General features: G+C 41.0%; 1 long non-coding RNA gene across 1 annotated transcript; it reads left to right on the top strand.

The window, feature by feature from the left end:
- The first annotated feature begins 32,645 nt into the window (after positions 1–32,645).
- LOC104840222 lies at positions 32,646–118,946 on the top strand. Its single transcript, XR_775237.1, has 5 exons — positions 32,646–32,899; positions 58,242–58,291; positions 103,222–103,344; positions 118,026–118,111; positions 118,739–118,946. It is a non-coding gene; the product is annotated as an uncharacterized LOC104840222 (long non-coding RNA).
- Positions 118,947–144,179: the final 25,233 nt, after the last annotated feature.

Raw genomic sequence — 144,179 nt, 5'->3', positions numbered from 1 at the left:
TCCATAAACATCTTGCTCCTGGAATTATTGGTAGTACCAGAATGTGAGCTTGAAATGCTGTAACATAAAGGGTAAGAGTACTTGCAAACATGAATGCTGAAATACGAAGTTAAAAAAAATAATCTCTCCCCAGCAGTTCTTTCGGGTCAGTTTGATGATAATTTTGGATCCTGACTTGTGGCTTTCTAAATGAGTGGAGATGGAATTAAAGGGGCTGCAACTGTTTGTCACAAATTTAAACATAAACAGAGTTTTTCTTTCGGCTTTGGATTTCATGAAAATACAGTATAAAATCCACTACCTTTTTTCAGTCCATCGGGATGCTGCACCTCAGCCAGCAGATGTGGCATTGTTGTCGTAACAGCAAGGCTGGGAATCGGAGATGTTTGTTCTGAGTTTTACCATTACCAAGGTCAGAGATTTCATCCTTCCGTAGATTCCTGACCTGGGCACTTAACGCTTGCAGGGGGTCCTAATTCATTAATTTTCATGAACTATCTTGAGCTCTAGAAGGAATGTGTTAAATGTCCCCAGTATCATGCTTCTTCACAGACATAAGTTTGGAGATCTCTGAAAGACTGACATCTATATAGCAAAAATATTAATTGTGGTAGTAAAGCAGTCAAGCTGAAAATGTTTTATAAGTTTCTTATATAAGAAAGTGATGTGTCTGGTAGGACAATAGAAAAGTGATAATTGTAATGATATGCTTGTATTGATTAAAACTATTTAATACGGACATTGAAGTTTTGCTCTTGACAAAGGTTTCTTGTATTAGGAGCTCTGCACTCTAAACGTGGGAAGTTTTGTGGATGAGGGGAGATGGTACTATTGAATTAGGTTTCACAGTAAGCTGAATCTCAGTGTTACTTGAAAACTATTTTTTCATAATTATGAAGCATTAATGAGGCACTGCTGATGGTGAGGGTTTTTTTTTAATATTTTTGCTAGGCTAGAAATTCATTACTAAAGCATAAACAAAAGAAATTGAGAAACAAATGGTTTAAATGGCATTTATAACAGCATTTGTAAGCCGTGATTTTACAAACACTCCTCTGAGTGTTTAAGGAGTAGGTCCTGTTGAAGAAGGTAAATTGTGCAGTTGTGTAGAAAGTAGGCAGAGTTGGTAAATACAAAGATACTAAAGCAGTCATAATATTTTTCTGTCTTATATTTCAAATTCTTACTCTCTTGCAACCAAACCCATGATGTGCTTACATGTGAAAAATGCTGTACAGTATTCTCATTTTCACAGAAAACTTATGAAGTCAGCGTGCTAGTAATATCGAGATTCCCCCCCCTTTGTGTCATCCGACAAATGGTCAGAAGCAGCAGTGAGTTGCCTGGGTGGGAAGACGGGGTAGGCAGAATGGGGAGAGGGAAACCTGGTAAGCATCGTGCTCTACTTCACGAAATGTAGGTATTTCCCCCCCCCCCCCCCCTTTTCATACAGGAACATGCTGATTTGCCTTTGTGCTACACCAAAATGTAGCAGTATGAGTGCAGCTACTGTAGTGCTGAGCCTGAAGTAATCCTTATTTTTTTCATGGTGCTTATTAGCTTAGGTTGAACATTGTCCGCAGAACTTCTCCCAATGCAGGTGGAGTGAGTTTGGATCTCTCTGGAAAACATACCCTGAATCTGCGCGAATTCTTTTTCCATCTGTGTTGTCATCGGGTATAATTTTGGTAGCATACACATTTTTAGAAAAGAAGGATGATTTTTGTATTCATATAGTAACATTGTGTACGGAATACACAGAAAATGTGCTAATTTGAATAATACCTATATTATGTTCAGGTTACTGAATTCTAGTGTAATTGTAGGAGCTTCTGCAGACAGAATTGTGAAATGAAGGCAGATACTGGCTTCATAAACTACAGTGTGCAGAGGAAATATGGTAGAATCGAACTGATGTTTGAATTGTAGCCTATTCAGAAAAAAACCCCCGAGCATTTGCTCTGTTTTATCTTGGTTACTATTTGTATCAGCAAAGTAAGGTGTTTCCCAGTGGCTAGATATTGAGTGGTTGGTGGCAGTTCGTCCAGAAGAGATGTGTTTGAACCTGAACGTGCCTTTGTGTTTGATTATTGGAACTTAGGAGATTTCTTGTTACCCTGCTAGTGTAAGCAGCTCTGAAGTCTCCTGGGAGGGAGAAGATGCATCTAGCCACAGTGTTTACTTTTAGCAGGAGGAGAAATAGGACATTTCTGGCTATTGTCTGGATGTGTTTTGTAAACTGAAAGCACTGTTAACGCTTTTAACAAGCTGTAATTGCTGTATCATTGTGAGTTCTGCAGTCTGGCATTTTTAGTGTCCTGTCCCGCCCCCCCCTTTTTTTTTTTAACATAACTTCAAATGTTAATCTGTTAACATCTGCTGTATATTGCTGTATCATCTGTAGTTCTTGGGAGATGTTTATATTCTGATTTCTGTGACTTCGTGGCAGTGCCCCAGGGTCCCAGGGCATTCAGGATTGTGTTTATCCTATTGATAGAGAACAGGATTCTAAATCTGTGAAAAGCAATAGGTATTTTTTCTTGGCAAGATGTACGTATAGAAAAGGTATACCTAAGAAAAGCTTAAATGGAGCAGCAGTCTTAAACTCCTGCAGTATGAAATACTGCTTGTGTTCTAAGGCAGCTGTCGGTGATGTTTCGATGGCGTGAAGCGTTACGCTTATTTGAAAGAGGCTTTTAAGTGTAGCACAGAGATGTGCGAGTGTCGTTGCCCTCTGCCGGAGGCAGTCAGCAGTACAGAGCTGTGTGCTGGGCCCGAACTGCCAAAGCTACCCGAAATTGCTGTGCGGGCTCTTGGATGGCGTTCCCTTCCTCACCTGTCGCTCCAGCTTCCTTGTCAGCTCAAGTTCAAAGATACCGTCTTTCTTCTAGGGCTGTAGCAGTGGCCCCTGTTCAAACCAGATCGTCTGTTTCTTCCTCTTTCCTTCTTATCTGTGTCCATGAGCATCTGTTCAGTGAAGCCTTGTAGTTGTTTGTGTAAACTTAAAGCCAAACGGTGGATCAAGCGTTACAGGACCTGCTGCTTCTCCAAAGATGGTTGTCCTGGAGCCGCAACTAATTCTGATAGCTTTGATGGAGAATTGTGCACCCTTCCCATAAAAAAGGAAATAAAAAGGGTTTAATCTTTGGATTGTTAGCCCTGTCTCTTTTTGATAATCCAGAGATACCTGTAGTACAATATTCGCCTAGAAATCAGTATTTTGAATGTAAAAGACACTTAAATTTGATCAGTGTTCACACAATATGGAACAGGAGTGAGGTAGGACTAACTTGATACATGTGGTTTCACTAACTCACTAACACCAAAGGTATCTGCTGTTTTGATAAACCTGTAGTGTAGCACAACTATTTGGGTATGTGTGGGGTTTTTTTGTTTTGGGGTTTGGTTTTTTTGGGTTTTTTTTGTGTGTGGCTTAGGAAAATGCCTTCTTTTTGGTTTTCAAGAAACTGCAGTTTTCATATGTTGCTGGTGTCGAGGTTAAAGGGAGTTAACAAGGGCAGAGTTCAGCTATACTACTGCAGTGGGAGTTCAGTGGGAGCCTCTGTTCTTCCAGTACTTGTTAATGGAATTGCTGATGTTCATGAGGAAGTACTTGATAAATATTGGAGGAAAAAAAAGTCAGAGATGGTGACCGGGGAGAAGTAACCATGAATTGTGAATTTAAATGTGATTTACTGAGTAAAGCTGTAATACTCAAAAGCAGTATTACTTCGGTAATGAGTGAGTGACACCCATAAGCAGCAATAATTTGTATGGGAGACCAAAGTTGCTTAATATAGCAGATGAAAAAACAGTGGTAGGGATGTTTGATGGGTTAACCCAGGCCCCTAACATTGTGATGGGAGAGAAGCATCTTTTAGAGCACTCTTTCAATTACAGAAGCATGGCAAATAGATTCTCATGGGGCAGCCTGGGTGGCAGGATCTAATCCTCCGCTACTGCAAGCAAACGTGCAGTATGGCTTCTGCAACAGTTTTCAGGCTCCAAACTGAAACCCTCATTGCTCCTCTGAAAAGGCTGTTCCGCTGTCTGATTTCACTGATTTTAGTTTTCAATTCTAGCACAACTGTACACAGCCAGCTTACATTCATTTGTTGTACAAATAGTGTCCTTCAGTGTAAATGCCTCTTTCTCTCTCCCTAGTGTTTTACACATGCTGCATCTGCAGATAGCAGTTATGTTCATTTATAGCCTTTATTTTGTTGTAAACCAGCAGTTCTTAACTTTTTCATGCCCTTCCCCCTTTTCAGGATGTATTGCATGCTCCTGTAATTTAAAGACCACTGTTTTAAAAAACTACCCTTCTAGTCTTTTCCTGTAAAGCAAACTTCATGTTCCTGTGGGTAAATTTACATTTGAGAAGGTCTGTGTAAAATTATTCTCCTAGTTGCTGGGTCAGGTAAATACTATAAATACAATTTGTCGTATCTAATGTTATCCTGGTCATAGTCTCTGTAGGATATATCTGGTTGTATTTATCCCTTTCGATGATGTTTTCCTTTGAAATTGCAAAGTACTCCTATTATCATGAACAGGTTTAATTCTGTTCCAGATGCTATGGGCTGATAAGGTGGTAATGCGTCTTCTGGCAGCTTCTTACAAGATCAGTTACCATGAAAAAACTGTTTTTACCCGAAGTATATGAGGTGTACTTTGAAGAACAGGTTTGTGGTGTGCATACAATTCCTAATAGGCAAGGACTCTAATTTATTTTTTTTCTTATTCTGCTCCTTTAGAAAAGTCTTCCTGGCTAGATTAAAACTGGAAGTCAGCTCTGAGACTTTCAGGCACAGTCTCTTTGGTAGCTATGTCAACACTAATTATTGTATACCTCTAATGTTATGCTACAAAACAGCGTCTCTTATGGCCTGCAAAGTTTATCCTGGGTAAACTATCCTGGCTTATTTAATTTTCATATTTGATCCGTAAATCTTTGCAAAGATCTTAACCAATGTTGTTAACTGTTCATTGTTCTTTTTAGTAATGTGGGCAGAAATGCATAAAGTTTTTGAAAGAGGTTGCAGTGATTCTTTCTCACTTCAGGATTTTTCTGTTTGTCCCATTTTTGAAATGTTCCTTTATGGCTGTGCCTGCTATCAGTATCCTTACTAGGTCTTGTCTTCAGTCGGCTGCTGCCTTGCAGGAAACAAGAAGAGGGGTGAATAAGTCCATCCTCTTCCTGCAGGTGGCATTCATGATTCCTCTGTTTTCTTCAGTTGTTTTTCTGCCTTTCCTGCAGCAAAAGGAGACTTTGCCTATTGGCTGAATGCCAGGTTATCTTTGCGGTTTGGTGGTTCTGGAAGTTTAAAAAAAGAATCTACAAGAGAGTAGAAATTTTAAGCAGGGGCGGGCAGCAACAGGTAGGTCCTCTTCATCCCCTCTGTCCTCGCTGTGAGTGGTGGGCTTTATGTGGTAACCTGTTCTCTTACTATTATAAAGTTTAGCCGTGGTCATACTCGAAGATAAGCTTTCAGTCGTAACACATGTTTTCTACTCTTCTGGCCCCTTACTGCCACCAGGTATTGAAAGCATGAAGATGAATGCAAAATGCATCTTGCGCTCATAGTAGTGTTTAAAGTAATCTTCCTGCGGATTGCAGCTGTATGGCTCATAACATAAAGATTTCTTGAGTGAGGAATGGGATAGTCATACCTGTTTTTTCTGTAGACCAGGGCCTGTAAGTAAGTGACTTCACATCCTGTGGTTGTAAGGTATGTGTTTCCCTGGCATCTCCACTCTGTGCACTAGATGGATGGAGGTTTTCAGGATACATGCTTTTAAGACTGACTTTGTAGCAGCATCTCTTGCAGAATTGACTTTGGAATCTAATTTTCCCTGCTAGCATTATTTTAGTTTAAAATGGATGAAGATTGTAAAGATGTGTTTTTCTCAGCTAATCGGTACTCAGCTGACCCCTCTACTTCTACATTCTGTGTCTCTCAAGGGTTCTGTTAAATAATATTTATATTAATAGTACCATCTACTGCTGAATCCCTCCTGTGGTTTATAAGAGCATATTTAAGTATTACATTATGTTAACCAGCTTCACTGATAGCTCAGGATTCAAGTTGTTTGTATTTGCAATTCTGCTGCGAAGTTCTTCATCTCCTGTGGGTGTTGTAAATACCAGAGGTTGGGACTGCAGAGAAGGAGTCTTCTAACAGCCTGGGCAGCAGGGGCTGGGATTCTTCAGTACAGCAGGGGAAGGGGCTAGCTGAAAGAAACTCTTGAGATCCATCCACAGTCAGCTTGCCTTGCTGGGGTATTTGGTATATGTGCCTCAGCGTCACCAGCAAAAAGGGCACAGCAGAGGAGGCAGCAAGTGAATGGGGCACTGCCTGTGGGCAGCGGTTCCTGAAAGAGGACTGAAAGCATAGAAGCACAGAAACCTGGACTAGGTAAGATTAAAAATCGGAGACTGTGAAGAAGAGACAGATGACCGACATATAGAGACTGGAATAGGTAAGGTTCTCTTTTAGCAAAGCTTAATATAAAAAGTTAAACAAAAATGTTTCCTTGGTACACAGAAATCAATTCATACAACTTTTCTATATTTCATCTGGTTATTAGTAATTCATGTTCCTAGTAAATATTATTATGTGGTTTTGCTGACTTAAGAGGCCTGTCAGTTGAAATTTATAAGCTCCTTATTATATTACCTACTTCTTGGGTGGGGAAGATAGCAGTGTATCTGCGTAGGAAGGTATGCCATCCCATACTCGGCTACATGACAAGATAGTGGTATCTGAAGCTCTTGCCTTTGCTAGACCATCATCCTACGTGTTGAATTTCTGCTTGGATGTTCCATAATCCTAATGATTGGCCATGCTTCCTTGTCATTTGCTTACTGCCCTTTCTTACGAGCACTGGTGTTTGACCTGATTGTGTACATACAGAAGGGTTGGTGCCTTTTCTAGAGAGAACCATTGAATTGATGGAGGAATTGACTTCAGAAGTGTCAAGTGCCTGAAGCTCTGGTGCGGAAGTTAGTTCAGGAATAAAGCAGGAATCTTAAATTTAGATTTCATGGTAAGATATGTCATTGTGCTATCACTAGATTGATGTGTTGGCCCAGAGTAATGCTGGCTTTTGAAGAGCTTATCTTCAAATGTTTAAAAATCTGTTCTTGTGTTTTACCGTAAACTGATGTGGTCCAGCAGTCATCTGGCTCACATACTGGAAATATTTTGTTTTTCTTTTTACATGACTCATTACCATGCATTTGTAACTATGGTTATTTTCTCTTAAAGGATTTGTTCTTCCCTTCAATTATCATGATTTGGGGCATTCAGGTTTGATTTATTACCAATGCGGAAATTCCTCCAGGACTGCTAGCTTCTAAATAAATCTTTTAGGCTGTGTGCCCATGAAATTACCAGTTGTCTTATTACTTCTGCATTAGTGCAAATTAGGACTTCAGTGAGGTTACATTGCCCTACTGCACGTGTGAATGTTAAAACTTATTTCGGGTGTCAAAGCGTTGCTTATAATGTGTTTGGGGTTTAGCTGCTGCTAGAGGTGCTCTGAATTGCTCAGTGCAGTGACGTGTACTTAGACTGATGAAATGAGTGAACTACCACAGCACATCATTACTGATAGTTTGGACTCCACGTAGCTTGAAAAAATCATGAAGAATCATTGCCCATGAACACTTGTTTTCACTAAGGTGTTCCATTAATAGGTAGTGATCACTTCCCTTTTTTCTTGCATTAAGAATGTTATTCTGTTTTCTCTAAGACATTTCTTTACAATCAGAAGATGTAACATGCTTTCTGAAGGATTGCATTGCAGTTTTTCTTCATTGTTTTATTGCTGAAGGGGTCATTTGAGATAGCAGAAGTTGCGATTGGGTCAGTTTTGTTCATTATTTCTTCAGTATTAGATATTCTTTTTTCTTACCTTGATTTCCTGGTCTAAGATACTGCTGATGGTGTTTGTGATACTACTATAGAATTACTGGTAACTTCCAGTAAGAATATTGAACTGGAAATGGCTTCCTAGGTTTCTTAGTCTTGTCACTTGGTATAGGAAGCCTGATGTTGTATAATTGCTGTATAATTTGTAATTTAAAATAGTCAAACTCTTATCTTAAGGACGGGGTTTTTTACTTCTGTTATTAGAGTTAGAAGAAAGGTTCTAATCATCAGAGCATCCAGGGTCTTGAAAGTCTTCAAATTGCCAGCCTAACATGTTAAAGGGCCATTTCATACCCACTTTTTCGATGATAATTGCAGGTTTTGCCTTACGCAGCTCTCTTTGCTCATGTTCATTCCTCTAATGCTTTTATGACCAGGAATTATATCACTACCTCTTCAGTCAGGTAAGCAAACAAAACTTCCAGTCTGTGTTCCCAGTATTGATTTTCCCATTCTGATCATCCTAAACTGTCCCTGCTCTGCACACTTGGCTCAGAGCTGAGCTGGATTTGCACCTTAAGTTTGCCTGCTGCCCGTGCTGTTAAAACAGCATGGGACAGAGAGTCCCTTAGCATCTCTTAATATCTTCCAGAACATCTGAAGTCTGTGGCGAGTTAGCTTGCTGTGCTGGGCTTTGATGTGTAGTGCAGTTGGAATTGTTCATCAAAGCAGAAACATGGTTTAAGAAACTATTCTTAATCATCTTGCTGTTGTTAGCTGCTGCTCTGCAGCTGAGACTGCATGAAATGACTGCTTGAATCGTCCTCCATTTCCTGCCTCAGAAACTTCGTGGTCCTGCCTTTCATTTTGGAACTGGTGCTGTTGTGTGTCATTTCCCAGCTGAGACCAGTATGGAGGCTGCAGGTGCCGCTTCTCTTCGCTTGATTCAGCTGATTCCTGCAGTTGAACAGTTTAACACAAACCACTGATGGAGCAGAGAATAACAAAGCAGGAGCTCATGCAGGCAGGCATCCATCATTGCTGGGAGGCAGCAAGAACAAGCAACCACTTTCTCTCCATTTGTACCGGTGCTCCTCTTTTGCTCTTTTCCACTCATGGTCTAGAGTAAATCCTTTGTCTGCTGTCACTGGTCTTGGCTGAGAAATCATAATTCTTGGTCTAAGACCACTGCTAGTGATCAGATGATTTTTTTTTTCTTTCTTTTTTTTTTTTTCTTTTTTCTTTTTAAACTTACGGCAAAGTGGACTAAGTCTGTGCATTCTGGGAAGCACTGAACTCTCAGTTGAAAGGTAATGGTTACCATCTGTTGCCACTTCTGCTACCTAAAAGCACCTTTCTTTTCATGCTCAAGTCTGAATCCATCTTTCTTAAACAGGGCACACACAATAATTAAATGAATTTTCCAGGCAGCCATAAATTGGAGTCACAATTGCTTTATTTCACAGGTATGTCACTCATATGACCCATGGTCACTTTGTAATGGGCTAGGCTTTTTCCTCCTTTGTAGTTTCCCAATTAAGGAGCTGTTTACCTGGTGGGAATATTTATTATACCCAGGTGTATGACTGTGCATCTTGTGCTGTTGAAATTCATCCTACTGCTATTGTTCCAAGTCTGTGATGTTAATCAAATTCTTTATGTACAGTATCTCAATTCTCCTTTTCTAACTCGCTTCTATCAAAACCCATCAACAAAAGCCAGGATTACTAGTGAAAAAACTGCACCAAAACTAACCCCAAACCTCACTGATACATTTATAATTCTGAGCATCTACACTTAGCCATCAGCAAAGACCATGAATAGTTACATGTGGAGGTCTTAATGCAGCCCATGTATTGAAAAAAGTTGGGGTGTTGTGTATTCTCTTTTATCAAGATTCAAAACAGGTCTCAGTATATTGGTGGATTTAGGAAAAAGCAGATGGTGAGGTCCAGTTCTTCCTGAAGGCATTTCAGCTCACTTGGAGCTATTGAACTCAGTGAAGTAAACCAGACAGAGAACCTGCTGATTTAAGTGTAGAGAAAGGCAGGAGTTTCTTCCAATCAGTGATAGAAGAGCTGATATCAGAGTGGTTAGATTTTTGTACTAGTTGGGTAGAAATAGTGAGGGCTTCAGATGCAAATGTTTGGATAAGTACATTGAAGAAGAAACAATATAAAGAATGGAGAAAGAACTGAGCCTGCTTTAAAAGATGAGAAGTTAAACAGAACCTGCAAGCCACATTAAGACATGTCAAACAATGATAAATAAACAAAAAGATTCTTCAGTCATTCAGCTAAAAAATAGAATGGGGAAGCAGAGCTGTCATTGCAGGTGATAGCATTTCAGCATGTGGTTCAGTCCTGTTTAAGTATGTGGGTTAAAGGCAGGATGATTAATGGACATGGTTTAGAAATGGACCCTCATGCAGAAGTGAATGATGCTAAAGCACTGAACTCCAGGTGAACCGATAAGCTTCAAAAAAGACTTGGAGAGATACATTCTCTTAGTATGCCTTCAGTAGCCTTCTGAAACTTTAGAAGAGATTGAGACATTGAGTACCTGATAAAGAAAATACAATTAGCTTATCAAAAGTAAATTATGCTAGAGTAACCTGAAACCTGCTGTGGTAAGACCTGCTTTTTCAAAAGTTGGTATTGCCCTAGTCTTTGGTAAGGTTCTTGATAGGAATCTACATAGAAAAAAACCTTGCTTAAGCTGTACAAGAAAAATGTGTTTTATAAGAAGACTTGTAACATTGGTGACCAGAGGGGCAAGAAGTAGTGACAAGTAGTTTTGGAAATGGAGGGAAAGGGGTGGGGACAGTTGTTAGAGAATACAAAGGGTTTTGGTGATTGGCTTAGTTGTGAGGCATAACTAATCATCTGCCTGTTAGGGCTTTGCACAATAGACTTAAGATTCAAAAATTAAAAAAAAAAAATCACTGAAGGTTTATGATATTGGAGAGATTTAATGGTGTTTCACTGCTTGGAATGGCACAAGTGTTGCAACAATGTGTATTTAAACCTGTGAAAACCGTATTCCTTTCGTCTACAGTTTGGCTTTCATAATTGGGAAGCATTGAGTTCATAGTTAATGTGGACGTTAAAAGAGAGTGGTAGCAAGAAATACTGCTCTCTTTCATTTTGTAATTGTGTGGTATTTATAAGAAGCTGTGAGGTCATTGGCTTCCGGTATGAGCCACTTCCTGAAAACCTTGTTTTACATGGTAAATCTAAAAATGTATTTCTTAGAAGAACTCAGCTGTGTTTTGTTTTCTTTCCTGTTGCTTCTGACTGTCCACCTTCTGTTTCTACTCCAGAGCTTATACACCACTGCAGAATAGGGATACCTTGTGAAGGAGGGTAACGCTGCAGAGGGCACAAGCTGTATTGGAGAAGGTACTGCAGAGAAATACAGTTCACAAAACCCAGTGCAGTCAGTGGTAGCATGGAAACAACTGAAACACACAGTCTGACACGTAGGAAGTATTGAACAGTCTCAAGCTTTAGTAAATTGTGAGTCATACACTGACAAATGATCCGATTATATTTAAAATAATGAGGTAAAACCAATATCAGCAAAACTATTTTGTGTTATTTTCGTGTTGAGTTCCAAATATGTAAAAAGGCAATTAGTTTCTTGCCAAGTGTGCTAAAATTATTTTTTTTATTCTTTTGAATGCAAGGTTTTCATGCTGTCAGTGGCTTCTGAACTTGCAGGTTTGTAGAATTAGCCATCAAATTTTGTAAGACATCAAGAATTTGGCAGTAAAAGGAAACAAGCATATATGCGTGTGTGAAGAAGGAAAGAAGCAGCCTTACTGATATGATTAAAATAGAACATATTTATGGATTGTATAACATTATTACATATAATGTAAAAGAGATTATTTCAACCAAAATGTGTTCTTTAAAATGTGGAAACAGAATCAAAGCATTATAAAATAATTAAACTGTGGCAGGTCAGTGTGTGGGGGAATGAGGAAAAATGAAGAGCATGTCTGAAGGAAAAATGAGAATTCTAAGGAAGTTTGAGAGAGTTAATGCGTGTGTGTGTTTTGTGTTTGGTTTTTTTTTTTTAACCGAGTTGGATGAACTGAAATAACTAAAAAATTTATGTATTTTTTTTTTAAATAACAGTGTAATCCTGAAATGTGTGGATGACATCTTTGGGGGTTGAGTTTTTGGTTTTTGGGTTTTTTTGAGTGTGTGTTTTACCTCTTTGCATTAACTGGCTAAAATACTAGTTAAGGCTAATATCTAGGCTAGCAGTGTAAAGACTTAACTAGAACAGCTTTGTAAAGGAGTGCCTTGATTTATAAATTGTTTAAGTTTTGCGATCTGTGAAGATACAGAGCTTCTGCTGTGAAAATGAGTGAACATCATGTGTCAATTTTAAGGTTGGAGATGAACACAAATATTTGTGGTTAATACACGAATTCATTTCAAATTGGGTTATTTTGTTTGATGCTCATGTAAGATACATTGAAACTTGCTAGACTTCACAGAAATAATAACAATGGGAAATTCTTAAAAATACAAATCGTTCTTAAATTTACAAACAGTTTTATAATTGGTTTTAGCCAGTCAGCATGCTGTTTTATAATAGCTATAAACTCATTCTATCACCAGAAAGACATGCTGTCTGTCAACCTATAGTTGGCAACATTCCTGTAAATTTCCATGGTAATTTTATTGGTAATTAGTATTTGTCAATAGCTTGTCTGTCATAAGCCTTACATATCTCAAACCTCTTCTACCCGTATAGCAATCAGTTTGCAGACTTCTAAAACTACAGTTCAGACCTCAGCTTTGTGGCTTTTATCACCTCTGTATGAAGAACATAGGTTTTAAATTTACTTGAGATGCCAGTGTTCACTGTTCTGTTGATGGTATTTTTTTTTTCTCATTTTTTCTCATCCAAGTTTCAAACTTGTGGCTGTGGAACCAACATCCTCATCAGTGTGTTCTTACTTCTGATGTTCATTATTTAAAAACTTGTCTCTTCCTATGAATCTGAAAATAAAGACTATGTACTAAAGTTACTGGGAACTGCGAGAGTGTGCTTTTGTTTGGCATTAGGCTCTAACTTTACAATAGCAGGTTCAGCTCATGTCTTACTAGGAGGCATTAATGTGCTTGTCCCGGTGTCATGATGTAATTGCTGCATTGCCAGGACTATCACCATGTGATTTTGTTTTACCTATGTGTGCTTCCATTTGTTAGTTCTGAAACACTAATAACTGATACAAGTTAACACTTTAAAGAACTGGCAGCTTTGGGACTTTAGGGGGGAAAAAAACCCTGAACTTGATAGCACTTTTTGCTGTAATGCTTCACTTGCTGATGTTCATAGTGCATGTCTGTGGATCTTGAGATACTGGGTTAAGTGGAACATGGTGCTTTTGGTATCTGAGCCTCTTGTTTAGAGGTAACTAGGTAGCTTGTTGTGGCACTACATTATAGATATAATCACAGCTCTCTGTCTATTTCCTTTTATCACATGTCCTGGGGAGAATACAGTAGCTTGCTTTGCCTTTAGCATGGTGGTAAGAATTGTAGACATTAAGACAGTACTTAAGGGAAATACTTATGCTGAAAAGTCATACTGATTGTCAGATTTGAGGTCCAGGTGGACTTTCCTTTCAGTTCAGTCTGGTAGAGTCCTTAATGACTTTTACATTCCCCTGTAGCTTGGTATTGTTGTTCACCTGAGATAATCTGGGAATTTCTCATTGAATCAATTTTCACCAGTTCTCTGTCCGGTGCATTGTCTAGTCACCTGACAGGTGAAAAAAAAAATATCAGGTTAAGCTCTCCTGAAAGAGCACAAAGATGAAATGCAATAACCTGTGAAAGAAAAGGATTTAAATTAAGTGACCTAAAGCCTTTGGACTACGGAGTCCTAGTACAGCTGCTTTGTAGAAATGGAGTTGGGGTTGAAGTTCCTTAATCTTGGGTAATTATCGTACTGAAAGAACACTGCATGTTTATTCATATTTAAAAATACTTTGTCTTTGGGTGGAACTTTGGCACATAGACCTGGCTGAAAATTGTGTTGGAATCTGCTTATTATTCTGTGTTGCTTAAAAACCCAAACCTTGAACTACTTTGCAGAAGGCTATTAAGCCTTTGTATGCTCTTCTGAAATGTTAAATAGCTTTATTGCTTTTACGTTTGGTGTGCAATAGTTACTAGCTATCTTTACATCTTTATTATATTGCCAACTGTACAGCTAGTGTTGAGTTTGTGAAGATTTTATTTACATGAGTAAAGGTGAGCAATATGTGGCTTGACAGCTGCAATTTCCCTAAATAAAAGTAAAATGAAGTAAATAGTTAAACAAAGAAGAGGAGCTCTTAACTGCATATCACTGCAGTTTCAGATAGTTATCACTAGGAGGACACATAGACCATGATATTAAGAAACTGTTTACCTTTTCGTGTTAACTGGTTTGATACTAGGAAATTATGTGTTGAAAGGTTGCCATATAATAATGTGTTAATTAAGATATTTTATTTTACTTGAAATTAAAAGAGAGTTGTATAATGGACTAAAAATGAGTATGATAACATTTGGAAATATCATGGTGATTACTTTGTCAGTGAATCAGAAAAACACTTATTCTCAAGGTCATATGCCAGTCAGTAATAGATGACATTTAGGTAGAAGTATTCCCTTTTTCTATCATTTATTTTACAATTTTGTATTGCAGGAATTCCTTTACACATTTTTCTGATATGTTTATGGTGGCTTCTGCTGGGCAGGACACAGTGTAAGATGGGTCACTGGCTGGGATTTGATATGGCATTTGCTGTTGTCTTGATTCAAGTTTATTCTGTTAGTGATCTTTTAAAGTGTTTGCAAATAGCTTTTTTTTTTTTTATTTGTCTATATGTGTTTACTTAGATTCTGATGTACAGTGTCTGTATCAGGTTGAGTAATATGGAAATTAGTCTAATTGATTTAAATAGTTTGTAGACTGCCTGTGTTGCTGAGGCAAGCTGTTACCTAATAAAGATTTCAGAATCTGACTCTTTCTGTATAGAATAGAATCATTATTGATATCACACATGCAGACAAAGATGATAACTGAAGCATATGCTTTAAATAAAATGACATGAGAAAATGAAAAATGGTTTCAAATTTAAAGTTGGTGAGGGATGCACAAAAATAACACCAGATGGAGAGAAAGAGAAACTAAGACACGGATTATTAAGTGTGATCTCTTACTCTTGTATAGAAGGTAATTTTACAGGCTTCCAGTGTGTGAAATCATTGCGACTTCTGTAAGAGTTGCTGTGTTGAATAGAAGTGAAAATACATCATCTGACTCTTCCAGAGTAATGATCCCTGAGACTACAAGAAAGAGCACAACCCATTCTTAAGTGACTTTTGAAAATTTAGTAGTTGTTTTGCCCCAGTAGATCTGGAGAAGATTAAATGATATCTTGATAAAAAATATCACTTGTGAAATAAATATGATTTTACATCTCTAGGTTCATAAACTTATTTCAGTGGGAGATGTTTTCCTCAATATTGAAGCTTGTTTCTATAGTTTCATTTTGTTAGACTGAACAGCAAACCGCTGAATCTCCCACTGATAAAACTTGTGGTCTGGAATTGTTGCACAGATGCTTTATTGAAATTTCTGTGTTTGAACACACTTATTCACCTTCCCCTCACTATCTGTTTAACACTGTAATTTTTTCACACATTTGCTGGTACTCACTGTGTTGCTTTCATCCTTACAGCAAAACCTGTTTCTTAATTTTCTTGTGGACTATAGTTCCTGTCCATCCATTTGTACTCTCTCAGTTTAGTTGACTTTTTTTTTTTTTTGTGGGAATCAGTCTGTGCTTTATAACAAAAACTTGGTGTTCTGCATGAGGCCCTTAATTGTTGAAAAATGAGGACCCAGCCTGGTTCCAGAATCTGTCAGTCGAGTATCTGTGCTGACTCTGTGGACAAGACTGGATATTCTGCAGATCTTGGGTTTTAGCCCCCTGGATCATTTAATTCTTCATAATTTGAGTTGAATTACAAGTTTGTCAAGGCAACTTTTTTTCCTGAAGTGTTGCTGCTAGGGACTCTGCAGAGATTTTTCTGTATTTTGCAGAACTTTCTAGAAGTCTTCAGAAGGACGCGAGTCAGCAAAGTAGTTCATATTCTTTATTTACTACGTAAGTTTTAATGACTGAAGCTTCTCAGTCTGTCTTTATGATTTTTTTTTTTAAAGACCTACTAATCGCTCATCCTAAAAATAGCCTAGAATACTCTAAACAATGATTGGAGTATGAGCAGAAACACTGTTTAATGCTACCTGTTATGTCATTAGAGGTCTGCACTGCTTTTCTAAACAATCTAGTTATGATTTTGAAGTTTTTGAGCATAGAAGGTAAAGATGAGACCACCTATTATTACCCAGACGAAAGACTACAATCCTTTTTACTTTAATGGGGAGAATGAGGATGAGACTGCAACACTTAATGTTAACTGTGGAGTGTTCAAAATGAGGGCTGGTTTTTGTTTGTTGTTCCCCCTCTCCCCCCAACCCTGCCCCAAAAAAAAAAGGTTGGATGAAATGCTGTGTAGTGAGGAGTTGCACTGGACTAACAGAATGAGTTGTTCATACTAGACAATGGCTGGTGGTACTATCAGAGTATTAACACAGAGAGTAATTATTAGTATCAGAATATTTGCAGTGTTCTCAAAAGGCAATACTGTGTTGGTAGTGAAGTAAGTTTTTGATTATTTAGGCCCTTTAAATTAGAAGATTGCTTGCTACATTATTGAATTACACAAATTTGATGAGGCTTTTGTTTTACAATGTAGAAATTTTTAACCTTTGACTAAAATGAGTCCTTTGCAAGTCATTCGAGGCATCACATTAAGATAATGATTCAGATTTTGAGCGAGTTACCAAATCAGATCAATACTGAGATCTTGTTTTGTAAGTAAAATCAAATTAAATAATGTTTCATAAATTCAGCCGAGACTCGCAGATTGACAGCTGGTACAGACTTGGAAGAAGGATCAGGGCAGGGAAGATGGAGAAAGGCAGGAGGTTAAAGCAGGCAACCATCTGATGGGCAGACACTTTTAAAAGGAAGCAGTACAGATGGCAGTACTACTGTGAGTATTAGTATTTGTAGCGTAGCACATTAGGATACTGTATGCATTTACCACTAGGAGTGTAGTCACATGTGAAATCCTGATTTTTTGCAGCGTTTAGACTCGCATTACAATAGATTTGCTAGACTTGCGTTTTGCAGCCTATGAGGTGTTACAAAGAGCAAATCAAGTATGAAGCAGCCTTCTTCCTTCAGCTTTGGAGCCATATTATATGAACAGCAGAAAAGGATTCTTGGTTGAAATGAGGCATGGGCTGAGGGAAGTTTAGAGGTACTGAAATAGAGGGTCGTTACATATCAGCTTTTCTCGGCTGGTTCCCAAAACTGAAATGCTTCTCCAAAGTACTTGCGGGTTTATTTCCAGAATATACCGAGGATGAAACATTTATTCTTTTCTAATCAGAAGACCAAAAAAAAAAAAAAAAAAAATTGGCAGGCTTTCTTTGTCCCCACAAATACAAGGATTTTTGTTACCATTTCAGTGAGTAATTAGTTAGATTTGGTACTCATTTGCCTTGGTGTAGAACTACAGAACGCTGTCAGCGCTGATGGAAAACACTGTCTTTGCAGTAGTGTATTGCTGAAATTAGCATCGTTTATGTGGTAAAAGGTGAACAGAATCGGATCATGGTATTGTAGAGTGGTGTAGGATTTGATGTAGTTTCTCTCTTATTGCTAATTTCTGCTAGTGTAACCCTAAAAGTAAGAAAACAGTTCTGCGTAATTCTAACAAAATTTCTAAGTAGTAGTCTTCATTTATCCTCTTCAAAGATTCTAAGGTTAAAGAAGAAATCCTACAATTTATTTTACAGTCATAACAAACACTTAAAGGGTTATTTCAGCTGTTTTCCAGAAGTAAATCTGTTCTCATATTGCTGTACTCAGTAGCTGATAATTTTTTTTCCTCATACTTTACATTGAAGCCTTTTTTGTCATGTTCCCCCCCCCCCCCCAGTCTTTTTTTTAACTAAAAAAGGTTTTTGTTGCTAAATGGATTTTCTGATTTTAAGTGCCACAAGTGGTAGCAGTATTGGGATAATGGATGAGTTTGGGAATGACAATTAACTGCATGTTGTGTTGTTGTCAGTGTTAGAACATAATTTTTTGCTTTGACCAAGAAGGTTTGTTACAACAGGAAAGCAATTTCAACACCAGTATCTGTCATGTCTACGTAGTCATGTAAATAGTTCTGAGAGCTGGAGCAAAGAAATTAATGTTCTGCCCTAGGATACAAGCTTTACCTGCATCAATCTGATGTTCAATTTTGATAGAGATCCAAGGTACAGGAGTTGCATAGAGCACCTTGGGTTGCAGAAGAGTGTTTTTATAATTAGTTTTTAAAGTCTTATGGGAAACGTTAGATGCTGCAGTTCAGAGTAGCTGGTTTATTGAAGATGAAAGGTAATTGAACCAACATGGGATTAAAGAAGGCTTTCCTGTCTACTCATGTGACCCATCTTAACAGCTTTAACCAAACAATGGAAAAGTACACGAGTGTGTCTGTAGACATTTGGCAGTCGGTATCTCCAGAAGCCATTTCTAGGACGTTCATTTGTTTCTGTTAATTTGCATTAGCTGGTATCAGTTTCTTGAATTTGGTAACAGTCTTGACGTATTCCTCAATTTTAAATCGAAACAGAGTGTGGCAGAAAAGAGGGATAACGAAGGAAAGACGAGAATATTCATCCCTGTGTATTGTGAAGAGAGTAGAAAGCTTGTGTAGAAATAAATAAGTGCATATATAGAAATGGGGGCTGGAGTCTGTTCAATGCATGAAGGTTGGTCAAGTGTTTTTTCCAACAGAAACAGTGCAAATTGATGGACAGAGAGAGTTTTCAAACTCCATTTATTATCAGTTATTTCAGAGCTGTTGGCCACTAAGTGTGAAGCTTGCACAGCTTGCTTCTAACCACAGTACTGATAAGTTCTTATGGAATTATGTCTCCATGTTTCCAAGGATGTTATTCCTTGTAACGTTCAGGGTATTTTTCTCTTCTGCGGAATACTTTAGAAGCAGTTGAATCACTAACAGGAATGACAAGCTGGGAAGTTTTGAAGGAAGTGCAATGATCAGACTTGATAGTGCATACTTAAGAAGTCAAACACCTTGCTGACACTAGATCAAAGTTAGTGAAGTGCATGTTAAAACAGCACAGGATCTTTTCTGTGTATTCATGTTTCAAATATTCAGTAATACATAATTTTCATATTTGTTTGGTTAAGAAAACTTTGTAGTTGATTGACATTTGGAGTTTTTTGAGTAGAAAGCACAACCTTGGTTGGTTTTTATGGTGTGTTTGGTTGGTTGGTTTGGTTTTTTTTTTTTTTTTTTTACCTAGTGCTGAATAAAATCTTTGGAAACTGATCATGAGTAGTAAAATATCTACAAGAGTAGTATTAGGTGTTTTAATCTTGCACATTGTGTTACATGGGTAGCAATATAGCCTAATTATAAGAATGTAATTTCAGAATGCTGTAGGCTGACCTCCCTCTCACCTATACTGCTGTATATTGTGCATAAGAGAAATCATACTTTTCTACCTACATTTCATTACTACTTTCTTCTGTCTAAGGTTCTTGCCTATCCATTGTTTCCTGGTTAGGTATAAAAGACTTGGCAGTTTCAGGAAATAGAATCAGATGTGATGGTTCATTTATCTCATGGAATGATGAAATGCCATCTTTTCAACAGAGAAAGGTTGTGGTCAGACTAGGAGGGCAGAATGACTTTGTCCTCGGTGTTATTTCCTTGGCTGATGACCATGGGGTCAGCATGTCTTTAATATTCTGGGTATATAATTTTTGATACCAGAAGTACAAATCGAATCTTCCTTTTGCCAAGGTTTTCATGTTTTGGACAAAAGCATGCCTTGAACTTGCCTAGGAGAAGCCTACAGTTGCTAAGGAGACTGATCCCTCCAGGAGCAGGAGTGTAGGCAGGTGAATGACTGTATCTGAGCAGGTCACTCAACTCTTCACTGTCAGTGAAGGGCTACCTTAAGAAGTTTAGGATGCAATTCCTTGTTTTCTCATGGAGAGACTGAATTTAGTGAAATGAAATATAGTAAAGGCTCCACTATTTTAACTAGATTTCCTTGGCCTACAGTGGGTACCTAGACAGCTGGTTTAGACGTAGACACTTGTGTTACCCAAGTCAAGCAAGGTAAATCCCAATCCCAATCTTGTGTGATTCAATTACAGTGCTTTGTAATAAATCTGGGTTTATACAGGTGTGCTGTGGTGTTTTTCTGCAGAAAACTGTAGAATCCAGGGTCTTTTGTCTTCCAAAATGAAATCAGTGTATGCAAAATAGCCCTTTGCAGGCTGAATGGAGAATTATTAATATTGCACCCCTTTTTTTTTTTTTTTTTTAGCATGCACATTGATCTAGAATCTTTCTTGGTTCGTGTACATTGAGCAGTTACAGGGGAATGTATTGGGCTAGAATAAAATTAGTCTGTACCACTAAACTCTAAACATGTAATAGACAGCACAGTGCTACCTTGGTCACTCTGCCATTAAAATCCCAGAGATAATCCTGATGAGTTTTACTCTGTTTGTGTAATCAAACTGCAATGCAGTTGACTTCTAGTCTTAAAATACTCATATAGATTGATTAAAGAGATATTGAATTACAGGGCTGTGTTCTGATGTTCCAGAATGACTTTGCCATCTCAGGAAATGTTGCCTGCTGTTGAAATAATTGGAAAAAGTTACAATTGAGTCATAGTGGTAAAATTAGTGCACATCTAACCCTTCCTATAAAATCTGTAAGTGACCTGCTGAAATGATTAGGTAGGATCTTTCCCACTTAGTGCTTGCACCTAGGTGTAAATGTTAGAATAGAACAGAAGAGGATATTTCAGTTGTAAGGGACTTAAAACGATCATCTGGTCCAACTGCCTGACCACTTCAGGGGTGACCAAAAGTTAAAGCACGTTGTTAAGGGTATTGTCCAAATGTCTCTTAAACACTGACAGGCTTGGGGCATTGACCACCTCTCTAGGAAGCCTGTTCTAGTGTTTGACCACCCTCTTGGTAAAGAAATGCTTCCTAATGTCCAGTCTAAACCTCCCCTGGTGCAGCTTTAAACCATTCCCAGGTATCCTGACCCTGGATCCCAGGGAGAGGAGTTCAGCACCTTCCTTTCCACGTCCCCTCATCAGGAAGCTGTGTTTCATGCACCCCTGGATGCGGTTTGCCCTCACTGATGACTCATTGAACCTGCTGTCAACCAGCACCCCCAAATCCCTTTCTGCAGGGCTGCTTTCCAGCCACTCCTATCCCAGTTTTTACCTGTGCCCAGCATTACTCCGTCCCAGGTGCAGAATCCAGCATTTGGTCTTGTTAAATTTCATCCGGTTAATCATAGTCCAGTGCTCCAATCTATCTAGATCCCTTTGCGAGCTCTCTTGTCCCTCAAGAGTCAACAGCATCTCCCAGTTTGGTATGGTCGGCAAACTTGCTAATGGTGCATTCAACTCTTGCATCCAGATCGTTGAGAAATACATTGAACAGAACTGGCCCTAGAACTGAACTCTGAGGAACAGTGCTGGTGACTGGTTGCCAGCCAGATCTAGCCCCGTTCACTGCAACCTTTTGAGCTCTGTGCTTCAGCCAGTTCTTCACCCAGCAGACTGAGTACCTGCTCATCCCACAGTTGGACAACTTGTCCAGAAGGATACTGTGAGGGACAGTATCAAGAGCCTTACTAAAATCCAGAAAAACTACAGCCACTGTCTCCCCTTCATCCACTGGGTGGGTGACCTTATTAGAGAAGGATATCAAAGTAGTTAAACAGGAATTTCCCTTGGTGAACCTTGGTGTTGACTGTGCCTGGTGATTGCATTGTTCTTTAAATGCCTTTCAGTAGTACCCAGTGTAATCACGTCTGTAATTTTTCCAAGAACTGAGGTTAGACTGACAGATCTGTAGTTTCCAGGGTCTTTCCTCACGCCCTTCTTGTAAATTGGAATAACATTGGCTAGCTTCCAGTCAGCAGGGACCTCCCCAGACTCCCAAGACCTTTGGTAGATGATTGAGAGGGATTTATGTAGCTGTACAGTGCAAGGTGTGATTCCTCATATCTTTTCACAGCAGAATCAGTGTAGTTTTGCTGCTTTGGTGGGACATGTGCAAAGGGTCTATTTCAGTTTTTCCAAGAAGCGAGTGCCTCATTGCTGGATGGTGCATCTCTGACACATGCTGATACTGCTCATTGGTTATTGGTGTTGGTTCTTCTAGAATTATTTTCTGCACAAGTAGATGTCTCTTGCCGATAGTTTAATTACTGTGGATTATTTTAGGTATCATATTGATGACATGAGTGAGCAGAAGGAAACAGAATGGAGTTGTCATGACTACGGTGATTTTTTTTCTCTTTTTTTTTTTTAAATTTTTAATTTTTGTACTTCATTTAAAAATATTTTTATCTCTAAATTTTTAGGGATAAAAAATGTGCTTTGCTGATTGTGAATTACCAGTCATACTTCAGACTCTCAATTGTATAGCAGAGACAGTTTTTGAAGACATTTATTCTAGAAATCATAAAGGGTAAAAAAGAAAGAGCATTCTCTTGGCAACTTATATAAAGGAAAAATGGGTTAGTTTACTACTCATATAATAATTGAGTACAGTTTATTTTGGTGCTTACAGAAGGGTGTGATTTGTTTCAAATCAGGTGGTTTTGCATAGAATTTCTCTAGAAATTTTTTAAAGTGCTGATAGTTTTTGCTTTAACTAGAGAATTTCTGTGAGCGTGCAGCTACTACTAACAACAGTAATTTCATTGTTTTATTTAAATCAATGCAATTCCTTATTTTTCCACGAGTACATCTTGCAATGGTCATGCGTTAGTTGTGGTTAGACATGAGTTTCTCTTGTGGAACTGATTCAGGCCTGGAATTATTGTGTAGCAAAGGGAAGACTGAAGTCATTTAAGGTATTTTCAGTCATTCAAAGGGGCAAATTAACTTCTTTATGACTAATCAAGTAAACACATGTTACTCTAGTGTGTAAGAGTGGGTGTCTTTTGTTTGCTGGGTACATTCATTCTTGACCTTTGCATTACTTGGACCATAAACGTGGTAGTGCAGGGACGGATGCGGTTCAGAATTCCTGTACCATCAGTACGTTGTCAGCATTGATCAAACAGGAATCTTTTTACAGTGAACAACTTGGGTCCGGCTTTTAAAACAGAAGAGGAATTTTCTTTTTTTTTTTTTTTTAATATGTCCATCTACAGAAATTTCTTACTTACTTTATCCCTAAACATACACATTTATGTGATTAGTACCTACATAGTTCCCTACCGGATTTAAATTGATTTATGCCTCTGGCCTCTCTTATATGCTTACTCGGCAGTGACAGCAGTGTCTGCAGCACTCTGATTCCCAAGCTAGTTTTAGCTTGTGTTGATGATACACCCAAATCAGCCCAGGCTGGAAATGGTTTAATTTGACGTGTTTCTCAGCCTAACGAATTAGCCCTTGCTGAATTGCCTGTTACATGAGTAGACTGCCACTTGTCCCCTAGCTAGCTCAATCTCATTCTGAAACTGTCTGGCCATCAGTATTGGAACTAAATAGTAGAAAAATTATTCCTCGGTTGTCCTTTCGCTGCTTGTGTCTCTTAGTATTTTCTGTAGATTTATTGGCGGTTGATTATTTCAGGTATCCATTTTCTAAAAGAATGAAATGTCTTTTCCTGTTTTGGGTTATTAGAAACAACACTGAAAGAATTTTTCTTTGTGAAACCTAGTTAGTATTACTGAACAATATAAACAGTAGGATAAGGAGTCATGTGTAGCATTGGATTTGCACACTGTACTGGTTTACCTCCAATGTAAGCTACTTGCAGTTCATTCTGCTGAGGAGCTTGTGTCTGAAGTCCCACAGCTGAGCCACTTAAAAGAGCAAACCTACAACAGAGGATGTAAATTTGTAGAAAGTGTAATAGGGCTTTAAAGACTCCTGATGGTTAAGATGTTTCTGTGTGGTGTCTTCATTTACAGCACGTCCTTACAGTCGGTTTTTAAGGCATGTAATACCGAACAGCAGTTAGGTGTGATAAGTGATGATCTTGTTATCTCCCAGCACTTTTTTACATCCTGTGTATCGATGACTGTTCTCCCCACTAACTGACCACACTTTTCCAATCCATATTCAGTCTCTGCATGTTGGATTTAAAAGTGAAGTTTGCCAGTGGTATTGATTAATTCCACTTTGCTGAAAGGCACCCTGGTCACACAGAAGCCAGGAGAGAATTTAAAAGAATCCCGATTCCCTGCTCTGTACCTGCTTGCTGCGTTTCTACTTCTCTGACAGATGTTGCTACCTAAGTTAACTGTCTTGTGGTTAAATGAGCGTAATCTTTATCTTAAAATAAAAATAGAATTTTGGCAGAAGTTGGCAGCACTAGAAAAATGCTCCTACCTGCCCTAAGTGGATTGTTTTTTTCCCAGGGGGCGTGTGTATATGACAGAGGCTGAAAAAGAGAGAATAAGTATGTGTGGGCACTGGCAGCAGGCCACACTCTTCAGGCCATGCACTGTATCATTTCTTCCTCTTCTTCTTTCATTGCCTTGCAAAATGTATAGGCTTAGATACATAAAATAATACATTTATTTCAAAATTGTGTTAAATGAGCTCATCTTAGTCACTCAGCAGTTGTGAAATGCTGCCAAGTGCTGCACGTCTTGTAAATGTATAGATTTTTTTTTTTTTTGCAAAGGATGAAATACTATACAGTTACTGAGGCAGAGAGGAAGCATCTTCCTTCACCCGTAGCATACTGAAGCACAAAGAAAGATGCTGAAAGCCAAGATTTCTAATTCGACCCTCCTACTTAGTGCTTCTGAATGTGAAGATTCCTACTTACTGAGGCTGTCTGCTTGTGGCAGGCAAAATTAATCATTCACTGCGTTCACAGCTGAGAGTTTTGACGAGGTCAGTAACCAGTTCTAGCACAGCATGGCTCCTTCTCCCTCACCACCAGCTTGGTAGCAGGAACAAGTGAGACTTCTGCTGCTTCCCTTCTAACGAGGTATGAATTCCAGATCAAATGTTAGAGCTTCTTGTTTCTACATGAGGAAAACGGATTCAACCCCTGGACGTGTTCCAAGCAGGGATATCATTAAATTTGACTCTGTTGCTTCCAACTGTTAAAGCATGCTGATCTGACACAACCAGGGAGAGAACTAAAATGTATATATGTTTCAAAGATACAAGGCAGAAGGAACTGTTAGATAATTTAGTCTGACATTTAGGGTATTGCAGGTCATTACGTGTAACTGTTACTCCCTGTTTTGAGCTCAGTAGCTCATGTTTGACTGAAAAATTAACAGGCTTTTGTTGAAAATCTTTTTCAGAAAGGCAGGCTGTCTTATTTTGATGTTACTCAGAAATGAAGATTTCAACATCTCTCTTAGTAATTTGTTCTGTTGGTTAAACGGTCTATGCTTTCTTCTTTTTCATTGTGTTTTAGTGCATGTCTAACTTGAATATGTCTAGTTTCTAGTTTTCTGTAGTTTCATGGGAATTCTAAGCTGGCATAAACTGGCAGAACTGCTGAAAGAAGCAGTCAGCTTCCCCCAGTTGCTTGTTCCTGCTTTGATGCCAGCTGGCGTGGCTGGAGTGCTGGCCCATGGTCCTGGCCTGATCTTCCTACAGCTGTACAGTGAACCCACTGCAGAACCAGCAAAGCAAAATCAGATTTGTCCAGGGTCAGTACCAAGATCTAGTTCATAGCACAGCTGCATGAAGGGTGATGTTACAAACGAGGAGGTGGAACAGGGATGGGAATGAACAGTCAGGGATGAGAAATGGATGAGGTTGGCTGTCCCAACAACAGATGGTGAAACTGTGGAGTTGCTTTCAGCTGTTGGTTCTTGGCCATTTTCTGCTAGAAATAATCATGTTCTAATGGTGGCTCGTGTTGCTGTGCAGCCCACAGCGCGTCTCTGTGTCTGTAGGTTGGGCCTCATGGTGTTAACATCATGACTTCACAACCAGGTGTACATCAGAACGCTGGAGTAAAAAAATGCAGTTACTTGATGCAGTAAAAGTTGTTCAGAAGCAAGTATTGTCAAGGTATTAACATTTATTTTGTTGATAAATTTTTAGTATCTGTGTTGTAGTAATTGGCAACTAATAGCCAAGGGAGAAAGACTTCAGACTTACATGGGCTTAATAGGAAGCAAATTAGTCTCACTGTTAGCATGTTGAAAGTGGAAATGCCCAGTATGTGAGGACTGCGTTTAGTAAACATTTTTTCAGAAAACCCGCTCAATCTTAAAGATACAAATTGATATTTATTAGGTAGTGGGATGTTTTAAGACCTAGCTGTTGAACGATATCTAATACTAAACCAGGCGAACTTCATGGTAAAGGAAATGTGGGGTTTTTGTGTGTGTGCGTGTTTTTTTTGTTTTTTTTTTTTCTCTGCTGTATGATTGTTTCTCTTCTGAGAGCATTTGGTAGGAAGTCTCTGTGTCAGCTCTCATGTTTTGAATACTGTATCATGCTTTTTAGTAAAAGAACATCATTGACCTTCACAAATCAGAGAATTGTACATTATACTAGTTGTCTATGCTTCCTCTAGTGTGAGGGAAGGTGTGGTTTTCTGAGATACAGAAGGAAAGAGATGGAGCTCTGAAGAGTGAGATCCCAGGAACAAGTCAAGCCCAGCAATACAAGATTATCCACTCTGGGCAAGGGAATGGCTCCAAACCTATGCTGTCACCACAAAACACTGAAGTTTGTCCCTGTGCATGCATGTGAAGCTATGAACTAGAAAGTCAGAATATATACCAGACTTCTGGGGCATCACATACAGATGTTGTTCCCTACATAAGGAAAAAAAATCTCTTCTAGATACTGCTGAAAGTGTTGATTGATTTTTTTTTTTTTTTTCCCCTAGTGCTGTCAAAATACATTTTTTTGTTTGCATTTAAGTTTACCAGTGACTCTTGCTATAATGAAAGTTGTTATATAAAATTGTGCTGTATTTTCTTCCCAAAAGATTCCAGTATTGTTTAGGCACCAGTGCTGAATGGATGAAGCATATAGTCGCAATTTCTTACCATTCAGCATGCTGATTCCATGTCTCTTCTGACAGCACAGTGCAAAACCTACATTTACTTAAATCTAAAAAGTATTCCCTCTTCTTTTGTGATGGATTTGGTTTTTGCATAATCCGATTGTGTATTATTTCATCAAGAGATCATCTTCACAGGTTCTAGCTGGTACAGATCTTATTTTATACATGGGAACTGATGAACACAGTGTAGAGGCCTGTTTTGTTTTGCAAGAGGACTCTGTTCTTTATGCTTCCATTTTCGCGTAGGAGCTCCTAACAGCCCAGTTTGTCAGAGCTGTTGCCACCACTTAGGCTGAGAGTGAGGAAACCACTTCACTTGAGATTTGACCGATTGCCAGTGTACATTCAACTCAGACTTCTTCAAAGTGACCATCTGATTTTGAGCTATCTTAAATGAGGCTCCTCAAAGCTGCCAAGCCACAGTTTTCCTAAGGATGTTTTACTGCTGCACCTTTTCTTCAGTTGTCTTTGTTTCTACTTGACTGAGTCTCCCAGCTTTGTTACCTGTCTTCTCATTTCCCTTTGTATGGTTGCTGGTTGGCCTGTGTGTTTTTGAGCAGTCATGTCCCAGACAAAGTGTCTTATGCCCTGATTGTTCTTTTTACATGTATTTTGTATATTTTTTTGGATGAAGCTGTGAAAAACTTGCTTGGGTGAAAATTTTCTGTCCCCCTGTGATATTTATAGGGGCAATTCCCATATTTCTCATTTAAAACTCTCACTTCAGGTTTTTATTGAAGACAGAAAAAGGTGTCTTTCCTGTTCTTTTTCATCTTTGTTTCAGTACTCATTGTGCAGGTATGTATTAGCTTGGTAAAGCTGTAAAATAGCAAAGTTGTGATGATCATCACTGGAGGTGGAATAATTTAAAGAAGTCTTTGCAGTCTAATCTGATGTTTGTGCTTCAAAATAATGTGAGAGAAAGATGCCTTTATGCCTTTCTATTTACCAAATACTTGGAAGTAAACCTTGAAAAACCACCATGGTAAAGAGCAAATAATTTTCTTCACAACATACGAGTTTTTTCTTTCTGTGTGAAAAGATGGAATTCTTGCCAGCCATAAAAGTTTTCGGAAGATTGCTGCTATTTTCCCCTTATTATATTTCAAATAGTAAACCACACACAAAATTATTGACAAGCTTCCTCAAAAAAGGTATCCAGGTTTGACATATCTTGCTAAAATACTATTTAACTTCTTTTCAGGTAGAAAATGAAGGATATAAGAAGGGAAGATCAGTAAACAGTGCTGAAATAGATAATTTAATTTTAAGAAAGAATCTCAAATGGTGAATTGCTTCTGGAACCTTACTCAACTGCCTTTGGAGCCAGTGGGAGGCTTTAACTTTTCCCAAGATGGCAGTGAGGCTCACTCTCACTACAGTGCCTCTCTGCTCTTCTATATATATGATCTACAATATATGTATTTTAAAAACATTCAAAGCATTAAATTAAATGGAAGTCTTGTACTTGGTGAAAGCTGTCTGTGTGCCTCATTCAGATGCTGAAAGTACAATTATCAAGAAAACATCAGCTTTCTAGTTCACTAAGGAATGTGGTTGTGGCTGTGTATCAGTCTGGTGCATACCAAATTTTGAAGACTTTTTTTTTTTTAAGAGAAATTGTAGCTAGAGAAGCTACAATTTTAAAATTAATGGTCATTAGGTTTTCCAAACCTCTTAACTCAGCTGTGGGTGAAACCAAGAACAGAACAAAGAACTTTGCACTAGGAAGCATGGTTGTAGCTTGAACATAATCTTACTGACATAAACTAAACAAGAATTTCAACAGAGGAAAAAGGGAATTAAGAAGTCGGATCTTGTTAATTAAGGTTTTGGCAATCTGACTTTCCTTGGTCCTTTTTGAAAACCCCAGTGTAGGATGCATCATGAATGGTGTTTGAATTACTTGTATCTTTGCTGACTACAATGGGAGGAAGGTTCCCTGTTGTGCTCTCCTGGTTGCTGTATTAGCCATCAGGTGCAAATTTCTGGTAGGAGGGAGATTCTGCGTTCCCTGAGAGCATCTGAGCGTATTTCTGTGGGGCAGCTTTTCACAGAGGATGGGGTAGAGACTGGTCAGAAAGGAGCCTGTGTCAGGAATGGAGACTGAGGAGGAGAAAACAAACATTCTCAGTAAATGCTCAAACATGGAAACAAAGACTTTCCTTTAGGAATGCATAGGGATTATGCAAAATTAGATTGTTAATGGATTGAGAACAAGCTTGGAAAAAACCCGAAACCATAGTGGACTAGGGAGTTACTTAAAAGTCTTCTATTCATCTTGCTTTAGTGTTACTGTTTAAGAGTTCCATGTTTTATGTATTTTTCTAATAACACCAAGCTCTGGAGCTTACAGTGCTTTTAGTGTTTTGATGATGCTTGTTCTGAAGAAGTGCAGGCAGCTTCTCCAAGCACTTGGTGACTCAGGGTCTTGTAACGGTGGTGTCAGAGACAAGATGTGAATCTGAAGGCAGCCCTGGGCTCGGGGGCTGAAGCTGGAAGTGAGCAAAGACATATGTCCTCTGAAGACTGAGACAGAACATTTTATTTTATTTATATTTTGAAGAGACAGTAGCACAGAAACATTCCCTCAAGTCTAGAAAAGAGCTGCAGAGTGTGACATCTCTTTCCTCAAAGGGTTGGCCAGAAATTTAGCTAGTGTAGCTCCTTGTTGATCCAGGTATCTTTGTAGCACCTGAGAGGAATGTATGTTATAGAACCTAAAAGAAATCAAAGTCAGGCATTGGATTCATCTCATGGCTTCGATGCATAACCTTTATCTATAGGGAGCAGCAAGACGGTTCGGGAACCCAAGAACGGAGTCAGATCACTAGATAGGCAGAGACTGGACTGGGATTAAGAAGCTTGAGCAGGAGGAACATGCTGAGCATAACACACTGCACGGGTGGGGTTGCTCACAGAAACAAAATATTTGAAGAGTATGTGTTAAAGTGAGTATGTTTAACATATATACATCTTACAAAGGTTTACAAAATACATTAAAAAAAAAAAAGCTAGCAAGACCTCTCTTACAGCCGTTGAAATTATTTACTTGCTATGGGATGATAAGGATAGGGAAAAGCTGCAGTAGCTCCATCACCTACTACAGGTGATGACTCTAAAAGTCATCTTATTGAGAGATGCTTTTAGAAGGATGTAGGATTTAAATCAAGGTAGAAGAAGCCTTGCAACACAACTTTTGAAATATTCTCAGAGCAGTATCATCCTGACATGAAGGCAAATGAAAATGGGAGGCATTAGTGCCTGTTGAGAACTGGATGCCCTGTTTTTGGAAACATCCTAGTGGTTTAAAAGGACTAACACTGGGCAGTTGGTCATGTACCAGGTTTGGGCTGGAACAATGATAGATTAACACTCTGAGTTGACATTGTAGATAAAGTTCTGTCTGCCTTATGAGAAGCAACAAAATGAGGTCGCAGGTACAGAGTGAGATGTGCTTGAAGGTGGTGTTGATACCTGAGGCAGGGAGGAGAAATCTACTTTTCCTCAAAAGAAGCATAGCCGTTTGTGATAAAAGGGTCATTTTGAGGCTTTGGAGGCTCAGTCTGTCAGAGATGCTTGAGAGAACTGGGAAAGAGAAGGGTTTTCTCCTGCATTAACAGGACATGCAGAAGATCATATCTAATTGTGAAGAGGAGGAAAACATAAAATGCTCTCAATACTCCACAGTATTTTGGCATGCCAGTTCTGCAGGGAGATGCCCCATCAGATGCAAACCAAAACAAACCTGATGGACTGAAAGGGAGGCACGTTGCCTCTCCTAGAGGGTGGAGGTATAGATGGCAGTGTACCATGGGCTGGTGGGACAAGGGAGTTGAGAAAACTCGTGTTCATCCTAAGCTGTATCTAGAAATGATTAAACAGGTGTCGCTTGTGGAACTGCTGGGGAACGAGGGAAAGAAAATGCCTGTTCTTGTCAGCTCATCTTTTAGAAACCTTGCTCATAAAGGGGCAAGTTATGTGACTGAAAAGGATGCGCAGGAGGAAACAAGGAGAAACTACAGAACCCACCAGGAAGGAGGCAACCTATGTAGGACTGCTTAAACATGCTTTGACCTTGGTGGGTTTGGATGAGGAAGGGAAGAAGGGAGAGATGGAAAATTGTTTCCTATTCCAATTTTCAGTCAAGCAAGTGATAAAAGAAGGCAAGAAAGGGGGAAGGCGGCAGTGCAATTTGGTGGTTATGCAGTAAGTTAAAAGATTAGTTTTAGGTGGTTCTGAGGTTTGCTGTGACTTTGGAAGTGCCTATCAGGAGCAGAGTGCTAGAAGGGAGGACTGTGGAAAGGGTTGGGTTAGACACATAAGCAGTTTTTTTCCCTGGGGACCAAAGCAGGGTATGTCGTGTTCCCTTCAAGTCAAAAATGTACTGAGTTGCTAGGCTGAGAGCAAGCCTGAAGGAGAGGACCTGCCCTGGAAGGACAGAGTAGGCACTGGGGAGATTGTTCATGAACCCTTTCATTTCTATTACTTCACTTTAATTTTTTTTTCTGTGAAATAAATAAGTATTTCCTCTAGGTTGTTCTAGTAAAACTCAGGTCTAGAATTAACAAACATATTCTTGTGGCTTTTAGGTGTCTCGTTATGAAAAGGTGCAGGCAAATCCACCTCCGTGGTGCTGTCTTCCTTGAGGTCCTGCCAGGCAATTTGTTAGTAATCAAAATACTTGTATATGAGTGAGGCATTGAGAAATCATTGTTAGCTTGGACATATTAATAGATCCTTCCTATCTTTCATGAGTCAGCCTCTGGGTGCAGGAGTGACCATTTGCATGACTGACAGTTTTAGTGAAAATTATTTTTCTACGGCTTACTGTTAATCTATTTTTTGCTAACAAAGTGAACATGAGAAAGAAAAAAGATTTTTGAAAAATTGAAATTCATACTTTGGTCAGTGACAGAAAATATAATTAGGGTTTGGTTTGGTTTTGGGGTGGGGTTTTTTGGGGTGGGGTTGTTTTTTTCCAACGTACACATGGTCAGCTTTTGAAATAATGAAAAAGGGAAAGGAAAATGTTATGTACTTTTAGACAAGCTATATGAATGCAAAATTAGGTGCTTTGGTAGGCTTTTAATTGTGTTTTAAGCAAACAAAACTTTCCTAGTTTTGCAGTTAAATGAAGTTTGAAGCAATTTGCTGTATGATACAAAATGCAGTGATTCAGCATTCATGATGAGAGCTATTTATAGTTACTCTATTTTTATTCAAAGAAAAACAATAGCACTGAATTTCAGGCAGTTGACCAGACACTTAGGAAGGTCTCTATTGAAGCTGAGGAAAGTCTCATATTGCTTGATCTTGAAAACTGAACTCGTGAGCTCCTTTGGCATCAACATTTTAGTGCTGTCCTCCCGAAGGTGAAATTCTGTGCTGTGCTGGAAAACTACACAAGCAATGCTTCTTGAAGCCTAGTTTGTATCCACTGTTCAGGGGCTATCAACATTCATTGTATTTTACTTTTGAAGAATTGAGCAATATAATTAATCTCTCCTAATTTTAACCATCTCTTTCAGGTTTTCACAACAGTTCTGTTACCCTGCTGCTGCAGCCAATGCAGATCCGAATGCCGTGGCTACAAAGGCTTGTTACTTTCTCATGCTGGATCCCTCAAATCCAAGAGCTACTTGGCAGTTTCCAAGGCAACCACCTGTGGAATAATTAAAAAGGTTGAAGTGTTAGTATGCCAGATAGAAGGAATTCTTGCCTGGAGAGAGCACTTCATTTTCATCTGCCTTGAAGAATCAAATGTGTTTCTGCCAGCAAAGTTAAGGTAGTACGATTAAAAAGTACTGATTTATTTTCTGGAGGTACTGAAAGTTTGAGTAGGAGCAACAATCCTAATATGACTGTATACTATTCACTTAAGAAAATTACCATGGATCTTTCTGTGTTAATTTTTTGGGTATGTTTAAACAGAAAATCCAGGAGAAAGATGATGATGGAAAGGCAATGTGGGTGAACAATATTTCTTATCAGTAAAACAGTTGCATGAACTGTTTTGTACTTTATGCTGTCTTTCCCCACAGATGATTTTAAGCTGGTAGGGACTAAAATGGAGCATACATTAGTGGGAGCATAAATATAGGAAGTGCAGCCTTCATGCCAAGTACACTGAGATTTCTTTGGCATTCAGTGAAGTGATAGATATAAAAGGAATGTAGGAGTGGGCTCACTGCAAAATGACAGTCAGAATCAAGGATCGATCTTTATCCCATAGCTTAAAGGGTATGCAGTGATTAAGTTGATGTTGAAACTGAACTGATAATCAGGTTTAGCTTCTTTGGTGAAGCAGCAGCTAAAACCATTTTGAAGACCACATTCCCAGATTCAGAGCTGAAATTGCATAGTGGAGAAATCAAAAGGTAAGCAAAAGAACTGTTAGAATAACAAAGAATAACAAAACCAGCAAATTTAGTTGTGGAGGTTTGAAACATTGTTACAAAAGTTTATGGTAAAGCTGTAGGCTCTAGATAACTGGAAAAGTTCTTCTTGAAGTATAATACATTACTGGATATATCTGCTTATTATATCTTCCTTCTCTGCCAGTCATTCAAATATATTTGAATAGAAAAATATTACTCATTTTTGACAATGAAGTTAAATAGAGAAAGCCACATTCACATTCTTCCCATAGTCCAAATAACTGTTCAGTTAAGTCTGGTTACCTAGCTTGATGCTTTTGTATAGTTAATTTTAGGCATGATGCTTTTGTGTAGCTTATTTTAAGGAAAAAAATGATTTCTATATTTTGAAGTAGAAATATTTGGGATGCCATTTGGGCTTTACATAATAAATTTTTACTGCCAAAATGTTTGTGGGATTCTGTTGGGATGTGGATGGGATTTCACATTCCATCCCTTCCACAGCACAAGAGGATCATTGTTTTTAGATACGGTGGGTCCAAGAAGAAATAAGTATTGTGGGATGGCAGCTTTGTGATTTGAGGTAATACAAATAGAACCTATCCAGTAATAACTGTTACCTTTTACAGCTGTTACAGAATTTCAGAAGCTAATACTTGTAGGTACCGACTACAACTGCAATTTTCAATCCTAATACTTGATTTCCAGTTCATTGGTTCATTGTCACCATGGCTTAACTGCCAAATTGATTTTTGTTTTGAAGGAATTCTTCAGACTGTTCAGTTCCTTTCAGTATGGAGCTGAGGAAAATGTTTTTTGAGACAAATACTGTTTTCACATGTGAAAGGAGTATGCTGGTAAAGTACCTGCACCGGGCACAGTGAAGATGATACAAAAATGAGACACGGTGCAAGTAGTGTAAGGGTAGTCAGTGTGTGCGGATCCAAATCTTTCGCTTTCCAAGAGGCATAAGCAACTCTCAGAGATGGAAGTGCATAGCTGTGGAAGAGCATATGTGTGTGTTTGTGTAAGACTAATGTAATAGCTAAGTAGCAATCACGTGAAGTAGTGCTGGATTCCCAAGAGTGTACACAGAGGAGAAGTTTCATCTTGGACACCCCTAGAAAATATACTAAACAAATGCAAGTACCTCACTTTTTCTGTTTCATCTCAAATACTGTGGGTGAGATTCTTTTCAGGAAACTTAGATTTCCAGATACTGCTGAAGCAGGTGGTGAAAAGCAGGTAGGATGAACAGCTCCCTGAAGGTACCTATTCCAGACCCCCTTGAAGTGGATGACTTGCCTCTAAAAAGGTACCTCTGGAAAGGAACCTTTCTTTCCATAGATGGTTCAGCCTGGACCAGTAATTTAGCCTAGATATCTTCACATTTTAGACACTTCAAGTGCGTAATTACATGCATTTATATGTGCAAGTCATCTATGCTTTTTTCTCTATATTTCATTCCCAATCCAGAGCTTTTCATGCTAAGTGGAGTTGCACTTGATTACTGGTACAACCCACTTGATGGTCTTCCTTTTCCCAGCTTGGATGTTTGACCCTGGCAATTTTTCTAGACTTCATATACAAGCCTGTGGTTCAGTATCAAGGATAAAGGAGAGCGGTACGGAGTTTGTTAACATAGTTTCTAAGAGAAATAAAAACATGCATGCTAAATTTAGGCAGCTGTGCTGTGAGAAAGAAAATATAATGGCCAGGCAGAATTGATTTCTAATGTCCTGTATGTAGCTTATGTTTTAATAATCTTCATCCCTGAAGTTTTACAGGACTGAAGGGGAGTAGAAACTTAGGAGCAGTGATTTGTTCAATAATTTTAATTTCTTAAAGTGATATAGTACATGTCAACATAGAAGTTGTTTTTGTAGCCTTGGCTATTAAGAATTAGTGCTACATGCACCCATAAAAAGTAAAACTTTCTTTGTACTCCTCTTTCTGTAACAGAAGACTTATGTTATGCTCCATGTTGGAGTAATGTGAAGTCCTTTTGAAAGGAGAAAAAAAAAAAAAAGGGAAATAGTGATATGGTAATTTTCTTAAAGATTATTTTGATACTGTGATTCCATTTTTCCCCTGTTTCTATACCATCAGAATAACTGTATCAAAAGAGTCAATTACAGTGTGGTAATCGGAAAGTGTCATTAAAATATCCATTAATTTTGTTAAGTAAATAGGACTGTTGCCTAGAATAGATAACTTTCCTCTTGTTGCTTGGAAATCCAGGTAATTTTTCAGGTTGAGATTTTTCAAAGGGAGTTTTTCCTTCTAGCAAGAGGAGCCTAGAGTAAAAATGTAGAGGAAATTTAGGGAAAGAGCAATAAGCAGCAAGTCACCTTCCAGTTAGTGGAAGAGGGAACTTAAATAATGAATGGACCCCTTTGCCTAGGCTTTGTTTTGGAGACCTGATCCCTACATCTCTGGAGGTTTAGGGTATATCAGGCTGGGCAGATACATCAAGCATCTCATTAAGATGTTGTAGAAAAGTTTTTCACCTTCCCAGAGAAGAAGAAAAATCTCTGGGAATATCAGTCACTGGGACACTGTCTAAAGTTGTGTATCTTAAGGTTTTTGGAACTGTCTCTTTGCTCTCTGGCTCCTTGGAGATCAGAAGAGAGTTACCTGCCCAAAAGTGGTAGTAGTTTCCCAGATGCATCAATACAGGACACTATTTTTGCCTGTCAGTACCACTATAAAAATGTGAAACTCCAGTAAAATGCCTTGTACTCCACTGTATTGTGCATAGCCTTCCGAGTGACTAGCCACTGTTCTAAGAGCAGTTACAGTGACAGCAATCACAACACCCTTTCAAAGTGAGAGAACTATTTTGCTGTACTTGGGTAGATGAATGGTTTATGGGGATCTGTCCTGGTTTTGGCTGGGATAAAAGGCAATTTTCTTTCTAGTAGTTGGTATTGTGCTATGTTTTGGATTTAGTATGAGAATAATGCTGATAACACCGATGTTTTCACTTGTTGCTGAGTAGTGTTTATACTAAGTCAAGGATTTTTCAGCTTCTCATGCCCAGCCAGCAAGAAGGCTGGAGGGGCACAAGAAGTTGGGAGGGGACACAGCCAGGGCAGCTGACCCAAACTGGGCAAAGGAATATTCCATACCATGTGATGTCATGCCTGGTATGTAAACTGGGGGGAGTTGGCTGTGGGGGGCAGTTCACTACTTGGGATGTAGGTGAGCATCGGTTAGCAAGTGGTGAGTGATTGCATTGTGCCTCACTTTTTATATATTCCAATTCTTTTATTACTATTATTGTCATATTTTAATTATTATTACTGTTATTATTATAATTCATTATAATTATTTCCTTCCTTTCTGTCCTATTAAACTGTCTTTATCTCAACCCATGAGTTTCGCTTTTTCCCTATTCTCTCCCCCATCCCACTGGATGGGGGGGAGTGAACAAAGTGGCTGCGTGATGCTTAGTTGCTGGCTGGGGTTAAACCATGACAGGATCAAATGAGCATCGCCATTTTAATGGTTTTGCAAATAGAATTCTCTAGATGATAGACCTTACGCTTAGTCACAATTTCCCTTTATCCCCACCAGCTATTACTGCTGTGCATTTTGGATATGCTTTTTTCAGTGTAGTCCAGAGGACTTTCCCTGACAAATTACGCAGAAAGTCCAGAATAGAATAAAAAGATAAGTCCACTTTATTGTCACTCTAGGACCAGTTTAGCCCACTTTGGAATCAATTAAATAACTGATAAAACATATACATATTTTTTTAGCAGCAGAGTTGCTTGTATTAATCTACTTACAACTCCCCCTTTGTGATTTGGATTCTTGCTAAATTGGGTATCTTTGCTTTTTCCTGGTATTAAAAAATAAAAGAAAGACTTCAGAATTACAGAATCATATTTGGTTGAGAGGTGGAATGTGACTTTAAATTGCTTTTCACAGTGAATGTTTGGATATTTGTCACAGGCAAGGAAGAGGTGCTAACATCTGACAGTTTTTTGGGACCTTATACCTGTGCTAGATAAAATGACTTACAGAGAGGTAATGAATGTAAGACTAGAAGAGCAGCTGTTCTCGTACACGCGTCTAGAGCAGTATTTTTGTCTCCAGCAGTAGCCAAAGGTGGGTAACTGAGAAGCACAGGAACAGAACGAGAACATAGGATCCTCCTTCCACATGCTATTCAATCTCTGGACATCTGTAGTACAGGGATTTAATGAGCTGGATGTCTTTTTTTTTTTTTTTTCCCCCCCGATGTGTACTGGACTTGTGTTTGGAATTTGTTAAATCTTCCTTTCAAGCCATGAGAAGTATTAGGAAGTATAATACTTTCTGGTTCCACAGCTTAACTAACATAACAGCCTGTTGGGTGAAGAACTGTATTTTGTTAAGTTTTGAACCTGAACTTGGTTTACAATCCACTTCTTGTACTGGAAGAGATGGAAGTAATTAATCCCTATGTACTATCTCCATGACAATCATAGCTTTCTAGACCTCAGCCTGCTCCAAGTGTTCAGTCAGTTCAGAGCCTGTAGACCTATACATGAAGTTAGGATGACTTTGACCACCCCCTCCTTCACACTTAATTTCATTGAGATACTGCATGAATTTCACTGCTGAATTTCACTGATGCATTTTATTGTCCAGTCAGTAATATGCATGCAGTCCTTTTTCAGTTTTTCCTACTCATTTACTGTCGTTGCTACTGTGAATAACTTAGTATCATCAACAGATGTTGTCATCTCACTGTTGAGCCCTTTTCATGTCATTTATGAATTCATTGAAGAGTGCTGGGAACAGATCCCAGCACAGACACCCGTGGAAAGAAGAGCTGAAATTGCACCAAGTCCTGCCAAAAGCAAAAAGTGGGTATGCCTGATTTTGCACGTGGCACAGTTGAATTTGTAGTAATTTCACTGTGTTGTTTTGGTACACTTGTAAATGTGGAAGCATTGTAAAAATCTTTGTAGGAATGGATAATTTCATATGTAAGATATAGTGTCATTCTTCATCAGCTGCGTATTTGTAATTTCACCTTTGAAAAGGATGCAGCAAGGAAGGGATTCACCTGTTTGTATGATTGAGAATGATTGCTGTAATGTTTAAATGGGCCAGACCTATGTTCACAGCATAGCTTTTTTCGTTTTGTGGGTTTTTATTCTCAAAAGCAACTTGGTTGGAAGTTACTGGTTTATCACTCTCTGCATTACCAGTCTATAGAAAACAGTGTTGAATAAGGGAAATTAAGCAGTTGAATAAATCTCAACAATCATAAATATACACTAGTTTTAGATGATTAGGAAATTACTGTAGCAATAGAACTCTTACTTGCTCTTGATTTCTGATGTTAACATAGCAAACAGCTAATGCAGTAATAAGAAAACTGGGTCAGATCAAAAGGACCTGTAGCATAAAATCGTTTTTCCGATGATAGCCTGTAGCTGCAGCTTACAGAAGTGTGCAAGAAGAGGGAACCTAGTTCTGCATCCCACAGCATAGTCACGCATCCTTCCAGAAACCTGCAGTTACGGAGTCCTGAGCTGTATCACAACTCCATGTTTGCCTCCATGAATTTGTCTAATGTGAACCCATTTTGTTGTCCCAGATGTCCTAGAGCTGTATTCACCTTGTGAAAAAGGCTTCTTGTTTCAAAGTGTTTGTGTGATAGGTCCGTCTCTTGTTCTTGTAGTGCTTCTGTATACCCCTATCCAATCTCTCTTCAGTCCTTTCTTTTGCAGGCTGAGGAATCTTGCTTGATTTCATCTCTCCTTGTGTGCAAGCTGCTCCCTCAGTCTCATCTTTGCTGTTCTGTACACTGGTGTGTTACGTCCTTTCTAAGATGGAGGGACCAAAACAGCATGCAGAGTTCAGGATACGAGCATGCTGCAGACGAATGCAGTGTCACAGTGTCACACTGCTGCTTCCTATTACGGTCTCTGTTCCCTTCCTAATTACTCCTGAAATTTTGTTTGCTTTTTCACTGGTCCTCTTATCAACCCCTGTGAAAATTGTGTTTTCATAAAGCTATCTACAGTGACTTCAAGGTCTTTCCTAATCAGGCAAAACTAATTTAGAACCCATCACTTTCTATGTGTAGTTAGTTGTTTTTTCCCAAATGCAGGGCCTTTCATTTTCTCTCTGAGCCACGCTGTATAATAACTAGTTGGAAGAAAGGACTGAGGATAACTGCTTTGATGCACTTAATGCTTTAATAGACCTGTGACCTTACATTGTATCCTTTTCAGCATATTTTATGATCAAGTTAAATGAGAGAAGTCTAACTACAGATCTGCATAGGAGTCCACTTTTGTGTGTGTGTGTAAACGGATATGTTCTTAGCATGTTAATTAACTGTTCATTAATTAGACTTTCCTCCTTACTGCACTACAGCTGAGTTTTCTTTAAGAGCTTTTAGAGAAGTTGGTAGTTTCTTGGGGACTCCCAATGTCCAATTAATCAGAGCTCCTTCAGAGCCCTCATGTGTGTGACCTGCATATTGCAGTCCATCAGCTGGCATTTTCAGTATTTCGGTTTCCTTAGAAATCTGGCTGAGTACATGTGCTCCTGGCTATTTTATTACTGGTAGGCTTTGTCAGTTAACAGTTCTCAACAGACCAGAGAGGATCCTCTTTCCTTGCCTGCCCTGCAGGCAGATGCCAGTGCTGGAAGTTCCCCTAAACTGTTAGGTACTAAACGGTGAATTCATTTGGGTTTTCATGTAGCAAAGAAGTTATTTTTGAGGTCCCCCCCCCCCCCCCCATGGCTTTGTCCTGTTGAGCATGGTTGAAATACAACAATTTTGCATTTAGTTTGCTAAAGTTTCTCTTTTTTTCCTGGCATACTAGTATGACTTCACTTGTTGAAGGGCATGCTTTTGTGTGCTTCCTTACCTTGTCTTTTTTTTTTTTTTTTTTTTAAGTTACATTTACCCTGTTCTTCCATATGCAATATGGGGTCTTTAGCAAGCTGTCAGCCCCCCAAAATCTTCACCTTTTTGCCTGTTCTTCTTATTTTTCTTGAAAGAAGCTTCCTTTTTTTTCTTAATCACAGAATGCTTGAGGTTAGAAGGGTCATCTAGTCCAACTGTCCTGCTCAAACAGGGGTTTTTTTTGGTTGCGTAACTAAAAATAGAGAAAACTAATGTTTCAAATGTTGAACTTGAGTGCATTGTAATCAGTAATGCAGTCACTCTTCAGCAGTGAAGATGCTGTACACAGTTCAGGACTGGGTCAAGTCTTGCTTCTCTTGTGGGTTTTCAGAGTTGTTTGAAGAAGTAGTAATCAATAGTGTCTTAAAAATACAGTGTTTACATCACATTGACAATACTGAGAATTTATCTGTCTCTCTGAAATCCTACAATTTGTCCACCTTAATCTCAAGAGGTGACGTTTGTCACTGATAACTGTCAGCTACCTTCATGGGGCCATGATGTTATCTTCCCCTACAGGCTAGAAGTGGGAAGCCTCTCTGTCCTGCTGAACTTATTTTTGTGTCTTTTCTTTCTTTCTGTGCTTTTGTTGGAAGGAGGAGGGTTTGAGCTTCATGAACTTTGATGCATGTTGAGATACTCAAGTCAGTTAGACGATGTGACGTGGGTCCTACCACAAAATTTCTCCATACGGGGTTGTGGCTCTCATCCTGCTGGAATATTCTACACTATCCAAAATGGCACCAGACTAACGTTTAGTGGTGGATGCTGCCCACAGCAGTGAAGTTGAAAGAGCAGATTGGTTCACCCTACTGTAAGCATCTTCATGCGGTGAGATGAGTTGCTGGTCTGCATTCCTCCAGGTCGATAGCTCTTCTGTGGCTGTAGTGGGAAGGGTTAGACACCCAGAATGCTTATAGACCCATGGTAGACATTTGAAATTGGGTGAATTGAATCCCACCCTAGTATTTCAGTCTTCTGAACTGGTGAGTGTTTTCACTTGCAGAGAGTTGTTGTCAGTCTTTGTGGTGCTTCAGAAAGAGCGATCCGGATCAGTGTGGCCTGGTGAAAAGCAAGGACAAGGCTTGCAGTGTCTCTTTGGGTGAAATGAAAGTGTAGTTTTGTGGGTGACCTACAAGGGTAAAATGAGAGTGGAATTTCAAATTAAATGTAAAGACAACGTAAAGGTAATGTTGATTGTGAGGAACAGCTTGGTGTGACTTGAGTGGTTGGTAGTTTAGCCTATTTTTCCTCACTTTGGTAAATTTAAGTAGAAAAGTCTGTAACCTAGAGATGTAATCACATATTTCTTACATTTCTAGCAATATATATTCCATTTCAGTATTGACACTGCAAGGTCTCTGGGAGGTCTGGAGAAAGTATTAATAATGATACTTTTTCTGAGTTTGAATTTCTGGCTGAGGTGTGAGATGGCAGTATTGCCCACAGCTGTCAGATCCATTGATGCCCAGCCAGTGGTCTGTGTAAACTATGATTTTTGCAGTGCAGCTATGATTTTTGCAGTGCTTAAGCGTAGCCCTCTACAAACCAGACGTTTTCTTTAAAGTTGTGGAGAGACTAGTAGTGCCAGAGAGCGGTTCTTCCACTCATGTAAGACAGCCACGATAGGATGGGCTCAGTGGGCTCAGTTGTTCTTTGGAAGTGCCCATCTCCACAGTGCTTGTAGAAAGAGCTTAAATGAGTGATGAGATCCTGACATTTTCAACAGAATAAAATGGGTGAGATGAATCTATCCTTAAAGGTCAGTTTTAATTTGTGTGTTACCACTTTCTGATTGTTCCGTATGGTCAGTGGCAATATATTAGTTGAGCTGGTTTTGAGTTTTTAAGATGAATTTGTGTCAGTCTGGAGTTATTCATATGCTACCAAAAAAAAAAAAAAAAAAAAAAGATGCTTTTGAGTGTATCTTTTAGCATGTTGTTAGTGATTGTTCATCCAAATGGCTGATCTGACTAGCTGGAAATTTTGTGGTGCTTTACCCTCAACATTATGAGAATGCATGCTCAAGCTCAGGTTTGTGTGGGTGAATGGACAATACTGCGTAAGTGTGCAAATACAGACTCGTAAGCAGCCTTTGGGCTGAGGTTAATGAACTTTTTCTGTTCCCTTTTGTTCTGTCTGTAGCTTCCTCAGTTTGGGGCTCTGTGAGAATGCAGACTGGTCTAAAAACTATGTAGATTACATAATGTAGCGCTGGGTTTTATTTCAGCTGAATGGTAGCTGATCTCAGTTACTAGCAGGTTTGAAATGCTCTTCTGCCCACCAAATGATGCCAAGGCTAGGGCTGAAAGCAGATGTTTGCTTCAACAGTGACATTCACAGATCTCTTGTCATTATGCTCATTTGGGGAAAGATAATATTTTATGGAGGACTGAAGGATGCTGAGAGCCCACTGTTAATTTGTTCCCATCAAATAAGCATAGATTGAACACAAATGCTCAGGAATGGTGTCAGGACAGAAAAGATGAGGGGTGTTTTCAGTTAATGCCTGCCAAGAACTAAGAAAAATTAACACAGAATTTTTGTGGTTTGGGAGAACACTCGCTCAAGGAGTTGTCTGTTCCACAGATGAGGGCTGTACAGAGTACTTGGGTTCACTGTTTCAAAACAAGGGTTCACATACAATTTGCAGGGGGATATTTCAACTTCTTTGGGATACAGTAACTTCTAGTTCAATTGTTGAACACTTCTCCTGATTCTTGAGCAAATGACCCCATAGTCCTTGCTCAGGCAGAAGCCTCAGTGAAATCAATGGTAAGGATTTGTTGTTGTTACTGAGGCCTGGGGAAAAAAAAAAAAAAAAAAAAAAGGGTTTTACTCCACAGTGTCTTAAGTATGAGGCGGGACTACTCAGCAATCAGTGAATAATCAAGTTTGTGTTTATTCAGACAGTTTGTTTCCATCAAATTGTCTATTTTCACCTTCTGTAGGGTCCTAAGGTTATTTCAGGAATGATGTTTCTAGTATTTTCTATTTCAGACACTTGACGCAGGATTTCAAATTCTGCTGAGGTGTTGGCAGTAATACAATATGTGTCTTGTTTACAGTAACTCCTTTTCAGATTTGTAATGCAAATAACATCTCTGCAGATCTTCAGAGCTCTGGTTCCTCTGGAGCGGAGGGTTTCATCTCGCCTGACTTGCACTGTGAAAGGTGGTATCCATCTAATCCAACTGGAATAATATTAATCTAATCTGAGTGTCTGATTTTCAGAGAGCTAAAGTGAGATGAGATTTATCCAGAGTCTCTTGATTGCTGGAATAATTTCAAAGAGCAAGTAGTAAGATCTACTCTTCTTTTTATCATCGTTGTTCTAAACAGAGAACTTAGGCTTCCTTCATAGTTGTTATTTCTTGGTGTTCTGCCATAAAAAGTAGTCTAGAGATAATTGATGCGAAGGAAACTTTGTGCTTGAAGTGGAGGGCTATTTGTGTTGGTAGAAGAGGATTAGCATCCTCAAGACTTAGGTGTAACTCACTTGGAAAAAAGCTTGCTTTGGTATATAAGCAATTTTTTAGAATGATACTGCTTCTCTTCCTTGAAGCTCTTCCAATTTAAAAAAAAATAAAATACACGCTGCCATATGCTACTGTAATACCAGCACATGAACTGTATTAAAATATAAACGAACAGAACTGCAATTTGAGGTTTTAATTCTGCAGAGGGATCCATTTTGGAGCCCTTTTTCACTCTACAAAAGACCTAAGTTTAGTTGTACCACATGCCTATGCAAAACATTTTGGAGGCTTTGGGTCTGAAATAGGGATGAAGAGGCTGAGAATGAGAGAAAAGAAACTTCTGCATTTCCAGTGCCTAGGAAAGTATATGGTGAGTAGACAATGAAACTGTTATTGCAGAAAACGCTTCATTGAGGTTTAAAGGCTGCATGTGTGCTGTCCAGTCCACTGTGGGCATCATCTTGGACTTCATGGCAGAATTGGCCTTTCTTTGGTCATTTACCCTTTTTGTTAGGTCGTAGATCGCTGCTAGGTTGTTGGTGCTCAATGTGGAAACAAGCTGTGCCTGTACTAGTGAACTAAGCACGTTTTAGTGGGTTTGAAGTATCCTGTGATCATCCACGCTATTAATCTTTAGCATGCTTGTTGACACTGCTTGGCCAACTAATGTTTTCCTAAGCAACATACAGTTTGAAGACAGCAGGAGGCCAGGTCTGTTCCTGGTGGGGGTGTGGGTGTCACCCTGTGCTGCAGGCAAAGACAGCTCAGCTGTGTGGATGTAGATTATGCAGTGACACTTGCCCTCAGTGCCAGAAATGGGGCCTTCTCCATTTTTTTCTGTGCTAATATAGGGGTAGGTACAGGTGACTTGGTGCCCAGTGTTTCACCTATAGAGTGAAGTGAGCTAATAGACTCATAAGGCAAGCTTTTGTAAGCAGCTCAAGAAGTCTGGATACTGAATTGAGCATCCAGCTTACCTGGTAGCTTTCAGAATTGTAGCCATAGATTCAGTCTTCTTTACTTCTGCTGTTTATTTACAATAACTTTGTTTAAGACACAAATATTTATGTGTTACATAGGATTTGGACTTTTAAAATTGTGTTAATCTTCTAAAATCTACTTATGTATTGGAACAAAATTTGTGGACCATATAAACATGTTCTTGTGAGCAGATAGTTAAGATGCCTCCTTTTTAGGTAGACATTTGCTAAGGGAAAATGTTAAGTCTACCAGCTACTTCTTTCCTGAAAGTCATTTTGGGCCAGAGTCATAACGAACTTGAAGCAATAAACTGACAGATCTGTAGGTTGCTATCATTCATGGGGAAGTGCTCCTGCTGATTTTATTCTGTGTGCTGGTCTGATAGTGGTTGATGCAGTGATCTCAGAGGGAAACATCTTAGTTTAATTCATTTGTTTCATTAAAGCCATAGATACTTACTTTAGTGATAATATCGGGTACTTATAATCTTGAAAAGGTTGGAAAACTGTGATGGAAAACAGTTGGTGGTTTTTTGTTTGGTTTTTTTTCTTTCTCTTCTTTCTCTCAGTAAAGAAGACCTGACAGGAATGCATGGAAACTGTCAACAACATTCCTGACCAAGTATTCAGGCACAATTAGGCCACTAGTATTTCAATAATTGATAATTAATGAGACTTTATAAGTAACATTTTGAGTTCTTTTTACATGCCTTCTGGGTTTTTTTGGAGGGGGGAAGAATGTCAGACAAATCTCAAGCATTTCTGTGCTACCTTGGAGACTAGAAAATGTTTCATTGTTGGCATCTGAGATTCTTACGTAACCTGGTAATTCTGGGAACAAGAATTTTAAGAAAAATGCTGAGCAGTTCGAGTCTTCTCATAAAATCACAAGGTTCAGAACCACTATGCTAAATACTTCTGTGATAATTTCCCCAGAAATACTAGTGTTCCAGGCTCCTGGAATGGAGTTGAACTCCAGTCCCATGGATTAAATGACATACTGGCAATTATTACATAAAACCAATGTATTTGGTATTTCAGAATATTAAACCAGAATAAAACGGAAGTGTAAGGAGCATCAGGAGCAGAACTGGTACATATTTAGGATGTGGTTGGTATGTTGTTGTATGCGCAGCCCCCAGCACAGGCCTGTGTGAAGGAGTTTGCCCTAATCTCTTACTGCTGTCAAGAGGATTTCTGTTTTTTCCAAGTTCAAGGTCTGTAGTTCTAACGGGACAAACCAGGAAGGGACTTTCCCTGCTTTTATCTCATGTGAAACCACGCAGCTTATCTTACCTGCTCTGTTTGTTCAAAACTCTTACAGTATTCAATAAAGAGGGCTTGATTAATTTTATTCAGTATAAAAAGAAAATGGTGACCAGTTACTGCTGCCTGCTTTGTGAATTTCATGGTTCTTAAGTCGGTTAGAAATTGCCATATTCTGATACCTTCTTCAGAGTACAGATAGTCTGACACAGGAATCCACATATTCAGGATGACTCAGAATTAAAAGTGAGTCAGTTATGCCTTATTCTGTTTAATTTAATTTAACTTTTTAAAATAGAGAATTGGAAATAAAACGGGTAGACTATGGTGCTTTGTCCAGTACTGTGTAAATTCACTTGCTGTATGCGGTAGGGAAGAGTGACAGTTTCAGAGGGATATGTTTTAAGATCCCTGTACCAAGGGCAGTAGAGTGACTGAGTAAAACAGAGGAATGACCTGCACTCCTGAGCTCTGAGTATCACAGAAGGCAGAATCTCTCTTTGTAGAAGAGATATTGAAGATTTAGGACCTAGCATGAAATAAAAAAAAAAAATAAAAAAAATTCAGGGTTGAATACCTACAAGACATGACTTTAGTTCCTGAAGAACAACTTGTGAGTTTTCAATAAATACTATTAGACATCCTGTTTACAGTGCAGTTTCTAGAGCAATATTTTTCAGTATACATCAAGGGTCAAATATAAAGCAGTGCTTGCTTTTCATTTTGATTTTCTTGTTTCTCAGCTTCAGAATCTATCTTTTTTTGTTTTTTTGTGTCAAGAAACAATCTTCCTTTCCTGCAGTATTTCTAGTGTTACTCATTTATCGGGACACATTTTTGATGTTGATCAGTTCATTCTTTTTGTTTCCCTTTCCTCTTGGTACGCTCCATGCAAGGTGTTACTGACGGGCTCTGTGCATGCTGACGCAAGCAGCCATGGAGGTAGAGTATGTGCTTCTAAAAGTCTTATCTCTTACTGAATTACTGAACTGTGTGTACCGTCCACTTACATTCCTCCAAGCAGTATCTCAACTTTTAGTCAAAAATTCAAGTTCTGGAGTGACAGAGGGGATTGTAATAAAAAGTGTTTGGATGATAGGAGGGCTGGAAAGAGAGCTGTGTCATGAAAGCAGCAAGCATGTCTTTATTCACTTCTGTTAATTGCTTTTTTGGCTAAACTAATGTCGTCTTTTACATAAATTCTCATCATATTCTAATAATACACAATTTAAGTTACCAGCTATTTCTCCCCTAAGTGAAGGTCTTGGATTTTCTTTCTTCTCTGTCTTTAGCTTCCATGTTACTTTTTGAAGTAATGAGGCGAAAGAAAAATAGTAGATCAGGTATTTTCTATGCTTGTATTTTTGCAGATAAGTTGACCAAAGGGAAAACCATCTTTAAAATGCTTCTTTCAAGTCAAAAGAGCACAGTTCATCTTTAGGCAGCATAAAGCAGTAAGCATTACATATAGCAGTAACAGTAAAATTAAACATAAAAATTAACTTCAGTACTAGTTTTAGGATTTCATAGCTAGCTTTTATTAAGTCTTTAGATTCATTTCTCTATACCAAGCCTGTAATCTAGTCTGGCTTTGTATGTAAGAAGTTGAGAACTTTTCCACAGAAGTGTGTCTTAAGAGTGCCATTAGAAAGCTCTCTAGTCACACCAAGTAGTGGTAAATATTTAACAATCCTGTTGCTAAAAAGTGACAAGTTATTTCAAATTTGAGTTTGTTTGGCTTCCAGCTGTAGTACCTTGCTGTGCCTTTCTCCCCAAGGATTGCAGAGTTGTTTGTTATTTGTCATATTCACAAAGTACCTATAAAAACAAGGTCACATACTCATCTTCCCCTTAATAAAGGAGACCTTTGCCCTAGCATCATGAACTCTGTATCCCAGCCAGGCTGACTGTTTTCTGAGGTCTTCCTCTGAATGCTTGCCAGTACTTCAGCATCTTTGCAGTGTGAATATCAGAACTGGACATGAAGTTCTAGCTTAGAATTTAGCTTGATTTGTTTCATAAACACTGAAAGATGATGTTGTCAGCCAAGTCCTTAATATGGCTTTGCCCTGCGCTGGCAGTCCATACTGGGGTGATTCAGTACCATTGCTTCAGAACCCTTTTCTGGGTAGAAAGTGTCCAAGTCACGGAGGAGTAGTCTGCATTCCTTCTTCAAATATGGGTGACTTTGATTTGTTAGGATTAAAATCAGTTGTTGTCTCCAACCACCTGGTCACTATGGAGTGTTACTATTTCCTCTGCCAATACTTCCGTTATCTACAAACTTGCTCTCAAGTATTTCTATTACCTAAATGGTTTATAAAATTACCAGGGCCCAGACCTGTATCTGTTGTTCCTTCATGTTACTCATGCTGTAATAGGAAAGCCTGCCATCCACTTGATTTGTGTAAGAAAGCAGTTAGCAGCTCTGGAAAAGATGAGGGGACTTTGGTATCCCAGGTGATTATTCTTACGGACTGAATGAGTCATTTTTGTGTGGACTTTTAACATGTGGGTGAGTGAATCATCAGGTGTTGAACAGATTAATCTCTTTAATGGGACACACACAATTTAATGTTTTTTTTTCACTGAGACAACTTGTACCTGTCTAAAGAAAATATTACAGAGGCTGAAATACAGTGACGTCGTGTGTCTTTGAACATGTTACCTTGGGAGACGATCCATGAAACAGCTCAGTGTTGCTTTTCATAGTTCTTGGTATGTGTGGGGGGTAGTGACCTTTAAAGTATTGTTAAGCGTAGAAGATTTGGGGAAAAAAAAGTATAAAAAGTTGACCAATAGTTGCATAAGAAATTGAGCACGAGTTTGACTTTCTCGTGTACTTGTGTTATAAGACAGTTGTAGGTAGGTTATGTCAGTCTGTTTCCCAATTAACAAGTGATAGGATGAGAGGAAATGGCCTCAAGTTGCGCTAGGGGAGGTTTAGGTTGGGCATTAGGAAAAATGTCTTCACTGAAACGGTTATTAAGCATTGGAATATGCTGCCCAGGGAAGTGGTGGAGTCACCATCCCTGGAGGTATTTAAAAGACATGTAGATGTGGTGCTTAGGGACATGGTTTAGTGGTGGACTTGGCAGTGTTAGGTTTATGCTTGGACTCAATGATCTTAAAGGTCTTTTTCAACCTAAATGATTCTATGATTCTGTGTAACTGTACACCACATGATGATCCAGCATGTGTCAAGAGCACATGAACTGATAAAACATGACTGCATGCATTTGTCTTTGTCTGATGAGAGGCTGTGCCCGATGTCCATTTAGGTAGTAAAAGTGGACTAAATTTTGTTGATTCTCGATGTTTGGTTTTTTTCTTTTTTCAGTCCCCAGCCAAGTTCCACCATCCAGAATTACGTTTGATGTTGGGTTTGACTGAGATCTGAAAATTACAGACAATAAACCATCTTGCTGTTGTGACTGATTTGGGATAGGAAATGAAGTACGAAATTTAGGCATGGGTAGGTAGGGTTGAGGGCTTCAGTCAAAATTTGCCACAGGTTTACGTGGAAGAACTGGTGATCCTTTCCTAGAACTATAGTTAAGGTTTAATTTTGTAATAATACTGTGGGCTCAGGGAGTTTTCTTTATAGGTTTCATTATAAAGCATTTCTCAGTAGGTATCTTTTAAAGGGTTTTCGTGAGATAAATCATTATGGACAACCTTACATGGACAAAACAATTTTCTGAGCAGCACAGCTTTTTATCTTACTCAGGGCTATGTGCTGGAGATATATATATATGTATATATGTATTTTGGTCACCAAAGTAAATTTGAAGAGAGATGAATTCCTTCATTGCAAATGAAGGTGCAGATGCTTTTAGAATCTGACCAAATGTCTGTAAGTAAAAGCATCTTCTTCATCCTTACAGACTTCCGAAGGGTTGAACACCAGAAGTGCAATAATAATAAAAAAACCCAACACCACCCCCACTCTTCACACCCACCCCTTCCCAGCTGTCTAGCTCAGTAAATTTCACACCATGGTTGCAAGGCCAGAATGATTACGAATTAGGGTTAGCACAAAATCTAGCTATTTGAAAATTTTACAGCATTTTGCTGTAATGTAGAGGCTAGAACTTCTCAAAAAACAAATCTGAAAAATGCACAAGGGCAGGGAGGTCATGCTTTCAAAACCCAATTCATTGCAACAGAAAATGGGATTTCTTAACCTTGTCTTTCAAACAGACCGAATTGTGCATTGCCCCCTTGCACTTTGCTGTTTCAGTTGTCATCTATTACGCGCTCCTTCATGCTAAGATCCACGTCCCTTTCTGTCTGACATTCCATAGGTTGCAGTACATTAAAACTGTTCCATATAATCAACGTTTTTGACTACTGGCTAATTTTTGACCTTTATTCTGAGTGTCCTTGGGCAAGGCCCCAGGTGGTCATGACCAAATTCACAGGAGATGAAGAATATGGTAAGCTTTATTAAATCTTAGGCTGTGCAGGGGCTCTCTGAGGGAGTATCTTTATTGTGGTGAAAGTAACATGCCTAGTTTTCACTCTGATTTTTAGCTTCAACATAAATCACTGTAATTTAGTTACCCCAAGGCTATAACATACTGCTTTTTGGGATTGTAGAGTAGCCATTAATGGAAATTTGTTAAGAGTGGGTATGTATGGATGAAGGAAAGTGTGCATAAAAAACCAAGGATGAGCCTCTTGCCTATGATGCATTTCATATGTACTGTTGTCCTTGATCTAACTTAACTAGGTGGTGCAGGTGAGAGCTGACAGCAGTTCTCTAAATAACAACAGTCACTTCAGCCTTGAAATCTGTATTTGGTAAGCTTTTGTTGGCCTCGGTAGTGGCCAGCTGGTTCTTACAGATGAGTCTTCATCTGTACGCTCAGTGATTTACAACTCTGTGTACAGATCAGTGTCTTTGCTTTAAGGATGGCAGAAGATCGGTGGCTTTCCAATACTCTTACAAACAAGTAGTATTTGATTACAGGTTTTACAGTAATTGGTGATGAAGGTAACAGTCCAATTCCAGGTCCCTAGTGTATGACCCCATGCTCTGGCCGGTGTCACCTTTGCTTATATTTGCAACTTCCTTTTCATATGGGATATTTAATAATACATTTTTTTAAAAGACTGTTGTTCACGGCAATATTGAGAGGTATTGTATCAAAGAAGAAATTCTTTAATTGCTGCGAAGGAGTATTTATAGAAATAAGCTACATACCAGTCACAGCCTCCCTGCTTGCTGCCCTGTTTTAAAGGAGGTGTGAGAACTGTGAACGCATCCTTCAGGATTTCAGTAAAGCATCGATACTTCAGTTGTCTGTGCCAGAACACCTCAGTGTATATTAAGATTTAGTAATGTCCCCTAGAGACAAGTCATATTTCCCCAAGAAATGCCAAATTGGAAATGGAAACCACTGTACAGGCAGAAGAAATCATGATGATTGCCATCATAGATCTAACAATCTACCTTAATTTTCCCAAGCAAAGTGTAGTGAGGTGGCTTAGTGGCTTTTCTTCTTCCCACTACTTTTGGCACAACATTGCGTGCAGGATCATAAGACAGGAGAATTGCTGTGTTCCACACGGTGCTTCCACTCGGGGCCCTCTTATCCTGCCCTAATTGTGCTCAGTGTGGCAGCTGCTACTGTTAAGAACATACTGCACGCATGGTATAAAAAAAAAAAAAAAAAGACTAAAATTCAGCTTTTAATTTATTTGTCATCTCATTTGGAGAGAACAGCTACTGTGATTTCATATAATAAAACCAACTGTGTGAGAATCCACAGAGGTGATTTTCTAAATTTAAGGTTTCCTTTGAGTTTGTTTCTGTCACGAATAGATTGGATTACTATAGGCTGTGTCAGTGTGAGTCACTTTAAGTGCCTGTTAATCCAATAAACCTGAGTGATTTCTTATGGAAATACTATTTTCTGATTTCTATTTATATGATGGTCCTGGCCTTGTCGAATACCCACTGACTTCACTGGAAATATCTCTTTGGAAAAAACTGGTATAATTTTGTATGGTAATGGACATTACAGTGAATCGGTAAAATGAAAAATAGCCTCAAGTAACCAGCAAATGTTTTAGAAGTTATTTGTGACAACTTTATTACATATTTTGAAGCGTTATCGGCTAAAAATAATCATCAGAGTTCTGTTTTATTGTGGTGGTTATTTTTTTTAGTTTGTATGAAGGGTAGAACAGCATTACTATGCTTTCACACTGTCCCGCAAGTTTTAGAGGTTTTTTCTTCTGTTGTTGCCACTGCCCTACTTTGTGGTTGTGGTTGCATCACTCTGTGCCTTAATTTCCCACCCATAACATACTCAGCTCTAGTGAAAACTAAAAATCATAGATATAAAAAAGTAGCTGTTTTAAAATCATTACTTCAGCCTTTTTATGTTTTACTTGTGCAGCAACTGGTATTCAGTGGCAGCAGAAGGCAAAAACTTTGCTATGGTTTGGAATTTTTGCCTGAAATAAGAAGAAGAAATCTGGAGAACAAAACGTTTTTCCAGCCTGAGATAGAGTATACTTCTGTACCAGAGCAGAGGGAGGGTCTAAACACTCTTAAAAGATGGCTGGTAAACCTGGTCCCGTTTTGAATAAGCAAGTACAGAATATAAAGGTTTATATTATATATAGGGAATTTCTAATGCTGAGGGGGAAAAAAATTACATTTACTGGAAATAGTTTGACAGAATTCAGTGTTTGTAACACATGCAACACTGCTGCTAGTGTAAGGCACCACAGTTTTCATAATCTTAAATTTACATGCATGTACCAAGTTTCCAAACACCTTCCTCCTCTGTCTCCACCACTGAATTTTATTGTGCTTGGTATGAGGGATAGCGTGCTCAAAACCCCTCAATTTTTGACGCGTTAAGACAGGCTTTTGTAGACATTGACTGCCTACTTGATGACACATACTTGTAATGATTATTGAGCCTGTGCAGTAAATGCTGCCTAGGGATTTGGATCCTTAGTGGAGGAGATGAGAAATTATAAGCCTTATTGTGTGATAGGTTCTGCTGGTAAATGTTCGTGGCATTTTGCAGAGACAGTTCAAGACTCCGTGAGGTTCAGATTTTAGATTTGTTAGTGGTTGTAGTTTATTGGTAGCAACTCCAGATCCCAATTAATTGGGATTGCAGCTAACTTTAGCTACTAAGTGTATGATCTCTTGAGGAGATACTCAAAGGAGTAAGAGAATACGTGGAGACCTGAGGGTTAACAAAGCATCTAGAATAAAAGCACAGGAGAAAAGGAAAAGCAAAGTAGAGAGCTGTGTGTCATGTTCATATGTTAAATAAGTAATTTGAAAAGTAGAAACAAGAACACACAATTCAAAATTAATATAAAATATATCAGATAGGGTTAATATAAAATCTAAGGTATGAAGAGATGGATAACTAACATTTACAGATAACATGAAAAGACCTTGTAAATACATTGAAAGTTGGAGGAAGTCAAGGGAAAATGCAGGCCTCATTCTTACCAGAGTGATGATGATAAATAAGACCACACTGAATAAATGGCTGAGCATAGTTGTATTTAATCGTGGGTCTTTTGAAGGAACCAAAAACCTTTTGGACATGCTGGGGAAATAATTTGGTAATTAACAACTGTCATTTGAAAATGGAGCGTATTGTGATTTTTCCAATCGGAGAGCAGTATGGACTCTGGCATTTTAATTTAAAACAGTATGCATGGACATGCTAACTGGCAGGGTCAGAGCCAAATTTACTCAAAGTTGATAGTTTAAAAAATAAGAATTTACAAGTGTTTAAATAAGTATATTTATGTTTATTGCAGTGTATTGAACCGATTTAGGTAAGGCCAAATTGCTGTGTCTGACACAAACGGGTTGTGTAGCAAAAAGATCAGTGTATGGGCAAATGTGGAGTGAAAGGTCATGGTCTGAAACAAACCTGCTGTTTCCTAGGTAAGTCTGATTTCTAAAACCAGCTTTTTTTTCATAGAGAAGTTAAAATAAGTTTTATTTTCTTGTAGAAGCACAGAGAGAACTGTTTCAAAAAGAATGATTCTGAACTAAGAAGAGAAGGGCATGGATGGCTCTGGGTACTGGGACATTGTAATTCATCTTGTTAAACTGGTAGCACAGTCCCTGGCACAGTTTTAGCCTGTGCCGACCAGCACTCTTCCAGACAGTGCTTGGGCATATCTAGAGAGTAGCATGGTGCAGGGACTGGTTCTGACAGACAGCTGGGATGCGGCTATCCTGTTCTGGGACTAGGAAAGCTAGCCTGACCATATGGGTACCGGCTGCTGCTGTGGCTAATCTGTGGTCCAGAGGACAGTCCATAACCTGGTTTGTGGATTAGGTAGCTGTTGCTCTGAAGTCAGGAGTTGCTAAGATTTCTGATCCCAGATGGGTTACTCCAGCTTGGTGTACAGGGCTTTCTTCTGGGAATGAGAGACAATCAAAGTTCTGCTCTTAAGACTGGGGGTTTTTTTGGGAGGGTTGGGGTTTGTTTTGTTGTTTGTTTGTTTTTTTTTTATTTCTTTGTGGCCAGCAACCTAGTACCCATTGCCAAGAACTGGGTTTGAAAGTTCTGTGCCCTTCCAAACACATACACCAACCGTAAAGCGAGAAATAGGGATTTTTTTTTTTTTTGTGGTTTATGACCTTTTTGCACTCCCACAGAGGTATTCAGCAGCAAGAGAGGACTCTCACCCCAAATACTTAGGCACCTGAATAAGGCAGGCTGAATTCACTCTGTAGGTTGCTGGTTTATGTTCATTCTTAAGCAGAAGCAGCAGAAGTTATTTGTCCTGTTTGTTGTCCTAAGAATCAATCTGTATGGAGTTCTTCCTGGAACTGAAAAAAGGAATCCAGTTATATTCAATAGTAAGAGCCATCCATGTTGATTGGCGTGGTGGTCAGTCATGCTCAGTGTTTCTGTCCTGCATATGTGGATAACCTTTCCTATGGGCAGGTGGCTGCCTGCAGGCAGGGATGGGGTTAATGTTTACAGCTTCTAGTAAAGTGAGGTGAGCAGGACCCTCAAGCTGACTTCTGTGATGGTGTTTGGGGAAGCAGTAAATGTTTCATTGATCAAGTATTTGGGAACATTAATTATATTCAGGGTAGAGCTGGGTCCTTGATTTAACTTTTCTCGGTGAGTTCAGTGGAAGGAAGAAGCTCATGGTAAGTCCAGGAATAGCCCATGTGTCAAGAGAGGAAGCCATACAGCAAATCTTTTTATGTATAGGGCTCCCATCTGTATGTCTTTAGGGCTGTTTACCACCTATGAGTGAGGGCTGAGCTGTTCTGACAGAGCATGCTGTGCATTTTTGTGTCTATGGACTGTAGTCTGAGATTTCTCACTCTGTTCCCTTGGAAAAATGTGCTGCTATCAAATCGGCAGTTACCTTTTACCAGCACTACACATTCCTAAAATGAAAGGTTCAGTTAGTGGGTCATTTTAACAACAACAAAATTATAATCTTTTCCAAAGGCTTCATGCAAACCTGATGTTCCTGCAAGTGCTACATACTCAAGTGGAACGATATATTTTCTTCTGAGAGCAAGAGATCCAATTTCTATGCCATTTTATGAGAAAGATTTGTTACTGGCTGTTTATCAAACATTGAGAACACTGCAGAGAAGGGGGGGGGAAGTAGTAGCAGAAGATGTTTTAGTAGTTCAGTACTTCTCTTGCAGAAGAATTGTTTCCAGGACAACAAGGTTGATGATGGAGTTACAAAGTGAGTATGTTTCCTTTCCTCTTCCTTTATTTGTTGTTAATCAGTAAGGTAGGAAGACCTCTCTTTGTACTTGAGTTGTTTTCAGAAAGTTGTGTTACATCAGTTATTTTTAGTCTACACTAGGTTGTCCATGTGGCTCTTTTTAGCTATTTAGGAGATATCTGGTAGGTAAGAAATCATATTTGTGTTGGGTTTTGTTCAGATCACATGGTATCTAAACAAATTATGATCTGGACTTTTAATAGCTCTGTCTGGGTGTTTCTGTTTTTTAAAGAAACAAAACAACAGGTTTGTGCTTTAAATTTCAAGCTCATCTCGCTGGTGGGATGTGAGTTTCTTTTAACTGAACAGAATTTTCCTCTGTTGGTATAATACATATTTTTTGTGTATACTAATGATATACTGTCATGCAAATGAATTTGGAATAAATTAAAGGAAATAATTTTCCCCTAGAGTATATTCAGCTGTAAGACTCCATTGTGAGATCTATTTTCAACTGGAGTTTGGAATTTGGAATAAGAAGCCACTGAATTAAATGTAGTTGCCAATTTTAAAGGGGCACAGCTAGCATAAAATCACACCCATCTCCAAAATATGTTGATCTATTTAAAATCTGGAGGAGTGTGATGAAATCTGTACGTGTGTGGTTTTCCTTTGTATATTTGATTGTACTCTGAGTTTAATTTTTTCTGGATTGTTTTTTTCCTTCACAACAACATTTTGAGAAAAGAAATGTCATTTTTTTAAAACCACAAATATTGGCTGTGCATTTTAGAGGCAAGCACAACAAAAACAGTGGCCAGGTCATTAGTGAAAAACACACTTCATAAAGCTCTATTGTTGTTTGCTAAATTAAATAGCTTGAAGTTTAACGGTGTCCCTTTTAAAGGAATGAAATGATTTCATAGCCCCTGATGATACATGTATTTATTTCATATTGAGATTTTAGAAGTTCAATTGATTAAGAGTCAGAAAACACTTCTTATGCATAGTTGTCTGAATTAATGAGATACTCTGTTTCCTTTGGAATGCATTGGTGTTTTTCTGATGCTGAAGGTTGGATACCACATGCTAAGATCAATATGTGGTCACTGTTTTGAACAATTAATAGTTTTATTCTTTGGATGTGTTTTTCCATCCAATTCTACAGCATGTTTACGAATACCATGCTTCCTTTATTGATTTAGGAGAAAACGGTGTGACATGGCGTGAAAACTAACACGCTCAGGTGCCTGTGATGATTACTGCACCTTCCCTGTATCTCACGGCTCTCTAGGTTGTTGGAAAGGGAAGTTGAGCAGGTTGGCAAATCCATGTTGGCATTTACTTGTTGCTTTGTTACCTCCTCCTGGCTGTAAACCCTAGCCAGAGTCAGGGTTCTTTCTGACTGGTGCCTTCCTCTTTCCATCTTTTTTTTTTTTTCTCCCCCCCCCTTGCAAATTACTGTTTTCAGCAGAACAAGAACAGTGCTAACCTTGAGTGATGAGATGTCTCTGTACTTCATTTTCCAGTACGTCCCCTGTTATTTAGTTATTCCATTATCTGGAGCATGCTAGTTCTTTATGGAGGTTTGAATAGTTCTTCCAGGTCACTACTTGGCATAGTAAGGGAATGAGGAATTTTTTGCTGCTTCTGCTAAAGGTTTACTAATTATGTTGCTAAATAGAGAATGTAGCATTAAAGCATTCTTTTTAAGGACAATACTCTCATAATTCTACTTAGTAGATTTTTTTTGATTTGTTTTTTTTGGTTGCTTGCTTTTTTTGTTTTAAACTTCAAAATGCTTTACAAACAATAATGAATTCCCGGTAAGGAATGGGTATACTTTCTCTGTTTTTACAGATTTGAATCCAAAGCCCAGAGCAGGACATAATAGCCAACCCATTTGTATTCAATGCCCACTGAAGTATCTTGAGGTGCCTGAAACATAGGGCTAGCAGATACAACCCGAGACCAAGGGAAAGTCATTGCCTTTCTGAAGTAGGTGCTGGAAGGCAACAAGGAACAGTCATAGAGTCTAACTACATACCTGTCTTTGGGCAATTAAATCCTTCTTTACATTTCTTCACTTTCTCTATGGCTATGAGGAATTTCTTTGGTAAACTCTGCAATAGAATTTGGAATTCTTCAGTGTTACGCTCAAATCACAAGGTAGTCTCCACAGTTCATCTTGATAGAGCAGTTTCATGTAACAGAAATACTCTGGCAATCAAAATCAGAGAAACAGAAATGAACGATGGAAATGTTTTCCCAGTGCTGACTAAAAGCAAACAGTAAGCTTCAAGCATTAATTAACAATAAAATGAGAAACTTCAGTTCAAGCAAATACTTTTTTTTTTTTTTTAACAGAATTTGTCTTTTCTTTGTTGTATTGCAGGAGAAGAAATGGTGACTGAGTTATACACGTGAACCAGGACAATCCAAAAAGTAAGTCAAGGAAGAATGTTCATTTTGCTCTTCTATAATACTATAGGCCAATTGTTCTCCAAGACATCCATTTAATTAAAAAGGCAACTAGTCTTCCTCATTTCTTTGACTGTGAGTGTAGCATATGCAGTTTGTAGAGCCGTTCTTAGTTCCCTGGTTTCAAGCTGTGTGGTTCAAGGTGAGTTGCATTAGGTAGATCATTTCTCTCCCTTTCTCATCACTGTGCAAGGCATAAAATAGTTCAAGATTGTGTTGTGTAATTGCATATTACTGTTGTTGTAGCAGTGATGGTCCAAGGATGCGGAGAGGAGGCATTTGTAGGGAAAGGCTTTATCTCTTCTTAGAGTGTTTCTGATAAAATCTGAAGAATCGGACGAACTTGCAGGAACACAAGAAAGGCTGGAAAGGGGTTTTGGGCTCCAGAGCTTGTTAGTATTCTCTCTAATACCAGTTGGTGTAAGAAAAGCTTTAACCTTACTTTAAAGCTGCTGTATTTTTGGCTGAGTATTTTTGAATATATTAAAACCATTTACTTGAGAGTACTCTATGTATTTATGGTTTAGCACAGGAGTTTTTTTCCATTTTGGTCAAGAAAGCAGGATGTTTTTCAGTGGTATTATAGATAGCAAGCCTTACAGATCATCTTTCTGATTCACTTGTAGGAGACAATGGCAAATTTTAAAGATACATGCTTTTAACTGTCTTAAACAGAGCATGTATTGTGTGATAACAACATCTACATTGCAGTTGTAATAACAAAACCTAAGATTATTCTGAATTTGGTTTCACACCGGCTAACAAGTGGACTCATTAAAAGACTGCGTGAAGTTTTCTATGTATTGTTGACTCAAATTTAAAATATCTATAAGTCTGCAAAATGTGTCGCGGCTTGCTTACTAAGGGATGAGTATGTTCTTAACACATAGGTTTTGAAATTATTGTCCAGTTTGTCAAACAGCCTTTGTGTGGTACTTTATTTATAATTTTTCTATTACTTATATGAATGTCATTTTAATTTATACCCGTGTCTCTTTTTTGTCTGAGAGGTTTAAGTAATTCTACAGACTTGCTTTTTATAGACACTTTCTATTAAAAAAAAAAAAGTCATACAACATGTGTCAGGCATATGCAATTCCTTCAGCATCATGTTTTCCACACTGATTTAATAGCTATTGAGTCTCCTCAAATATTCTTGTTTCCAAGACCTGTTTTATGGTAATAAATCTTCTTGGCTGTAAAATTCTTGAAATGATTCAGTAGGACAATTGTTTCCTTAGCACACTCCCTCAGAGATAATAGTTAGAAATGGAAAAGTCCTCAACCAGGTCAGCTTTTTCCCTGCAACACATGTAGTCAGTGCTGGAAGTGATAATGAAATCACCAATGTTTGTTCTGGCAAACTGCTATTGTCCGGTGCTTCCTACTATCCTGATTTCTCTCTTGGTAATTTACAGAAAGTTTTCTATTAGAGTGTCATGCTAAACTACATTGAGAAATGCCTAGCCAGGTAAAGAATAAAAGCTGTGGCGTCATGTAATGCAGCTCTTCATTTTTAAAAAAAAAAAAAGTCTGTCTCAAAATTCATATCAAAAACATGAATAAAATGATCAAAGACTTAACTTCCCTATCCATTTGCACATGAGGCTAGGGGAGGGTGCAGTGTGCACACGAAGTTTTTTGGCGTAAACAATGGTACAATAAGAAAAGATTCATCCAGTCTAGTTGTTAACACCTTCCTTCTATACAGTGAGTGCCATTCGTAGTTGTTGGGTTCTTACAACATATCTAAACTGCAGCAACAGTGAGCTACTTCAGTATTTGGTCCGTTGTGTTACCAGCTTGTATTCCTTTGGGTTTGTCAACAGACTACCTTTCAGAAACTGCAGGACCACATGCAGGACAACTCCAAAATGAATGGTGTGGTCCTTGAGGTAGATTGTAATTTAATGAATGGTCAGGCATGCAAGGGTGATTAAGTTGTGATACCTGGTCTGTTGATCTCTGGAGGGTGGCCACACATTATATAATCTGTGTGGCTTTCTGACAACTGGAAAAGGCTGTTAAAATGGGGCATTGTTCACTGGGAGCAGGTAAGAAAGGATTTCTGCCAAGAGCCCGTAAGGAGTTCTGTGTATTAGGTTTCCAAGGCAATCCATTAGGTGGTTCATCTGGAACATCATGTGTGCAAGGGAAAGGGAGATGTGTTTTTGCCAAAACTTTCTGCACAGCTGGAGCTCCAGGTAAAAACACCAGGTTATACTGGGAGAGACGGAATCTGTTGATCTTACAATTTATAACTTTCTGAAATACTGTTGTTTTCTTTCTTCGATGTTTTTCTAGTTGGACATCTAGGTTGCCCTACACTGAGGGAAGCGGTAAGTTCTGGGGTTAGTTCTTCCATGGACATTTCCTTTAAAATAGCAGGCTCTGGGATCTGACATTCTCTTTCCTACCTCAGGATAGGAAATAAAGCTTTGCAGTTCCCCCAAGATTTATAGCAGATTTGCAGTATTAAATCTGCTCTTACCTTTGTTTTGGAAAAGGGAACCTTGTATTCTTACTGGCCTTACCTGCCAAACAGAGATACTTCCATTTAAACTGTGCATTTTAATCAGATGCTTTTACTGCAAGGCATAAACCTTAGGGTTTTCAATGTTGTACCTTAAAGTGATCCAAAATAGCTTTTGTTATACTCATAGATACTGCTAGTCATGATAGAGAATAACCTCTGCAATTAAAAGGTGGGCTAAAAGATTACTTCTGCTCTGTAGGATCTTGACAAGGGTACATTGTGTCATGTCAGCATATTCCTTCCAGTTAATATCTTACAGAAGAAAAGGTAATATTGGGGACCATTTTACATATGTGTGTGTGCATGCACACAGATGTTTTTAGGGTTGGTAGAAGTATTTGCTGCCATAGTCCTGTCTGAATTGTTGGTTGGTTGTTGTGTGAAGATGGAGGGTGGTCCAATAAATGGACCAGATGATGACAAGCTTTTTATTGGCAGTTGCAGATCTGCTAACTCATGTACCTTCCACAAAGTCGCTTTGTCAGTTGTGTTTGTCAGTCATGCCTGTGAAGTGAGGGCACCATATCTACTACAGATTTCAGATGTAATGATACATATTAATATTTTGACTCTTCAGCAGTAAAAGCCTAATATCTGACCTCATGAGACAGCCCACTCCTTGCACATATGTGAGCAAACAGGTGTCATGAAGCATATTGCCATTCAGTCTGGTGGCTGAGAGAGGTGAGTGATGAGGAAGGTTTGAAGAGAAAAGCACAGGCAGCAACAGTAAAGAAAGCCATTTTCCTCTTCAGGTATCTGTTTTCTTCTGAGAAGGTCCACTAACATATATGGCATGAAAGGAGACAAACCACAAAGAGGTCAGTGTTATTGGATGTGTGTGAAGTAGCCATTAACACAGGCAGTGGGTATTCAAAAAGAAACTCTCTGTTTGACAGTGCTGTCTTCTAGATGACTTAGAAACATAAAAACACAACTTATTTTTAAAAGAGCACTTTTAATTTTTGTCAGTTATGAAAGTACCTGTAAGTTCAATGTGTGCTTTGCAAAGAGAGGAGCATGCTAAGGCTAGTTATCAGATTTCCATTTTATGAGTTGTATCTGTGGTATGATGGCTTCATACACAAAACTCTGGCACCACCATTAACACTGAGAAATTTTTATGTGCACTTTGTAGGAGCACTCCTCTTGTGCCACATTAATAGGAGCTGTGTGCTGGAGCAATATGTGTTGCTCACTGCACTTCATTGGACTAAACAATGGGCTATCAGTCAGTCTTGGATTCTCTCTCTGCAGCCATATTCTAGGGTGCAGGAAGCCCCAGGGAGCAGGACTCTTCTATCTTCTTTTTCCCCCTTTCCCATAGTAATACAGCTGCTAAAGCAACTTTTCTGCAACTGAAAAAGAAAAAGAGGTGACGTATCAATCTGGAATATGTGCATCTGTATTCTCAAGAGCTGGCTTTATACATTCCCAAGCTAAGTGGTAAATAGCATGTGTTCTTGCCTTTCTCACCTGTGCTCTCTCTGTTAATCAGAGTTTGTCTGATACTCCAAAGCTGCAGTTTTCTGAAGACTTCTAATGTTTGAAATTGGAAGACACCTAGCAGCAAAACCTTCTCTTTTTTTTTTCTTTTTTCAATTTGCTCGTAAAGCAAGATAAAAGCACTTGCTTTCAGATCTTTTTAGATATCTAAGATACAGAGTGTACCCAGAAATTCACCTTTCACCTGTTGGCAAGCCGAAAATGTAAATTCAGAGATCATTTAGTTGTCTACCTTGCAGTGGTGCTTACTCTGTCTTTCTGAATTCTCCTGGGCAAATAAATCTGCAGACAGACACACACAGAGTAACGGAGAAATGCAGGATCTTAAATGCACCGTTTCTATCTGTATCAGTTGCAGCCATGTTTGTCTCTTGGTGCTGGAAAGAGTGAGCATCAGGCAGAGGATGGGGTACTCGTCTTTTTAAACCTCTTTCTGTGGAAATGCTAGGTGAAAAAATATCTTGTTGATTATATAAATACTTGTGCATTGGTAATCCTTTTTCCTAACATGGAACTCTGAGAATAACAAATCATTATTCGACGTTATTGAGATTTTATTTTTCCCTAACTGAGGCTAATTTCTATAGCTCAGGGGTGGGAGCCTATATCCTAAAGGTTATATATGACTCACAACTGTTTCATATAGCCTACTACCACATTATTTATTCACATTAATATAGAACAGTACTGACACGTTTATTAACATATGGACATGGCTTGCTAAATGTTTAAAAGCCTTGGCCCTTGGCTAGAAAAAAAAAATTCTCTGATGTTGCTGTGAACTGCTCTGATGTGCTGTATCACAACCCATTTTCACTTGCAAAGACACCAAGTGTTTGTGAGTAGCCTTAGTCATCAAGTCCCACCTCTGTATAAGCCCGCATGCGATGGACAGAGAGAAGTCACTGCTGCTAACATTCCGTCTTCTGAGGGATGGAGGCAGTACAGCCCATTCACTTCCAGCTCGGAAATCACAGCCTTCTTGAGCCTGCAGTTTTATGTGTCATATTTATATCACACAGTTCCATTTGCTTTGGGCTTTGAGTCTTGCATGAAGGTAGTGGGGAAAAAAATGTAACTTCATATGAAAAGAAAAAAAAAGGATTTTATTCTTTAAAACATGGAATCATTACAGATACGTGAAGTGATGAACATGGCTAAAATACACTTCTTTCTAGTCTTTCAACACCTCTTCTATGAGACTGAAGTCTGTCTTGTCTTCTGTAGAAGAAATGCTTCTTCCCTTTTCCCCCTTCATCCTGGCTGTTGTGTTGTCATGAGACATGCCCTTTCTTCACTGAATGTCCTTCTTAGCTCACCGGCTTGGAGAACTAAGACTAACTGCTCACGCTGGAAAATGACAACCAGCTCTGTCAGCCTTCCAGGAGGAGAGCTGTTTGTCCTTTTTCGTAGGGTGATTGCTATGTGAGTGGTCAATGTGGATGGTCCTCTGGGTTTCTTCCACTGGTATTCCACTGTCTGCAGTGTCTTGTAATCCTTCTGGATGGGGCAAGCTCTGGATGAGACTGAAGTTGTCTGAGGCAGATGGTTTTCTCCATATGGAACCAGCCTCCCAGTGACAGGACAAGGTAGAACAGAGGAAGGAACAGAGAGGAAGTTCACATCTTGGTGGATATATCTGTCACAAATAATCACGGAGATTTCCAGTCTGTTTTACGAGTTTAGATGTATATCAGTACCTTCCGTGTAATGTAAGAGTTTAAATACCCGAGATGACTTTGAAAATAAAGTACTTAATGTTGCCTTGCATACAAACAACTATCCAATTTGAAGCTTGCTTTAAGAAATTATGGGTGTTGTTACTCTTAACTTTGATGGAGGAGATGAGCTTTAAGGAGAGCACTTGGGGTGTAAAGGTACCGTGACAGGTATAGAGCAGAGCAAGGATGAGAACCCAAGGATGTTTTCAAAAGCTCTGTGGCCAACAAAGGCACCAGAAGCCATGTCATACACTCTTCAGTGTGATAGGCTCTGCCCAGTCTATTTAGTGTCATTGGAAAGCCAGATACATTAGTCTGAGCAAAGAACAGTGCAGATGGCACGCATACTACTTCTGATACCCAATCTAGCTCGTTTACAGCTAGCTGTCTCTGGATGCTACTGTATTAAGCTATGTAAATTCTCAAGAGGCCTGCCACCCACTGCTCTACTTGTAAGTGCAAAGCTGTCTGCGTCTAAGCTACAGAATGCATGTGTAAGAAAAGTAAATTTGTTGTTAAAGGGATGCTCTTAAAAATTGTCTTCATCCTTATCATTCCCTTCAGAAGTGTGACATGTGGTGGATTTGTCAGCATTTGGATATTTGTTTGTTTCATCTCTGCTGGCAGTAAAGTGTATATACAGCTGATACATAATAATACATAAACACATAAAAATACGTAATAATAATACATAAAACACACTATGCATCATATTATTGCAGGAAATCAGAACATCTTAAATATATACGTTGAGCAGCATCTGAACACTTTCAATTTTCCTACAGTTTCCAAGCAGTATTTTCTCTCCTCATAAGACTGAGTGCTAGTTCAAACCTGTATTCATTATGTCCATGTGAAAAAGAATTTGCCTTTAGATTAAAATTTAGGACTTTCTTTTTTTTTTTCTCTTTTCCAAATCTCTTTTATATTGTATGTGTATAGAGGAAGAGATAATGGGTGAGATGATACCACGTTAGAAAAAAAAATCTATGGATATGGAGCTCAGAATTAACACTTAAAACTATGTGGAAAACCTTGTTGTAGTGCAAAATAAGATAGAGGGTTTTTTTAATTAAAAGGGTAATAGGACACAGACATGGAGCTTGGAGATCCGTATTCTGTTTGTACTTCTCATCTGTTGCGTAAGCTTGGACAAGATGCTTTGCATTTTATTGCTTCATTTCTCCTGTCAGAGATGTGTATGTTTTACTTGCCGTTGGTAAAGCACTTTAAAATCTTGAATTAGTATTATTATGGACTTCTATAAGCTTACTTAAAATCCTTTTCCTCCTCACTCATGCCTTCCCAAAGAGAAGAATAAATAGAATTTTTTTTTCCAAATGGTATTGATTGACTGATACTCTGCAGCTGCTTAAAGTAGGATTTAACTGATCCTTTCTTTTGTACAAACATCCACTGAACAGCTTCAAATCGAGAGTACTGTTGGGTACATTGTGTCTCTTAATTCTGTTATGGGCATGGTCTGGCAAGAATTATTTCCTTGTTCATTTTACTTAGCAGGCTGGAGTTTCAAAACCTCCTGGTGTAACAGACCTTTGTAGAGTGCTTTACATTAACATTGGCTAATCTTACACATCAATCAGCTAGAGCTTGGAGCATCATGTATGGGTGGCTTATCTATAGCCTGATGATGACAGAAACACAGTTTGTATCACCAGAAGGCACACTGTCAGGCTGTTAATGGACTCTGCATCATCATCATCGGGTCCTGTGGCACAGCACTTCAGCAGCATTCCTGAACACGTAATCACCTTCTGGCCCTCAGACCTGAAGAGCTGATGTACCCATACCAAACTGCCATTACCCAGCAGCAACGGACAGTGTCGTGTGGCACAGCAAGTATGAATCTCTGTGCAGAGAGTTCTCATGCTGAGATGCTGCTACTGTTGCGAATGCAAGAAGTGAATTCAAGCAGGCATTAAACTCTGTGGATGCAGTGGTTAACCAGGAAAATGCATCCTTCTTGCACAGCCAAGAGTTGCAGAAATAGTTTAGTTCAGTGGAGTTAAATCACCACGCTTAAAAGAAACAACTATCCAATGAAACATCTTTGCTTAGAAACAGCCTGACACACTGATGTGCAGCTTTGCATTCTCCGTTAACGTTACCAGCATCCTGGCAAGAATCCCACATACAGAGCTGAGGAAGTAAATAGTATAAAAGCAGAACTGTTTGGGCTTTTTGTTCTGCACTGATCTGTCAGCCTTGCCGCAACTGTACTGCGACAGAGCATCTATATTCCACATCTAGAAGCACAGAGAGAGTGTACTCCTGAAGGATGGCTACGGAGCGTCACTGTCTTTCAGTTCAGGGCTGTTAAAAGCCCTGCAGTATGTATACAAGCTAACTGTAATTTATTTTAATTAAATACAATAGCTACATATATATGGCAGAAGGGATAAGACAGGGATTCCCCACCTCAAATTTGTTCTCTTGATGTTTGGATTTCTTTGCTATTGTCTTACCTCTCACAGATTTGTGCAGAGATGTCTCATCCATTCACTCCTGTGCTGTTAGCAATGGCATCTGTCTTTTGAAATACAACAAATTTTCTTAAACTTAGTCTGTTGTTGAGAAGCCATTCTTGTTGTATGGTAGTGGAGGCATCCCTGTCCTTCCTGACACACACACACACACCTATACAGGATTTATTTTAATTAGAGAGCTACAGGAAGCAGAATCCCCATCCTGTGGGAGCCTTCTCATATCTGATTTTTATTTTTTAAATTAGGGAGCTTGGAGTATCCACCCTGGGGCTGGCAGGCAGCCTGGCAGGAAGCTGGACAGACTGGCCTGCTGGCCAATCTTGTTGCCTTTTATAGAGCATTTTGGTAAAATAGGCACATTTCCATGACAATCAGTGTTTTGCTGTGTAAAACTTGTTATGTTTGGGAGTTTTTTGAGCGGCTCTAGTTTTAGACTGCAACTTGTGACTTCTGGGGAATTGTTGACTAATTTTAGTAATTACTGTAGATGATTTTGTGAGAAGAGGTGGTGTTTCTATGGAAGAAAATCCTCTTGGAAGGATGTTCTTCAGCTGGTATGATGCATATCATTGTTCAGGCAGGTGAGTTAGCTGGCAGGAACCTATTGTTCCCCATCCATAAGCCTTGCATAACAACAACTGTTCCCAATCAAATTGCTTCCAAGTGTTTTCTGTTTCCTTAGAATGGCTTGCCTTGGGGGAATCCAAACCATGCAGGACCCGAATCTCCCACCTTTTTTGGTAGTGCAAAGTGCTAAGGTAATAGCAGTCAGTGGGGAAGTACAACCTGGGAGAAGTGACAGAAGCCTTTAGGTCTGGAGGACAGTGTCTAACTGCACTCCATCTGCACAACTGTGCCTGGTGCTTAGTCGGGACATAGCTGTGCTGCTGTTTCACAGATGTCTTGCAGCTAGAGCATGGCACTGTAGCATATGTTTTTGAAGCAGGCTGCATTGTCTCATTAAATCATGCTAGTGCTAAACTGGGCTTGACTCTTTAGGCAGTCCAGTTCGACCTCCTGCTCAGAGTAAGACTGATTTAGAATTTACATCGAGCTGCTAAGGGCCTTTACTACTTGAAAATCTTCCAAAAACAGAGTTGATAACCTTTCTGTTCCCATCTTCCAGTGTTTTTATAGTGAAGGTGTTTCTTTTTCCTTAGGTCTAACCAGAATTTGCCTTATTGCATGTCATTACTGTTGCTGCTTACCGTTTGTCTGTGTGCTCATGAGAGGAGTCTGGCTGTATTTTCTCAGTAACCCCTGTAGGTAACCAGAGGGCTGATGAAGGGGTTTGCCTAATAACTAGCATTCCGTGTGAGTTTGCAAGCTGGATCCAGGTATCTTCTTTGGATCACTCTTCCTCTCTTGGGCCATGGAAGTGCTAGAAAGAAGCTGAACTTGCATTCTCAAGACACAGTGCTGCTATTGAACGATGTTGACATTTTCTGGACGTCTTTTGCATCTGATGTAAAACCCCTCAAATCCACTGGCACAACAGAACCAAGTGTCTAGCACTTTAGACAGATCAGACTGATCTTGAACATATTTTCTCTTTTAGTCCTCTTCAATAAATGAATCTGCCTCCTGGGAAGATTCTTTGCATTATGAAGCATTTTGAGGTTGTGAGTTTACAATGAATTGCAAATTAGCAGTTCAGTGAAAATAATTTCAAGTAAAATAATACTTTGTTTACTTAAGTAGGTGCTGCTTTCAGAGGAGACATGAATGTAACTTTGATTCTCAGAAGCAGCTCATGTCGTAGTGGCCTTTGAGTATGTCTGTAGAATGGATCTGATGTTTATACAGACATTATGAATCGTCTGTATCATTTTGAATGAGCTGCTCTTAAATGGAATGCCATCCTTTAGGGAAGTATATATTTGAAAATGCAAAAGACTTCATATGGTTTGTTGTTAGCTGTTGGAGCTCCAGTATTTGCACAGTCGCTGTGTAAAATCTGCAAGTGTAAATCCCATCAGAGGGGAACCTAGACAATAACTAAGAGCACCAGTAAAAAGAATGAAGAGGGTAGCTTTCCCATCATGTAATTAGTTTGAACAGGCTTGGTGGTTCTTGCATACACATAGTGCAACTTCACAGGAGCCCATCCAGATTCACAATAGGTAAGTAGTTCCTCAGAAATCAAAGGAGGTATAATCTTATAAAACTTGCATAATAGGAAGGTTTGGCCTTTGTATCCAGAAGCTAAACTGGCTAAGCAAACATCTAATACTGACTTGATTTCTGAGTCTGACTTTGAGTATGAAACTTATCTCTAGCAAAATGAAACATACCTTTTTTTAAAACATATTTAGCTTCTTCGTCAAAAAAATATGTACACCATGTGCTCCTGCCTTAGCAAAAGGTAACTATTTTAATTCAAGCATTTTGTGCTTAACTGTTTTCTCCCTGTTTTCTGCTCCAGTCGTCAAGATGCATAGAGAACTAGAGGTCTGGTAACATGGCTGTTGCTTAAATAAAACTACAGTGAGATTCAAGAGTTTACAGCCTACAAGAGTTAACTCTGCAAACTGCTTTTTCCATACCCATGAAGCATGAGTCAGATTTTGCAAAGTGAGTCAAATCTATCCTCAGATTCATTTGAAGACACTGTAATGGATATATAGTCTGAAGCAGTATTACGCATAGAAATGGCTTATTAAACTAATTTGGTTTGCAGTATTCCCTCTGAGTGGGAAGGGGGACGGGGTGGACAGAAGTGAGGGGGAACCATAGAAGGAATGGCAGTTCAGGTGTACCTCAGTCCCCAGAAACGGCAGGTAGTCCTGCAGTATGGAGGTTATAGAAAGATTATCTTTAATTCACCGCTCTTGTTGGGGTTTGCCAAGGCCTGAGAGGTGGTTAATGCAAGTATGCTTACTCTTGGTGATGCAGCTAAACTGTGGTCTTCAGCCTGACAGCACCACTTAAATGAGGATGAGAGTTGTCCCTGGACTTGCAGAAGACTGGCAAAGCCTGCTTGGCTCAACCTTTGACATGTGTGTTGGGGATCCAGACATAAGCCCTCTCCCACAAGAAGGGCAGTATCTTCCTAATACCTTCCTGGAAATAAATCCTTTTCCCTTTGCTTTGCATTCTTCCCCTTTATCTTCACCTGGCCAGTGTTCCTACGCTTAAAGCTGTCTTCCAAGGTCAAATATGCTGGAGCTGCAACCCTTTACCAGGATGTGACTCCTGCATGTTTTGCTGGCTGTGTCATGCAGAAACACTCCCTTTCCTCTGGAGGAATTATACGACAATTAAACTTTGAGGCACAGTCACCTTCCAAGTCTCAGTTTCTTCTCCTCTCTTTCCATGTTTAACCCTCCCTCTGAGAAATCTCTCTTTTGATTGTGAATTTTGACCAGGAAACTAATTTGATGGCTCCATTCTTAAGCGTCGGTCTTTGACTGGCTGCAGTCAACATCCTAATATTGTGCTCAGAAGAGTGACTAATACCTCCTGTCTGGCGTACATCTTGAATGAACCAGTAGACAGGCATGCGTTTATTTCTCATATTCCTGTGTGTAATCAACCTAGAAAGAATTTTTTAGATTTGCTTTTCTTCTGCAATTTTTGGTGGGGACCCTGAGGAAATGAATGATGGAATTCAAATGTTCAAAGAACATCTTTGCCATTACTTATTTGTGGTACAAAGACGGGTTGGCAGCATCAGTTATATGGCTCCCTGACGGATACGCACAATCCCTTGTAGGTCTCTGGCTGCTTTCAATTCTTTCAATAACTCAAAACAGCTCTGAGTTGTCTTCACTCTGAATGAAGAACATCATGTTTTTAGAAATATATTGTTTTTAGATCATTCAGATCTTTATTATCTTTTTTAAAGGGTTTTGATTTATAAGAAGATGATTGTGGAAGACTGGGATTCTGGACTCCAGCAGCAGTCATGTCACTTGTTTTGTTTTTTTTCTCTAGTTTAATTTCTTCTGGAGTTTTGTGAAACATACAGCATTTGAAAGGTGCTGAACAAAAAATAAAACAAAAAACCAAACCACCAAATATTTTTAATAAGCCAAAAGTATTAGTGTATTTGTGCAGAATGAGATGGTTGGTTACCTTGTGTATCAATACTGCTGGTTTTCACATGTTCTGCCAGAATCCTTAGGGATGACCTGAAGCACAGCTCACTGCATCTCCAGTGAGTGTTCCTGACTGTTCTGGGTAACACATAATGTTGCACGGAGATCGGTTGTGCTCTTACCTGCAGTCATGTTGTTCAGGGACATGGCATCTTTGCATACAACTTGTGTTCTTCAGAACTGCTTAAGATTTTAGTCCATACTCATCTTAATCCTTTTCTGTTTAGTTCACTTGAATTCCATCTTATGTGAGTATGTGACTCCATTACCCTTCATCTCCAGTCTGCCAGTAACTTTTGAGTTAATTAGCAAGAGACTGAGAGCAACAGGTTTGAGATTTTTTTCATGCCAAGATCTCTTTTTGGGAAACTCTGCATTCCAGTTGGAGAAAGTAGCTTTTGCCTAAGGGAATTTAGAAGTTTGGTTCACTGTCATGCTGACCTGCAAAGCTGTTTCTTTCTGATGTTCATGTAAATTTTTATTCCTAAGGAATTTAACAAGATTTACCATAGGCAGTTGCCTCTCTTTGACAGCTGCTCAAAAATATAGTTTAAAGTAAGCCTGTAATTTTTGGCACCTGTAGCTGAGTAAAATAAACTCAATCCTGATAACAGCTAACTCACCAGTAATCTAGTCACTGTTGTATGAATGCAAAGTCTCCCAGAAGGTGTTTTGTATACATGAATGCTATATCCTATTCACTGCATATGCCTAAGGATGCTTGAGTTACTCCAGTGAAGACAGGTTTATAAATCAGCACTCACTTTTGTTCAGGATTTCTCAAACAGAACCACTTCCTGGACAGTATGATAAGCACTTTTTTTTATTATTATTTTTATCTTGTTTTGAATCTTTCTTGGGGTTGCTGCCACACATGCTAGAGACAGATTTGATGGTTGAAGTACAGGAAAATACTGAGGATGGTGTATTTAAAGACTATCAAAAACCACTTCATGGACCACTAGCTGTATTTTCAACTACATACATTATTGCTCAGCTATTTACATGGAGCATGTCCCGTGTTCTCTTCAGACAGTGCCATACTGTTCAGACAACACAAAATTATGTGATAATTGGCTTTTTAACATTTTATTATTTTTTTATTCAATGCCAGTGTCATAATTGGATCTGTGTGTCATTTTTAAACATACCAATAAAGTTACATTCTATGGAAACACTTGACAGTACCACAAAAATCCATGTATAAAATTCACCTTGTTGATTTGTAGTTTGCTGCTGCGGTGTGTGAAATACAGATGAGGCTTCCGACTCCAGCCTAATAAAATGAATTGCCATTATGGTTCTACCGTCTGCACACATAATGTGTGTGTTTTACCAAGTGTTTGTCAAAAGGGAGTAGAGTCCTTCAATATTTAAAAGAGGGCATCATACTAAAAGTGAGCTTGTACCACAAAGTCTTTTTTTCTGTCCCCTTTTCCATTTTTAGGTCAGATGATTCAGGTTTTCCTCGGTGCTTTTAACCTTTTGCCATCTGAGCAAGCTACTCAAGGGACAGCTGTGCTTTGAGGCCATCGCTGAAAAAAAATGCCGCCTCTGCTAGGATAGTTCTGTTTCACTATCTTCCATAATGTGTGCTCTTAGTTTTCTTATCCCTTTTGTTACTTCCAATTTTTCCTTGGCACTCAGGTAGCATCCTAGTAAAAATGCCTCTTCAGTATTTCTTTCACCTCTAACACTTTCCTTTCTTAGTGTAAAAGTCCATGCATGAGAGACAGAAAAAAAATTGCCTGTAGCTCATCTAATACACCAGCTTTTCATGGAAGTGGAGACTTAATTCCTGGCAACAGAGCAAAAACCAAAGCATTACTGTTTCTCATTCTCATTTGAACAAAAATTTCCATACCTTCCTGGACGTTATATCCTTGTATTTTGTTCCCCAAATAATAAAGTGATTGTACACTTTCATTAACTTCCTTTATGAAATGCAAGAGAGCGTTTCCAGTGCACTTGTGGACTGTCCTGCCTTGTAAGTTTTTACAATTGATTTTTAAAACATAGGAGTGTGTAAGTGAACAAGAGTGTGTAGGTCAGCAATGGGTAGCTGGATTGTTTGGAGACAGAGTGATAGAGGAGAGGGGGCAGAAATGTATTTAAAAATGCCCTATGAATACATCATGCGGTTCTTGCCCGGTACAGAAATTCTGCATTGAACAGACCTGAAACCAGTGCTGTGTTTGAAAAGCAGAGGCTAAATTCTGATTTAAAAATGGCTTTATGTCTTTATGGAGACCAAATATTTTATTCTGTTTTGAACGGAATAAATCTGTCAAAGGCAACAGTTGTAAGAGATCTATGTTGATGTAAATGAAAGCTGAATTTGGCCCTTCTTGTTCTGTGCCTTTTAGTCACGTGATAATCTTTCCATAAATCATGCACTTGAAAGGTTTTCTTGCTTCCTGCTTTTACCAATCAGATCATACAAAATGCAGATGAACCGAGCTTCGGGTTAATTAAGCATAAGCAGAACACCCCTCTAATTCCCCTTTTGTCACATCAGCCCTGTTTCCCCCATCTGAAAACAAGATAGCAAGAATGACAAACTTTGACTAATACAGTGGAGTTTTTTTTGGTCTCCTCCCTTTCTTACTCTGACCTGTACTTTGCTTTCGTTATAAAGTGAACATAGAAATTACCCTGTGGGAGTGGTGAAACTGCAGCAGAGAAACAAAAACTATTTGGATTCATCCGAAAGCTATTCATTCGCTTGCTCTTCTTTTTCTTAACGGCTCGAAGCGTGCAGTTTGTCTTGTTCTGACTACGTATCTTTCAGCAAGAATGGAGGTAATTCTTTGTATGTCTCTTTCCTTTTAATAGTGCTTTAATTTTATCAGAAAAGGTGTTTATATTTTTATCATAATCTATTATTTTAGCTACTTTAAATGTGTATACAGTTGCCTGGTGGGCATGTTTCTGTTGATCTCAGCAAGCTCTTTTTCCAGTAACTTTTGGGGGGGGCGTGGGGGTTGGTGGTGTAGAGGAATGGGGTTTTAGATTCAGATCCAGGTTATACAGGTGAAAATCACAACTCTCTCCACAGGAGGTTGCAGAGATGCTTCCAGCAGACATCAGCATATTTTCAGCCAAAATTTAGTCTATAATGGGTTTTTGTTTTAATCATCTGCATATACCAAGATGAACATCTCTCTGTACTGTTGTTATCGCCAGTACTTTTTGTGTTGGGGAAAGTACGTTACTGTAAACTGATGAGCAAGTTCTTGTTGCTGTTTTCTCTGGTGGGATAAGATATTTTTAGTAAGTCGTTTCAGAAGTGTAGGACTTCCTGCTACTTTTATTGTTAATTTGCTGCAAACTGAAAATGCAGGATGGGTAGCGTTTAATTCTGAGGGGGTCGTACTTGCAATGCACAGTAAGTGTTACTGGTCCCGGGCTGCAAGTGCAGGTTGTTACAGTTATGAGACAAGTGGTACGTTAATGGCGAAAGTTTTGTTTGGCTGGTGGCTGAAGCAGCAGCGTTAAGAATGCCTCTTAAATATCGCAAAGTAATTTTATGCTCCTTAATGCCTTCGCAAGGTTTTTGCATGGAGGAAGGAAGGACAAACGGAAATCCTTTAGATTTGGCGCATATTACCTTACATAGGCACTTCTAGAACTCTTCCAAAAATCTCTTCTTTGGTATATTTCTGTATTCCTCACGTGAAATATTCCCGGAGCATTAATCCTAGCAAGTCTTTGGTCTTGCTTGTGCAGTGCCTGCAAACAGGCTGTGTGTGTCTGCAAGGGCAAGAGGAAGCAGTGGCTTTATGGGAAAAGGCAAGGTAACGAGTTTTAAAGAGACACCAAGAAAGAAGGACCCTCTGGTTATGCGTCCTGGTTTTTAAAAACATTACTAGATGCTTAATAATATATGTAAGTATGGCTTCTAATGTTTACATTAGTTTTCATGGTTGAAATATAGGTCAGTTTGCTTCTGAAAATGTAGATTTTCTGAAGTGCCCAGTGAAAGCTGTGTTTGTCAGTCTTTAGTACTTTCAAGAACAGCAGTCAACTGTATTGAGCAGGGCAGATTTACATCAGAACGTTTAAGTTAAAATTACAGTTCTCTCTCTGTGATCTTGAGCATGACATTGCATTTTTCTGCACTGCAATTTCCCATCTGGAAAATTAGGATTAATAATACCTGCTTCTCTCTTTACACTACGTGAATGAAATTTAATTCATTCTTTACTGCTGTTGTATTAAACATATTCTGTAAGAATTGAGAATTGCTACAGCTAGGAATTCTTCCAAGTGACTGTAAAGATTTCATAAACAATACGTGATTAGTTACAATTAATGGTTCAACTGTATTTCTATAGCAGCTCATGCCAATACTCCCTAGTTGTTTCTGTTGAGTTGCAAGCCAATTAGACCCTAAAACTAGGCTGGTGGAAGAACAAGAAGAGTTTACATGCAGGATAGTCATTACCATCAGCTAAATAAGATCTCTCCCCCCCCCCCAGTTAAAATTGTGGAGCAATACATTGCTGTGTATTCTTGCATTTCTGCTGTTCTGTTAATTCAGAAAATTCAGTTAAATGAGCAACCAGTTGTCCAATGTCAGTAGGACTCTGACACCTTCAGTGACCAACCCAAGATAAAAAAAAAATCTTACAAATATATTTGCTATCATGGCACTTGTGTTCAATGATTATCTGCATTTTTTTTTTTATTTTTTTTTTTGGTGAGTATTTCTCTGGACTTAACAAATAACTCAGCTATTTAAAGGCTGGATTTCAGCCTCTTTGCTCAAAATTTGTAAATGTGCTAACATATATTTACTAGCTATAAGAAGCTGACTAAGTAGAGATGCAGTGTAGTGTAGGTAAACAAGGTCATATTTTCTCTTCTTACTCCATTTTGGTTGTTTTTTTTAAGTAGTGAGTGAATTGTTTTTCAAATATTTGTATTTTTGCCATCAATTTCCAAGTGATTAAGGCGGGAAAGATTGTCCTCATGTATGTCAAAAAAGTGGATGTGAGAAGAGCAGACAGAGTTTTCTTCTCCAGTCTTTCTCTATGGCTTGCTAGGTCATGCCTGGTACATACTTTTGTGCCTGTTGTCAGTAAAACGAGGTTAATATTTGGAATTGTTCACAGGATCAGAAATTCTTTAGTGAATCTGAACCCTTATGAAAACATGAGATGGAAACTGTAAAAATTTGTGCCAGTGTTTTAGACCAGCTTTTATAACTGAACTAAAATTTTGCAATGATGAGTTTGCACATACATGCAACTAAAGAACCTACCTCTTTTTTGTCCTTTCTTTCAACTCTCTTTTTAACCACAGCACACATCAAAGTATTACCAAAAGACTGAGTGTAGGAATTTATATTTGGAGATCATTATCCATAGATGACTTCATGTTTGTTCCAGTCTTCCCTATTTTCAGGTTCTGAAACACTTTTGTAACTTTTTCCATTCACATCCGTGCTTTGAATCAAAGCCATTTTGAAAAAGAAAATTATTTTGAATTCTTAAATGAAAACTTCCAAAATTTACCTTCAGCTTTAACAAAACTCTACTGCTACAGCCTTTTTTTCCTAAACTACAGAACACAGCAAATGAAAATAAATAGAAGCTGGCATGTTTCTTCTTGTGCAGTTTTATTGGTGTGCATGTTTGTTCATTTGTCTGTTAACTTGTAGAATTCCATGATCTTACAAAGTGGTTTGCGGTTTGGTTTGAATTGGTGAGACTTTCCTATTTTTTCACATTTTAACCATTACTGACATTTTAATGCAATAGAAACAACTCGGCAGAGGAGCCACAGTTTAGTGTTCGGGGTTTTTTTGTTTTTTTTTTAAATAGCCATTAGATGTTATGGTGCCCTGTGTCACTGCTTTTAGAAGATTTTGAAGTTACTTGATGGATTTTTGAGCGTATTTTAATGAAGCATTTCAGAGGCACATACATTTGTATTTGCATGCCCAGTTGTCAAAAGCTTGCTAACAAATGGGGTGACAGGCATATCCCAAAAAGTGTATTTTATACACAGCTGTGATAAGGGTAGCTACAGCACTTGCTGATCTTTATGTACAATATCTGGGTTGCTGCTTTCAAGAGTTTACCCCTTACCTGCAGTTGCACAGTTACACATAGCGTCTTTTTCTTGCTTTGTATTCAAATCAAGGAGAGTTTGGCTGGTATCCTAAGCGTGGGTTTGAGCAGCAACATGTTGAACTGGGTTTGATCAGACCTCTGTGACTGCTGGAATGTGAATTTGACCATGGTGGCATATTGACAGCTGTATTTTCTTTTAAAAAGCAGCATTGCGTGCTGTACATGCTGTAACAACAATACCACTCTGAAGCAAGAGGTCACATTGATCTACACCAGAGTTCACCAGTACTGAGACTTTTACTGAGGTCACTAATGAAGTGAAACAACCTTTCCAGCATTTGCTTTTCCTATTCATGGTGCCAGTGGAGGAGCTGGGAACGGCCTCCTGGAGTTTTCAGGGAAACTCATTGTTCGTGTAAACCCTGAGAAGGAATTTCCCTTCCTTCTTGGCCTGCTAGGTATGCAGTGAACCATAGAGTTTGTTTTAGCTACATACCATCTGCATTTTATTTTTGTTTTGTTTACTGACTTTCCACCCGTGTATGTACTTCTTTAGAGTATTGGTATATTGTTGTATATTCCACCTTTGTCGACAGCCTGGGTTTTGCTGCTCTGAGCAGTCTCATGTTATGCAAGTTATTGGTGTTTGGAACAGAGCTAGTGGTGGGAAAAAAAAAACAAAACGTGGAAATTTTACCTGTATTGTATCTTCAAGAGAATGGGCATTGAGCACTTTGATTGTTTTAGGGCTGCTGCTGTTTGTCTGGCATACGTGAGGTTATGTACTTTGTACTCGCCTAGCACTGTGTACTAGGACCTGCAGTCCTTGGAGTGCATTGCTCTCAGGAGGATGAAAGTGGCTTCTTTCTTCTTCATTGGCATCTGCTTTTTCTTTTTTTTTTTTCTTTTTTTTTTTTCTCCCTACCTCTTTGAACAGCCAATTTCTTGCTTGCTCGAAGAATTATTTCTTCCTGAGATGATTTTACCCTCGAAAACCACTGTTCCCGTGAAGATCTAAAGCTGATACCCAGCAAGAATAACCCCAGCCCCCAGGACACCAACAGGAGTTTACTGCTGTTTGAGCTAAAGTGGTCTGGTGTGTATAGTCGGGTCTGTGACGTCCATAAGCAGACTATTCGGGTGGTGACTTTACTGCAGCCAAATACCAGAACAGTGATACTGACTCTGGACTAAACAACGCTGATGTTGGGAGGCTTTGTGAAGTGCTGCGTGAAGCCACATAAACTGCTCTGTACAAACCCTCGAGGCTGAAGTGCTGTGTTAGAGGAACATGACCACGTTGGTTTGGGACCCAGGCTGGATCTGTGCCTTTCAGCAGTGCCATGGCCAAGCTAATAAAACCACCCCAAGATGCCAGGAGCTAGCTTTGCAAAGAATAGTATTGTTGTTGATGGTTTTTCATTAACTAGGTTACCCCAGCTTCCTGTTATCAGAAATATTTGAGAGTTGATGGTGTTACATTGTATCAGAGTTCCTTTCTCCTGCTTCATGGTCCAGAAGTTTGACTGGCTTTTCTTTTGAGATAGCATTAAGCTGTGTATTCAGTATCACTTGCGATCCAAACATTGCCAGATTGTTCTGAGGGGCGAGCCTCTGGTATCATTGCAGCCAAAATCTAAGTCACCTTATTAACTTCTTCAAAGCTAGGTGAGATTGAACAATTGGTTAATGTTCAGTGAGCAAAATTTCCTTTTTCTGTACAGAATTTGCATCCAACAGCAATGTGATGATAGGCCTGGATGACCACATTTAGTAAAACAGTCTCCTACCAAGAGTTCTTGCTGTTAGGTAAATCAAAACATGTTATTCAGAGGGTGACTCATGGAAAACTAAGTAAAAGTTTTATAATCAGATCCTCTGCAAATGCTAAATAGCACATCACAATAAAATCGTTAAAGTCTCCTTATATAAATTGTTTATATGCTGCTAATCCTTTTTTATGATGAAAAGAGTATTCAGTGGGTTTTAGTACAGGAAATTTGTATAATCTTTTAGTTACCTATGCATTTGACTTCTGTGGTTTGGCTGAATTTGAATATACTGCCTGATTTTACATCTGAAGAGCCTACCTGAACCCAGCTGGAAGTTTCTTGTGCAGAATACTTCTCAAATCTTCTGTCACGGCTGCGGAATAATCTGGATTACACTGTCTTCACAAGGGAAAGAGATTACACAAAATGCATTTTGCTGTCAATCCTTCCAGAGTGAAGTTCCATCCTTCCTTGCAGAGTGCGGTACCTTTGTCCCCAAAATTATGCTGATGATCCTTTCCTCTTTCATTTATGCATGTTCTAAGTTCTGAATCTTCATTCTTGAATACTTGCATGTTGAAACCTGGGAGAGACCTTCTGTAACCTTAACCTTTACTTGCCATGGAGAAAAACAGTTGGAAAAATTTAACCGAAGAGTTTAAGATCTGTTTCCTTTCATTTAGAGTAAAGCGTGAAAGAGGGCTAGCTTTCAAAGGACTGACAGCTTTAAAAGCAGATTCATTGAGTTACATGTACAATGCAGTAACCTTTAACAGGTTGAGTGTACATGTAAGTGTGTGGGCTGGAGGAGGCTGAAGTAGAGGCTAAATTGAAGTTCGGTGAGTACAGAATTAGGGCTGACCAAAAGTCTGCACTATAACTCTGGGGAATATAGTGACTTATTAAGATCAGTGCGGTTGGGAGGAAGTACATAGTCAAATTTTCCCTCATACTTACACTCAAATGTGGATAGTAAATAAAGAACATACTGCATTTTTTGGGTGACCTTTCTTTAGTAGTACTTGTCTGGTCTTTCTATATCCTTACTCTTTTCAAAGAGGAATTCACGGGGAAATAAATAAGGTATCACTGACAGTGCCAGAGTGAATTTGCTTATAGATGTGAGCATAAATGGTATTATGAAATGGAGCAAGTGGGGTGTAGGGAATTTTCAGATCCCAAGATGAAAATAATTTCAGAGAAGTGTAGACAAGTTTGAAGCATTACCAGTACAAATGAAAGTTGCTAGGTCCTTTTTCGCTGCCACCCAAGTCTGTACCTTTTCGCAGCAGAGAAGTTGGGGGTTTTGTGGTTGTTGGTTTGTTTTTTTTTTCATAAGACCCAAAAATATGAACAAGCCTGTGTGGATTTTTATAACGTGATACTTGCATCATGGCATCACAGAATAATTTAGATTGGAGAGGACCTCAGGAGGTTTCCAGTCCAACCTCTCACTCAGAGTAGGATCACCTGTCTCTGGCATTTACCTGGTAACATTGCTGGAAATAAAATTTTAAAAGTAGTTGTGATTATTTAGCCATTGAGGTGAAAAAATGCCTGGCAGAATAAAGGCTACCAGTGCAATGAAAATTGTTCAGTCACACTTGTCATGAAAAGTAATAAATACTTTCCAAAGTGGGTGATAGAGGCAAAGAGGATAAAGGGAAGATCAGACACACCACTGTTGAACTTCTTTTAACTGATCATCCCTGTAATGATTTTCATCACTTACCAAGTATGCCTTAAACTAACTTGTAAGTTATTTCAGTATTGTGACCCCTCGCTGAGACTCTGGTTACAGGTCAGGAGTCATTTCACTGCAATTCAAGAAGCCTGATAGTGTGAGACTGCTGGGATTTGAATGACCATTTTAAGCTTGATGTGTGTTCTGCCTGTTTGTTTTCAACATCAGTGGGTACCATTAATGAACCTTGTTGGAAAAAATTTATACTTCAGTGTATTTTTAATGGCCTTTTTTTCTTTTTTTAACCTTTTAATATGATGGTGATACAGAGTGCTCTGTCTAGGCAAGGTTGCGTGTTCTACTGTGGGCTCGTGGTTGTAGGACAAGCTTGCTTTCTGTCACTGCCCTCTTCCGGACAGACTGTAGCTCATCTGCTCACATCTGTACTTCTCTGTTCCCTTCATAACCTTTCTCTTTCTGGTTGCTTAGGCTGTATCTTCACCGTCTCCTTAATGAGGCCCAAGACCACACTGCCATCGCCCCATCTTTATCCTTAACCCAGGCTTGGACCCTGCACTAGGGGCAGGATTTGTGCAGTCGGATAGCTGCAAACTGAGAGCTAGAGTTGGCACAGAGGTGGGAGAGCATGAGTGGCAGGAGGAGACGCGAGTTCTCCCTTTTCAGAAGAGGTGTGTTTTATACTGGACTCGGCTGGACTGCACTGGAATTTCTGGAAGCATTAGAGAATTCCTGATAGGTCCTTATCTAGCAAAGCATTATAGGCATGTCAGTAATCCACATGAAATTAAGATGTTGTCCATTGGGGCCTTAATTTTTAGTAACACTTAGTTTTGAATTTCCTCTGTGAACTGAAAGAAGAACAATAAAATAATTATCCAAATTTTATATGCCTTTTAAAAAATTATTTCCTGACTTCATGTTTAGACATAGTGGACTGACTTCAAAAAGCCTGAGTATTCACAGTTAAGACTGAGGACCATTACTGCTGAATTTAAATGATACTTGAAATGAAAATAATGTGACACAAATGATAGACTTAAGAAAGAAGTGGGAGACTGAACTTTCCGTGTAACTAATGGAGCTAAGGAGGACAGGAGAGAGTACTTCCTGGATATCAGCTGAAGCCAGAGGAGGGGCATGAGTACACTTATTGAAGGAAAGAATAACATGAAAAATCTTAGAAATATCCAGCAAATTTGGAAGAAGAGGAATTCGGATAAGCCCTTGAAAAGCAGGAAGTTGTGCTTGTTAAAATTGGTCCTTCTGAGTTGCAGTTCTTGGCACTACTTGGCACTACGACTCAGTCAAGTAGTATGTTGGCACAAGCTGGGCTTGACCAGGAAATGGTTTTCTCTGGAGCTTAGCGTTGAGGGGAAACAGCTTCGCTTCTCTTTGAAGGCATGCCTGGAGAAGGTGATATTAAAAGTGATTCTGCTTGAGCAAGTTCATAAAAAATTTGTCTGGGTGACAATAAATGTTTTTCAGTTTTGCCCTGATCAGCTTCTTCCTTTGAAGTTACTGTAGCTTCTTTATACGCTGTTTGCATTACAGGGAGAAGCAGCAAAAACACGTAGATTTACAAGGCAACTTCTATGTTACAGAAAACTCTCAGGAGGTGAGATACAAGGTTTTATATAAAAATGAAGAAGACCCTGCTCCCAAAACCAGATTTATAACATAGAATCTCATTTATCCCAGTGGGCTTAGTCCATATTTCCCTGTGCAATCTCAGTCATTTTCCAATTTTAATAAAATCTTTCTTCCTCCTAATTCAGGCTCAACCTGCAGAGGAATTTTGCTTGTTGTTCTGTCATCCCATCCAGTCCAGAGTGGAAGAAAGAGGATATATAAAACTCTGGATTATGACATAGTTGTGAGGTCAAATAGAGGCAAAAGGGCGCAGCTGAGAGAATGATTTTAATCTTACACTAATTGTAGTAGTAGCTAGTAAAAATGGGCTGCGAATCAAGGCTTCATTAACAAATATTCTCAGGTGTCAGTTTAAGTTGGACCTCTAATATGGAGCAAAACTGAGGGATGAACATGCAGAAGAGATTTAAAACTTCTAGTGTCTGAGACTTTCATAGCCAGCAGAAAGACACAGACAAGGTTTTGGTAGCAGCTTACCCCCTTCCTCTCCCCCTTTTAATTGTATCTCTTTGCCAGATCTCTAGTTCAGGGAAATGTGTCTCATCATGTAGTTTCATCTGCAGGACAGTGGGGTTTACATTTGCTTAAGGTTTCAGCGTGCAGTATTTCTGATCTTCCACGGACAGTTGACCACAGCAGCTGATACCCTTGTTATTTGGCACATATGTACAGCAAGAATGGGGCTGGCTAAAGTCACGGTTGTTGAAGCAGTGTGGAAGCAGGTACCTGCCCCATAGTTAGAGCTGCTTATATATCTAACCATACAGCTCTAACAGGCAGCTGCAGAAATAGTGATGGATAATAGCAATGCAGTGTTGTTAACAAGGTGTTCTGCAATTAAAAGGCAAATATTCCTTCAGACTTCCACTTCTGCCCTGTGAAACAGCTATTGCCATTACACAGAGGGGTGTTGGGGCACAGACAGTTTATAAGAATCATCTGTGACCTCAAAACAAATGTTCAAACTGGGTGTAGCGGCACTGAGTGGATCAGGCAGAAAACCAGAGCTCTGGTGGTGCGGAGCCTGCTGTTACCTTTGAGAGTCATTCTGTTATTTCAGCACACCACTTACTTTCTCTGTGCATTAGCCTCCTTTTTTTGCAAAGTAACTCTTAAGGGCTTCAGTCTATAAATATGACTGAGGAAAAACAGCCCAGGGATGTACGGATGGGAAAAGTGGGTTTGGCTGAGCCCTGTGTTCCTCTAAAATACAAGAGTAGTATGAAAGATCATTCCGAGATAGAACAGGTGCTGAGGAGTCCACCAAATCCATGCGGCTGTTGGAGATCAGAATAAAAGACAGCTCCTTCAAGCAGCTTCGACTCCAAAAAAGGAGATTTGCCAGAGGTGTCACAGAATTGAATGAAGACTTCACTTTCTCCTGCGTTTCTGTGGAGGGAGATTGGATACAGCCATAGCTGTCAACCATGGGAAATGCTAAATTAGAATTGTAGGTAGGTAGGTGGATAAACAGGGACAAAAGCTGTAATTACTGACTGCTGTTTGGAAAGCACCCTTGTGCTCTCCAGGCCTCCTGGTGCAGCGGTGTGATGCCAACCAACTGCAGAGGAGCCACAGTTGGGTGCCAGCGATTCATACCCATTTTGCAGAGTAGCTTTGAGATCTGCAGATGATATAACTGCTAAGTGTTGTTATGAATGATTCAGAGCTTCTGGCTCCTACTTCCACACATGGATCATCAGACTGCTTTTCTCTGCCATTTTAAAATAATTGTCTGAATTACCTGAATATCTTCGAAGCAGCTTGAATTTTTGTTCAGGCGCTGGCTTTAGAAATGAAATCTTTCATCTGATACACTTAACGTTAATTTTGTTTCTTTAATGGGATTCTCTTTACCCAAATTTACATGATTCAGCTTGCAGTCTGTTGGATATGTTCTTCTCTTCCAGTGATAAATTTGCCCAAGCATCTCCCAGTATGTGTTGAGAAACACGTAGGTAGCTGTTTGTGTGCCATCCACTTCCACAGGCAGATAAACAATGAGGGGTTTGTTTGATTGTCGCTCGAACAATACTTGAGAAAAGCTCTGTCGCGCCTGCCTGTCAGTTCTGTTGTTGTACTTTGCTCTTGGTGACATCATTGGTGGCAGCTAAATGAAGTATATTAATTGTTAGATGCTCTTTGACCAAGGACGTTGACTTTTCCTGGCAGCCAATTGTATACTGCTGGTTTTGCTGGAGAAGCTGCTAATCTACTGTAATATAGTAATTTAGTTACAAGTGTTGGTGAGAGCAGAGTGGGTCTGTTTATGTAGATGGGAGATAACTAAAAGAGAGCTAAAAGCCGTGGGAATTACTTTTAAGTTTTTGAGGTCTGATGCTGCGTCAGGAGCATAGAGCTCTGAAATGAAAAACCTTCTGCTGTGTTAAAAGTTGCCGTGATACTTCTGAGGTTAGTCCTAGCATGGGGAGCAGTGCTGTATTATAGGATCACCTCTTCTTGCGGGTAGAGGTGTAGCTCAGATGGATTGCAGCTGGGCACAGCCAGGCCTGTACCACTGCCCCAGGACACCTGCTTGAGTGTTAAGAGTTCATGTTACTTCCACAGAAGTGATCCCTTTGGTCTCTCCAGTTTCTTCAGAAAACTGTTTATATACATGCGGTTGTCTGCTGAGGAGGAGATCAGCAAGGGCAGTGAGGTTAAGAAATGCTTGCTGCTAACTCTTCTGACACTGAGAACAAGGCTGACTGGCCAGGGAGTTTCCAGATAAGATATATCAAATGAAGCCGTGCTGCAGAGGCCAGTACAACGTCACAAGTTTCAACACTACTCATAAATAGCCACATCCTTCTAACTGTCCTTGGGATCCGTCCTCTTTGCAGTCAGCTTTTCCATGCAAGGAGAGCTTAGCCCTTGATGCTCCGCTCTAGAGAAACGCTTCAGCAGCACTCGTCTTGTTTTCCTCCCAAGAAGGATCTCCTTCCATGACCGTGTCCTCTCCAGTAATGTAAATCTGAGGCAGTAAACACGATATGTGTGGCATTGAGGTGGAGACTAACTGGTTAACTTAAGTGGGAAATACAGTCCAGAGCTAGTAGCGCGCTTTGAACATCTTGCCCTTAACCATAAGATTATTCATTCTTCCTTACTAACATCCTTTTATTAAAGTAGAAGGATATTGCATGATGAAATCAAATTTCTGCTCTTCAGGTTACTGTGTTTGCTTTCAATTTAATTATTTTAAGAGTGAAAATGGATCAATTACTTTCACTTTGCACATTGGCCCAAATTCTTCATCCAGCTCTTGTGTACTAGGCCAGTGCTGCGAAATTTAGTTTGCAAATTGAGCAAGAGAATTCTTGAATGAAAACTGTAAGAGGCAACACTTGGGTTTTTCCACGTAAGTAAGTAGATAGAGAAAAATCTGCACTGTAAGTCATTGTCAAAAAGCTCCCATTTTCCGTGTTGCTTTTTACAGTAGCTTAAAGCAGCATTTGAGAATTTATACCACTGTTATTCATCTGACAGGGCTGTGAAGTTCCCAGCTTCCCTTCTGTGAGGGAAAACATCCCAAGTAACTGTCTGGACTAAGTCAGATGAATCATGTCATGGAAGTGACAGTTTCTTTGCAGTGACTATAAAGGGGTTCCCTGTGACTAACTCAGATACCAACATCTACGCTGCAGGTATTTAAATAGAAGTGAGATTAATCCCACTTGTCAAGTCTCCTCCTCGCTTCCAGTTGGGACACAGTGTATTGGGGGTTTCATTGGCTTGGGAGAAAAATCTGGAACAGAATTCTAAGGATTTTAATTTATAGATATCTGCCATTTTTTCCCCACCGAATTTTGCAGTGGAGTTTGTAATTACGCTGAGAAATTAACCTGTCTGTCAGAGGACTTGCGGTTCTCATTTAAAAGCAGTCAAAATGCATGGTAGATATATATTTGGAAGAAGTTCAGCATCATCCAGTAGAAACCTGCATTTTGGGACAGGCTACAGCCGTTCGTTTTGGTAGCTCCAGAAACTGTGCTCAAACTGTAGTAATTGCCGTAGACCCCCCAAACTGCTGGCATCTCTGCATTGGCATGTCCTAATAGGAGCAGGAGCAGCATCCGAAGTGCAGGCCCAAGGGGACTGGAAAGATTCAGGTGAGGTTGTTTCATCATTATGTTTCAAATTAGTTTCTCTTGAGTTGTTTGTACATTGAAAATAGAGGCCTTGCTGGAATATTTCTGCAGGATAATACTGCTGTGTGTTGATGTCTACAAACTCTTTGTTGGCAGAGTCTGTAGACATCCACACAGAAATGTACTTTGGTGCATTTGGAGGAATATTTGCCCAGCAGGTTGATGCCACGTAAACATGAATATGTACATACACAAATAATGTCAGACTGATGGATCAGGAAAGAGCAAAATTCCCGAAGAGCAGTCTAGGATGGATGGTGCTACTGCAGGCTTTCCTGTGCTGCCTCAGGAGTGCATTTTGGTTCTTCAGTGAAGCCGATGATGGTGAGGGCAGTTTGTGTCTCTGCTGGTTAGTTCAGGGCATCTTTACAAACTAACTCCTACATAAGGGAAGGAAAAAAATTGGTTTTGCTGCAGTGCTGGGGCTCAGCTGTTCTTTCTTGGAAGGGCGAAGATGGTATTTCTTCTACCATTCGGACAAGAAGCACTCTTTGCCATTGCCCTTCAGGGTCTAGCAACAAAATTTCTTTCCTTTTCCAGTTTAAATTGACAGTTACTTTCCATTGACATGAGTGCCAGTTCCAAGGACTGAGTCAGGTGTTGAAGTGCTCATAGTAAATTGTTAATCCTTGTCTATTGAAATTGCACACACAGGGAATGTGGGGTGCGATGCCATGACAAGTACCGTCTCTGAGCGCCCGCAATCGTTACATTGGTGCTGAACTGACTTGTTCTTTTTTGAGGGAATGTTAGTTGGGGCGGATACATGCTTGTGCTAATGCACTTTTAAAGTGGGTTGAGTTAAATTAAGGAACTGGCAGCGAGAACAAGCAAGAAGCCTAAAGGAAGCAGTGCTGCCAAACGCTGGCACCCCTGCCAAGGCCAGTACACCGGAGCACAGCTAGGTACACTCTGAAACGTGTCCAGCCCAAGAGGTGACTTGCCCGTGAAGCTGACTCAGAGGGTCGTGGGCTGCTGCATGTTTGCTTATCTGCTGTGGAGTGCTTGGGTCTCCGGGACACGAAGTGCTTGACCCTTTTGGAAAAGCTAGATTTTGCAATGGCAAAACTTGATGCTGGGGGTTGGCTAAATCTTCCCCTGTGGTTTGGTTGTGCCCTGAATGCTCTCCCTCCCATCAGTTCATGCCAGTGATGTGTTGAAGAGGTTGCGAATGGGTTTTATGTCTGTTGAGCTCTTGGGGATGTGCAGAGAGTGGAACATTGCTCAGCTCACGGTGAAAGGCAGCGTTGTGCCTCCAAAGGTTCAACTCACTCTCCTATTTTCCTCTTGTCTCAGCTCCCTCTCTGGCACACACATACTCTCCCGAAACATAAAGTGATTTACTAAGGCCACACCAAGATCAGAGTTAGAAGCGCTGGAGCTTAGGTCTCCATGGCAGTCCTGCTCTCAGCTCGCTGACTTACGTTGCCTTCCTGCGCGGGCACATTTTTACATGCCGTGTCCGCGTATCTCAGTTCTTTGGCTCTTGAGATACCATTTTACCTGTACTCTTCCATCCTAGGTGAGGCTAGCAGGATAAACATTGTTTGATCCAGAGCAAAGACTTTGCTGTGATTTCACTGAGATGCCAAGAGTTTAAAACGTGCCATCTAGTGGCATAAAGAGCACTCAAAATAAAGGAAATCCCCTCAAAAATCCACCTTCCTCCTGATACTTGTTATTTCTGAAATGCTCCCTTGTTTGGGGCAGAAGATGAATATTTACGGCCCCTACTACCCTGTTAGGTTTTCTGAGTGCTGGGGAACTGAGCTCTTCAAGGTTTTGTTAATCAGAAGGAGGAACAGGGTATTTTTTTAGTCTATTATGTAAAGTTTATGCTAAATGTAAGAGGTCTGTACCTTCATACCAAGAAAACAGAGTTCATGCTGGTATTGCATCCCCTTTGAGGATCTGAATCAACTTTGCAAGCAAAATAAATCTAAGGTTAAACCACCCTTGCTTTCGGGAGGAGGGGAGAGGGAGGTAACAGTAATGTGCTTGTCTGTAGCCATGCAACAATTCATCAACAGAGCCCTGTCAGGAGATGCCCTGCATTTGTAGATCAGCACTAGGACATACTCCACCCCAGCTAGTAACGTGAAGTACTTCCAGCTTCCTCTCTGCTAAAGAAGGGTGCACCAAAATTGCAAAAGGCTCGAAAACCTTTCTAAAAGCCTACATTCATCACCAAGATAAGAATAGGCCTTAAAATGAGGAGTGTTGAAAGGCATGAGGTTTATACCACAATTTGGCATCTGTATGCAGTAAATTACAGTCTGAATTAAATCCGTCTTGGGTGTTTGTCTTTACTGTTATCTTCTGTTCAAGCTCTGGCGGAGAATTAAAGTTGCTCAGGTTGTTTATGTGTGCTTGCTGTTCCTAGAATTTTTACCTAGAGGTCATCGTGTCCTTTTCTCTTATTACCAAGAAACTTGCTTGCTGTTTGGATTGCATTATGCGATCCATCTGTTGTAGCTGCCAGAGTAAGTCAGGAGAGCAATTCTGTACTGCCTTACATGCCCCTCAAGTCATCCTTTTCATGCCAGGGTCAGAATTCAGCCATTCCTATCGTCTCCTACAGCTCCAGACTTTCTTTGTGCGTGCTGTTTGTTTGCTTTGCGCGCAAGCCCGTGAGACGAAATCTAAAAAACCCTGAAATTGCCAACACTGGAATTCCAAACTTAAAATAATACGGAAGATGCCTGTAGAAGTAATAAGAAGAGTTAAACATCTAAGAATTGCCAGCAAGCTAAGTGGGAAGCAAAAAAGTGTGCCAGTATTAAATGCTAGAAGTGTAGCTGTCCTAACTTGAGGTCTGCTTATACAGCTTGGATAAAATGCAGGAAGACGCTTAAGAAGATAAATCGGAACTAGACTTCCAAATGCCCAGAGAAGTCCTTTTCTCTGTAGGGTAAGGGTCAAGCTGCTCTTGCATATTCTCTCAGTCTGAATCTTTCACGTCTTTGTGAGCAGCAGCGTGATTCAGAAGGAGGGGTGAGAGGTCACCACTCAGCTCATAAATGTGTAGTATCAAAATTACAGCATGCTGCTAGGCTGTGGGGATAGGAGCAGAAAGCAGAGTATGTCTTCCGCTTCCCACATAAGAGACATAGCAATAGGAAGATGCAGAAGGGTGAGTAGCGTCTCTGACCATATTTTCCAAAGAAAATTTTAGTGTAGTGCTTTGTGCTGGACCTCAGTGCTGTATTGTGGACCCCTCTGAAAGGTTAGGCCGAGGTACCTACAAGATCAGTTCTATAACACTTTAATCTTAGGCAGGAGGAGGTTTAGTTTGCATCTAGTTTAGTCCTTGAACTGCCTCTACGTGGTAACACAAAATGGGACATGGCCGAGGGGAAAAAGCCCTGGCATTATCGATGAAGCGCTGTGGAAAGTGCATGTACTAATCAGGTGGAGACTGATTTATTTATTTGGATGCAGACACTTAAATGACACTGAAGTGGGTATTTTTGTCTCGCGGGCTGTGTGTGTATGTACTAACTGCACCTACTCAGGGAGCCATGCTGTCCTCTCAGCCCACGTTAAGACATGGATGTTTTTAGCCCAAGCAGGTTCCCTGCACCAACACCGCATGGCACTTAGACAAGGTCTTCTCTGTGCAGCCTGAAGACCACCATAAGATGTTATTCACAACCTTTCATTTTTGTTTAGTGGGGATTTTTTTGTTGGTTGGGGGTTTTTGGGGGGGAGGGAGGGTGTGTGTGTTTTGTTTGTTTGTTGGTTGTTTTTTGTTTTGTTTTGGGGTTTTTTGGGTTTTGGGGGTTTGGTTTTTTTTTCATTTTAAAGCACCTGATGCTACAGTCTACCCATTTGGTAACTTTATTCTGAGTACGAGAGCCTGAGTTTTAAGACCTGGTCACGTACTCAGCTTTTGGTCCTAAAGACTGAGTTCGAATTTGGTGTGGCATGACAGTATCTGGTGGTCCTGGGAAGTGCAGATCTTGCTGGAGCGGTGTCAGAGGCCTGTGTGAGGCTGTGGGAACCAAACCTGGTACAGGCTTACCTGTGCTGCATCCTCGCAAGGATCCTGGAGTAAGCCATCCCTGTGAGCACACCTGGGTTGTGCTCCCTCCTAACAGGCCACGGGAATAATCTAACACGGATATGCTGTGGACCACAGTTCAGAAAGCTGTGTTACTTATTAGACAAAGTGGATGTACCTGCCAGTGGAGTGATTTGTTCAGAAGAAGAAAAATAGCAACAACATACTTGTAAAAAAACCAGCACTGAGAAAGTTTACATCATGCATTTTAAAATGGTTCTCTTTTGTATGTGTTGGGGTTTTTCTTGTTTTGGTTTTGTTTGGGGTTTGCGTGTGTGTGTGTGTGTGTATTTTTGCTTTTTTGTTGTTGTTGTTTTTTACCCAAAGTTAAATCAAACTTGGGCAAGCGATGAAGATGAGCCATTCCAGCTACTACATGTTTTTTATTTTAAGGAGCATGATGTTTTTATACCAAAAAAGCAGATGCTTTTTACCTGTCGTCTTTCCTTTGGCTGAGTAGGTTTTGATTTTATGGCAGGAAATATTTGACTGTTTGTACTAGTGGGATGCAGCATTTGACTTTACAACTGCAATGCAGGTCTTTTATTAGTAAAACTTAATGTGTAACAGGATAATTCCGTTGCACCTACTACTATACTGGCTTGATTTTGTACAAAATAAGTTTCTACTTCCTTGAAGGCCTTATATAAGCCTTAACTGGGAACGAATCCAGCACGTTCGATCACAATAAAGGAGCTGCTTCAGAACAGGCTCTTCTTTAGAAATAGTCGTAAATAGGTTTATATATAGGCACTGCTATTATACACAAAACTTGCTGAAGAAATGTTTCCTGAGAACTAGTGCCTTTAATGTACGCCATGGGGACTCTGCTCGAGCTAATTTTGAGCAAACCTGTTGTAGTAATTCAAGGCAAGGTTTAAAACACAAGAACATCTCTCAAATCCATATCTGCTGAAAAGGCTGGGTATAGAATGGCTGCTTGCTGTAAAAAAGGCATTTGATAAAAAGGCTTGGAAACTTCGGCTGACATCCTACGTATGCAAATGCAGGTGCCGTACATGTTATATTTGGATTTGAGGTTTTTTCAGATCCATTTCAAGTCAATTGGTAGCAGCCTTACGTGGTTTGATCCCTCGCTTTCATCACCCATGCCCAATTATTATACATGAGATCCATCAGCCCCCTCTCACCGATAGTGCCTGCAGCTGAGCATCAGCACGTTTGGGAACAATAAAGGGCTGTCATTTGGGAGTTTCTTTCCCTTCCTAATCAGACAGGACCCAAAATTACTCCTTCGCAGAGCTCACCGATCAGGCTTGTGTCTTGAACAGGTACGCTCACATCTGAGCAGTGTGAGGATTGGTTTTGGGGATCTTTGTGGGTTTACATTCAGTATTGTTGGTTGCGTGTTCTCGTAGAGTTTTGTATAGGTACAGGACAAAACGTGGAAAGACTCCTGCCTTTGTGATTGATTTTTGAGGATAATTTGCTGTTTCGTTCCTCGCCTCGTTCCTAATGAGCTGAATTGTTAAAATATGTTAATGTAAGGAGACAACACGAGAAAGGGTGAAGCAATATACTGACACATTGAATAATTAGATCATCTCTTGCGCAGGAAAAAAAGTCAAGTACGAAACAGGAACAAGAAGTGCCTCCCTCCCCCACTGTAGAGGCACCAGGTCTGGCTCTTTCTGCATACAGAAGCAGGTTAGACAATTAGATCTTTAGTATTAATTGATTTTTGTGAAATTCTTGAAGATAAAAAGTGTCATGTATAGTAACTGTCTTCTATTCATCTGCTATTTTTTGGGAGAAGTTGGGAGTCTCGTTTCAGAGGGCTGAATTCGTGAGCTGCGTAATTTGTAATGAAACAAAAAAATGACTGTTGCAGGACTGAATTTGTAAATGCTGTAGTGGCTAATCAGGTCTTCTCAGGAAAAATCCTTGTGAATTTTGTCCTGAATAAGAGGTAGATTGAGGGAATTTTCATAAAGAGGCACAGGACATTGTGGCTGCCTTTCTGATAGTATTTGGCGTTTTGGCAAAGCAGTGCTTCGTATTTCTTAAAAGATTTATTTCTTTGAAATAATAACTGCTTAATAATCAATAATATCCCAGCCCCGCGTGAACCTACGCCTGTGGGGAGGGCTGTGACAGTACTCCGTCTTTACTTACATGAGTAAGCGCTCTTCTGTGTTAAGTTTACTTGTTTGATAAACATAACACTTTGCTTTTGTTCTCTTAATCACTTCCTTCGAAGAGTTAACTTCCTAAGCAGCCACAGATTAGTTCTCTCAGTTGTTTTAATTATTTTTCTTGTCACGCACAGTGAAGGTCTAGTGTTTGTGAAATGTCTTTTTTTTTTTTTTTTTTTTTCCCCCCTTCCATGGCAGCTTCAGTGATGCTGGCATTGAAAACCTAGCCGAAATGCTCTCTGTCTGCAGTCCTGTCATTTTTTTTTTTTTTTTTTTTAAACCAAGTTTCACCTTTTTGAATGTGAGTGCTACAGAATAGAACACTTGTCCTTTAGGGTGATTTGAGCGCTCCAGAGTTTTGTATTCCTGTAAGGGGTACTCGAGAGACTGTAGCAGTGGGCTTCCACATGCTCGCTGCTGAGTAATTTCCTTTTGTATTGCTGACAGGTGACTCAAAGCAAGAGCTAGCAGATGGCTGCATCGTTAGCTGGTGGCCACAGCCTTAGGAGATGAGTTTTGGAATTTCCATCAAAGTCGGGATTAGGCTCAGGATATGCCAGTGGCACAGAGCACCCCGGGGGAGTGTGGAAGAAGAGGAAATCATTCATAGCGACTCATCTTGTGGTTGGGTGAGTCAGGGGTCTGCTGTTGGTGGTCAGAAAGGCACGTGGCTGACTACACTGTCTTTGTGTGCTCTGCAGGATGCAAACTGTCTCTGAAAATTAATACTGTCCTTTTGATTTTTGTCCAGTGAGTTATTTCCAGAAAGGAGTTACTGTATTTTCTGGAATGAGTATTGTGAAATTCTCTTTTTTACAGTGGGCAAGTTTTCAGCTGGTGATTTATCAACAAAGTATTTTACAGGATCATAGTTAAAAGCTCTCCTTAAAAAAAATATATCCTGTGCGATAGGGAAAGTAAAAGCATCTCAGTTTCCAAGTGATGAAGAAATAACCGAAAGAGCTGGTTCTTGGAATAGTAGCTCCATTGGCACTCATTGGTGATTTCCTGTGCATTTGCTGCAAGAATCACTCTGTGATGTGAGTAGGTGGTACTAAAGGGTTATTACGAAACCAATTTTCAACCAGACGTTTTGAGTCATGGATCGGGAAGAGGGATAGCAGCTTCAGAGCTTTCTCTTTGTTCGAGCAGTGCGCCTGAAATGCACACACAGGATATTTTGTGCTTGTATGGAACAAGGCAGACTGGGGATAGGTGTGGTACTACGCAAAGTGCTCTTCTTCATGGCACTCCATCTCAGGGATGGGAAACGAGAACATGGGCTGAGAGCCGGCAGCAGCGTGCAAGGTGCACAGGGAGCAGTTTCCTGACTGTCTTTCAATTGTAAGTATTTTCTCGTGGTTTTTCCCAGACGTGAGAGACAAAATGGAGTTGCGTCAGGACGGATGTCTGCGCCAAAACGAGGTGGTGGTTTGGAGCGGTTTGGTTCTGTTCTGGAAGCAGATGGGCTGCCACTGGCAGGAGACAGTTGGCTTCTCCATCAGAAAAAAAATGGGGTGTTTAAGGGAATTGGTCTGGCTCTTAAACCGAAGGAATTGTTGACCTACTGACTCAGTTATGAAGCATTAGAGAAGCAGTCTTATTGTGGTTTCTTTTGTTGGTGGCAGATGCAGAAGACGTCTGTGAGCGTACGGGTATGACTAGCAAAGGAGAGACGGTTCTAGTACCTGCTGCCTGTGGGATTTATTTTGTGCCAGGAAGGAGCTGAGGTGCTGACTACTGAATAACACCTAAACTTTATTTCTGATGCTTCTTCTGATAATGCATTGGTAAGTTTATGTACTTCTCATTTTCAGTGCTAAGATGGTATCTTGCTAAATGTGATTGAAAGAAAGCTTTTTAACAGCTTTTTGAATGTGGCAAGGTGTATTCGTTTTTCCACTGGAGCAGCTTTTAGAGAAAATGCTAGCTGGCGTGCCGCAGTTAGGAGTCTGTAAATAAGGGGGAAACCTTTGTTGATCAGGTTGACAAAAACAATTTGAAATTGCTATTCCCTTCCCCCTTTAACCTACAGACCTCTGCTAACGTTGGTACTAAGCAAAGGGGATGGGACAGCCCTCCAGCTTTGGGATCGTATCATCCTGGAGTCATGGCTATGCTGTAATTTTCCTGCTACACTTCACTGAATGAACAAGGCTTCGGTCTTTTTGAATTTCACATAAAAATCAGATGTCCATCCCTGGAATTACATCTAATGATACTTTTCCTAAAATATGCCTAGAATAGAAATGATGTTATTTTTAAGTGGCTCTGTAAATCCCAAGGAAAAAAGCTATCAATTAGTGGTTTCTCAGAAAACCCAAATCATTGGCATATTATTGGCTAGAAGGAATCACATTGGCTGATGGAGCTAGGTCTGGAAGTTGTGCTCCCTGAATCTGCTGTCAACTCTGCCAGTAGTTTGGGAGGGATTTTTTGGAGGGAGGACTTCTTGGGCGAATCATTATTTATTCTTAGTTGTCGATAAAATGAGCATTACTGAACTTTCCTTCAGTGCTTTACCGGCATTATCACTATGTTTTCCATGTAGAGAGGATGCTGATATGTGATATGGTAGCTCCTGGACTTCCAGATCATTGTTTTGAATGCATACATTATTAGAAGATGGGGAAAACAGAACAGTGATTATTGAATTTATCATGCTTTGTGACAGGTCTCTTCCAGACACCAGCTGTAGGAATTGCTGGTGCTGTGTCCTAACCATCCATCACGAAGGGAGGAATTCACTGCTGCTGTTCTTCCCTGGGTGGGTGACACTGGGATGCCTTGCATTCCCAAACCCACTTGAGTCGGCAGTTGTAGCGAGGCGCTCGCAGATATTTTTTTTCCCTCTTTTCCGAAACAGCAACCGAGAAGGCAGTCCGTACACTACACATCCCTCTGGAACTGCAAATAAACCCAGTGGTTAAAAAAAGAGAAGGAAGGTTTAGCATTGTACTGGATTTCCTTTTCTTAAGTGCTTCCTTTGGATCTTGGGAGAAGAGCTCAAGAGCAGGGTGACTTTCTGGCGAGCAGTTGGACCAAAAGGCGTGGGAGGCAGGGTCGGGGAAGAGTCACTTGGTTGTTATGTGGGTGTGAAAAGTCTATGAAAAGGAAAGGGCGGAGGAAAATATTTTACTTGAATTAAACAAATAAAGGAAAATGTTATATGAATTAGATATTTGAAATTAGATTTTGCCAAGTACTTTTGTGAATTAACTGCATATCTTCTGAAAATCATTTATTTAACCATAAGCTTATCAAAATGTTCTCGGGGGGACTTTTTTTTCTAAAAAAGCAACAACAACAACAAATCATTGTTTTCTTATCATTTCAGATAAAAAGCAAGGAAGTTGCAAATTTTTATAGCCCCTAAATTGTTAACTGTTAAACCTGTGTTTAAGCAGTGGATCAGATTTCCTTAGGCTTACAGTGGAGCAGTTTCATTTGCTAAGAAATTACAAGCAGGCCCTGTTTGAGGAGAACAAATCTTAGATCTTCAGTTCATTGTTGCATACCTACCTGTGGGACAGGGAAATTGCTGCTCTTGAAAATCACCTGTTTTGGGGAGCAGGCTGTTACCAGTGACGCAGTGCACAGGGATGGTTCACACCCAAAATAATTGGGAAAAATGATATTTTGAAACGTGATTTTTTTTTTACATGTGTATTTGTAGTATCTCCATTTCTTTGCAGTTTTTAAAATGTCACCTAATATGATTGAGAGAATCTAAAATATATGGTGTAGAGATTACATTTTTCTATGCCTTTTTTGATTATCTTGTGGAAAAAAAAAGACGGCACGTGGAGGCAGGTTTAACAGCACTTTCTCTGTGAAGCAGAATACTGCTTATTATGTCAGTTAGTGAAAGACCTGATTTTATAAAAAAAACAAGCAAACAAACAAAAACAACCAAAAAAACCCCTTTATCATAAATGGTAGCTTTTTAAACACAAGCCATAAATTGCTTATAAGGAAGACACTAACACAGTGTGAAATTAGATGCATGGGTGCGTAGTATGATGTCTTCTACTAAACCAACATGATGCTTGACGTTTTAGGTCTGTGTAGTGTCTTGGTAGCATTCTTTTGTGCTGATCTCTGAGGGATTCCCATCTGAAAGTTCACAGGCAAGGTACAGAGAATTTGTTGGCTTTTTCTTGTTGTTTGTTTTGTAAATTTTTTTTAGTTCAGTTCTTTATGGCCTGTAGCCATCCAAATGCAGAGTTTGCAGCTGAAGTTTGCATACAAAATGGTGAGCTCACAATTGCACCTGGAAAAGAGGAGCGCTTCCTCTTCTATTGCTCCACTGGAATGGTAATACCAACATATAAAAAAAAAAAAATACTCATTGAGCCAGATAAAAACGTATGTGTATCAGCAGTGTGAGGTATGAATAGAAGCTGCTTTTATCTGCGCGTTTTCAGGGTAGAGTTGTGTGCGACAATCTCTGCTGTCCAATTCCCTCGCTTGTTTCCCATATGTCTGCCAGCAAAACTGGGCCATCTCTAGGCAGTGCTGCCGTGCAGTGCTGTGACTTTAAGGGTTCACTGGTGCAGTTAAGTGGAAGCTAGCAGGCGTTTTTAACTTCTAATCAAAGTTTGGGCACCTGAATTGTAACTTTAAGGACCTAAGCGGCTACTGAAATTCCCCATATGACCTGTTATTACAGGCTCCTGTGAGAGTGTATATGCAGTTTTATTGCCAAAACACGAGGTTGGCAGAAGTGAGTCATAACTGAAGATCTCAGCTTTTCTCTTTGATTTACTTTTATCCACCAAAAATAAAAATATTTCCAAGAATACAGGTAGGTATATGTTGTTCTCCTGTTAGGGCAGAGCTCTCACTGGCTCTTAAGAGTATTTACATAGCTCATAGGATGTATTTTTCAAGCTTTAGTATAAAAGGTGCTGTGTATACATTTTATCTAATCTTCAGTGCAGTAGGCATGAGCAATTCCTGGAGAAGGGACCAGAATATAGGGCTCTACCCCTTCTCCTGTGAGTTTGATTCTCATGGAGTCATATTTGCCCTCCAGTGCTTTCTCTTTATGGCTTTGTGAATTTTGAATTCCTCTCTGAGCTGGCCCAGCTCCAGCAGGAAGGCAGAAAGCAGCCTCAGCCCAAGCTCTGCTTGGAGTTGGCTGGTTCAAGGACTTTGTAGGAGGTGGGATCTGCAGGGGGAAAAGTGCCCAGTTTCCCAGGTGAGCTCTTACCATTGGGTTACTACTTAAAGGTGTCAACATTATCTTCTGTGGACATGTTTTTGGATTACTGTGATTGTTACATGTCTTGCAGTTGATGTTATTTTAGTGTGACCAGAGTGTACCTAATGAACTGAACTGCTCTGCAGATTTCATGTGCAGTTTCAAAGTTAGCTTCTTCCACGGTCACCACTGATGACCATGTGGCCGTCAGGTGAGCCAGCTCAATTTGCTGATCTGGTTGAATAGAGTTTTCTTCTCCCATTCTTTTCTTTTGGGAAAATTAGAACTGATCCAACTCATTGCATAGCTGCGTGACTGTTAGTGCTGATGGGAAAGTAGCAGGAACTCATGGCCAGAAGCAAAGGAGGAGGTGGGACTGTCCCTTTCAGTGACACCTGCATGAAGTGCGGTTCAACCTGTTCAGGAAACCATACGTCACCTGTCTTTAAATCACGGTGGAGCTCAAGTAAAAGCTAACTTAATCTTGTTCTCCAAAACAAGCAATCTATTGATTTTTAGTCTTCCCTGTTTTCCTTTGGCATCTGGATTTTGGGTGTCTGCATTTAACCTGGCATCGGTGTACAATGAGTAGTCAATGTACTCCTTTTTTATTTCCATTTTCTGTTCAGAGCCTAAGTACTTAAGAGTAGGGTTAATAATGTTGTATGGTGGCACAGAGGAGTCCATCCCTTGCTACAATTTCTAGTCATCAATATAAATCAATAGTATAGAAATAATTACAGAGCCTAATAGGCTCATGGCATCTATTGAATTTGCATTTTTTCAAACAGCATCACCAATTGTTCTTCTGTTCATACTTTTCACAAAATTAGCCTTTGTCTATATCTCACAAATTACACCCTGTCCTAATCGGAGTTGGGGTAGAATTTCCATTGGCCAGGAAAAAAATGGCAAAACACCCCCAAACAACCCTTCAAAGAAGATTTCAGGGCAGTGATGGTTCACGCAGTGGACTTCCAGCAGACACGGCACAGTTCTTCATGTTGTGAAGGATTATCTTTCTATATGCCTCTTTTTTCTACTCTCCTGCTTTGGAGGTTTTTTTGCTGCTTCTGCATTTCTGTCTTGAACTTCCCGATTCTTAAACTTTTTAGTGCTGTCATCCATTTTTCTCATACATACGCTTTAAACATAAAAGGTGCGCTCGTGCCATATGTCCTTTTGCACTTTCATCTTTCTGTAGGTACTCTTACCTAATAACTTGAAAATAGCAAACAAAGCACGTGATCTGAGAAACAATCTGGTATTTTACCCTAAGGGAGGATTTTCTCAGCACACAAATCAAGAGTAAATAGTTAAAAATGCTGTATAGCATAGATCCAACGAAACTAACGCTTACTTGCATGTATGAGTGAAGTTATTTGCATGCATAAAGGTTGACAAAGTTGAACTCTGTATTATCAAATCTGTTGTCAAAAGTTGACCCCGGGCATTTTGCAAGAAAGATGATGATTGTCTCTTTAATTACTTAAATTCTGTTTTGCCTCTTTAGGAGAGCTACCCACAACTCTGTAATTATTGCGCGCCTGCCATTCAGATCAGGCGCTCTACTGGCAACGTAATGCACAACTTTGAACAAGAGTGGCGTGGCATAGCTACAACATCCAGCTACAAGGACCTCCGTTTAATTGAACACTTTGATTATCCCACAATAATCAGACAATTGAGTTGCTACAAAAGTTTGCCAGCACTCTAAGCGCTCCTACGGAATTACAGAATCATAGATATTAGAGATGGAAAGTGCATTAGATCATCCAGACCGTCTTCTTGCCAGTACATGTTTTCTGCTATGCTTTTTTTTTTTTTTCCCCCTGCGGTTTATGGCTAGAGATACTCTAAGAACTTGGCCTTCCACTTTGGTCTTCTGGAGTCTTTTCCACAAAGTTTGATGGCGAGATTTTTCTTTGCCTGATATTTGGCCTAAATTTTTTCCATTTCTTTGTTTCACCATATTATTTCAAGTCTGCGTTCTCATCTTTCAGTAATTCTCTCTGTGGTGTTAACAGCCTGTAAATATGAATGGCATAGTATTATGTGCTCTTGAATATTCGATGTATCACCTTAAGTGCTGCATGTTCAGTTCTTCAGGATTGGGGAAAATTATACTGATTGAACATAGGTTTTAAACCAAACTTCTAATAGTACAACTTCTCAGATGAATATTTAATTCCAGTATAAGAGTGGTCTGTTCTGGTGTCACTTGAGAAATTGTTGAAAATTACCTGAAAAGGCCAATTTTACTCGGAAATGAAAATGTTTTTATATGGGGGAGTTATGCCAGTATAACTTAAGTGATTTTTAACTCTATTGTGGCATTTAAACTGCGGGGAAGCGATGTGTGCAGGCAAGTCTGCAGAGAGCATTACAGGGAAAATGAAAAAATTACCTTTTTCCATTAGTGACAGAAATAGTGGAAGTTGTAATGCAGTTATTTGAGGCACACACCCCCCCCCCCCCAGCTTTCCATTATCCTATGCCTTTCTCAAAGTTTCTTCATAACTATTGTTTCTTTTTATAGTTTCACTTGTTTTGGTGAGATTTGGGGGTTGCTTGTTTGTTTTCTCTTCGTCCAGGCTTGGTCTTTGCTACCAGAAGCCTCGGGTGCCCAAGCAGGGTTGTCTCCAAAGTTTTCCCTTGTCTTGACCACAAAGAGCTAGGTCAATATCCCCCCAAAACAAATACTCCACAGCCATAAACAGGACAAATGGGCATTGTTTTTGCGGTCACCTCATGAGAGACAGGCCAGTTGGTGTGAGCTGGCGTATGGCCACGCTGGCCTGAGCCAGTCCCTTTGGAGCTGCCAACGGTCATGATACAGCGCCTTTACCCCAGACCTCCTCTGGTTTCTGAAGCATGACTACTGTTTTTCCTTTCAGAACGCCGCAAAGGATGGGAGGGTTGTGTTGCAAGCCTCCAAATAAAGGTTTTTTTTAGGGTGGGGGTGAGGGTGTGTGTTGCGTGCCTGCTGGAGGCACAGCGTGCCTGGAAGCTGGCAAAGGCAGGGCCAGCACCAGCACGGTGCAGTCCTCATCCCCACCATCCATCCGCATTGTGTCGGAAGGAGGCGTTGGACTCATTCAGAAGGGATCCCGGGAGCGGGTTAGCGTTGCTGTGGCATGGAGGGCTTGAGCTCAGGGAAGCCTCCTGGGCCTCGGGAGCTCAGGATGGTAAGCTGTCTTCTTTAAGCCACCGGGAAGCTAGATGCTGTGTAGGGATGTTGATGAGAGAGGTGAGGATGGGTGTATCCATAGGAGGTAGAATTACTATTAGCGAGTGGATTGAAGGTGTTTGAGGATCAGGTTGTGTAACTGAACGGGGAGATGAATGAAAAACATGTAAAGGGGTGGGTTACTGAGTGAATAAGAGAAAATGTGAGTGGGCGGGTAATTAGACTGGCAAGTGAGAGAGGAGGTAGGAGGGGGTGAGTAGATGGGTAGGTATGTAGCAAAAGAGTTGGAACAGCGTTATGGGCTGACTCTGTGGTGATACCTGAAAGACTGGTAGCAACCACCCCCCTCAAGACACGCAGAGAGGGCCGATGGCCAGCGCTGTTACAGGGACTGGGGGGTGTGCAGGTGAGCAGGCAGACCCTCGAGACCTCTGTTGCTTTCCACTGGTCTGCGTCCAGCTTGTTTGGATGGCACATCATTTACTCTGCCTAAACTTCACTGTGCCTGTGCACGCACTAAACAATAATCTTCACCTGGGTCAGACGGTTGTATTTTGCTAGTGTTCCATTTTGCTAGTGTTCCTGCAGAAATACGCAAGACTGTAATTATTTGCTGGGGTTTTTTGGCTCTAACAGTCACAGAGAAAGCAGAGAAAGCACAACAGAGACTTTTAGTCTGGAGCATTGCAGTTTGTAGTGGGTATTCCCAAGAGCTGAAATGACCTAAGAGCTGCAGGTGGAAGGACTTAACTGAGAAACAAAAGGTACAAAGATGAGGGATACGCTGGAATTACAGGTGCGCAACACATCAGCATAAAGGCGTCTCCTAAATTTGAAGATACTTTCATTTTAATGAATGAGATGGGAAGGTAAAGTAACTTTAAATCATTATCAAACCTTGACTGACGAGGCTTTTATTAGGATCTTTTACTATAACTGCTGTAAGGCTGGACATAGTTCACCATGACTAATACGTAACTTTTTAATTTACTATGGCAGAGTTACAACCCTAGCTGTGGCCTTTCTGTAGTCAAGTACAGTCAGGCTATTGTTTAAGGTAATGGCCCTACTATCCTGTTAAATTATATTAAGTTGTGGACGGTACATTTTCAATATTTATTGTAATAGAGCAAGTCCTTTTGAAGCCCAAATAGAGGTGAATGACTACTGCAGGAAGTCACAGGCTTTATCTTAGCTGCCAAAAAGGTGTGTATTTAGTAAGGAATAACTTGATACGCATTTATTGTACTGAAAAATCTTACTAGAGACCAGTCCCTGCAGGTTTTTCATCCAGTAGCTAGGTAAGGTGAGAGTTTTCCTTGCTGGACCTACTTTTTGATGAAAACTACATTCCTTTGTCTGTATGTGGACTTGACAGCAGGACGAAGACCTGGTATATCGAGCAGCCTGCTGCAAGGAGCACTGTCACCCCACACTTGCCATTGCGTTGTACATCAGTGGTTTTAGCTCAGGTTGCATCAGTTGGGATGGTTGCACCCACGTCGTGCTCTGAAAGCAGTTCGGGGAAGGAGATGGCCAGCCCAGTGTTACGGCATGTTTAGTAACTCTTACCAGCTCTGTGGTATTCGCTGTGTTGTTTTGTTTTTTTTTTTTATTGCCAGGCAGAAGTCTGTAACACTGGATTACACGGGTGTCTGGAAAATATGTCACGGTATTGGTAACTTTAAAAAGTATCCCTAAGCAGTGAGTGAAATCTTTCTCATCTTGAACATGGTCACCTGTTGCAAACTAAATTTCCTATAAAGCTTGGAACTGTAACAGAGCCAGCTCGTACAGTAGTCAGCATTTACTCATTTTTTATCTGAGACAAATCCAGAAATAATTTGCTGTGCTTAGGCAGATGTTTCTTACCATTAAAACAGAGCAAATCTCTTGCGGATGTTCAAACGCTGTAGTAACTGTGCAAAGTAAGATACAGAGGAATGTGTGGGTATGTTTAATACAAGTCTGTTGGGTTGTAGATCTGTCAAAGCCCCAAATTTGCATTTCTTACATAAGCAGGAATCCTGGTAGTGTTTACACATGCTTTGTGCTTTAGGAACTGCAGGAATTGAATTGCTGTGTGAAAAACACTGCTCTTAGTTGCAGTCTGTGGGGTTGCACAGACACTGTTAAATTATTTACAGTTGCAATCCTAACTAGAAGTTTGTTTGCTGTTACGCTTGATATTAAAACTTACCACAACAATCGTAAGAGCAGCATGCGACCTCAGTGGAAGTGTGGACAGTTGTACATTTCTGAGAATATACAGGAACAAAAACCTTGAAGTTTCCCTTCTGTTTAATTAATTGTTTGTTTTTGTCGGTGACAAGGTTACAAAGCATTTGTAATAAGCATGCTTCATCTTTTGCCATTTTTTTTTCCATATGGGTGTGTGCTTCCTTTTCATTATGTTGTTTTTCTTTCCTTTTTTTTTTTAACATGGCCACTCCTTTCATTTTGGANTAAGAAATGAGCTGCTTGCTGCACAGAAAAAAAAAGTTTCATAAACATGGCAATTCTGATCCTTCTAATCTTTTATTACCTGTAGGGACAGGTGCAGGAAGCTACTACAGGAGAGGAGGTTTACTAACTTTTTCAAGACTTGGGATTACACAAAGGAGCAGTATATTTTAGATGCTACGGAGAAAGTTCAGAACAACATGGTCGAAAGGTGCGTTGCTCAGAAATACATCCCTTTTGCTTGGCTTCTTTCACTTCAATTCTGCCCCATAGAGTTGTGAGCCCTTCAGCTAGCATTTCAAACACAAAACTGAAATAGGCTGTCTGAAGTCTGTACATACTATTGGTTTCTTGCTGTTTATAAAATAGATCTGGAGATACTACCTTCTAACACTTTGGTTACCTGGACTTCTGTTTGTTGCTCAAGAGAAAGTGAAGGGAACCACTCGCTTGATCTCAGTAAAAAAGAAAGCAATTAATGCCATTAGCTGTATTGACTGTGTAATGCTGAGATAGCGTCTGTAGGAAAACAACCAGACAGCTTAAAGAAGTAAGATTTTTTTCTTTTTTTTTTTTTTTTTAGCATGCTGAAACAGTTTAAAATGCTGAAATGGAGGTAGGGCAAGGAGGGTGGTAAAAAATACATCACCCATCCCTTGTGATTCTGTGGTTTTGTCTGACTCTTTTTCTTTTTTTTTTTTCCTCCTCCCTACGATCAGCCATGCGTTTCAATTGTGATCGCTGCCCTAAGACTGTAGCTGCATGCAAGATGTCTCATTTGCCTAATATTAAAAATGTGTGTGTAATAACATTTTTGTAATGCTTCCCATCTGGAAGATATGTTGCACACCTTTGTATTAACATTCACGGCACCCTTTTTACATGTTACTGTGTTTTGTAGATGGAGACTACTGTGAGTGGACTTGTTAGTGTACAGTTCTGGTCTGAAAAATAGTTCAAAGCAGCTTATTTATTGCCAGAATTAAGTTTTCACTATTCATCTGTCTTGCTTGGTCTAGTAGAACCAATCCATTTGTGAGAGAGTCATTGGTCTGCTTAAAAAAGTTACGGTTCATTTACCAGAAGAATTATTAACCAACTAATACATAGTAGGGGATCTGAAGACCTTCTTCCTCCAGTCATTCAGGAGATGCCTGGAAGCTTTAAGGTCTTGGTCTGAAATTGTACATGCAGACCAAATTGTAGCCATATCATAGGGTGTGAATTCCTGTCAAAAATTGTCTCAAAATGGTACATCCATTAAAACGTATGTACAAGTAATTGTCAAACTGCCATTTATATTAGCAAGGCTACATTCTTTCTTGAATGAAGTTAATAAAATTGTGTCAAAGAATGGGATAACTGCAATATGAAATAACCAGAGATTAACCTTTTCATTCTCAAGATTTGTAACAGAGGTATTGCTGCCTAAGCAGTATTACAAAAAAGGAAGAAAAGAGCAGCTTTATGTTCTAGCATGACTTTGGAAGAGGGACAGTGCATTGATGGTTTTACAGTATGTAGGAAAGCAAGCTTCTGAGACGCTTGTATACTTCAGATATATTTGCTTATACTGCTTATTTTTGCTGATATGTACTGATTAATAAATTTCCATTTTAAGTGTATAGCCATCCTTTAAAAGATCAGCTTTTCAAACTGCCAGGCAGCAGACAGCACCTATGTGCTTAATTCCAGCCGGTGGTGACACCTTCTGGATGCTGAGCACTTCGAAAATTTCACCTGTCATTTGGGTAATTGATTGAAAGTTGAGTTTTTCCCATAGCCTGGCATGATCCACAGTCAGTGGTGTAGCAGTAGGAGAAAACAGTCCAAATCTGCTGTCTCCCAGGCTTGTTCTCTGAACTGTTATAAAATGTTTTCTTTTCAAATTGTTTTTAGAACACAATGATGCAAATTTGAACACTCTCTGCAAATTTGACCTGTATTTATATCTGCGTGTTTGGAAGAAGGCTGTAAAATTATTTCTGTATTGTTTTCAGTAAATCTCCAGTTTATTATTCTGAGAAAATTTGATGCATCTGCAGTGTGCCTGATCTGGCTTTCTGATCTGCAGATGCACAGTCTTGCATATCTAGTCAAATCAGTGTAGCAACTGCTTTTACAAACTACGTGACAATGTACAACCTCCGATCTGAGAACCAGATCAGACTAAAATTGGGACTCAGTCCAAAAAATAAAATACTGCAATCAGTCTGCTTACTGTGTCAGCATTCAGATTCGTTTCTGTTATATACACTGCAGGGAAAGGAAGTGGAAAATACACGCTAGCATCCAGAAACGGATTCCTGAGTCATGGAGGATGGCCTAGATGGGCATTGTTAATAGGAGCTGCTTAAAGGTTCCCATTTTTGCAGACGCTGTATGGGCTAATAGATGTTAAAGGCGATGTTCTGAGCCTTTGTGACACTAAGGAAGTCACTGTGTGACACTACGGATGCCATGTGACTTCCCTGTTTACACTCAGCTCAGCTGTAAACGCATATAAAATAGCAGTGATGGACTGATCTGCTTGTGTCACAACATCCTCCGTCTGTGGTCCTCAGCCTCTAGAGCTGCCCCTTGCTTCCAGCGGTGATTTGCAGAGCTCAGTCCCTCGGAAAACTCTACTTTAAATACCGAGGCGTACAAACTGGGTTGACCTCTTGCTTAAGACCGTATGTTTCCTTCCCTTCCGCCTGCCCCGCTGCTATTCTGGGCTGCTGGCTGGCACCTCTCATCTGTCCGGGCGGGCATCTGCTCCTCGGGCAGGCAGTCGGTGGGCAGGTGGGCTTCCTGCTGCCGCACCCACCGCTTCACCGCTCACCCATCCATTCCTGCACGCTTGCCACTTAACCCTCTCATTCCCTTCTGTCCTAAATGTGCACAATCTCAGGAAAAACGTTCACCTCTCCTGCTGGGAGAGGAGGACCCATGCGCCCACGTAATGCTTCTCAGATCACTGTAGGCAGCACTCAAGTGCGTAGCGTGTACTGCATAGCAGACGGGTCACTTTGGGGTTATAACAGTAAATATTCTAAAAGTAATCACACTGTAGAAGTGATGTAAGCACTCCAGTTTCTGGCTGAAAGCCAGTTGTCAAGGTTTAATCTGCACCCTAAAGCTCTGCTGGTAAATCTGATCTGGCAATTCTGCCTGTGTGTGGGTAGAGGCACCAGTATCAAAATATCTTTCCTGATAAAGAGCAGTGGGACCTTTAATGTCCACAACAAAAGTAAAAACATTTTAAAGGGTTTTTAAAACTATTATTACACTGTAGATGTGCAGCAGAATACATGGGTGGGATTTGGCTCTGGTACAAAGACCAGACAGCATAATACATGTGCACGTACCTGTCTGCAGGTGCCCAAGGATAGGATTCAGTTGCCTGCCCATTGGTGTCTGGTGCCTTTGAGACAGACGCCTTAGGTTATCTGGGACATACCCATCGGGCTGGCAGGTACAACATGAATTTTATGGGAGTTTTATGTGGGCTAGGCATGACACTGTACATCACCTAAAATGACAGGAGGCATAGGCGCTGTGTTTAGGCAACTAAATCTTCGCCCGAGTATCCAAGCTCTTGTTGTAATTGCTGGAGATGCAATTTATCACTGAATTCTAGAGAGCGATTCTGCTCACCCAGCAGCAGACATTTATATTTGGTGGGCTGAAATGCTATCCAAATGCTACTGGATCTCTAGTGATTAGACCACTGGCTTTTTGACACATAAGGTGAAACAAATATGAATAATAAATAGTTTGAAATACAAACCAGTTCACATTCTTACAGTGAACATCTCAGAATTTGTAATAGTAAATTGGGATGCAAAGAAACTTAATATCTTTTTGCAGCTGGAACCCTGTGCAGAAGATCATTAGGCCCAAAGCCAATAACTTTTCATGAGTGTGATTGCAGCTTATTGCTTACACTTCCCATATAAGTTTCAGTGTCATGGGCACATTTGTTTACCCATTAAGCATTTTCTTTATAAATTAGAATTTTTGGTTATGTTTTTCCATGGCTAACTAGTAAGTAGAGAGTTATTCTTTTAGGGAAGTAGGGGACAGTATGTATTTTGAGCCAAAATACTACAGCACCTAAGAAAATTGGGTTTCTGTTCTTAATTACAGGTTTCTTTCTGTCTTTTATAGTATCTTGGTTTTAAAAAAAAAATCAACAAGCTCATTGTGATGCTTTTGATTAGGCTTCAACAGAGATAATAAAAGTGTAGTGTCCTTTTGTGAAAGGAGTTTTTAATTACTGTTAATTGTACTTGCTAGCTTCATTTCTGGAGGGAAACGGAGATGACCTCATCCTGAAAGTTGTCAGTCTTATGCTAGTGTCATTCACCGCCTGGAAAATAGGTTGTTGTTTTGTTTCTTGTTGCTTTTTTTAATGAGGAGCTATCAGCAGGCCTGATGGGCCCTGCAGCTTTGGAAATGCTGTCCAAACTCTGTTTCAGTAGCATGCTTCTTTCTGAAATGTAAAACTGCAGAGCTGAGTTATATCTTCGGAGCAGGGGACGAGCAGAGTCTCAGACCTCTGGTCTGTTTGCTCCAGTAATGTCTCTAACAGCAGCCAGTTCCAAAGACTTTGGTGAGAGGTGGTGGAGTCCTTATAGAGGACAATTATCAAATATTTGAGGGCTTATTCCTACTCTTTCATACTAACTAATCTAATAATCTTGAATGTTTTCATTATCTATTCAAAGGCTTGATTTCTTAAACCTTAGCAGGTCTTGGCTTTGGCATATTCTTGTGAGGTCCACACTTCATCTGTGCTTTGCACTTAAACAAATGGAAAGAGAGTATTCCTTCACCCTTTGGACTGCAAACTGTGCAGGTCAGTGGTGGCTTTATGTATGTTTGTGCAGGTGCCAATGTATTGGGACCAATCGGTATTCAGTTGTGACCATAATCTAAATGCCTGAATATTTATAATCGGTTTAGTTCATTGAACATCTCCGTATGTCAGGAGAAGGATGAATGGGAGTACTTTTTTGTCTCTTTTCACTATTGTGTATTTCTTAAGCTGTTACCTTGTTTAGTCTTACATGAACCTTCTTTAAAATACCGTGAACTTCCAATTCTATTTCAATTCATCCAGTGCCATCTGCCACAGTGTCTGCTATGTATGTCAGCCCTGACGAAAATCCCCATTTCTCATGAGTACCTACACACCCTTTCATAAGGATGATGTGAGAAGCTAAGCTGGCAAGTTGTTCCCACCTTTGTTGCCATTTATATAGCAATGTAAAGAGGCAAATTCTGATAACTTGTGTCCTTAAGAGGTGTTTGAATACCTAACTCAACAGTGAAGTCATTAGCAGTGAGGCTTTTGAACATCCTTGAGGCTCTGGGCTCGGGTCTCCGCTCAACTTTTGCTCAAGCAGTCTCTTGCTGACTTCAATCACTCTGCTTTTTTTCTGTGTCAGATGTATATTTAAAGCTGCTGATTCTTCGTCACCATCAAAACCCTTGACATGGAGATGGACAGAGAGCAGGGTGCCAGCAGTTCCTTCTGCAAGGGAATAAGCATTCAGCTGTTTTGTTTTCTAGCCCTGGCCTGGGGAAATCTCTGAGGTCAATGAGCTTGGTCCCTTTAACGGGTCTTCTCAGCACTTTGCCAAATCCGTTGGGAAGCGTGGTCTGGAGCTCCCAGTTTATCTCATTCCTTTGCTTTCTGCTCCTTATTAAAAGACAGAATGCAAATCTCAGTAGTGTGAGATGTTAGGGCTGTCTGAAATGGTTTTCATTCTGCGGCTCCCAGATGCTGTTTAGGCAAAAGGAGCAGAAGTTTTCTTGAAGTAAGCCACATAGTTCAGTAAAAACACTGAACTCGGGTCACCTTACACTGACTTCATTCAGTCCTTACTTTGCTATCTGTAACATGGGGATTACAAGTGCACCTTAAAGGATTGTTCTGAAAACTATGGTAGTTGTTAGCATTTCTGCAATCTTGCCAAAATATATATTAAATACAAATATTTTCAAACCTGGTCATCTCCCCGGTTTGAGTTTGGTATCTTATTCTGCTTTGTTGGGTTTTTTTCCTTCTGTTTTTAAAAATGTGGGACTCTTCTGCTGTGTACGTTCTCCAAATCTGAGTTACTGTACACGATACTCTGCGTGCTGGCAGTGGATACAAAAAGACCTTTATGGGATTTGTTTCTGAAATGGGGGTACCTTGTTGGGTAGGAAGGATCCGTCTGTATCGGCACTGAGCACAAGCTGCTTCATCCTGAACAGAAACGCAGGAGACAGTCTTGTCTCTCATTCTCACAAACTACTGTAGAAATAGCGGCCTTTCAAAGTATTCCTTGAATTGTCAGACTGTATGTTATATAGTTTGACTCCCAGATTTCCAAATGGGATAAAGAACCTGTTACCTGCCAACACCAAAGGCGATCCAGAAACACAGCTACTTGTCTCTGTTTAGAAGAGGTACAGAGTGATTTCTTAATGCAAGCCACGGCAAACATAATTTGTTTTCCCAAGTTTGGGCTGAATATCTTGTTTCCCTACAGAGGACTATTTTTAAAGCACAGGAGGAACAGTAAGCATGGCTGCTGTGGCAGCAGATGCAAAGCCCTGCCGTGGGAGAGCAGGGTTTGTTCTTGTCTTTCACATCTTTATGGCTTCCCGCACTGTACCACCCTGCTTTTCGTCCGTGGGCACGGAGAGCATTTGGCATGAAGACAAGAGACGTACCGAGGACTGCCAAGGCAGCAGCAAACGTAGCGCAGCTCCTTCTCTTGTGCCAGACGAGCTTTTGATGGCGGTCTTCGGAGGCATACATTTCACGTGGGCACAGCTAGCTCTTGATTTAAAAAATAAAACAACTTGAAACTACCCTGGGGCAAAAATAAATGACTGCAAGAATACCAGAGGATTGAGCAACGTGCTAAGGACATGTTGTTTCCTTTAAGGATTCTGACTATAAATGACGTCACTTAGATAGTTTGGATGTTTGTGAGCACTACAGGGCTTGGAAAGGGAAAGCAAATCGGAAAAACACTGGGAAGCTGAACAATTTGTTTTGTTTTATGACTCCCTGGTAGTTTAATGAGGGAGCTATTACTCATGCACTGTCACTGCACATCTAGAAAATTCCTCTGGGTTTAAAAGCTGGCAGGAAAAAGTAGTTTCCTAAAAACCACTGAATTAATGAGATAAAGCCCATTGCTCAGGAGTCCCTAACAGGAAGGGTCAGAGGCGGAGTTGTGCAGGATTCACGGTGTGTTGGAAATCTTCTCCACAGGGTGTTTGAAAGAGCACATAGTGCTGGCGGGGGTTCAGAGGAGTGATGCAGCAGACATGCTCGGCATCTCTCTTTTAGGATGCAGTACTATGGATTTGGGGAGAAAAAAGACAGGTTTGACTGGGGCATTGTAGCCAGTCCTTCTCCTCCATTCCCTTGCACTGGAAGATATCTGGGACCGGGGTACTGGACCCCTCCTAAAGAGATGAGATTTAAAAAAAGGTTTTCAAACTCATGGGCAGTGGTACAAGGCAATATATTAGTAATATTGACACTTGAAGTGAAGGAGATATACTTAAGGAGAAGAAGAAGTTTTTGTTATGTGAGCATAATTATGCAGCTTTAAGTGATTTTTCACAGTTTCGTAATCCGTATTCCCATGTCTGTCAGACTTCTGATGTCCTGCTTTGTGTGCATTATTTTCTAGGTCTGTATAGTGCAGTTTAGGTATTTACTTCAGTTATTTTAGCTATTTTAGCCTATCTTGTCACATCCGTACAGGATACACATTGTCCTCATTTTAACTGGAAACCTAATACAACTTTTATGGCCCTTGAAAGCAGGATGAGTTCTGTTTCAGTCTGATGATTTAGAAAGTACAGTAAACAAGAGGACAGCTCCAGTCTGGAAATGCAAGTGAATATATTCGTCACCAAATGCCTGATGCAATTACTCCCTCATAGTGTAAGTTACTGTAATTTCTTTCACAAAAAAATGCAGATAAAGCAGGGGCTGTTAGGAGGGAAATCCGTAAGGAGTCTGTAAAGTGTGATGTAATGATCAGTAATAGAATTAAGAAGCCCCTGTAACAGTTCTGCTACAGTTTGTGTTAAATTACAGTACCTCAAATGTAATCATAGTCATTCCTTGTTTTATTTTGGTGCTATACTGTAGTCTGAATCAATTTTCTCTTCTCTCTGTGTTACTATCTTTGTAAGTACTTGCATCATTCTTTTAGTTACTTTTTTTTCTTCATCCACAAACTTTAATCCAGAATATTGCCAGTTTTCCATGCAAATACAGAAGTAGCACAGGAAAGGTTGTATATTTTAAGCTTCAGATCAGAGATGCTTAGCTGTGTCCCCTTGTACATGTATCGTACACTCTCTTCTGAAATACCCAGTACTGAGCTGGTTTTGAATTTTTTTTTAAGCACATAAACTGATGCCCAGTTTATGTCTCCATGCTCGACTTTCGTGCTTGGGTGTGGAACTCACTGCCTGGGCCAGAATTAGGAAATGCTTCCTACATCTGCTGTAAAAAAGTGTTGGATCACAGAGTAGAGCTCAGTTTTCAGCCCAATGGGAATGGGACAGAATGAGACTGAAAAGGCTGGGGGAACGCTTCCAGTATTATGAAGATGGCAGGGGTGTGGATGTGATGTAATTCTCATTATTTCGGAATCAAAACAGCCAGCGTAGAGGGAGACACTTCAGAGGGACCTTGTTCGTGATGCATTAGACCGGGGTTGGGGCATCAGCCATTCTGAAGGTATGTGTACATGGCAGTGAGCACAGGAGAGCTCAGGTTATCTCTGAAAAAGCATGTTCGGGTACCAGGAGCAGCGTGACTGTTGCAGAGAGGTGTTTGGCCTCGTGCGTTGGATCTGTACTGCTGCAGTTCTCCAGGGTGGTGTGAAGCTGAAGACTGAGAAGACATAAAAAGGGGCTCTCCTGCTTTCTGGGTGGGTGCTTCAGTCTCCAAACTCCAGTGAAGGTAGTGAGCACCAGTGTGTTCCTTTGTAGCCTTGTTTTGGAGAGAGCTGTGGTGTCGGCATGGATTTTGGTGGGTTTTGGGCTCTTTAAGGGGACTTACCTAGTGTTCAGGCCACTTTTGCCTAAACAGATTGCAGCAGAGTCTAGGTGAGAAGAAGGTTCCCTCGCTCCAAGCAGGACACCTTCAATCGTGAACAGCAGGTAATACTGGGCTCTAATACGGCATGTGCTGATGCCCAAGCAGCTACTGAGTAGAGAGTTTTATCACTCCGGACTCCAGGCACCTAAATCCTGCCAAAATTTAGGCAGAACAAAGACTAGCCACGTGGCTGACGCCTGCAGGCTCCAAGTCTCGTGGCAAGGGGCACTCGTCAGGCAGCCATCTGCAGAGACAGCAATATCTTGCTGCTTAGTGCTGCGTCACCCTTTGAGCAGGAAAAACTGGGCTTCCCAAAGATGCAGTCATGTGTGTTTTGTGCCGATAGAAGAAAAATTTTTTTGGCTTGTTATTGATAGAAACCTAACTTAATTTTCCTGTTAATGAGGGCTTAATAGTAGTCTATTAATATTATCGTGGCTCAGCTGATTTCACTCCTTGGCTAAGTGTGCATCCTTCGCTGTTTTCTCTCTGTGCCCAAAGGAAGCTGCATCTTCACAGTGGTGCGTGTGGAATTCTGCATGTCCTGCCTGATACCACCATCCCACAGCCTGTTCAGAGCTCTTCTGCTGGCTCCTGCTTTACCCTTGGACTTCGGTGTGCAGGTGTATGTACATACTGTGTTCAAATGACTATCAGCTTTTACTGATATATAGCACATACTTAGTTACGCAGTCTTCACTTTGTTTCATTCTCTTAACCTTCACAGTTGCTGTGGTAGACAATTGTGGGGATAATCTTGAGTAAATTTCCTTGGCCAGTATTAAAACCACAAAGAAATCTAAAGCAGTTCTGTGAAAAAGGAATTTCTTGATGAAACTATTTGCAAGGGACCGAAAGGGGAGTACAAAATGAAAACCCAGTCCAACTGCAGGGAAATGGCTGTAGGGACACTATCACGGGCTGGCAGCTGCCGTGTTCCTGCACGTGTCATCTCAGACCTTTTTTAACCACAAAGCAGTTAATGTAGAATGGTCAGCACTGCTGAGCAGGGAACGGACCTTGCTAGCAGATGCTTACTGCTATTTATGTTGTGCATTATCTCAGTAAGTTTTGCATCTGTCTTTGTTACAATTTTGTTTGCTGCCTTCAAGTTCCCGTTTTCTCATCGTGTCTAATAAATTAAAATTGAATTTGCAAAATATTACAAAGTGACATTAGGATGTGCCTGTTAACAGAGTAGAATAAACTAATTACATGCTGTGAACTAACTGAACTCATTTACTAATTGATGAATTAATTTAATCATGTCTGTTACAAATAAGAGAACTCGAATGCTGACAGAATAAAGAGCTAACTCTCTTCTGCACTAAATCATTAAGGTTCCTTTGGTTTTAGTTTTCCTTAGTCTAGTAACGGCCACATTTTTAGAAGTCGGAAGTTAGACCAGTCATTTGCAATTTGGGATTCTCCTTTGTGATTCTGTCCTACACCACTTCCAGGCCAATGTCTGCCTCTTGAATTCATTGGAAACTTTGAAGTTTCTAGTTGCTTTTTCTTAGCCAAATATTAGCACTAGTTCTTCATCCTTACCTTTTTTCACTCGTCAAACATTCAACACCATCAATCATGTTGTCCAGCTCAAGATTCTATCCTGACTGGATGTCTATAATTCTGGGGGTTTTGTGAGCTTTCTTAATCATATTCTTAATATACACAATGACATTCTCTCTGTGCACATTCGGCATCTTCTGTCTTCCAGATTTCCTCTGGAAGTGTATACTTGACTACTGTCTCTGTGCAGCCAAGTTCCAGATCTGCACCTCTGTGCATCACTTTATTTCTCTTCTGAGATGTTTGCCTGACTTGTGCACATGTGAATTGATAGCAATCAGCTGCAGCTCAGTACAGTTTCAACAGAAAGGAGCTTCTCCCCTGCCAACCCTCTGTAAATGCCACAAAAATACCTTTTTATTTAAGCCTTTATTTTAAAGCTATACCTTCCTATGATGCAAAGAGTAGACAGGCCATCATGCTATTAATCTGCTTTTACATCGGGTTTTATTGTCTCATTATTCCTCATGCTTCCTTTTTTTTTCATGTCTCTTCACTCTACCTTGCCTCAGGCAGTAAACTAGAAATGAAACTCCTTTTATTCTGTTTTATATGAAGCTCCTAGATCAGTGTGTCTTGATCCATGACAGGGACTCTGCCCTGCTACAGCTGCTTTACAGTGTGTCCATTGGAAATCACTGGGAAGGTAAATATCTACATAGCTGCAGAATCTACACAAACTGAGTTTCTCAGGTCCCAAAGAAAATCAGACTAGAAACAGAACTTCAGCCTTCCTTATTTTAATGCTCAAATTACAAGATACTGACCTCGTTTATAGCTTCAAAAGATGGAGCCAGTTATGGGGAGGAGACTAGTAAGATCACAAGTAAGTTGCAGCAAAATGGATATATGTATGTTATGTTTTTCTGGTAGATAGGGACATATTTTTCTAATGCGACTCAAGTTGTTCAATAGCTGTGGTAGATTAAAGCAAAAACTCCTCCGCAAAACAAAACTATTTTCAAAATCCAACAGCTGCTTTTCCCCATCTCTTGCTTGGCTGTGTTTAATATGTGGAGCATTATGTCGTGGTCCTCTAATCAGTTCTATAATTTTCATGGTGTATGCCAGCATCAGTATTTATTACTGAAGCACCATGTCTGTTTTTATCCTGATGATGTATTTTGTCCTGCAACAGTAGTCAAATACATGAACTGAGTAGTAAAAGGGGTTCAGGAGTAAGGATCAGTAAATACTCAAAGCTGTCCGTGGTTGGGCAGACATAATCAATTCCAGCACTGCCAGATGTTTGCCAGTTGATCCAGTTGACGGAGAATCATCCTTGTTCAGCATGCAGTGAAGATCCCTCTCATTTCCTGGCTCTTCCAGTCTGTAGCACAACTTAGAGGCCACTGATCAGTCCCTAAAATCTTCAGGTAAACCTGTCATCCCTCTCTCTTCAAAGCCAGAAGAAACAAGCTCTTCAATTAGGTGACATACCCTGGCCTAACCAAGAAGATGCAGAAATGGAGGGGAATGTTAAACCGCCAGGTGGTTGTGTTTCTTCTGCCGGTCGAGGAGATGGGCAGTTCCTGGAGGGTCTGTACGGCTCATGGCTCTGGGACGCTAACCCTGGCAGCAGCCCTGGGGAGTTGCTGCCGTGGCCTCCCCTGCAGCGGTGGCAAGTATCGACCGGCTGTGTTCCTGTAACACTCTTTCATTCTGTAATAAAATGAGGTGATCCGAAACGGAACCAAACTGGTAAAAAAGTACCGTAAGCATGTGACCTTTTTCTCCTTTTATAAGGGGAAGCTGAAGTGGAAATGCAAACATGCATTTAAATAAACCATTTTATAAATTCCAGGTGCTGGTCCCATGAGAGCACCTTGCATATGCCAAAGGAAGAACGTGTTGTTTGAGGGAAAACCTATTTATAAATATGTGCAAACTGAAAGGTAAATAATTTCTGTTTCCAGTAAATGGATGGAATATGCTCTCTGCATTGGTTACGTTTCCTGCTGTGGAGTATGTAGTGTAAATAAATCTGGCATATATTGTGTTTGTTGCTGTGCAGCACCAGTATGTAGGAAGTAGATATCTTTAAAAATTCGATTTCTGATTCTTTGCTTCTTCAGCATAACAAAGAAGGGTTCAAAGGTGGTTTGGTTTGCTCTGAAAATATTTCTGGCTTGGGTTTTGGTTGTTTTGCAGTGTCATACATGATGGGAGGAGTAAAGAATATTTGTCTTCAGCTGAAAGATCCTCTGCAGTCTGTTTGTCAGGCGTGGGAAATCAGTTGGGATTAAAAACAATCACTCTTGGAGCGGTCTGATTGAATTTCCTATCCCTCTTAATTGCTATCTTTTTTTTTCTGTGTGATGATTTTAATTTCACTTCCTCTTCAGTAATCGTGGAGTCTTTCAAAATAGTCAGAATTGCAGTTTGTATTATACCAGAAAAAAATACAGAAAAATAAACATTTTCATGTGTGTTTATTGCTATTTTTAAAAGATACGTAAAAGCAATTTTTTCCAGGTCACCTTTCATCCTTTGACAAACTAGCATGATCATTTATGTAGCAACGTAAATGAATCCAGTGCTGAAGATAAGCACAGGGGCAAAAAAGTTACAGGCGCCTGGTTTTAAGAGCTCACTTTGTAGAGACATAAGTGGATGCGATACAATGCATGGCATAAGAATATAAACAGTAGGTGTAGTTTTTGAGTGCTTCATGACAGGGGCATTTCTGTTCAGCGCTGGGATTAGAGCTTCTATTGAAACTTATATAACAGCTACGTTGCCAGGGTGGTTTCTAAAAATGATGCTTATCGCTCTTCAGATTCCAAAAGCTTTAAGTCAGAAGAAATATTTTAAGCTGAAGAAATCTTCCCCTCACCCTGCCCCCCCCCCCCCCCACCCACCAGTTTTCTCCCAGATCCCAATGAGATACTTCTGCATATGCAAGACAGCAGTGGGAATGAAAAAAATCTTTTTCTAATGTAAAGACATGCACAAGCAACAGTGAGTCTTGTGGGTGGCTGCTTTGTTAACATACCTTTGTTAACATACCTTAGAAAACAACGGGGAATTACATTGTTCATTATGGTTGTCCTGTACGATTTCTGAAGTATAACATCTGCCGCTTTTATCCAGCAAATCATGATCCCCTTGGGGAAAAAACCCAACCCTATATTCCTGCCTTTGTTGCCCCAAAGATTGCTGTTTGACAGAAGAGCAGTCAGCTGCTATGGTGATGGGCACAGGGTGGGAATATGGACAGAAATAGAGAGAGGAGAGGCTGAAGGCAGACTAGTCCTGCTTCCTTATGGTTTCAGAAGCCCTTTCTGAATTTGGTAATGACTGATTTCAAGGAGTTTTCAGGTTATTTTGCTGGTTTCTGCCTCAAATTCTTACAAATAATGCAAGGTAATAATCAGGCAAAAAGGAGAGTGAGGTACTCAGATTGATAATGTTTGTACAGGACTGCATGTAATTCCCTGCAGTGCAGCTTGTGCCCATTGTGCTTGGATTTGGACGCACAGAAATCTCCCTCCTCCCATACGAACTAAGTCAGTTTTTGGTAATGCATAATTCACGTACTGAAGCCTTTGTCACAAAACATCTTACTGTTTTTCCTGTGCTTGATAAGCCTGCTTTTGTATTTTCAGGATTTCTGTTTCCTAATAATCCCCAAAAGCAGCCTGAAGAGGTTTCAAAACAGTTTAGAATAAATCTGAGACAACTTGTACGTCAAAGATACTGCTCTATGCAGTAGGTGATTCTCTGGCACCTGCTATTTACAGATCCTTCCTCCACAAAGAATTATTTCCCCATGGCATGGGGGCCCGCCACTGCCATGGAGTTAGTGTGTAGGTGGACTGCACCTTTAGATAGTCTACCGGGAGGTCTGTAGACCAATTTGGATATATATTACAAGGATTGTCTACATGAATACTTCTGCATGAAACAGAGACAGCAGTTTCATTCGATGACTTTTGAAGCTCTAATGGAAAATTACTCCTTCCATAGGGAACACGATACCTGTATTCTATGATGGGGTTAGTGGTAAACCTTGATTACCTGTTTGGACTATAAATGCACTCACATAAGTTCAGATGGTGAGGAGCCGTAACTTGGCTGAAAGCCTGTATAAGAGGCTGGAGGAAGAGAAGAATGATTTTGAAGCAGCATTTTGATTTATCTTTTTGAAGAACAACACGAAGAGGGGACTAATTCAAACAGCTTCTGGTATTTTTTTCTTCCAGATTCTGAGGACAAACCCTGTCAATAATGAATTGTTCCAGAAATATATTGGAGAAAATTGTACATGGTGGAGGCTGCTTTTTCTGAGGTATAGCACATCTGTGTCCCTCCTTGGTATCAGCTGGTATTGTAAATACCTTGTAGCCATCAGACCTTTCCTGTTTGTTAGAAGCTTTGAGAAGCTTCTGAAATTAAAAAGATAAATGTATTGTGCATACTTAACAGATAAATTGGATGTTTCACTAGTAGGAAATATTGGTCTTTATTTAAGGGCTGTTTGCTTGTTCCAGAGGAATGTTCCCCAGATCGCTTGGTAGCTCTTTTCAGTACAGCTAAACAAAGCACAGGAAGGAAAGTGAGATATGTGAAGTACTGTCATCAGTGTAGGAAATTTTGACAGTAATGGTTTGTCATGTCATTAATTTCCTCCCAAATGACCCAAGTGCTTTTTCTTCTTACCTGTTTATGTCAAGCCACCGCAGACTGTCTGATCATATTAAATTCCAGCTGTGGAGGCTTTGATTGTTTTGTGCACATTGCTGATTTTAAGATAACGAAATTGTTCAGCAAGAAAAATTGAAATGGAAAAATTCAGGCAGCAGGCCTACGGGAAAAGTTGGACCTTTTATAAAAACCTAGTAAAACTTGAGTAAGAATCTCAAAGTTTGGTGTATTGATTTTCTTATGAAAGTTCAAGAACTGTGTTTCATTGCAGGCTGAAACTCATCTCAACTCCTCATGACCAGCTGAGCAAGGGAGATGTGATTTGATGCTATCCAAGGTGTAATTCCACAGTTCATGTCTTTTGCTAGTGCCAGTTTAATAAGTTTCTGCCTACTCCCAGCCATTCATTTCCAGCTCAGCAGCAATGCAGTGCCATCTCTTTCCTGACCGTGTGGGAAAGCAGATGACTGAAAATATCTGTCAAGAAAAGAAACACTTTTTTTTCTTTGAATTAGAATCATTTGAGTGACTTGTCTACAGCATGGCCTGTGGGCAGTTGTATGGGTACAACTGAAGGTGACATGAACTGCAGCATCAGAGGCAGCAGGGAGTGCTGGAGGGTGTCCCAATGTTAAGTGATCTTGCTGTCAACAAAAATCTGCTCTGGGACCATATCCTGGATGAAGGGGTTTCACTAGCCACAGTATTCTTTATTGAACTGCTGTTTTTCATTTTATTTTATTTCATTAAGAAAGATTAACATCTTCTTGCTTGGGTGGGTTTTTTTCTTAAGGAGATAAACCATCTCTGTGAGAAGTCAGTCAGCTTTGTGGACAGCCATGAATGTCAATAAAGTCTTGGCAAACACAGTAGGTATTTATTCAGCCTTGCAAATTAAAAACATTTTTCCTGCATGTTTAGTGAAGGGAACAAAAAAAAAGACAAATTACATAGCAGATGAGCTCTCTTGATAGTTGGAATTCATTAAGCTGGTGGTGAAAACGCTGGGGGATTGATGGTGCAGAAAAATAAAAGATGAAGCAGCTTTTCCCCCAAGAGCTGTGGTTTTAAGTTCAAGTTGGAAATGACCAAAAAAGAAATCCCTTAAAGACATATGTAACTGACTTCACAGTCTCAATTTCTATCTTGGTAGGCAGTTCTTCCTCAGTGCAGTTAGTATTAATTGGTTTTTCAGCTGACAGACAATTTCTCAATGGTTCCTTGATCTTCATCATGCCATAGGGTGTCTGCAGCAGCTCATAAATGAGATACATGGCCAAGCGTTAAGTAGGAAGTTCGCACAATCGCTTCCTATGCTATAGCTGTTCTGTGACAGAGGCTTTCTGCAGAGTTGTCAATCTGTCATCTTCCCTTGGCTCCACATTTTATTAAAAAAAAGGAATTTAAAAAGTTACAATAAGTTGAGCAGTTTGTCAGACATAACGTACTCGCAGGCTATTGTCTGCAAATTACAGGCTGACTCGGTCTTTCAGCCTGTCATAGATGGATCGTAAATCTGTCATAAGTGGAGCTCTAACAAAATCCATTTACAGAGCTCCTGTTACAGCAGAGCATGGAAAGGAAGCAATAAGACTTAGTTTTTACGAATTTCCTGTACAGGATCATTAGTCCAGTTGGACGTCTTTCCAGGTCACTCCCAGTAGATGTTCTCTCTGATTATCCCTGGATTCATGTGATAAAGTGCCCACAGTTGTCATTCACAGTCAAAGATGGGATTGCAGTTCACATGCTATTCCAAATGCTTCACCGCAGGAGTTCATCAGTGGAATAGAGAGGGTTACCTGGTGGGTGTTTCAATGCAGCTAAACCACCTGTAAGGCTAAACCACTAGAATTATTCAACAGCAAAACAAAGCCATCATAAACACTAATCCTGCAGTGATTTAATTGCAGACAAAACTTTACTCATGTAAGTAATCCCATCGATGTCAAATAAAAACACATGAATTATGAAGTATTTAAGATCAGGGCTTAAGTCACTGACATGTCATTCCCATAATTTTCTCTGGAATATTACAGAACAGTGTTAGTTTGTCACCACAGAAACAAAAATGTAAACAGAAACTCTTCCATCTAAAATTTTTATCTAAGTCTGTGAATTCTGGGTTTGCTCTTCTTATTTCCCAAGCTCTTGCTTTTCTGCTAAGTAGATGTAAAGACATTATCTTCTCTGTTATTCTTACTCCTTTCCAGTTAAATGAGAGAATTGCTCTCAGCTTTTCTCATTGTTAAATCTAGGGAGGACAGAACAGTTCAAGATCTGAAAATGTTTTAAAACTTACAGGACCTAATGGGCAGGAGGCATCTTGGAGAAGTACAATAGCTCTCTATCTGCAGTTCATTTGTTTTTCCAATTTAGAAATGACAGTTTACAGCCCTAATGCGAGAGTGTTTCTCATTATCCGTCTTCTAGAAACATGCAGAGTTATTACAAGTTTTGAAAGATGCTTCCTTCGAAAGTACAATTGATATTAAATGGAAGAATTTGCTCTCTGGATAGATGGAGATGCGGTGGTCTACATCCATTCTAAGGCTAGTGATACAGAGCCATGCAACTGGACCTCAGCTTCAGATCCCACGTACATCAGGAATGCAACTGTACAGAAAAAGATGCTATAGCACGATTTAACCTCGCCTTGTCCAGGGAAGATAATGGTTGTGAAGTGTCGTTGCTATCATTGTTTCACAGATGGATTGCATGGACTTTCTCATGAAGATTTTCTTGGAGAGGAGTGTGTTAGCTACACTGTTGACAGATACCCTTGTGGGAACTGTCCACGCTAATTTGAAATTTCTCTCCCCTATCTTCAGCCATCTAGAAGTTAGGTTTCTAGTCTAAGCTAGTTGGTTTTTTTGTCATTGTGGTAAATGAAGGGAGAGATGCACCTCTGGAGGTGATGAAACCTTAGAAACAGAAGTAATTAGTTTTTTTACATGGGTTCCTGTCCTCTGAAGAGGAGGAGTTTGAGAATATTTGGCTGTCTTCAGGAGACCACAGATGGGTTCATCTTGGGTGATGGTTGTAATCAACTAAAATCAGCTTTCACAGGACTTCCAGAGGCACGTACAGTGCACACCAGCTGTGTTAAACTGCAGGAGGGAAAAAGTAAGATGCTTCACTCTTCTTGAATACACTACAGCAAGGCAAAGTTTGAGGCTTTTGTGTGGCTTTAAGCAGTTCAGTCCTGCCCATGCTTTAAAGCTGCTTTATTTTACCCATGCTAAAGCATTAGCATTTCTTGTGCCCACATGGAAGATTTGCAGACAGCTGTGTGCTTGGGGCAGAGCCTGGGGAGATGGGCATGAGCGCTGCTCAGTCCTGCTGCTCCTGGCCAAACTGCTTCCTGACTGCTCTGCTCCACACAGACACTTTCTGGACAGAAAAGCTGCATAATAAATCCAACGCTGATGTGGCCTGGCATAGTTATAGCTCTTCCAGTAACTGAAGCAACTGCCCGCTTTCAGAGGCCCAGCCTACTCCGTTGGGTTGTTTCCCTTAAAACAATGTTATTTTACACCCACATGGGGCACACTGTCTCATTGTGCCTCCCCTCTGCCCTGCCATGGAAAGAGACTGTGCCTGTTGTGCCAGTGCTGCTGCTTTGGGTAATTTGTTCCTTGCTGAGAGGCTGTGATGTACCTTTTGAGTACTTCCCAGAACATGTCACCATGAGCATGGCTGAGCCTTGTAGTCTGTGCAAATGCTCAAATTTGCGTGACGTTGTTCTGCAGATGTAATTCGGATATGTTTGTTCTGCCAGCTGAGATGAGAAGTTGCCGACAGGTTATAAAAAAATACAGCCATTTGAAGGGAGTAAATTGTCTAGAACACACTTCAGTAGCAGACTTCCAGGAAAAAACGCTGTGTCAGACTTCTTAGAAGTAGTGCTGGCACCACATGGCAAGTGCTAGATCTGAATAGTCCATAATTAATGTAATCCTTAACATTAGGTTTGAGCACACACTCTTTCTCTAATGTTGCAAATACCACCTCAGCAAGAGGTAGCAGACAGGTGAGCTGGTTTTCAGACTATCTGCGTGACCTTTTGAATGAATATTCAATACTTAGGTGTTAATATGTAGCTTCTGTCACATGCTGGTGCTGCTGCTGCTGCTGTTAAAAAATAAGATATGTTAACATCTTGCAGGAGACCTTTCACATGTTGCTTTGCTGTCTCTAGAGGGAGTTTGCAGCAGTGATTCCCTTACTGATGATCTGTTTGGTGGTAGTCAGGCTGTGGGCAGACCTCAGCAGACACAATCTGGTAATAGACGACAGTAACAAAAATTTCCTGGTTAAACCCTTGTACATCTTGTCCAAGCCTGACTAACAAAATTCTTCAGAGTGACACTGCTGTAAGCAATTCCCTTTCAGTTGGTAGCACTATAATAGAAAACAGAAATGAACATTTGGTGACAGAAACCAAAATCAAGGGTAAGACTAAGGAAAAGGCATCAACTATTTAATAGGAAAAATAAAGATAAAAACCCAACATGGACAGGTATTCTTCTGTGGCATTTCCAATTTATTGTTACAGGAATATCATCACAGCTCGAAACAAGCTCCCTCAGGAAGCTGGTTTCATATGGTGGTTTAGATTTAACTATTCATTGTCTAGCACCATTTGAAATCAGTGTTCTTGGAGGAAGAATCCCTGCCTTCATCAGTGAAACAGATCTTCGGAAACCTCGCTGGAAAAGAAGAGAAGGCCAAGATCTTCCTTGCGTGCTTCTGCTGTTAGAATTGGCTCCACCACCAAATGAAGTCCCTCGGTAGGCTGAGACTGCAGAGTCTATGGCCCAGATGACCCTTGGGAGAGCAATGCAATGTGTGATTTCAAAGGCAGAAACTCTGCTGTAATACTGCTGGGCAACAGAATGTGTATAGTATTTGTAGGTGGTGAACCAGAACTTGGAAGCAGAGAAGGGCTTATGAAACATAACAGTGCAAAGAAGCGTAATACAGAATTGCAACACAATATTGAAGACGTTAATGTTAATGCACCAACTAGTAAATCTAGTACAAACAGCTAATTTGTACAACATGGTGAGGAATAAGGAAAGGAACTTCATTTGCTCCACTTTCTTCTCAACTTGAGGCTGGTTTCAGCCTTACATTTTTGTTAGTTCTTTGCTGCCCTTGTAAATACCTTGTACATGTCTCATGCAAGACACACAATAGACTTTAAAGCAGATAATTTTAAATTTAAGCACTGGGAATTCTAGATGCTGTTTGCATCCCTGCTGTGTGTTTGCTTTTTCATTGTGGTATGTTTGGCAGATCTGAATATGCTTATTTATTTTGTGTGACTTAACTTTCAAGTGCTCAAGTTGCAAGTGGATATCCTGATACGCTAGGTGTAGTTAATTGAAATGGCCAGCATCAGCGTCTGTGAGAATTGGACCATGCATGGTAGGTCACATTGGCCAAGGCTACTGAAATTTGGAGAACTTTGAAGTGTTTCAAGATTGGCTTTACCATATTAAAAGATGTGTGTAGCTAATGGTTGATTAGACAGTTTTCTCTTTCTAAATCATTGTCTTCTCACAGGCATTTTAATAATATTTATAACATTTTTTTAGTGAACAGTGCCACAGAGGTAATTAATTAACACTTACCAAGTATTTGGGGATCCTCCAATGTAAAATACTGTCCAGCACTTAACTCTTCGTCCTTGCAGATCTCAGTAACCCCTTTAGAGGATGACTGATTTCTTTTGGTGTTCAGAGTCAATAATATTTTCTAGCACCATTTGAAATCGGTTATAGTGATTGGGGAATTGCTCCTTGTGAATTTTATACAAGAGGCTCCAAAGAGAATCTTTAATGGTTTTATCTAGGACTGAAAACAGGAAAGTGTGTTATTTTAGTGAACAGAGTTGCTGAATGCAGAAATACTATACACTTAAACTCTAGTGTTGTTAGGTGCTTTTATATAGCTGGAGATTTTTCCTAGGAGAAAATACAATCTCTAGTAAGTAGATAGAGTCTGTAAAATATGTAACACGAGGTCTTGATTTGGGTCATCTCTGTAAAGATGATACTTGGAATGGTTTGGAAAGCCATACAGTACTGAGAGTGAAGGTAAAGGGAGGTGGTTTTCCCAATGAGAATTATCAGTGTGGACTTAAGATAAAAGAGAAAAAAACAACACCTTGTTGGTTTAATGATCTGTCTGTGAGGTATGAGGAAATAAAAAGTCAGCAGCAGGAAGCCAATCTCCAATTACTGTACTTCGGACATGCTGAAAGTGAGATCTTGTGAAAGATTTCATTGCCAGCCTGGGAGCTTTTTGCATTCTCCTCTCTTACACTGTTAACAGCATAAACCACAAAAGTGAGTCATCTTCCCAAGGACATTATAATATGTAAGAAGTTTTCTCTGGAAATGCAGCTCTTCAGAGAAACAGAACTGGCCAGAGACTGAACAGTCAAAGTGTGGGTTCTGTCCCTAGTTGCAGCAGGATGGCATTATCAAGGAAGATAATTTCTGAAGATCATTCTTCAACCAGCTTGTCGTACTACATCCAGCTTTTGGGGAGCTAATAACACAGACCAACCTGCAGCAAGGCATCCCTGTAGCAAGGGATATTTTCCTAGATGTGCTGGTGAAAACAGCAATACACTGCTTTTCACCACTATTCTGTATGGGGAAACTAAAGAAGTAACTCCAGACTGTAAACAACTGGAGCAACTTTAGAGTATTCAGAGGCATTTCTAAGGTTGTGGCTGGTTGTTGGCAGCAAATTCAGTTCGCTCATTCCCCTCCTGTGTCTTTTCGTCAGTATATACTCCCGTTACTTTTATTTCTTTTTGTTTAATTATCAAGGGATCAGGTAGTCACAAACCAAAGAGACTTTATATGAAGAGTATGTGGCTTCTTCTAGTCTCTCATTTCCATTCCTTTGTGAAATCCACCCTCATGATTCGTCTTTTATAGATGAAACTCTCAGAAGTGGATAGTACTGTGTTTAGTACAAAAGACTCTAGGTCAGCCCTTAAATAAATACAAAAGTGATTAAAATATTGAAAATGTAGAATGGCTAGCAGCGTATTTTTTGCAATATGATGCAGAGAGCTGACACCTGCCCACATACGTATTGGGGGGGGGGGTTGACAGATGTTCTTGTCAAGCTTAAAAGCTATCAGGCTAAAGCATTTCATTCTGGAAATGTGGCTTACAAGTAATGGTGTTTCAAGTACATCCACTGCTTAAGTAGCTCCCGTACAGACCGTTGCTTGAATGATTTCTTGTGCAACATCCTTGAATGAGCAGATCGATCTATTTGGAGTTTAGCTACTTGTACTGTGCTTGTCAAGGTAGAATCTAAATGTCTAGACTGATTTACAGTTTTGTTAGCACAAAAACTAACCTTAAGGTAAGAATCGATTACAAAGTAATACAAAGCGATCACGCAAAAACAGCTGAAGGAGATAGTTTTAATTATTTTTATTGAAAGGTAAGATGTTTTTAAGCTGTCGTAATTTTCTCTGTTTGTGCTATATAGTGAGAAAAAACAGAGCTGCCGTGTGCTTGGATCTTGTGAAAGGCTTTTCAGACGTGAGTACTGTTGTTAGTGTGCCCATGTGCTTACAGGACTGTGTCCTGTTGCTTGTTGGATCTTTCCTGCAGCAACAGGGAAATAAAGGATGAAAGAAGGAAGAGAAATCCTTGATGAAAGCAGAAACATTTCACTGTAAAATATCTGTATGTCTGAGGAAGAGAGAAGCATATGTAATGGGTTTCTTATTTTTTTTATCCTATTTGCTCTCAGCTCTTGGCCTCTTTAAAAAGTGAAGCTACTAGAAGACAGTCTTCCCTGTCACGCAGCCAGATTTAGATGTAAAATGGTGCTTACAAAAATTGGACCAGTCTCAAAGCACTGATCAGGTACCACAGTATGTAACTTAACTTATTTGTTTGCAACTCTGCTCCATCCTACTGTTTGATACCCTGCAGCAATTGCAAAATGTAATGTGCAAGGAGATCGCTTCATGGTCAGCAAAGTTTGTCTAGTTGCCGGTCTTCTGGAACGATGTTAAAATGAAATAAACACTTCGACTAAGCCAAAAACAGCGCTGGAAGTCAACTGCTGCTCTTCCCCCAGACTCTCACTTCTGGACTAACATAAAAGGTGCTTGATGGTGGGCTGAGAGGGAGAGAAGGATGATGTGTATTGGGAAATTTTTAATACAAAAACATTACGGAAATGTCTTGCAGTGTGTACCTTTTTTCTATTAATGAGGCATTAAACCGATTCATTTTACTTCACGGATCCTAAATTTCAATTGTCACATCAATTTTTCCTGCAACTTTTGTGGTCTTGCGTCATCATCTCAAAATGTCTGGTTTCTATGTGAATGAGTTCTGTGAAACCCATCGTATATTGGGAATCTGGGGGGCAAATACCCTGATCGCATTGAATAGGAGTTTGGAGTGATGGTGAACTGCTTTCTTTTCACAGCAAATAAATTGAGGGTCAGAACTATGATTGGCAGCAACTTAATCCTTATGTTAATTGATGAAACATGCAGGCATAAAATGCTTATAAAAAAGTGGAACAGGAAATAAGACAAAACTGTGATACTCTACAAGATGCTTCCTGATTTCTTCAAGCCAGTTTGAGACTTGGTAGCCAAAAATAACCTGCTTGTGAGGAAGCTGTCATGTCCTTAGTACACATTTCCAGTGCTGTAATGGACAGCAGACGTACAAGTAGAATAAATCCGGCTAGTGTGGCTTTTACTGCAGGCTGGCTGAGTCCAGCTGGGACCTTTGCTAAGTATGAAACAGCAGAGGCTTATGTTGGCAGAGCTTTGCAAGGCTGTAAAACAGACTATTAAAGCTCACAGCAATTTAAAGATGCCAGGAGACCAAATTCTTACTCGTTTGGGTAATCCTAACAAAAATAATGTTATTATTTCTAGATACCTTCTCTCGTGAATCGGATCCAATGAGGGCAGTGAAGCAAACTTCAGTGAAGCAACCTTAATTAAGCTGCCTATGTACATGAGAGGTTTTCACTTCACACGTGTCATTCAAGACAGCTGTACTCTTTGCAGAGAGCTGTCCTGTTTTCTGACAACAGTTCATCAAACTGGTGGTTTCTGTTCTCCAGCAGTGCCTGTCAGATGCTGCAGGTGCATTTCCCCTCAAAACGTCCAGAGCTTTTCAGTTCCAGGCATAAAAGCTGGACCAGCTACATGCTCCCACCTCTGCCATTGAGGAGGCAAGAGGATGTTCTATATGTTCATACCAGTCAGTACAGTGGTTACAGACCTTTGCTCAGAAGCTATTCCCATTCAGCTCCTTGAAATTAGAGGCAACAAATTTTTTCCCTATGTCTTTCTTGCCCTTCTCCTCTTGCTTTCCTACAGCAGTCTGTGGTGAGACGTGGCTGCTTGGTCTGCTACCACGGTTGCTGGGTGTTTTGAGTTATGTTCTGTGGACCTTCTATCTGTACTGCCTTCTCAGCATCAGGGGCTGTCTCTTCTCAAGGTTTCCTCTCTGGAGAATCTGCTGTGGCAGCAGGTGACTTGGCTTCAGTCCTGGGGAGGGGGTGTGTGTCCAGAAAACCAGTTTCTCCTTGTGCCAAAGAACATTTTAATGGCCACTTCCCATAAAAAGGAGAGGTGAGCCTTGGAATCACAAGGATTTTAGTTCAGTTTGATATTTTGGTGCTAGCAGTTCAGGATTGCTGCCGAGGAGAGATGTTCTTGGGCTCTACTTTCCAAAGCAATTAACCTGTCAAGCTGTACACATTTCTGGCTGGATGCCAGTCTGTAAAGCCTGACCATTGCACTCCTCTGAAGCAGCACAGCCTGGAGGAGCCAGCATTGGTACAGTTTTCTGAGCGATGCATGGCAGTGCAGAGCACAGATATCACCAGGGAATATAAGGCATTTCTTTTGACTTCCTCATTTCATCAGATATCATTACATTTGGTACTACCATAACATTATTGCATGCAGGGGCGTTAACGTAAAACCCAGTAGGATTTATTTGTAATTAATGATTTTACTTGGAAGATACTCAGTTGCCACCATGCAGGATGAAATTCTAGAACAGGTTGGCAGTGGTAAAAGCGGTAAGCAGAGGTGAGTTAGCCAATCTTTTAATAGCCTCTGGAGGACCACAAAGTGATTTTCTCCGTTAGATTTTGCCATTATTTAATCTTTAGCCTTGCCTGTCCTTGCTGTGGAACAGACTGGAAGGAGAATGGCTTGATAGTCTCCCAAATAGTTTTTCATTACTGGAAATGCCTTGGGCTGATGGGATTGCCTGCTGAAAGGTGCCAAAATCCTTACAGATGAGAACCTGCTCAAAAATTGCATCTGGGAAAACTTAAATTTCTCAGGAAATTCATGGAAATTATCACGGATTCCCAGGCTTTCAAATAAGCTGTCATGTAAAGACTCTCCATTATGTTTCCAGTGTGGGAACTGAAATCAGCGCTCATGAAGGAACGAGAAACTGCCTCCAGTGCAAGTAAATTTGCAGATTTCACTGTGCAAATCAAAATTCCAGTTAGAGAACTTTGGAGTGAAACAGCAGTGTAAAAAACCACTTTTTAGTTGAGATTAGCCTGGAAATTTTAAGACACTCATGAATAATTTATAAACCAGCCTTCCCACAGATGAGTGGCAGTACCAGAGTATGGCTACGTTTGTCACCGTATTGAGATGTTTTCTGGCAATTGTGGAATTTTTATGGTGTTCTTGTACATAATGGAGTTGTTGCTTAGCTTTTAATTTCCCAAACGTAAACAGATCTGAGGAAGCAGATCATTAAAAACGTTTGGAAAGGGCGAGTGAAGAGCAAAGCGTATAAATCACCGGCGTCAGAATCAGGCTGCCAGCCCAGAAATGGCATCGGGAGGAATAATCAAAAGATTAATTTTTAAAACCATGGCAAATCAGAAAGAGTGGAGGGAAGAGCCCGAGAGGTTTGAGAACCTGTCCTGTGCTCCATTTTCAATTTTAATACTGTGTTTTAACACATACAATTTCAAAATCCGAATCAAATCCGGTTTTCAGTGTGCCATTTAGCTCTGCGGTCTCTGAAGCCGTGGGACCAGTTGACTTCACTGTCTGATACTCCTGCATTAGCAAGGGCTGGGAACGCTTACATCCACGCAAAGGTTTTTTGAATCGGAGTAACTCTAAAGAGGCCAGTTTTCAGTTGGCATCGAATCTGCAAAGCTGTTTTCGAAACTAAGTTTGGGTTTGCAGTGTCCTCTGAGCCTTCAAAAGTCACTTCAATAACCCGTCGCCATCTGGGAGGAAAGCGGGGGGATCCCTTGGGGTGCAGGGGTTGCGTAGGGAGGGTGGAGGTGCTACAAGTGCTCGGACAAGGGGGTAGGTGGGGACTCGTACCCCCAGCGAGGTGCTCCTTGGCTCCCCTTTCTCTTCCCAAGCCAGCCCACCAGATGTGAGATGCTGCCTTCGGCCCGGGAAGCAGCAGGAGCTGCGTGGTTTGCTTCAACAGGAGAGGCCGTGGGTGGAGAGAAGCTGGCGGGGATCCCAGAAGCCGTTGCGAAGAGGCTGCTCGCGGGGGAGAGGGAACTCGCCACCCACTTCGGATGAAATCATGGAACGGGCAAATTGGAGTAAAGGCTGGTGGTGAGGCAAAGAAGGTGTTAGGTCTAAAAAAAGGGGGACGAGAGAGGAAGGATGCTGGACCAGCGAGGAGGGCAGTTCCTGTGCCGGTGGGTTCAGGGAGGATCTGATTTTCACAGGAGTGCACTGTGCTTGTAACAGATACGAAGCCAGTGTAGAGGGATGAATTTGTCACAGGAAGTTGCTTTAGCAGCATAGAAAAGTAGAACCTTGATACCTGACCCATTTGATGGAAACTTATTAATACGCATCTGAATGGATGTCCTGGTTTCGGCTGGGATAGAGTTAAATTTTCTTCGTAGTAGCTGGTACAGTGTGTTTTGGATTTAGTGTGAGAATAATGCTGATAACGCTCTGATGTTTTAGTTGTTGCTAAGTAGCGCTTTACCCTAAGTTAAGGACTTTTCACTTTCCCATGCTCTGCCAGCCAGCAGGTGCACAAGAAGCTGGGAGGGAGCATGGCCAGGAGAGCTGACCCGAACTAGCCAAGGGGATATTCCATACCGTGGAACCTCATGCTCAGTGTATATAAACTGGGGGGAGTTGGCCAGGAGGGGCGGATCCCTGCTCGGGCATCAGTCAGCGGGTGGTGAGCAATTGCATTGTGCATCACTTGTCTTGGGTTTTATTTCTCTCTTTTTTTTTTTTTTTTTTGTTGTATTCCTTTTCATTACAATTATTACTATTATTCTATTTTACTTAACCCACAAGTTTTACTTCTTTTTTTCAATTCTTCTCCCCATCCCACTGGGAGCCGGGGGAATGAGCAAGCAGCTGCGTGGTGCTTAGTTGCTGGCTGGGGTTAAACCACAGTAATGAGGAATGATTGCTCCCAGACAAGCTGCTTCTTTCACCATCTAACCTCTAACCAAGCTTGGACGAAGGAAGATGCATTCCTGGAGCAAGGAGAGATAGGTAGAAAAGGTCTCCTCTGGAGCTGGCTTGTTTAAAACAGTGTTTTTAAGGGCTGCTGGGAAAGAGAGGTTGCCTTGCCGCTTTTCTTACCCAAGAAGTGGGTTACCTGGCCTTTACCAGCTGGACGGGTGAGTTGTCTCCACTGGAGGAGTACTGGTCCTTACCATATAAAGCAACAAGGAAAAACTCCAGTGTGGCTTCTTGTTGCATTCTGCTCTGAGACTAGACATGACCCAGTGTGAACTCTTAGGATTTTTTTTTCCATATTATTACCCAATTTACGATAAAAATGCCACTCATGAGAGCAGCTGTTTAATCCCAATGAGACCTCCAGTGTCAAGGTTTTCCACCTGGATTTCTTTCCAGGCTTCTCACTGTAGTTCATCCCGCATCATTTCTGGAGATCTTGGGCAGGCGGAGAGCCAGCTGAAGGAGCGGACATGGTCCCCGGCATGCATTAGCATGAGGTTTTGTCCAGTGCACCCGCTGGAGACAGCCTGAATCTACTGGTGGGTTTTGTTAGATCCTTTTTGCTGCTGGAAACACAGTTAAGGACATCACTGTCATGGTCTGGCTTTGAGGAACGGGCTTCTTGGCGCTCCTCTGCTCCAGCAAGCGAAAAATGATGTGCAAAACTCCTTCCCCTTCGTCAACTCCAGCGGGTGCAAAGTTGTAACTGTTTGAGAAGAGATAACAGCCAAAAAAAAAAAAAAGGAAAAACATTTCCCTAGCTCATTTTCTTTTCCCAGAAAACCAGATGGATGAATCATTATAACAGCAGCTATGACAAGGGACCAGACAACAGACTGAGCCCCAAGCCCAGCCCAGTTGAGGCAAGATGAAAAACTGTCCAAGGATTTACCAGTCCTCCCTCCCACATGTGTTTAAAGGAACAAGGCTCCACAAATAGGGCATGCCGCTCTCATGTGGACTTTAACCTTGCTCTTACATCCCAGCATAGCAGCAAGGCCAGCTGTTGCGGAGACCGCAGTGTAATAAATCCAATAGTACATCAGCAGTGAGGTTCATGTAACGCGATGATGTAGTTGGTGATGATCAAAATCTGAAGCTTCTTGCACCAGAGCTAACAGACTCACTGCTTCATTTGTGAATACGTGCTAGGCTTTCCTCTGCTAGGAGAGTTATTTGCAAGATGTATAGATGTGCTCTTAATATAGTGAGCAGTACTATGCATAAATCACTTCAAACTATCAGAAGTGACAGGGTTGAAAAAGCATTTAAAAGTTAGGAGACGCCTGTCTTCAGGCTGCCCACATAACCTCTGTGGGTGCATGTGCTATGGTAAAGTCCCTAATTACATGATTGGAAGTTATTTTTTTCCACAGGACGCTGCCCCACTCGATGCACGCGATAGTGGTACTCACTTGGTGAACAGCTGTATAGCAGGGTATTTTTTTTTTCCTTCTTCGTGCTCATCTCTGCAGCATCCAAGTGCTTTGGCTGAAGCAATTGCTGTGATGACATCTTTTTTTTAGGTGAGGCTCTACAGTCATTTCTGCTTTACAAACAAGGAACCGGAGCACAGAGAAATTAAGGTCAAAGAATCTATTAATTGTGGGTGCCCAATGTGAAGTAACCAGTGCAAGATACTCAGGACTCTGTTCAAAGCGCAGATTCCTCTCATGCCTTTCTTTGTTTTCTTCCAACCCCCTGCTTCGTTTATTGCCCTCTTCCAACTTCTGCCTGTTGGGCACTCCAATTATGAATTTTAAATTCAGATGCTGCTCTTAGGTTTCAAGTGTTTTGATCGCTGGCTGAAAAGATATATTTGAACTCAGCTCTGCGCAGTAAGTGTTCCCTTTTTCTGCAAGGTAAACAAGGAGTCAGGGAAGGTCACTGCAGGTAAAAAGCCACAGGTCTGGGAGGGAGTAACAGGACATCCGTAAAACCAAAGTACACGTGAGCGATGTGGAGATCTCTTCACCTCTTGTACCTTCCGTGACTTCCATGGACCCCATCGCAGAGCGAGGACAACACAAAGAAGCTGCATCTCTAACAGAAAAAACTGCTTTTTACCTCCACAATGGACTCAGTACTCAGGGCTTGGGTCCCTCGGTGCTTCAGCAGAGGGGGCTGTGGAAGAATTGTGTGTAGAGAAGGAGAGACCAGATCCCCGGGAGGGATGGGAAGGCAGAGGGAAGCAGGGGTGAACAGTGCTGCCAGCTCTACCGAGCATGTGTTTATGTGTTGGGAATAGCTTGTACTTGTGGGACTTGGTTAAGTGCCAGGAAAACCCTGAGGGTGAGGCTACAATGCTCCTCGTGAGATGTTACCAACCCCCTGGAGCCTTTGGGGACCAGCAGTACTGAACACTGTGTGCTCTCGGCTGCCCCAAGCACGGCCATACCCATCCACAGAAGGACACATGTCCTGGGCTCCCTCCAAGCAGGAGCTCCCAGCACATCCACCTTTTATTTCTGCCTGCAGAGTCCTCTCTCCAGGCAGTCTTTGGGTGACAGCGTCCCGTGTCCCACAGCTGAAAATACCCTCTAGCCTCAGGACTTCACATTTGGCTTTGGCAGAAGAAAGCAATGGGTGGGTGATGTCCCAGGCTGGCACCGGGGAGGATTTGTTTGGCTGTGCTAGCCAGTGGCTTGTGAACATGCAAGGGATATGTCCCAAGTGTAGGACAGGAGCAGAGGAGATGAGCATGGCAGCAGTGAGCCGAGACCTCGGAAGGCCCCTGGGCTGTGGGTTTGAGTAGGAGGGAGCTGAGAAGGACTTGGGGGCAGAAGGGATGGTGAGTCACCGTGGAGTAATGCCTGGATGGCTCCGAAGGGGACCTTGCACACATCTGTCCTGGCTTTTCCTGCTGCCTCAGGGGATTCCTGCGCTCCTCCTTGCTGCTGTTTTCACCTCTGGAGCTCTGCGTCGCTGTTGCTGTTGGAAACGTCGTTATTTCATAAGCAGGCACACAGGAGAGCTCAGGTCTGCGGAGACAACACGAAAGCGGCTTGAGGACGCTCAGAAGGAGGAAAACCAGTTATTTTTAATCAAACTCGCATAGAAATATTGGGTCAAAGGAACATCTCGAATCCAGCCTCCCACTCAGAGCAGGACTGTAGCCAGGCTGTCAGCCGTGACTTAGTCTAGCCAAGTCCTAAAACCCCCAAGGATGGAGGGTGCACCAGTTCGGGGGGTCTCTGTCCCAGGACAGCAGTACCTCGCAGCGAGCCTTTCCTGCATCCAACCCGTGCCTCCCAAGCCCCAGTTCGCAGCCAATGCCTTTTGTTACAGTCTGGCGTGACGGAGAGGAGTTTGGCTGTGTCTCCGCAACCACCCTTTGAGTATTTGTAGCCAGCTCTTAGCTCACCCATCAGCCTCCTCGGGACCGCTCGGGGTTTTCTCCTCGCTATTCACACCCCTTGGTTGTAGCAAAAGCACAGAAACCCACCACAGCAGCTCCCTCCTTTCAAACCCCGCTCTGCTCTCCCAAAACCAGGGCAGCAGCCAGAGCATCCATGGGCACACCTGCGGAGTTGAGTCACCCCACTGCGAGCATCTCCCGTGGGACTCGGCCCCATCTCCAATGCTGGTGGCTTTCTGCACACGTGGAGGAGTCCAGCAGCTTCCACCGCTTTCCAGGCCGGACACCTCCAGACTGCTGAATTGGGGTGATGCGAAGACCTGGAGGGGGGCAACTGTAAGTCAAGGTGCCGTGGTAGACCCAGCCCCATCCAGGAGAGAGCATCCAGAGCATCATACCCTGCCCTCACCACTGGGTTTGGGACGGTGGCACCAGGGCTGGGCCAGGGAAAGGAGTTGGAAACGCCACTCACATTATTTCTAGAAAGCATCCTACATCCCAGTTCATTTGCACGCAGTTTTGCAGGGGTACATCTGATCCAGGCAGTCTCCAGCCCTAGTTGAACCCACTGGCGTGTTTGTGGGCAAGCAGCGACAGGCCACAAGTAAATTCCCACTGGTGTCCCCGTGGTGACACTGCACGTAGCATAAAATCCCCAGTATCGCTGTGGCCTTTCTTTTTTTGGCCAAGTTTGGTGCAACCTTAATATGTGAAGCGTCGGGATGAAAAACGAGTATGAAGCTGTAAATCAGCAGGAACAACTTCACAGTCATCACCATCAACACCAAGGGAAAAGAGCTGTCTGGAAGCAGAGGTAGTGGGGAGTGCGTTGGCGGTCCTTCGTCTGACCCCTTCCTCCGTGCTTCATGCTAGCAATGTAATTATTGCTTATTATTTTTTTCACTTTTAATTTCACAATGAATATGAACAGGGCGAGCCCAGATGCAAATAGGTACCGAGGCACTTCTGCAGGGACCCCAGGGGAGGCTCCGAATGTCCCAGACTGAGTCACCACCAGCCCCCGGGACCTTTGTCCAGGGGCCGGGAGGGCATGGAGGGGTGACAAGTCAGAGCTGCCTATTAAAAAAAGGCCCCTGTGTCTTGGTTTGGCGAGGATGGAAAAATAAAAAGTTAATGCTGCAACCTAGTGGAGAAAAACCAGCCGTGCAGATTAAAGGCAGAGCTAATTCAGGCTTGGGGAAAGCAGAAGGTGATGTAATTTGTGCCTTGTAGCACAGGCTGGTGGAGACCGGACTGCAGCAAGCTGAGGTGGTGCAGCTTATTTCTAGGGGATTCCAAATCTGAGAGCATGCTCTGTAACATATTCAGGTTTCTAGAAGGTGCATGGCTTAGCCCTAAATGATACTCTCATGAAAATGCTGTAAACATCCCCGTGGCCCACGTTAAAACCTAGCACAGCACAAATGTGACTGCAGACGGGGTGCAAAAGGGTCTGCTGCTAGCGGTATCCCCTTGGGATCGAATCTGTGCTCCCAGCCATTTCGTACAGCCCCAGAAGGAACTGAAATCACAACAGAGCCTGTTTGCTGGGCTAAATGGGAGGAAAAAAAAGTCCTTGGCGTGGGTGAGATGAATTGCCTGGTGCCTGCAGCTGTGTAAACCTGAGCTTTGCAGAGCTGCAAAACTGAGGTGGTGGCGTGGACTGGGACTAGCTCTGAGGCTAGAGCACCTGGACCTGGGAAGTGGAAAATCACCAAAACACGTAGAGTTTGGGTCAGTAATCATCCAAATGGGAGACACAAGCACCACCCGAGCTAAGGGCTAGTGTGAGTGAATGCCAAACCAGGGCAGGGAGAGCATGTCGTGAGAGGCACAGGGATGCTGTGCCCAGGCTTGGGGTCCACACTACAAAAAGGAGGCTGGAAAATGGGAAGGATTTCAAAGGAGAGCCCCAAGAGTGAGGAAAAGTTGGAAAAACAACTCTCAGAGGGGTAAGCCTGAGTTCAGTGTGTTACCCAAGTGAGGAGGGTTGATCTCTGCCCACCACCGCCGAGTTCCATGTCCAAGGGACCCCAGTCCTGGACTTGGTTCCCGTGGGTGGGTGGCCTGGAGAGCACCCAGTGACTAAACTCCTCTGCTGAGACCCTGCATGAGTTTGTACATCTAGGAAGGTTTGACATGGGGGAAGGATCAGGGGGAGCTCCCTAGCGCTGCCCGGGCCATGGCCTTCTGCCTGGCCAGCATCACCCTCGCTCTGAGGGCATCTGCAGAACTGAGACGCCTCTGGGATTAAATAACAGCTGAACTGGGGATTTACAGACCCACGTTTTGGCTTTAGGCGCTGCAGTTGGCATCAAGCTGCCTAAATCCTCCCCACACATCTCCATGACTGCACTGGTTTCACTGACTCACAGACAGCAGCTCTTTTGGATCTAGTGGGGACCTGAGCCCAATGGTCAAAGCCACCCTGGCACCCAGGAGACCTTGTGCATGCAGTGACAGGTCGGTTAAATCACAGCTACTGACTTTGATCCCTTCCAAACACAGAGGAGACAAGGGAAAGAATAAAAATGGAAAGGGAGGCTATTGAGTGCTAATCCATGGGTGAATGCTTGCAGATGGGCTTGAACGCTCTTTCCTGTGTGCTCAGCCTGGATCAGGAAACCAGTGGCAGCCCTTAAACCTGGTACCTAGAGGCTGGTGGCACCTGACCCTGAAGCCCTGCTCACCCCACATCTCCTGCCTCCAGACTGTTGCTGTGCAAAACCTGCCCCGTATTGCTGCTGCCCTCTGGCTTGTGTTTATCATTGGTGGGGCGCACTCGGCTCATTAAAAAGTAGCCAAGGATTGCACAGAGGAGAAAGCAGGGAAAGGATGGAGTATGGTCAGGAGTAGCAGCAGGAGGAAAGTGAGGAGGAGGAGAGATGCAGCGCTGGGGGAGCAGAGAGGAACACACCAGCTTGAGGCAGCTGCAAGGAGCCCGACAGCTGGAAGCCAAAAATAAACCTCAACGGTGAATCAATTTGCTCTGAGGAATGGGTAAATTGGGGGAAGCAGCAACAAAGGGGAGAGGACAGGGCAGCCGATGAACAGAATATGCAGGAAAATCCACAGAGCAATGAATCACCTCCCTGAAAAGCCCCTTTTCCCGAAACAAGGCAGTGATGAAGCAGAAAATTAAGCGGAGACAGAAACAATCAATTATGTGGCAACGGGAAGTTGTCTCCTGCTGAATAAATACGCAGAAGTGGCCGACCAAAAGACAGGGAGTCAATCTGAGCAAGCAGATAAATCACTGGTGAGCAAACTCTGGCAGTGGGGCCCGGCTATGAGAGGCACCAGGAGCAATGATTCATGAATGTGTCCACCAGGCAAAGGTGCTGCAGGGCTGCCATGGGGACATGGAGCATCTGGAGATGCTCCCTCCAGATCTGGGTGCCTGTCCCCAAGTGATGGGAGGACAAGGAGTTTCAGGCAAGCAAAAGTGGGTTGCAAGCGTTGAGCTACCCTGGGCAGAGGAGGTAATGGTGGGCACTGCCATGTGATGGGTGGTGGGTCCCAGGGACCAGGTTACAAAGCCCCCTAAGCTCCAAAAAACATTTTGGGGGGATGGGATGAGGCATGCTTGGAGCATCACAGAGCCAATAGACATTGGGATCATGGTTTGGATGATGAAACAACCTTGGAGGATGGCTGAAATCTAATAGAAAGTACATTCAAAGCTCCTTGAGGAGCAGTCTAGATGTTACGGCTGTGAATACGTGATGTACAGTGATGAGGAGAGCCTAGAAAAATTGTGGAGAGAAGCAGGTTTCTTGAGGAAAATGCTTCATGCACAGAAGCTTTGGGGTAAAAAAATCTATAGAGACACATTGCAGAGATTGCGTCTTGCAGAAAGCATGGATTTATTATTAGGACACGGCTGCTTTTGGTCACCATAGGAGACACCTTATGTAGAGAAGCCAAAAGACCAATAACCCATGATTTGGGAATGAGTTTGGGGTGTTCTATCAAAAAAGAAGGAATTTGGGAATACTTCTTCCCAGCTGAGTGCTCCAGCCACTACACTGGAGTCGAGCTCTGTCCCTGCTTCATCATAACCCATCTCCTCATAGCTGCTCCATGATGCCGTTTTAGGAAAAGGACTATGGGCATAAATGGTTGAAGGACTTTGTTTGGAGGTGGGCTCATACGTATGTGTGAAGGGGTCACATCTCCCACCAACTGACCCCAGTGCAGCCCCTCTCAAAATCGGTGTTTCCCAGTTCACCCTCCCCAAGGGACACAACCATCCCAGCACTGTGCTGGGGGAGACACTGCCTGTGAACAGGCACAGGCAGTTGGCATGGACAGAGAAATGAAGATTATTCGTGTGGACACAGAAGCCTTCATGGCAAGCTCTACACAGCTCAATGGGGATGGAGGTGCTCCCACCCCACATCCTTGGGGCATCCAGTGAGGGCTCCAAGCCCAAGGGCCACATCTCCAGAGGCCAAAGGGAAGAGCAGTCATCTCTGCAGATGGAGGAGCTGTGCCACAGTCTTCGCTTTTGCTGATGTGAGGCCACGTTGTCACTAGAGGGAAGCAGAACCATGTTCACGGAGCCGGTCTGGCACTGCTGGCATCACCAGAGCCGCTCTGGGCTAGCAGCTTGGGAACAGCGGGCAGAAGCACTTGCCCAGACCATCTTTGACTGCTGGAGAAAGGGAACACCTTCCTCACCTTGGGCTGGGCAGAGCTCCGGCAAAGGGTGGTGGATGAAAGCCACAGGGAAAGGGGGCAGCTGAAGTGAGATGCTGGGCCACATCGACCAGTTATTGGTCTTCAGGGGCATGTCTGGGTCCCGTGTCTCCTCTCTGCAGTGCCTCTCACTGGCGGTGAGCTGGCAGTGGCGTTGGGGGCTGAAGTAGGGTTCAAGGACGCCCCATAGTGCAGGATCGTGACCAACATGGTTGGCTGGGGACTTTGAGCACCATTGGCTCTGCAGAGATGATGCACAAGGCTCTTGGGGACAGCGTGTTCATCAGGTGGAACATCACAGAGTGTAACCCTCCTGGGGTGGGTTAACCGGAGGGACTGGGTGTGTGAGGACAAGGGTAGGGGGCAAGGGAAGCACAAGGTGGCAGGAAGGGGACAGGGTCACGAATTGCCCTTGGAGGGATGGCCCTGGAGTCTGTGCTCAGCGTCGGCAGTGCTGCCGGTGAGTGCACCCTGGGGAGAATCCAGGACATGCTCATGGAAACCACCACCCATGAAGGAGGCTGGTCTGGAAACCAGCTGCTCTGGGGCCTGGAGATTTTCTTCTCTATGAAGACAAGCAGCCAAAAAAGTGATTTCCTCCTTCGGCCCTGGAGACGCGGAGGATTCCCCTCTTCTCCCTGTGTACTGGGCTCGTCTCCACTTACATGCTGAGCTCTCCCGTGGGGCTGGCTTGGCCACAGCCCACCTTTAAGCCCATCCACATCTCTGGGGAAGGCTCCCCCCAAGCGTTCGTCAGCTGCAGATGAGGATAATTTCCCAGCATGTTTGGAAAGAAATACATTCTGCAAATTTCTCCTGTTGTCTACTGCTTCTGAGAGGTTTTTGACACAAAGTCAACCTATTCACCAGCAGCTGCCAGGAGTTTAGTTCAATAACAAATCTTGCCACCAGTGCTTTGCCCGTGTCAGTACAAGCCTCAATCATTGTAGTTCTCCCATAGCAGGTCATGCAGCTGGGAAATGCCAGGGCATGCTGCTTTGGCCAACGCACGGCTACAGCTCTCTGCCAGCCTGACAGAATAAAGGTGAATTCGCTGTTTTTCTCAATCCCATCTCTCCTGCGGAGAAATTTCAGGGCATTTTATTAGTTAAACCATGCCAGAGGGGCTCGGTCACAGGAAATTGCAATGATCCCTTTGCAGGAGGCAGGGCAGAAGGATGCACGTGGTGCCTCTGGGCTTCTGGGGGAAGGCAGGGCATCAGCAGAAGACACAAGATGACAATATCAGCTTGGATGATCAGAAGTGGTGTTTCTCAGGTAATGGAAAGAGCATACTTCCTCTGGTCCCAGCACATCGCACAGCAGCCATTGCCCAGGGCTGCGTAAGCCGTGAGGCAGGCACAGCCATGGATGCATCTTGAGGGCATCTCTGTGGGGAGCCCCCAGCAAGATTATTCCCATGTACTGTTCCCATGCTGTTGGGTTAAATACTCAACAGAAATCTTTAACAACAGAAACCTTAATTCTGTCATGCTGAGAAAAAAATAATTGTGGTTTGGGGTTTTATGCTTCCAGATCTTTCTCTTGCTGGTTAGCGTCAGAGCCACACTGCTGGTGTTTGCTCAGCTTGTTATTAGGTGCAGAGAACAAAGCAGAGCCGTGCAGCGCTGGGGTCAGGGGCTTGGTGGTTATTCGTTGGGCTGGAGGTGGTGATAGCACGGGTGGGGAGAGCTGGAAGACAGCCCAGGCACTTTTAGCCCAAAGCGATGAATTTGCATCGCAGACACCCAAACTGGTCCTTTCTGCTGGCACTTTCAAATGTGTGGCCAAAGTAGAGATAGTTGGGAGAGCAGAAAAGCTACGAGCATGGAGGGGAAGGAGCATCACCAGCAAAGGGGGTGTGATAGCAGGTTCATGGTACATAAAACATCATTACAATGAGGAAATAGGTTGGTTTGTCTGCTATTAAATGCTGTTTTGAAAACAGGAGATAAAATGTTAGCTGTTGTTAGATCTTTAGCTCAACAGCTAAAAATTACTGCTAGCAGTAGTAATTTGGGTAAGGAAGGAGAGACATTTAGGCAAAATGACTCACCCAGGAGGACAGAGAAGAGGCAAAAAAATGACTGCAAGAAAAAAATAGTGTTGTATTTTGTTTCTGAGGAGTGGAGGTCCCTATAACTCTGGAGGGTATTATTGTCCACTGGAGCAGCAGCAGGCCAGATTACAGGCACAAAAAAAGGATGTGATATTGCGATGGCTCCAATGGTGACTGTAAAGTAAGAACAAGAAGTGCTAATGAATGCCTTGTTTTTAAAAGGAACTTTCTTTTCTCCCCATTAGTGAGAACTTCCTGCAGCAAAAACAAGTGCGGCTGCTATTTTTTTCAGAGGCGTCTGAACCCTTTTGCTCTTTGAGAACGAGCAGGTCAAAAACTGGTTCCTGCAGTACCGTACTGTACTGACAAACTCGTGTACAGAGGGGCACATCGCAAGGGCTGCTTCATCCTGGCTAACAGACCCAAGTCACCAGCCAGACCAAACCCTTGATGTCTCTTGGTCCCTTCCCATACTGAGTAACCCATCGCTCCTGGGACAGCAGGCAGGACTGCTGTTGGAAATACTCGTGCTCTTCTGGTTGCTACCAGAGAAGATTTAAGAACACAAATGTCGGTCAGAGAACGCTCTGGCTTTCTACTCCAATGTAAGAGCCCTCTTGGTCTACCCTGATATGGGAAGGGTTGGCTGCAGGTAATGGGAGGGACAAAGACCTGCTAAGCAGGTAGCTCCACGTTTCACATAAATTCAGGAAAGGCCACGTGGATGTGTTTTGCCTACATACAGGTGTCTTGTGCCATTTTAGATGCCCCTGGCCTCTATCTGCCAGTAGAGAAGGGTGTGAGTTTCTGTACAACCTGTGTTGCATCTGCTGGGCTTGTGTGGACTTCTCAGATGCCCTGAGGCCCCTCAGGTAACTCCAAATGCCTGTGTGTGGTCAGCTGTGCCATTCCATTTTGCCAGCTGAATCACATCCCCTGATCAGATCTTCTCTGGCCATGGTGGGAACTCAGACACTTGGCTTATATGGAGACACCTACGTATGGACACACAGCGGGTTTTAATCCCCAGCTGAGTCCCAACCTCATTGCCTTTATTCATGAGGAAAGGTGTTTTCTTTCAGACAACCAACCTTCTCATTGCTGCACCTCCATCTCCTTTGCTCCAGTACAGATGTTCTCCTTTCCCATTCTCTGTCCTCTTCTCCTTGAAGTCCATGTACCATGTGGATGTTGGTGATGTTTGTAGAAGACAAATCACAAAATAAAACCATCCTCCTGGTTCCCACAGTAGCTCAGCAACTGTGATCCTCCCCAAAGGGGAGTCCTCTCAGGTGGGGACGCTGCTCCATGAAGTTGCCCTTGGGGCAGGTAGAAGGAACCACAGGAGCATTGATCTCCGGTGCTAGTGCTTTAACATGGCACTCAGGCACCACGTATGAAGTCCATGGATTTAGACTAGGCAGGGGAAAGTCAGTTTCGAGACTCATCTTTGTGCACCAAGAAAAAAAACCCCGAAAACCAAGCAAGCCTCAGCAGAGGAGAGGTTTGTGTTGCCTGTAACACCATTAATGGTTAAATGCAACATGTTTGAGGCATGTTCTGCTGCTCCCAAAAGGAAAGAACATCTTCAACCCACAATCTGACATGAGGTCTGACCCCACACCTGGGCCTGACCTTATTTAGCCAAAATCTGCAAAACAGGCAGTTAGAGGGAGAATTACCTGCAAATATGCCAGACCCCTGGTTATCCAACACTAGCTCTCCCAGTCCCTCTCACACTCAGCTGGTGGGCAGCATTTGATCCCGTCAACAACAACCCTCCAGCTCTTGGAGATCCTTCTGCGTTTATATTCTACAGCCAGAAGAATCATGAACTGATGCCACCTCATCTTCATATGCTTTACTCCCACCCCTGCTCACCCCATGCAGCTTTCTTCAGGCTTTATGGAGCAGATGTTTCAAGAGCTGCATGGGAAGAGATCAGAACAAGGAGGGTATGATCAGATTTTTTTTCCAAGTGCCTGGAAACCTTTACCAGCAGGAGAGCAGAGGCTGCAGGCAGAAGCAGAAGGGGGGAAAGATGAGCTGGAGAAGAAACAAACAAGCTTTAAACCAAGGCCTAGAAAGAACAAATTGGTGCTTATGGTTCCTACCAAATCTTGAAGTGTCACACAGTGGAAATGAATGCCATATAATGCCATGACAACAGATGCCTCCTGTACCCCAGCTGGCTTCATGTCTCCCTGTAGCTGGAGCTCTCAGTAAAGTTTAAAACAACTTGCAATTGGTCTTAAAAGCCAGGTAGACCAGCTCCCTCACTGTATATTGGCTGTGTCGCTGGCCACCTACTCCTGCCAGGGTTATGGACCCTGGCTCAGGCCAGCAGAGTTGATACAGACAGTTTTTCAGTCGGCTTGAATTTATCCTAGTGACAGAGCACAGCATTTGGATGTTAACACGCCCTCTGCACCCGCAAGCCCCGGGACTTGTTCTCTGGTTTTATGTTGCCTCTGGAGCTGGTCTCCCATGGCATTACCCCAGGAATATCTGAAAATGGTTCATTGAGGGGTTGGACCAGATGACCTCCAGAGGTCCCTTCCAATCTCAGCCATTCTGTGAATCTAAGAGACAGAGGTTGACTAGCTGTCCCTTTCAGTTCCTGCATCGACTTATTTGGGTTTGTCACTCATCTGCTCATCTTGTTTGGTTGACTGTTTTCTTTTTTTTTTAACAAGGTTTCTGGGTTTCTATTAGCAGCAGAACAAAATGTCCTGCCTTCACATGTTCAGCTCCACTGTTTTGTTTCGTTGCTGGGACCCCAGTTTGCAGCAGCAGCTCTGAATTGAAGAGCGAGCATGCTTTAATCCAAGCAATGAAATGTAAATGAGGTTCATTTTACAGACAGCTGTAAGAGCTGGCTGCAGGAATGCTTTTTTTTATCCTCTGCTTTTTGTCAGGATGCCTGGGTCTTGTTCCTACCCTTGACTCCTGTTATCCACGGCTGAGCAGGAGGATCTTGCAGGGGTGAGAAGATGTGAAAATTCAGCCAGAACTGTGCTGATTGACCTAGTGCTAGATAGCTCCACTTGGACACCGAGTCTGCTCAGACA

This window comes from Haliaeetus leucocephalus, unplaced genomic scaffold, assembly GCF_000737465.1.
Source record: "Haliaeetus leucocephalus isolate CR32 unplaced genomic scaffold, Haliaeetus_leucocephalus-4.0 Scaffold751, whole genome shotgun sequence".
Lineage (NCBI taxonomy): Eukaryota > Metazoa > Chordata > Aves > Accipitriformes > Accipitridae > Haliaeetus > Haliaeetus leucocephalus.
This window is presented reverse-complemented; position numbering and strand designations above follow the sequence as displayed.